General features: G+C 39.5%; 4 protein-coding genes, 1 long non-coding RNA gene and 2 other non-coding genes across 7 annotated transcripts in view; 3 read left to right on the top strand and 4 right to left on the bottom strand.

The window, feature by feature from the left end:
* The window catches only part of LOC138884400 (uncharacterized), a 9,960-nt gene extending 5,046 nt beyond the window's left edge, over nucleotides 1–4,914 (bottom strand). Inside the window, exon 1 of the long non-coding RNA XR_011404591.1 lies at nucleotides 3,753–4,914. This is a non-coding gene — a long non-coding RNA (uncharacterized lncRNA). The remainder of the gene's footprint in view (nucleotides 1–3,752) is intronic.
* A 32,772-nt stretch (nucleotides 4,915–37,686) lies between these two features.
* TRNAV-AAC (transfer RNA valine (anticodon AAC)) lies at nucleotides 37,687–37,760 on the bottom strand. The gene has a single exon. It is a non-coding gene; the product is annotated as a tRNA-Val (tRNA).
* A 49-nt stretch (nucleotides 37,761–37,809) lies between these two features.
* LOC104216779 (THO complex subunit 4A-like) lies at nucleotides 37,810–63,197 on the top strand. Its single transcript, XM_070165563.1, has 5 exons — nucleotides 37,810–38,131; nucleotides 38,229–38,387; nucleotides 57,293–57,361; nucleotides 57,463–57,644; nucleotides 62,650–63,197. The coding sequence occupies exons 1-5, from the start codon at nucleotides 37,958–37,960 to the stop codon at nucleotides 62,807–62,809; spliced, it is 744 nt and encodes a 247-aa protein (XP_070021664.1). The 5' UTR covers nucleotides 37,810–37,957; the 3' UTR covers nucleotides 62,810–63,197.
* A 14,899-nt stretch (nucleotides 63,198–78,096) lies between these two features.
* On the bottom strand, nucleotides 78,097–80,928 carry LOC104234262 (uncharacterized). Its single transcript, XM_009787802.1, has 5 exons — nucleotides 80,526–80,928; nucleotides 79,994–80,429; nucleotides 78,834–79,038; nucleotides 78,532–78,720; nucleotides 78,097–78,414 (listed from the first exon to the last, which is right to left on the bottom strand). Exons 1-5 carry the CDS (start codon nucleotides 80,926–80,928, stop codon nucleotides 78,097–78,099), a joined length of 1,551 nt encoding a protein of 516 aa, XP_009786104.1.
* Nucleotides 80,929–83,753: 2,825 nt separating this feature from the next.
* Nucleotides 83,754–87,242, top strand: LOC104234260 (heat shock cognate 70 kDa protein 2). Its single transcript, XM_009787800.2, has 2 exons — nucleotides 83,754–84,128; nucleotides 85,373–87,242. The coding sequence occupies exons 1-2, from the start codon at nucleotides 83,915–83,917 to the stop codon at nucleotides 87,103–87,105; spliced, it is 1,947 nt and encodes a 648-aa protein (XP_009786102.1). The 5' UTR covers nucleotides 83,754–83,914; the 3' UTR covers nucleotides 87,106–87,242.
* Nucleotides 87,243–89,734: 2,492 nt separating this feature from the next.
* On the bottom strand, nucleotides 89,735–92,185 carry LOC104234259 (uncharacterized). Its single transcript, XM_009787799.2, has one exon. It carries the CDS (start codon nucleotides 91,476–91,478, stop codon nucleotides 89,973–89,975), a length of 1,506 nt encoding a protein of 501 aa, XP_009786101.1. The 5' UTR covers nucleotides 91,479–92,185; the 3' UTR covers nucleotides 89,735–89,972.
* Nucleotides 92,186–102,981: 10,796 nt separating this feature from the next.
* LOC138884513 (U6 spliceosomal RNA) lies at nucleotides 102,982–103,086 on the top strand. Its single transcript, XR_011404693.1, has one exon. It is a non-coding gene; the product is annotated as a U6 spliceosomal RNA (small nuclear RNA).
* Nucleotides 103,087–144,179: the final 41,093 nt, after the last annotated feature.

The raw sequence follows: 144,179 nt of genomic DNA on the forward strand, positions 1-144,179 counted from the left end.
ATTTTCTTGATGGTTATTCAGGTTACAACCAGATTCCAATTGCACCAGAATATCAGGATAAAACAACTTTCACATGTCCCCATGGAACGTATGCTTATAGAAGAATGCCATTTGGTTTGTGTAACGCCCCTGCTACATTTCAGCGTTGCATGTCAGTCATTTTTTCTGACATGACTGAAAAGTTTCTGGAGATTTTTATGGATGACTTTACACTTTTTGGCAAAACATTTGAAGATTGTCTTCAGCACTTGACCTTAGTTCTTAAGAGATGTGAAGAGACAAATTTAGTTCTTAATTGGGAGAAATGTCATTTCATGGTCACAGAGAGAATTGTTTTAGGACATAAAATTACTGCTAAAGGGATAGAAGTTGATAAGACAAAAATTGATCTAATAGCAGGATTACCCCCTCCCACCACTGTTAAAGGCATTAGGAGATTTTTAGGACATGCAGGTTTTTATAGAAGGTTTATAAAAAAAAATTCAAAAGTCACAAAACCTCTAACTAACCTACTAATGAAAGATGTAAAGTTTGATTTTACTGAGGATTGCAGAAAAGCATTTGAAAGTCTTAAGGAAAAATTAGCAAATGCCCCGATTGTTATCTCACCAGACTGGAACAAACCCTTTGAGGTAATGTGTGATGCAAGTGATACAGCTATTGGAGCTGTATTAGGACAAAGACAAGATAAAAATTTTCGTCCCATTTACTATGCCAGTAGAACTTTGAATGAAGCTCAGCTGAATTATGCCACAACAGAAAAAGAACTATTGACAGTAGTATTTGCTTTTGATAAATTTCGTTCTTATTTAATAGGAACAAAGGTTACAATATTCACTGATCATGCAGCATTAAAATATCTCTTGGTGAAGAAAGATGCAAGACCCAGATTGCTAAGATGGATATTATTGCTACAAGAATTTGATCTTGAAATTAAAGACAAAAAGGGAACGGAAAATCAGGTAGCAGATCACCTTTCCAGGTTGAAAAATCCACCAATTGAGACAGTGGATATCCGAGAAGAATTTTCGGATGAACATATTTTCTCCATCACCGCTATTGTTAACCAACCCCCTTGGTTTGCCGATATTGCTAATTATCTTATTGGAAAATGGATACCAAAGAAATTCTCTTATCAGCAAAAGAGAACTCATGACCGACGTAAAATATTATTTTTGGGACAATCCTTACTTGTTTAAATTTTGTGCAGATGGAATTATCAGAAGATGTGTTCCTGAACAAGAAATGACAAAAATTCTTAATCAATGTCATGATGGAGCAGTAGGTGGGCATTATGGAGCAACTCGCACAACAGCAAAAATCTTGGAAGCAAGTTTCTATTGGCCATCACTTTTCATGCAAGACAATATGTGCAATCATGTGATCGCTGTCAAAGAATGAGAAATATTTCAAAAAGGGATGAAATGCCTCTTAACACCATTCTTATTTGTGAGATATTTGATGTATGGGGCATTGATTTCATGGGTCCCTTTCCTTCCTCCCATTCTTTTGAATATATTTTGGTTGCAGTTGATTATGTGTCAAAATGGGTAGAAGCAATAGCTACCAGAACAAACGATGCAAAAACTGTGTGCAATTTCTTGAAAAAGAATATTTTTACACGGTTTGGGACTCCCCGAGTAATCATCAGTGACCAAGGTACGCATTTTATGAATAAACAATTTGAGCTCCTATTATCTAAATATGGGGTCACACATAAGACTGGTACACCATATCATGCTCAAACAAATGGCCAAGTTGAAGTTTCAAATAGGGAGTTAAAAAGAATCTTGAAAAAAACTGTTGGAATATCTAGAAAAGATTGGGCATTGAAACTAGATGATGCTTTATGGGCCTATAGAACAGCATATAAAATACCAATAGGCACATCACCGTATAAGCTTGTTTTTGGAAAAGCATGTCATCTACCAGTCGAACTAGAATGTAAAGCTTTTTGGGCAATTAAAGTACTAAACGTGGAACCAATAAAAGCCGGTCAACAACGTTTGTTGCAGGTCAATGAGCTAGATGAATTTTGATTAAGCTCATACGAAAATGCCTGTTTGTACAAAGAGAAAGTGAAAAAAATGGCATGATAAGTTTATCAGGTACAAAGAATTCAAAATAGGGGACAAAGTTCTTTTGTATAATAGCCACCTAAAGATTTTCCCAGGTAAGTTCAGATCAAGGTGGACAGGACCATATGTAATAACTGGTGTGACACAATTTGGAGCTTTTGAAATTCAACATGTCAATGGTGGAGACAAATTCAAAGTTAATGGACACAGGTTGAAGTTATACATTGGAGGATAGTACGAGAGACATCCATCCATTACAGTGATACAATGAGAAAGCAACAAAAATAAGTCGAGCTGACGACATTAAACTCAGAACTAATTTCTTTTCAAGCAAGTAAATATATTATATATATAGCTAAAATTATACCTAAGATTATTGTACATACAAATAATTATTATAATAGCTTCTATAATTACATATATCTACTTGTGCATATATTCATATAATAGTTAGGTTTTTAATTACCTAATCTACTATTTGTAATTATTCATTTGAAAATCACTTGTTTTGTTGGGTTGCAAGATATTTACGTTAATAGAGTTTTGCCATATAAATTAGCCATGTAAAAAATAATAAATAAAAAGTTTTTCAAATTCGTAGAGTTAATATATAAGTTCTATGTAGTAGTAATGTAAATATGTACATTATATTAATATATATTATATTATATCTTGCCGGAATATGAGATACATACATTGTTATACTACCTATACTTACTAGTTATGAGCTACGTTTTTTTTTTTGAGAATCTAGTTTTCCATTTCATATGTATGTTACTTACCCACGTAGAGTTGCTGTACTTATTTCTAGTTTCAATAATTACCTTTGTCAGGTCATTAAATGCACCAAAGGCAATCAATGTTGCAGCAGTAAATTAAAAAAAAATAAGGGTAAATTGAAAAGACAGAGAAATTAAAGGCCATCAGTGAACCAACAAGCCAAAGATGCATCAGGAGAATTAATGTCGCAGCGTAAGTTCTCTGTCAATTTTTTTCAAACCATCTAATTTATTGTTGCAACAGTCCCTAGGCTGAAATCTGATTAATATAAAGGGGGACCAGTTTATGAAACTTACCATTGCCGGAATTTGTTAATTCTTAACTGGAATATTCTATCTCAGGCCTCCTCTTGTTTTCCCCTGTTCTCTCCTCTTTCTCCTCAACTCTAAACTTAGTTTGTCTTATTAAAATGCCTCCCAACAGTACTGCTCCTCCAAGAATAGATACATCTCAGGATGGAGAGTCATGGATTCAAGAAAATCTTGAAAGAAACCCCATTCATGAGAAAGGAATATTTTTTGATCCTCAAGATGGGGAAGAGGATGAATATGTGTCTCAAGTGCTAGAATTCTATCAATGGGGTGAATTTTCTAAGCCATCAGGAAAGTTTTGTTTGGACTTAGTGAGAGAATTTTACAGAAACTTAAATGAAAATGCTCAATTTTCTACTGTTAGAGGAATGAGAGTTGATTGTTTTCCACAAGTTATCAATCGTTTGTATCATCTCACACAAGTGGATGACAGTCAAACCTTAGCATTTATTAACAATCCTAATCTAGATGAGCTGGAGCATTTGTTATGTCCATTTGGAGCTACTTGGGGGTATGATGCAAATGCAGCTAAGGTATGTTTAAAAGGGCAAAATATTATGTACAAAGCTAGACCACTTCTTACCTTTTTAAGTAGCAGAGTGATTCCTAATACCCATGGAACTGATATATACTTGAACAGATTAGCTTTGCTATTTGTAATTTGTTCAAGAATGCCACTGAATGTGGGTAAAATCATCAATATCCATATGAAGTTCTGTAGATTTGATCCCACTGTGGGGACTTTATGGTTTCCATCAACCATAACTAGATTGATCAAGGAAGCTGGTATCATTGTAAATCCAAAGACTTTGAGTCCTTCTAATAAAAAGATCGACAAAAAAGTGTGGTCAAAACTTGCAAAAACTAAAGGCCCATACAAAAGAGAAGGAGAAGAAGAGCTTCTTTTGAGAAATAGCAAACAACCTCCTATTTTTCCAGGAGGAATGAGGGAAATCAGGGAATCATTGGTTGAAAAGTTTGTTTCCATGGAGGAAAAAATTGCAAGAATGAGGGAAGAAGTGAATGCTAAAATTGATGGTGTAGTGGATAGGTTGAAGAAGAAATTGGATAGGCTAGAGAATCTCATAATGTAGGAGATGATATATAGTACAACCATGTCTTGGGCTCTAGCAAATTTTACGCAAAGAATGGCTCGGCAATGGAATTACAATGAGCCAACAACTCTTCCACCATTTGAATTCGTAGATCCATCTACTTGCCCGATACCAAGATGGTACACCCTTGCAGATTTGGAAGCGATGGCGGGCATAGAAAACTCGCAACCACCCCCTCTCCCTAATAGAGAAAATCCACCGCCACCTACTGCCCCTATTGTATCCGATCATAGCAGCGAAACCTTCTCTAATTTGCCAGATCTAACTGCTGTTTTTTCTATACCCACTCCCATATTTACACCAGCATTTGGAGGTCCAAGAATTAGGGAGCCTAATCCAGAAACAAGAGCAACAAAAAAACCTAAACTTGTAGAAGAAAAAGGGAAGAAACCAATGGAGGAAGGAGATGATTCTTCAGATGGTTGGACATCAGTTCAAGTAGCCCAGTTTGGACAAACAAGTATGGAACCATCACATGTGATTGAAGTGGGAGAATCGAGCATGGCACAGCCACAACAGAAGGATTATTTGGTTGAGAACGGTGAGGAGAGTGGAGCGACAGGAAAAAAGTAGCTTAATCTAAAGCGGCGACTTCATCCGGGAGGATGAAGCGTTTAAGTATGGGGGAGGAAAGTATGAAGAAGGAGTCCTAAGGAAAAAAAATTCATGCTTTCACTGCTTAATATATATAGTACTATAGTTGGTAGCTATCTTTAATGTTTTGCTTTGTTAATATTGTAAATATCTTGATAGCTATCTTTAATGTTTGTGCTTTTGGTTAGTACTTGGTTGGAAGTATTTTGGGATAGTAAATGTTGCATGTATGTCTTAAAGCAATTGCTGGGAAGCTTTATGGGTAGAATGTGTTTTTGTCTATTGAAGAAGCAATCCCATGGTATAAATATTTCCCTTGTTAAAAGTACTGCATTTTGTCTTTACTTTTTGTACTTTGTTTTTTTATTTGCAGTACTTTTGCTGTCTTTTAGTTGTTTTACTTAATTTTTACTACTCTTAACATATTAACATTGTCTTTTATGTTAGTATTGGAAAAAGATTCAGGTCATTTGGCTGGGAAGATACACCATCCTCGAGCAGTAAAGTATTCTTTGATGCTTTGGTAGCACCAAATGCAAAAAAAATAAAATAATAATAATCTTATTTCAGTAAATATAGTACTAAGTATTATATCTAACATTATGTATAGTACTACCTATATATATAAATATATATATATATATCTTTAATAGATTATTGTTTCATTATTAAATTCACAACATAAGATCTCTTCATTCTTTCAAATATTAACTCTTTTCCTCTTTAATCACATAACTTCCAGGTTTGTTATTTTGATTTTGTGAAAGTAAGGATTTGTTTCTTCACCTCAAGAAATTATTGGGGTTGAGAAGAATTATGAGCACCAACAGGTAGAATCAATAACTCTTTACTAGAACTTGCTCTGAATGTTTGTCAAGGCGAAATTATAGTTGACACTGATTTTTAAAAAATGAATTAGGCTTGCTTTGATACCTTTTGAGCCTTTTATATATGTATATAAAAAATAAAAATAATTTTTTTTATCCCTAGTACCCAAATTTTAAGCCTCTAAACCTTTCTTTCGTATCACACCACAATTTTAACCAGTAAATTATAGATATACATATGTCTATAATTACTTCTCCATAATTGTTCTTCTTCAGCTAAAAATTTAAATGGAGCTTTAAAAATATATTTATATATATTGACAATAGAGAAGGTAAGATATGAAGTGGTGTACATGTGAATATTGTTATCATATATGAAGAAAATATTCAGTGTATATAGCAATATAAAAAAAGGGGGGGGGGGGGAGGAAAAGAAATGAAAAGTGCCCCTAAACTTTAGGAGATATGTTGCTCCATTAGCTGGAAAAAAAATCACTATAAATATACCTTTATCCTACCAGCCTGAAGCTTAACATTACAAGCCAAAAAGTCCTAAAAGATTTCAGAAAGCAGTATTTAAACTACATTAGTGGCGATTTACATAAAAAGCAAGCTTATGGTTAAAGAAAAAAAATATATGTTTTTTATCGTTGGTGACCATAACTTTATCAATTCTTAAAGAGTTCCAGGTGAAAGGATGCAAATTTTTGTTGAACAAAGATGAGATCATAAGCAAGGCAAAAGTTTTGTGAGGTTGAAAAGGTTGAACAAATTTGAGAAATGAGGAAATTCTTATTTTGAATAAATTTTCTTTTGTACAAGGAAAACAATGATTTTTAAAGAGAGTCAATATATTTTGAAAATATTTTCCTCGAGGACGAGCAAAAATTCAAGTATAGGGGAATTTGATAAGTATAATTATTCATGTATTTTCATATGTAAATAAATAATATTTTTGTATAAAAATATTAAAAAGCATGAATAATTTATATTTACTCTCCTATAAGTACTAACAAATCTTGCAGGGAAGAATTATTTAAAAGAGAAAAAGAAGAAGAAGAAAAAAGAAAAAAAGAAGAAAAAAAGAACGCATCAAGAAATGAAAGGAAGAGTCATGCCATTATTGATCCAACACCTACTTTTCTTGTCGCGACAATGAAGAAGAAAAGATATATCAATTAGCGTCGCGACGATGACATTTATTGTTGCAGCACAATAAGAAGAAAAGATAAAGTAATTAGCGTCGCGACGACAACTTTTACTGTCGCAACAGAGGATTAGTTTGCCTGAAATTTTCTCCTATAAATAGAGCCTATCTATGTAAGGCAAGGTAGGCCAGAATAGTAGAAAAGAGTCGATCTCTTAATTGGATTCTCTAGCTTAGATTTTGGCAGTTAATATTTCTTTCTCTTTTAGGAAGTATTCTGTTCCTTTATCATCTTAGTAGTACTCTTATCTACTCCATAATGAAGTAAACTACTCCAGTTGGGATACTTGAAAAAGCTTGCTAAGTTACTATAATATATATTCAGTTCTATATGCTCTTGTCCGAGAAGCTGCCCAAATCTCCATTTTTTTTGTACCAAAGTAATAAGGTGTTGATTATTTAATATGGTCAAATCTAACTATTCTATTTTATAACTACCGTTGTGCTAATTTTTGTATTCGGAAGAAGCAAAATAAGTTGCAGCGAATAGTTATAAATAAAATAGTCATTGGGCAAATTAATAAAATCGCAGCTACTTACAAGTGTCTTAGTCTTACTTATTTCAATCTTTATCCGGAAAAGAAAGATTTGATTAAGTCTATTGATCTAATGAGAACTAATCGAAAGAGGTTTTTGTTATTATTGGTACAACTCAGGCAAGAAAATATTTCTGTTCTTATCATCACTAATTGTAAATTATTTAATTACACTAATCGGAAGAGGTGTTTTAGATAGTTACTTTAAAGTGAAGAAAATATAATTGTATTAGAAATAAGCAATTATATTGTCGAGAAATAAGTATTAGAGTTTGAATCTTATTATATTAATCTTATCAAGCGGCTTCAAGGATTCCCAACACTTTCTTATTATTTCTACTCAATTAGTTCTTTGCATTTAAAAATCCTAGAACTTTCGCTCACTCATAAATTCAATTCTCCTAAATAGTGATGAAGATAATCTAAATCCGTAGCATAGATGTTCCAATCTCTGTGGGACGATATCTTAAACTGTATTATAATTTGACAAAGCACGAGCAAGAATTCCTATGCACATTGGCCTCGTCAGCTCACTGGGGTGTACAAACTCCTGGAGGGGCCCCTTACGGCCCATGCGCAATAACAAGCCATCTCGTGGCATCAACACTAGGCCCTCGGTCTCATATCAATCAAGCCACCTCGTGGCGTACATATCTCAGGACCTCGGCCTCAAATCGGTATCAGTATTTCCTCAGATCATAGGTCTTCGGCCTTACTCAGTCAAAAATCCTCACGAGCCACTCGGGCAATAGTAAAACAGTGTTTCTCAGCCCCAAATATCATTTAAGTATTAAAATTGAGTAAATATGGCTGAGTATGAAAATAGTGGAAAATAACATGACTGAGTTCAAATATAAAGTCTAAACAGTGAGGAAATATCTATAAAAAGCCCTGAAGGGTTCAAATAGTTGGCACGAAGCCCAATATGGCATTCAACCCAAATAATAATGATGATAACAAATAGTTTTCAATCAAATATGCGGTAAAATCATCAATCGGTACGGACCAAGTCATAATCCACAATAGTGCACGACCTCACACTCGTCATCAAGCGTGTGTCTCACCTTAATATAGCACTACGATATGCAAATCTAGGGTTTCAAACCCTCAGATCATAATTTACAATCATTACTCACCTCGAATCGGTCAACTCTCTAACTCGCGATGTCTTTGCCCCTCGAATCGGCCTCCACGCGCGTCGAATCTATCCAAAATCAGAACGAGAACGTAAAAATATGCTAAGGAAATGAAGTCCAAGCGAAAACAATCAATAAAGGGCACAAATCCCAAAATTACCAAAACTCGGCCCCCGGACCCTCGTCTCGGAATTCAATAACTTTTACATCAATAGATTCCTTATCTCCCCACGAGTTCATACATATCAAAAGTTCTCAAATCCGACCCCAAATGGTCCTTCAAATCCACAATTAAAGGTCTAAGTTTCCAAACCCTAGTTTCCCCAATTTCAACCTTTGATTTCCATAATTTCTAGCTCTAATTCATGAAATAATAGCATAGGAATGGGTTTTAGGTCCAAATTCCTTACCTCAATGAAGTTCTCTTGAAATCCCTCTCTCAAATTGCCCAAAAAGCTCCAAGGCCGAAGTAAAAAATGGTGAAATAGCTCAAATTCGCGAAATGAAATAAATTATATGTTCTGCCCAGTTGTTCCGCATCTGTGGCACAATAGTCGCTTCTGCGAAAATCACTTAATGGGCCAAATCCGCATCTGCGATCACCCTTTCCGCATTTGCGACTCCGCAGATGCGGTCCTCTTAGCCGCTTCTGGGGTCCCTGACAAATCCCCATAATCTGCTGCTACGGCCACTCTCTCGCACATGCGGCGCCGCACCTGCGGTCCCCAAATTCGCAGGTGCAAAAATACCAGAAGCAGCAAATTCAGCAGCTGCAACAAAAATCCAACTTCTCCGTTAACCATCCGAAATCATTCCGAGGTCCCCGGGACCTCAACCAAAAGCACAAACATATCCTAATACTTTATTCAAACTTGTTCCAATCATCAAAACACCCCAAACAACATCAAATAACCCAAAACACATCGGATTCAAGCCAAACTTTCAAAAATCTTCCAAATTTCGCTTTTGATCAAAAACTCAACCCAACCACGTCCGAATGACCTGAAATTTTGCACACACATCCCAAATGACACAACTGAACTACTGCAACTCTTGGAATTTCATTCCGACCCTTATCAAAATCTTGCCTACCAACCGAAAATGGCCAAAATATCAACTTTGCCAATTCAAGCCTAAATCTGTTTCGGACCTCCAAATCTCATTCTGATCACACTCATAAGTCATAAATCACCTCCCGAAGCTAGCCGAACCATCAGAACTCACATCCGAGCCCTCTAACACATAAGTCAACATCCGGTTGACTTTTCCAACTTAAACTTACTCTAAAGAGACTAAGTGTCTCAAACCTTGCCAAATTCTTTTCGGATTCGATCCGACCAACCCGATACCACAAAACACGGATAACAAAGCATAAAGAAGTAGAAATAGGGGAAACGGAGCGGTAACTCATGAGACGACTGGTCGTGTCATCACATCCTCCCCAACTTAAACAAATATTCATCCGCGAACGAATCAAGAAACGTACCTAAAGCCTCAAATAGGTGAGGATATCTACTCTGCATCTCCCGCTAGGCCTCCCAGGTAGCCTCCTCCACGGGTCGACCTCTCCACTGCACTTTCACTGAAGCTATATCCTTTGACCTCAACTTTTGAACCTGACGACCCAAAATAGCTACTGGCTCCACATCATAGGTCAAATCATCATCCAATTGAACCGTGCTGAAATCCAGAACATGAGACGGATCCCCAATATACTTTTGGAGCATAGAAACATGAAATAACGGATGCACGCTCGACAAGCTGGGTGGAACGGCATGCTTGTAAGCCACCTCCTCAATCCTCCGAAGCACCTCAAAAGGCCCAATGAACTGAGGACTCAATTTCCCTTTCTTCTCAAATCTCATAACACTCTTCATGGGTGAAACCTTCAACAGAACCTTCTCGTCAACCATGTAGGACACATCTCGAACCTTCCTATCAGCATAACTCTTTTGCCTCGACTGCGCTGTACGAAGCCCCTCCTGAATCACCTTCACCTTCACCTTTTCCAAAGCATCCTGTACCGAGTCAATCCCCAATAGCCTAGCCTCACCGGGCTCAAACCAACCAGCTGGAGATCTACACCACCTCCCATACAAAGCCTCATATAGAGCCATCTAAATACTCGACTAGTAGCTATTGTTATAAGCAAACTCTGCAAGCAATTGAAACTGATCCCATGACCCTCCGAAATCAATGACACAAGCACACAACATGTCCTCTAATATCTGAATAGTACGCTCGGACTGCCCGTCCATCTGAGGATGAAAAGTTGTGCTCAACTCAATCTAAGTACCTAACTCTTGCTGTACAGACCTCCAAAACTGCGATGTAAACTGAGTGTCCCTATCTGAGATGATGGAAACTGGGACACCATGCAACCGAACAATCTCCCAGATATAGATCTCTACCAACCGCTCTGAAGAATAGGTAGTACACACATGAATGAAGTGTGCGGACTTGGACAACTGATCCTCAATCACCCAAATAGCATCGAACTTCCTCAAAGTCCGTGGAAGTCCAACAACAAAGTCCATAGTGATCCTCTCCCACTTCCACTCTGGAATATCCATCTGTTGAAGCAAGCCACCTAGTCTCTGATGCTCATATTTCACCTGCTGACAGTTGAGACACCGAGACACAAATCCCACAATATCTTTCTTCATTCTCCTCCACCAATAGTGCTGCCTCAAATCCTGATACATTTTTGCGGCACCCGGATGAATGGAATACTGCGAGCTATGGACCTCCTCCAGAATTAACTCCCGAAGCCCATGCACATTGGGCACACAAATCCGGCCCTGCATCCTCAACACCCCATCATCACCAACGGTCACATCTCTGGCATCATCATGCTGAACTCTGTCCTTAAGGACAAGCAAATGTGGATCATCATATTGGCGCTCTCTGATGCGATCATATAAGGAAGACCGAGAAACCACACAAGCCAATACCTGACTGGGCTCCGAAATGTCTAACCTCACAAACCGATTGGAAAGTCCTAAACATCAACTGCAAAAGGTCTCTCCCCAATTGGAATATGTGCCAAATTCCCATACTCACTGCCTTTCGGCTCAAAGCATCGGGCACCACATTGGCCTTTCCTGGATGATACAATATAGTGATATCATAATCTTTAAGCAACTCCAACCATCTCCGCTGCCTCAAATTGAGATCCTTTTGTTTGAACAAGTGTTGGAGGCTACGATGAGCAGTAAACACCTCACAAGACACACCATACAAGTAATATCTCCAAATCTTCAATGCGTGAACTATGGCAGCCAACTCCAAATCATGAACGGGGTAGTTCTTCTCATGGGGCTTCAACTGACGAGAAGCATAAGCAATAGCCCTACCCTCCTGCATCAACACACAACCAATCCCAACTCTCGAAGCATCACAATACATGGTATATGAACCTGAAGCTGATGGCAAAACCAACACTGGAGCTGTGGTCAAAGTTGTCTTGAGCTTCTGAAAGCTCTCCTCATACTCGTCCGACCATACAAATGAAGCACCCTTCTGAGTTGACTTGGTCAAGGGCGATGCGATAGATGAACCCTGAACAAAACGGCGATAATAACCTACCAAACCAAGAAAACTGCAAATCTCGGTGGTTGAAGACGGTTTGGGCCAACTCTGAACCGCCTCTATCTTCTTCGGATCAACCTGAATACCCTTGCTGGACACCACGTGCCCCAAGAAAGCCACTAAACTGAGCCAAAACTCACATTTGGAGAATTTTGCATAAAGCTACTCCTCCCTCAATCTCTGTAACACAACTCTCAAATGCTCTGCGTGCTCCTCCTGACTACGCGAATACACTAGAATATCATTAATGAAGACTATGAAAAATGAGTCGAGATAAGGCCGGAACACGCTGTTCATCAAATACATGAACATTGTTGGGGCATTGGCCAGCCCAAAAGACATTACCAAGAACTCATAATGACCATATCGGGTCCTGAAAGCCATCTTAAGAATATCTGAGTCCCTGATCTTCAACTGGTGATAACCTGAACGGAGATCAATCTTGGAGAACACTCTCGCTCCCTAAAGTTGGTCGAATAAATCATCAATGTGAGGCAAAGGATACTTGTTCTTTATTGTTACTTTGTTCAATTGTCTATAATCAATGCACATTCTCATGGTGCCATCCTTCTTCTTCACAAATAGAACTAGCGCACCCCAAGGTGACACACTAGGCCGAATGAACCCTTTCTCAAGGAGTTCCTAAAGCTGTTCTTTTAATTCCTTCAACTCTGTTGGTGCCATACGATACGACGAAATAGAAATGGGCTGAGTGCCCGGCACCAGGTCAATACCAAAATCAATATCCCTGTCCGGTAGCATGCCGGGCAGGTCTGCAGGAAACACATCGGAAAAATTCCTCACAACTGGAACAGAATCAATATTGGGAGTCTACACACCGACATCCCTCACGAAGGCTAGATACAAAAGACAACCCTTTCCAACCATACGCTGGGCTTTCAAGAATAAGATCACTCTACTGGGAACATAATCAGTCACGCCTCGCTACTCAATCTGTGGCACACCTGGTATAGCCAACGTAACTGTCTTAGCATGATAGTCCAGAATAGCACGACACGAAGATAACCAATCCATGCCCAAAATGACATTGAAATCTACCATACACAATAATAAAAGATCCATTCGGGTCTCCAGGCCCCCAATAGTCACCACACACGATCGGTACACACGGTTTACAATAACAGTATCACCCACCGAGGTAGATACGTGAACAGGTGAAGCAAGAAACTCATGGGACATACCCAAATAACGAGCAAAGTATGATGACACATTAGAAAAGGTGGAACCGAGATCAAATAATACAGAGACATCTATGTGGCACACTGAAACAATACATGTAATAACAACATCTGAAGCAATAGCATCGGGTCTAGCTGGAAGCGCATAGAAATGGGCCTGACCGCCACTTGATCGACCTCCCCCTCTAGGGCGACCCCTAGCTAACTAACCTCCACCCCTAGCTGGCTAGGCGGGTGGTGGTGAAGTAACTGGCATTGAACCCGATGACTGACCCCTTCGCTGAGATGAACTCGCAAGACGACGAGGGCACTGCCTCCACATATGACCTATCTCACCACACTCATAACAACTCCCAAGTGTTGGAGAAGAACACTGAAGGGAACCCCTCGCACCAGAGTGACTAGCAGATGCACTCGGCATAGAAGAGCCCTAAACCGATGGAGCACGTGATGAGCTCTGAACTAGAAGGGCACTAAGTGATGACAGACCCTAATGAGAACTATGAGAACCATGACCTGATGATGCCTCACGATAACCTGGGTGAGCTGGCTGAGCATGCCTGAATGGACGGCCTCTGATGTGCTGAAACTATCCTCTCGAAGGAGTACCGCTGTAACTACCAGATCCTCGAGGCCTCTTGGCCTCCCTCTCCTCTCGCTCCTGGCGACGAACGGACTCAATCTCACGGGCAATATCCACAACCTCCTCGAAAGTAGCACCAATCACCCTCTCCTTAGTCATGAGAATACGAAGCTGATAAGTGAGGCCATCAACAAACCTCCTAATCCTCTCTCTATCTGTCGAAACCATTTAAATAGCATGACGAGCTAACTCGGAGAACCTCGTCTCGTACTGCGTCACAGTCATCTCTCCCTGACACAACCACTCAAACTCTTTACGCAGATCCTCTCTACGGGACTGCAGCACATACTTCTCCAGAAAGAGAACGGAGAACTGCTGCTAGGTAAGGGGTGTTGCACCAACAGGCCTATACCTCTCAAAATCCTCCCACCAAGTAAAGGCAGCTCCCAAAAACTGATAAGTAATGAAAGCGACCCCGATGGTCTCCAGAAATCCCGTTGTACGAAGCATCCTCTAGCACTTATCTAAGAAACCCTGGGCATCCTCGCCCTCTGTATCACTGAAGGTCGGAGGCTGCATCCTACCAAACATCTCCAACCTACGCTGCTCATCCTCCGGTATAGCAGGAACTACATAGTCTTGAGCAGCTCCAACCGGCTGGGCTGGATGTGCCCCCGACGTCTGAAGTCCCTGCACGACCTGCTCAGGTGTGCGAGCAGCGGGAGTCTGATTTCCTCCCCCGGACTGAGAAGTATCTGCGGCTGTAGTGGTTGAAACCTACTGAGCTAGGCTAGTGCAAACTAATAAGATCTGAGCCAAGGCCTCCTGAAGACCCGGAATCACAATGGGCACAACTGGTACCTGAGCTAGTGTTGTAGGAGCGTCCATAACTGGGACCTGATCCTGAACTGGGGCAGCTGGAGGATCTACAGGTGCTGCTCTAGCTGCTCTGCCCCTACCACGACAACGACCGCATCCTCGGCCTCTGGTGGCCATAGCTGGTGGTACTAGCAGTCGTCCACCCCGACTAGTAGCACGTGTCCTCACTTTCTGTGATAGAATAGGACAAAAAAAGTTTAGTACTCGGATCAACAAGTTCGCACGACTAGAATTTTAAGAATATAAAGTTTTTCCTAAAGGTTCTGCAGCCTCTCGAGGATAAATACAGACGTCTCCATACTGATCCGCGAGACTCTACTAAACCTGCTCATGACTCATGAGACCTATGTAACTTAGACTCTGATACCAACTTGTCACGACCCAAACCCGAACCCGGTCGTGATGGCGCCTCTCGTGAAGACAAGGCCAGTCGAGACTTCCCATTTTTCCAATTTTTAACAATTAAGCATTTAAGAATAGTCTAAACATGATAAAATAAATCCAAAACAATGGATAATAACATAAAATACACGGAAGAACACCCATACACAGCCCTAACCGGGGCGTCACTAGTCATGAGCATCTATAAGTCATAATACAAATTTGCTAAGTCAATAAGCTAGTACAACAGTCTGAAAGAGATAGGAGTGATAAAGGAGTAGAGACATGGGGCTGCGGACGCCAACAACTACCTCGTGAACTCCAAATGTCCGCCTGAAGATGGAGGGATCAGCACTCAGGAGTGGAACCAGCTACGCCTGAATCTGCACACAAGGTGCATGGAGTAAAGTGAGTACTCCAACTCAGTGAGTAACAAATGTAAATAAAGATTAAAAGCAAGAAAACACGTAAAGCACAAGGCATTCTATAATGAAGCCATAAAACCATTTGAAAACAGTGAACCAGTGAAAAGATACTTAAAATCCTTTTTCAACAAGTAAGCAGGTAATTGACAGACAATTAAGGAAAATAAATATATAAATGTTCGCCCCTCGGGCACTGTATCAACAAAACCACCCCTCGGGCAACATCTCAGAACAATACCAGACCTTCGGGCTCAATCTCATATCACAATGGGTACCCGCGCTCACTGGGGTGTGCAGACTCCTAGAGGGCCCCCTTATGGCCCAAGCGCAATAACAAGCCATCTCGTGGCATCAACACTAGGCCCTCGGCCTCATATCAATCAAGCCACCTCGTGGCATACATATCTCAAGCCCTCAGCCTCAAATCTGTATCAGTGTTTCCTCACAACATAGGCCTTCGGCCTTACTCAGTCAAAAATTCTCACAAGCCACTCGGGAAATGGTAAAATAGTGTTTCTCAGCCCCAAACATCATTTAAAATATCATTTAAGTATTAAAATTGAGTAAACATGGCTGAGTATGAAAATAGTAGAAAATAACATGACTGAGTTCAAGTATAAAGTCAAAACAGTGAAGAAATATCAATAAAAATCCACGAAAGGTTCAAATAGTTGACATCCAGCCCAAATAATGATGATAACAAATAGTTTTCAATCAAATACACGGTAAAATCATCAATCGGGATGGACCAAGTCACAATCCCCAATAATGCACGACCCCACGCTTGTCATCAAGCGTGTGTCTCACCTCAATAAAGCACTACGATATGCAAATCCGGGGTTTCAAACCCTCAGAACATCATTTACAATCATTACTCACCTCAAACCGATCAACTCTCTATCTCGCTGCCTTTGCCCCTCGAATCATCCTCCACACACATCGAATCTATCCAAAATCAGAATAAGAACGTCAAAATATGCTAAGGGAACGAAGCCCAAGCGAAAACAATCAATAAAGGGCATAAATCACGAAATTACCAAAACCCGGCCCCCAGGACCACGTCTCGAAATTGAATAATTTTTACATCAATTGATTCCTTATCTCCCCATGAGTTCATACATATCAAAAGTTCTCAAATCCGGCCCCAAATGGTCCTTCAAATCCACAATTAAAGGTCTAAGTTTCCAAGCCTTAGTTTCCCCAATTTCAACCTTTGATATCCATAATTTCTAGCTCTAATTCATGAAATAATAGCATTGGAACGGGTTTTAGGTACAAATTCCTTATCTCAATGAAGTTCTCTTGAAATCCCTCTCTAAAATCGCCCAAAAAGCTCCAAGGCCGAAGTCAAAAATGGTGAAATAGCTCAAATTCGCGAAATAAAATAACTTATATGTTTTGCCAAGTTGTTCCTGCGGCACAATAGCCGCATATGCGGTCTTTCCTCCGCTTCTGCGGAAATCACTTAATGGGCCAAATCTGCATCTGCGCTCACCCTTTCCGCATCTGCGACTCCGCAGATGTGGTCATCTTAGCCACTTCTACGGTCCCTGACAAATCCCCATAATCCGCTTCCGCGGCCATTCTCTCGCACATGCGGCGCCACACCTGCGATCCCCAAATCTGCAGGTGCGAAAATATCAGAAGTAGCAAATTCACAGCTGCAACAAAAATCCAACTTCTCCGTTAACCATCCGAAATCACCTCGAGGCCCCCGGGACCTCAACCAAAAGCACAAACATATCCTAATACCTTATTCAAACTTGTTCCAATCATCAAAATGCCCCAAACAACATCAAATAACCCAAAACACATCGGATTCAAGCCAAACTTTGAAAAATCTTTCAAATTTTGCTTTTGATCAAAAACCCAACCAAACCACGTCCGAATGGCCTGAAATTTTGCACACACATCCCAAATGACACAACTGAACTACTGCAACTCTTTGAATTCCATTCCGACCCCTATATCAAAATCTCGCCTACCAACCGGAAATAGCCAAAATATCAACTTTGCCAATTCAAGCCTAAATCTGCTCCGGACCTCCAAAACTCATTCTGATCACGCTCCTAAGTCGTAAATCACCTCCCGAAGCTAGCTAAACCATCAGCACTCACATCCGATCCCTCTAACACATAAGTCAACATCTGGTTGACTTTTCCAACTGAAACTCACTCTAAAGAGACTAAGTGTCTCAAACCTTGCCAAATCCTTTTCGGATTGGATCCGACCAACCCGATACCACAAAACAGGGATAACGAAGCATAAAGAAGCAGAAATAGGAGAAACAGAGTGGTAACTCATGAGACCACTGGCCGGATCGTCACAACAATGTAATTAACTAGTATCAATATCTACTTATTATTTATATTTCATAATTAAACTATAACTCACATGTAGTAATACTTTTTTGATATTGCATTATGATATTGTTATTTTTGTCATATGATTTTATTTAAATTGTATTAAATTGTTAATTTTTAATATCTAATATATATATATATATATATATATATATATATATATATATATATATATATATATATACATACGTATATATATTAAGTCATTAAAATTGTAATGGCAACATCAATATCTTTTATGGTTATTTATATTGAATATTATTAGTTATCAATATAATTACATTCAAGAACATATTTGTTTAAATGTGAGATAATTAAATACTTAAAATTAACTACGTAGATCACATAGTTAGTTAAATTAAATTAAAATTTAAAAGTAATAATTTACTTAATATAAAATATAATATAATAGTTAGTTGAGTCATATACTTTAATATCAAACATATTAAATTCTTATTTTTAAAATAAAACTTTATAGTCACAAAAGAGATGAAACATGATATAGTATGAGAACCATATTAAACTCTCATTTGTTTCGATAGATAATGAGTTTTATGATAATTAATAAATTATTAGATTAGTGAAGGACCAAATTTATATGACTTTTTTGTCATCTTGATTCTATATACAATGTAATGGATAGGAGCTTATAGTTGTATAAATTCTATATAATTAGTTACTTACACATGAATTAGATATATTCAATTCATTCTTTATAAGTATAATTCAAACCTATGAGTAATACTTATTTTGTAAGAGGCAATATAGTTATTTTTGTTATGGACTTAAATATTAACCATGTTACAATATTAAATTTATGTAATCGGAAAACTTAGTTTTTGAAACTCTAAAATGAATATTAGTACTTATTTAAAAAATAAATGCTTAGATATATGAGATTGCTTTAAGTATTTATTTAAAATAATTAAGTACCATATTAAAGTCTTCTATATGAGTACATATTTTAAAATAAGTGTTTAAATATAATAAATTATGCTAAATTCTTATTTGAAATAATAAAGTGTGACGACCCGGCCAGTCGTCTCATGAGTTACCGCTCTGTTTTCCTCATTTCTGCTTCTTTATACTTTGTTTATCCGTGTTATATAAAATCGGGTTGGTCGGATCAAATCCGGAAGGAATTTGGTAAGGTTTGAAACACTTAGTCTCTTTTGAGGGAGCTTAAGTTGGAAAAGTCAACCAGAGATTGACTTATGTGTTAGAGGGCTCAGATGTGAGTTCCGATAGTTTGGTTAGCTTCGGGAGGTGATTTGTGACTTAGGAGTGTGATCGGAATGAGTTTTGGAGGTTCGTAGTAGATTTAGGCATGAATTGGCGAAGTTGATATTTTAGCGATTTCCGGTTGATAGGCGAGACTTTGATATAGGGGTCGGTATGGAATTTTGAGAGTTGCAATAGTTCTATTGTATCATTTCGGATGTGTGTGCAAAATTTTAGGTCATTTGGACGTAGTTTGGTTGGGTTTTTTATCAAACGCGTAATTCGAAAGATTTTAGAAAGTTTGGCTTGAATCCGATGTGTTTTGGGTGATTTGATGTTGTTTGAGGTGTTTTGTGGATTGGAACAAGTTTGAATAAGGTTTTAGGATATGTTAGTGCCTTTGGTTGAGGTCCCGGGGACCTCGGGTGAGTTTTGGGTGGTCAATCGGGTCATTTTGAAGTTGGAAATATTGCAGATTTTGAGTTCCAGCAGTTGCAGACATTTTGGCATTCCCGTTCGCGAGAGAACCCTCGCGTTCGCGGAGAGTCAGCTGAGGGAGGTGGAAATTTATCCTTTGCGTTCGCGAGGCAGGTGATGTGTTCGCGAAGGGCTGCGAGATTGTGCATCGCATTCGCGGGGGTGTAGTCGCGTTCACATAGAAGGAATTTAAAGGCGGAGCTTTAGTGAAATTAACCCATCGCATTAGCGATTGATGGGTCGCGTTCGCGAAGCTTCGTTTGGGTAAAGCATCGCATTCACGAGGTCTTGGTCGCGAACGCGTAGGAGAAAAATTGGTCAAAGTAAATTTTGTGCTTCGCGAACGCGAGGCTTTGACCGCGTTCGCAAAGAAGGAAATAAGGCCTGGGCAGAATATTTTTAAACTCGTCTTGTCCACGAGGATTGGGTTTATTTCCTCCATAGTTGGTCATTTTGGGAGATTTTTGGAGGAGATTGAAGAGGGATTCAAGGGGAATCGCTGGGAGGTAAGATTCTTGGACTTAAAACTCGATTATTATGTGAATTCCACCTAAAAAATCATGAAATCTAAGCCTAAATTTTAAGATCTAGGGCTTGAAATTGGAGACCAAACATTTGGGATTTGTAGGGTCATTGGTGGATGGATTTTGATGTTCTTGGTATGTATGAACTCATGGGGAGATAAGGAATCTATTGGTGTGAAAATTTCTGAATTCTGAGACGTGGGCTCGGGGGTCGGGTTTTGGTAATTTCGGGATTTGTGCCCTTTATTGATTGTTTTCGCTTGGGCTTTGTTCCCTTAGCACATTTTGACGTCCTCATTCTGATTTTGGATAGATTCGACATGCGTGGAGGCCGATTCGAGGGGCAAAGGCATCGCAAGCTAGAGATTTAGCCGATTCGAGGTGAGTAATGATTGTAAATGATGTTCTGTGGGTTTGAAACCCCGGATTGCACATCGTAGTGCTATAATTGAGGTGAGACACATGCTTGATGATGGGCATGGGGTCGTGCACTATTGGGGACTGTGACTTGGTCCATTTCGGTTGATGATTTTACCGCGAATTTGACTGAAATTATTTGCTATCATCATGATTTGGGCTGAATGCCGTATTTGGGCTTTGTCCGAACTATTTGAACTCTTCGGGGATTTTATTACTATTTTCTCACTGTTTTGACTTATTATTTGAACTCAGTCATGTTAATTTCCACTGTTTTACTACTTACCTATGTTTACTCAATTTTAAGACTTAAATGATATTTTAAATGATGTTGGGCTGAGAAACATTGTTTTACTATTGCTCGAGAGGCTTGTGATGATTTTTGACTGAGTAAGGCCGAGGGCCTACGTTGTGAGGAAACACTGATATTGATTTGAGGTCGAGGGCCTGAGATATGTACGCCACGAGGTGGCTTGATTGATATGAGGCCGAGGGCCTAGTTTGATGCCACGAGATGGCTTGTTATTGCGATTGGGCCGTAAGGGGCCCCTCCAGGAGTCTGCACACCCCCAGTGAGTGCGGGTACCCATTGTGATGTGAGATTGAGCTCGATGGGCTATTATTGTTCTGAGATGTTGCATGTGGGGCGGATGTGGTGATACTGTGCTCGAGGGGCGAACTTCTATTTGTTTACTTTACCTTAAGAACCTGTCAATTACTTGTTTACTCGTTGAAAGAGGATTTTACTTGACTTTCCACTGTTTTACTATTTTTAAATGGTTTTACTGCTTCATTATGGAATGCCTTGTGCCTTACGTGTTTTTCTTACTTTCAGTCGTTATTTACATTTGTTACTCACTGAGTCGGAGTACTCACTTTACTCCCTGCACCCTGTGTGCAGATTCAGGCGTAGCTGGTTCCGCTCCCCAGTGCTGATTCATCCCAGCTTCAGGCGGATCTTCGGGGAGTCTTTAGGTAGCTGTTGGCGTTCGCAGCCTGGAACTCCTCCCTATCTATTTCCTTTATGTTCTTAGTTCAATATTTAAAACACTGTAGTTACATTTGAGGATTCCGTATTGTTAGATGCTCGTGACTTGTGACACCCCGGTTAGGGTTGTGTCGGGTTGTATTTCCGCTATTTATTATCATTAAATCATATTTTAGACTGCTTTTATGTTGTTTAACTGCTTTAACAAGTGAATTGGGTTTAGTTGGATGGCCTTGTCTTCACGAGAGGCGCCATCACGACCGAGTTCGGGGTTAGAGTCGTGATATAAAGGACCTAATATACATTGAATAAAGTATGAGCTTAACAAGTCAAGAAGTTACGCATTGATGTAATAAGTAAGTGTACGCATAATCTATCATTTCTTTTTCATTTTAATCTTTGTTATTCGAGAATTAATAAAAAATTTAATTATATGCACTTACTAACTTTTCTACATTGTAGGAAAAATCTAACTTTTTATATTTGAAATTTATTTTCATAAAACTTCTCTGATTTTTGGACAAACTCTTATATCGATTTTATAATCAAAGTAAATGTTTTTTAGCTATGAACTTTTTTAACAACTAATTTATTATGGTAAATAATATTGATATGGTAACTTCAAGCGCATGATAAAAATTATAACTAACTACGGAATTTCATTGGCTATCTTGATTGTCGCGGTTATATCAATCTATCATAACAAATAATTGTAGCTATTAGGCCAACGATGTTCTCAGTTTCTTATAACTTGAATTTTAAAATATTTTTTATAATCAATATTTATTTCAAATCATTATTGTGGCTGACATGTTATAGTTGCAGTAACTTCAAACACGTGACAAAAGTTTATATTTAGCTATAACATTTTGTTATATCACAATAACTTTGTAGCTATTAAGTTAGTTTTTGCCATAAATTTTCATAATTGAGCAAAAATACCTATTCAGGTACAACACTTTGTCTCTAGTAATATTTTGTGGCTAAAAGATAAATATTGCTATAGTAATTTCAGACGTGTGGCAAAAACTCACAGTTAGCTATAAAATATCGTTGTAACAATAAATTTATAGCTATTAATCCCAGTTATTGCCATATGCTTTTATTACTTGAGGCAAAAATATCTATTTAGCTATAACACTTTGTCAGAAGTAAGTTTTTGTGGCTATTCAACTGCTATTGCTATAGTAACTTCAAATGTGTGGCAAGAAAATACGATTAGCTATAAAATTTTATTGTAGCAATAAATTTGTAGCTATTTGTGTAATTATTGTCACGACAGTTAGCAAATATACCAAAAATGATAAATTAGCTTTGCCAATTTTATTTTGTAGCTAAATATTTTTATGAAATTGTACATAGCCACGGAATTTTAATTTTTGTGGCTATTGTTATTTATTAGCCACGATTTTCATACATGTAGCTAAGAATTTGTAGCTATATATACATAAAACTGTAGTGTAGGTTTGCTTAAATAGCAGGGCTTTGAAGACCTTATTATATAAAAAATATACGAAATACACAATCTATCATGACCCAAAATCCACTAAGGGTCGTGATGGCGCCCAACACCATTGTCAGGCAAGCCAATGCAGAAGTATTAGTAAATTCTTATTTTACTTATCCAATTCGGTTACAACATTTCTTAATTTGCAATTAAAACAGATGATGATAAGCAATATTTAATAATAATTATACAACCCAAAAGAACTGTCTACTAATGTGTGTGCCAAGACCTGGTGTCACAAGTAGTGGACAACTAGTAGAATGTACAAAAGAATAATACTATTCTACTGTCCGGGATATAATAGACAACAAAAGTAAAGAAAGACCCCATCAAGCTGATGAACGGCGCAGGAAGGGAGCAGCTCACCGTGGAAGTCTCGGTCAATGAATCAGGGGCGCACAACAGTCTGGTAGCCAGATATACCTGCCTCAAATCCTGTACAATTAAGTACAGAAGTATAGTATGAGTACATAAACAATATGTACCCCGTAAGTATCCCGTCTAATCTCGAAGAAGTAAAGACGAGAAGTCGACTTGATACTTACTAAGGTCAATAATACAATGTAGAGTTACACTAAGCATGGAAGTCACAAATAATCAACAGTTTATAGCAAGAGGCAATATGTCATGTTCTTAATAATTTTACAATTAGCCGTTTACATTTCAAATATTTAGCTGGTCAAGTCATGGATAAGATTTCACATAGATATCATGCGCACACTATGCCGAGGTCGACGGCCCGATCCAACAGAAAAATAAATTGTGCACTGCTAGAGGGTCGAATAACGCGAACCATAGATGCATCTATTCATACCTAGGCGATCGGCCCGATCCACAAATATTAATTAATATAAAAAAACACGAAGGCGCATTTATATTCAAATAAAATCATGCAAGGGTTCAGCAAGTATATATGCTCACCATTTTTCCTTTCCAAGTCTCTAGCACATTAGCACAAAACATAGAGATATTCATTATATAGCATGATGTGGGTCCTACACTACCCAGACAATTAACATAATAGTAGCTACGCATGAACTCTCGTCACCTAGTGCGTACGTAGCCCCCGCATTTAGTAGCAAATTACTCAATTATTGCACCTATGGGGACAATTCCCTCTTACAAGGTTATAAAGGAGACTTACCTCGCTCCAAAGGGCACTTCCAAAGCCAAGAACGAGTCCAAGCCCTCAATTCAGAGCCAAACGACCCCAAACTAGTTAAATGAGGTAAGAACTAGTAAATATAGGTTCACAAGATCGAATTCTAGCTATGTAAGAAATTTTCCAACCTTTAACACAAATTTCCTAAAATCCGACCCCGGGCCCACATTCCTGGATTCTGAAATTTTTCGAAGGAAGTTGTGCTCTATAGCCTAAGGATCAATAATATATGATTTCTCATTTATTCCATAGCAAATGTCGTAGTTAAATATAACTTTTACTAAAACCCTAGGTTTTTGCTCTAACCCTATGATTTCACCTTAATACTAGTGTTTAATCTACCCAAGACAAAATCATTAAACTAGAAATAAGTAGAACACACTTACCTCAAGATGCTAGGTGAAGATCTTCTCTCAAAAGCTCTAAAATCGCCAATGGAAGAGTGAAAAAGTGATAAAAATGACTTAGAACCCGTATTAAATGAACCTCACTGCCTCAGCGATTTCCGCATCTGCGGTCTGGGGACTGCATCTGCTGTCCCACATCTGCGAGAAAAGGACCGCATCTGTGAAAGGGGCTAAAATGGTTGGGACCGCTTTTGCGGTCTTGAGGCCACATCTGCGGAGCCGTTTCAGCGGTTCCTGGCCTGACCTGCCCTGGGCCGCATCTGCGATGAAAGGACCGCTTCTACGATCTCGCACCTGTTGTCCACCAACCGCAGGTGTGGTTATGATAGAAGGAGCAGTTTCAGTTGTTCTCAAAAAATTTCACTTCACTCGAGCCTTGTTCGATTGACGCTCGGGGCTCCCGGGCCCTGCCCGAACATACCAACAAGTCTGAAATCATGAGACGAACCTACTCGAACCTTTGGAACACCCGAAACAACGCTAAATCTAGGAATCGCCCCCTAAAACCAAATGAATCAAACTTATGAATTTCAAGTTCTTAATTTTCCTCTAACGGTCCAAAACGCCCTTAAACTACTCGGATTGACTCCAAATTTTATAGGCAAATCTTAAATGATATTTCGGACCTGTACCGGGCTTCGGAACCAACATACGAGCCCGATACCTATGAAATCAATCATTAATTAGTTTCTTTAAATCCTTAAAACTTTAGATTAACAATTTCTAATAAAAATTCATTACTCGGGCTAGGGACCTCGGAATTCAATTCCGGGCATACGACCAGGTCTCATATTTTTCCTCGGACCCTCCGAGTCCGTTTTCTCAAAATGTTGACCAAAGTCAAACTTAGTCTTTTAAGAAAATTCTAAGGAATCAAATGGGCATATTTTACTCCAAACTCTTCCAAATCCCAAACCAACCGTCCCCGCAAGTTGAAAATTAGCTAAAGCAAGTACGGGAAGTTTTATTTAAGGGAACGGAGTTCTAAAAGGCAAAACGACCGGGCGGGTTGTTACATTCTCCACCTCTTAAACAAACGTTCGGCCTCGAACGGACATAGAATAGTACCTAAGCTGCTGAATAAATATGGATATCTGCTTCGCATGTCCTCCTCGGACTCCCAGGTCTCTTCCTCGACTGGTTGGCCCCTTCACTGGACCCTCACCGCAGAAATTCTCTTGGACCTCAACTGGTGATCTTGTCTATCAATAATGTCAACTGGCTCCTCCTGATAACCCAAACTCTCATCCAGCTGAATAGTACTGAAGTCTAACACATGGGGAAAGTTGGCATGATACTTCCGAAGCATCGATACATGAAAAATCAGGTGAACCCCCAATAGGCTGGGGGGTAAAGCAAGCTCATAGGCAACCTCCCCAACTCGCCTCAACACCTCAAAGGGACCAATAAACCTTGAGCTCAACTTGCCCTTCTTCCCGAACCTCATAATGCCTTTCATTGGCGAGACTTTCAAGAGAACCTTCTCGCCAACCATGAATGATACATCACGCGTCTTCTGATCCGCGTAACTCTTTTGTCTGGACTGAGCTGTGCGAAGCCTCTCCTGGATCAACTTCACCTTGTCCAAGGCATCTTGTACCAAATCTGTACCGTATAACTTAGCCTCACCAGGCTCAAACCACCCGATAGGAGAACGACAATGGCGACCATATAAAGCCTCGTATGGAGCCTTCCCTATGTTGGACTGATAGTTGTTGTTGTATACAAATTTTGCCAATGGCAAGAACTGATCCCACTGCCCTCCAAAGTCAATCACACATGCCCTGTGCATGTCCTCCAAAATATGAACTGTCCGCTCCGACTGCCCGTCGGTCTGAGGATAGAACGGGTCCCTAACTCACTCTGAACCACTCTCCAGAAATGGGAAGTGAACTGAGGGCCTCTATCTGATATGATGGAAATAGGCACACCGTGCAACCAGACTATCTCCCGAATGTAAATCTGAGCATACCTCTCTACTGTGTAAGTAGTCGCCACTGGGATGAAGTGAGCCGACTTGGTCAACCTATCAACAATGACCCATACTGAATCAAACTTCCGTAAGGTCCGTGGCAACCCAACTACAAAATCCATGGTGATGCGCTCCCACTTCCACTCTGGTATAGGCATCTGCTGAAGTAGGCCACCCGGCCTCTGGTGTTCATACTTGACCTGCTGGCAATTCAAACAACTGGCTACATACTCCACTATGTCTTTCTTCATCCTCCGCCACCAATAATGTTGCCTCAAGTCACGGTACATCTTCGTAGCATCCGGATGAATGGAATACCGCGATCTGTGCGCCTCCTCTAGAATCCTCTCCCTCGGGCCATCAATATTAGGAACACATAAATGACTCTGGAGTCGCAAAGCACCATCCTCGCCAATAGAAACCTCCTTGGCACGATATTATATTAGATTGGGTTGCACGCCACAACAGTTATATATGATATGGATCGGGTTGCGCGCCGCAAAAATGATATATGATATGGATTGGGTTGCACGTCGCAACAGTGTCTTATGATTTAGATCGGGTTGCGCGCCGCAACAATAAAGGATAAAAGTGGATATTGATTTGTTACTGTCTCCTTATTATTGTTGCTGTGAATTTTAAATTGTTCTTTATGCTTTTCTCCTAAGTTACTGTTGGCAAATGATATCCCCCCCAGCATGTCTCCTTCCCATCTTTAACTGTTAGTTTCCTTTATTATTACTTGCTATATATATGTTTTAACTGCACATGTTTAGTTGGTAGTCCTGTTCTAGTCTCGTCACTACTTCGCCGAGGTTAGGTTCGACACTTACCAGCACATGGGGTCGGTTGTGCTAATACTACACTCTGCACTGTGTGCAGATCACGGTACTGGAGCATACAAACCATAAAGAGAGGTTGTTGCCTGCAGTTCATCAGGAGACCCGAGGTAGTCCTGCAGGCGTCCACAGGCCCTGACGTCCCCTTCTATCTTTATATTCTGTTTTCATTTACTTCAGAGACAAATTGTATCTTTCTTTCCAGATAACTGTTTGTAGTATTCGTAGATGGTCCATGATATTGTGACACCAGTTCTGGGTAGAGATGTACTTTGTATTTTTCGTACTTGTATTTGGCTAAGTTATCAGATTTCGTCTTCCGTATGTCTTTGATTATTATTAATATTCCATTGTTGATCGCATGTTGTTTTAAACTGTTAAAAAGGCTAAGTAAAAGGGTTAGTGAATCTATAATACTCGACTTACCTAGCTTTCACGAGTAGGCGCCATCACGACTCCCGAGGGTGGTAAATTCGGGTCGTGACAAGTTGGTATCAGAGCTCTAGGTTGATTAGGTCACACAATTCACGGACAAGCTTCACGGACAAGCTTAGTAGAGTCTGAGGGATCGGTACAAAGACGTATGTGCTTATCCCCTAGAGGTTGTAGAGTTAGAAACAGTTTCACTTTTATTCATCTCCGTCGTGCGATTTGGTTTCTCAATGCTAATTGAATTTCTACTCTGTTCTTTCGCAATATGGCGAGAACACATGCTTCTTCATCCACTGACCAGTAGCCCGAGCCCCCAGCAGCAGCTCCAATGAGGGGCAAAAGGCGAGGGTGAGGCCGTGCTAGAGGCCGAGGTAGGGGTAGAGCTCAGCCCAATGCAACAGCACCAACGGTGGAGCCTCAGGTTGAGTTTGACGATGAGGTTCCGGCCCAGGCAGTTCCGGTGGGCCCAACTCAGGTCCCAGAGGGTTTCATTGCTACCCCAGTACTTCAGGATGCTTTAGCCCGTCTAGTGGGCCTTATGGAGAGTGTAGCCCAGGTAGGCTTGCTTCCGGTAGCACCATCCGTCTCTCAGGCTGGAGGAGGAGCCCATACTCCCGCTACCCGCACTCCGGAGCAGATGGCTCCCTAGTTTCAGATTCCAGCAGCTCAGCCAATTGGAGCAGTTCAGCCGGGTGTGGTAGCTCAGACCGGTGATAGAGTAGCTATGTCTGCCGATGCTTTGTGGAGATTGTACAGGTTCACCAAGCTCTTTACTACCACTTTCAGCGGTGCATCTTCTGAGGATCCCCAAGATTATATAGACATTTGTCATGAGGTTCTCAGGAACATGGGAATAGTGGAGACCAATGGGGTCGACTTTACTACTTCCCGTTTGTCTGGATCCACCAAGACTTGGTGGAGAGATTATTATTTGGCTAGACCAGCCGGATCACCAGCTTTGGCTTGGGAGCAGTTTACTCAGCTCTTTCTGGAGAAGTTTCTTCCTATCACTTAGAGGGAGATCTATTGGAGGCAGTTTGAGCGTCTCCAACAGGGTTCTATGACTATTACTCAGTACGAGACCAGGTTCATCGACTTGGCCCGCCATGCTTTTATCATACTTCCCACCGAGAGAGAGAGAGAGGGGGGGTAAGGAGGTTCATTGAGGGACTCGTTCAGCCTATTCGACTTCAGATGGAAAAGAAAACGGGGAGAGAGATTTCTTTCTAGGAGGCGACCAATGTGGCCAGGAGAGTTGAGATGGTTCTATCGCAGGGAGGTGGTCAAGGGTCTGACAAAATGCCTCGTCATTTAGGCAGATTCAGTGGTGCCTCGTTTGAAGGAAGGGATTCGTATGGTAGAGGCCATCCTACTAGAATTTTTTAGTCAGCACTTCAGGTTTCTCACGGTGTTTCAAGTAGTCGTGGTTCTCATATGCAGTATTCTGATCAACAGTCTTATAGTACACCACCAGCTCCTATCAGTGCACCTCCTATTCAGAGCTATTCTCATGGTCAGGCGGCCCGCCAGGGTCAGTCTCAGTTTCTTCAGCCACAACACTCAGGTGGATGCTTTGAGTGCGGTGAGTATGGTCATATTCGGAGGGCTTGTCCGAGATTAGTGGGTAGTCAGTCGCAACAACAGGGTTCCCGTGCTATGGTTCAGGCACCAGGTGTTCCACCGCCCGCTCCGCCAGCTAGGGGTGGGGGTAGAGGTGTTAGAGGTGGAGGCCAGCCAGCAGGAGGTCGTCCTAAGGACGTAGCTCAGAGTGGTGGGTCCCAACCCCGATGTTATGCTCTTCTAGCCAGGCCCGAGGCTGAGGCCTCCGATGCAGTTATCACAGGTACCATTCTGGTTTGTAGTAGAGATGTTTCAGTTCTATTTGATCTAGAGTCTACATACTCCTATGTGTTATATTATTTTGCCCCGTATCTGGTCATGACTAGTAATTCTTTGAGTGCTCCTGTATATGTGTCTACACTGGTGGGTGATTCTATTGTGGTGGATCGTGTCCATTTCATGTATAGTCGTGATTGGGGTTTTTGAGACCCGAGTAGATCTATTACTTTTGTATATGGTTGATTTTGATGTCATATTGGGGATGGACTGGTTATCACCTTACCACGCTATCTTGGACTGTCATGCCAAGACTGTGACCTTAGCCTTTCCGGGTTTACCTCATTTAGAGTGGAGAAGGACTCCTGGTCATTCTACCCGTAGGGTTATCTCATATATGAAGGCTCGACGAATGGTCGAGAAGGGGTGTTTGGCCTATTTGGCCTATGTTCGTGATTCTAGTGTTGAGGTTCCTTCTAAGGCTAGAACATCCACATATATTTACATTTGTGGATATCGATGAGGTAACAAAATACAACATCCAGATATCACAAAATAGCTACATAAAAACCATGGTAATCTTTAATTATTGTCATTAATAATTATCCACACCATAGTTTGACGATCAAGTTCACTCACGCTTAAAAAGAATTTCATTCTTTTTACATCTTGAGTAATTTTCATTGCTGCCTTGACTCGCTGATCCGAGCTGTATAACTCAAATGCTGAGGATCCAATGATAGAGAAGATCTTACCACGAATATCAGATAAGTTATGCTCTCCTAACTTGTCAATTAAAGCACCCATTCTTTTATTGTGACTTTCAGTAAATTGTTTCATCATATCCACTAGACCTTTAAGACCAGTCTCATTCTCATCCTTAATTGTTGTTGTTCTTCTTTTGCATTTACCTTTTTCGTTAGTATTAGAAGAGGATGCCTTAGAAATATTACCTTTTTTCTGAGTTTGTTGGGTTCCACCACTCTGAGTTGTCCCGGTGAATGAACTTTGTGTTGCTCCAGTTGATATACTAGATTCATCTTGAGCAGTAAATTGACTTTGTGCTGCTCTAGTTGGTATATTAGGTTCCTCTTGAGCAGGTTGATCTTCTCATATGGCCGGAGCATCCCCATCATCATCTTCATCAACCACAATGAGAGGAAATCCCAAACACATGTCATTAGGAGTTTCCTGAGCTTCAGTTCTTTCTATTTCTTCAACAACATCTTTCGGACTCTCAGCAACTCTCCAGTTGCTCTATCCTTGCCAAATATTTCTTCCCAATCAGCAAACAATGACCATTTCTTAGAGTTTATTGACTTGGCAAGTGGATCAATCTAATGAAACAAAAAGAAATACAAGAAATAGTTAGCAATATTCCAAAGACATAAATCATATTTACCGAGAAAAAGCACAAGTAACTAGCAATATGTCACTAATGATTTAAAAAGATGTAATCACCTTTATAATGTCATCCCAAGATTTTGGATAGTCAACTAAGATAGTTCCATTGCTATATTCGAATCCCAAGCCACTTCGACTCTTTAGTAACGATATACTTGAATAACTCCTCTTCCATGCTCTTATTTTAGAATCGATATGTAGTTGAGATTTCAATCCGGAAATAGGATGATGAGCATGCATGTAGCATTCCAACTCCATTAAATGTCCGTTCTTAAAAGTTTCATTATCTCCTCTCCAACCATTGGCACACAATTCTTTAATGCATCTACAAAAGTGAGTTCTTCTTCTGGAGTCCATACCCTTCGAGGCTTATGTGTTGTTTTTCTTGCCCTTTTTGAAGCTCCATTAGATGTTATTGCTATAAAACTAGTCATTTCAATCTATAAAAATATATAAAGATTTACTATTTACTAAAAAATAATATGAGGCATACATAATGACTTACTATTTGTCTTCAAAAAGATGGTGTCAATAATACATTAAGATTCACTATTTGTCTCCACAAACAACAATGTGAGACATACAAAAAGATTCACTATTTTTCTTCACAGAACAATGAAGCTACTACTATTTACAACAATAATCTAAGAATTACAAGGATTAATTTCCAGATATTTCATTCCACATAGATTGAGCTAACCCATCCCTCCAAGTGGTCCACTCATCAGATAGTTCAACGGTATTAATATTTTCATTTTCATGTTGATGCTCCATATGGTTTTCCATTTCCACGTCTAAGGGGTCGACATTCATCTCTCTTCGAATGAAATTGTGTATCAAACAACAAGCAATAATAATTCTATTATGGACCTTAACTGAGTACCATGAAGGACTTCTAAGTATTCCCTAACGTCATTTCGATATACCAAATGCTCTTTCAATAACATTGTGCGCTCTAGCATGCTTCATATTAAAGAGCTCCTCTCGACATCGAGGTGGTGGATTGTCATCTTGCCAATCCTTTAGCCAGTATCTATATCCTCGGTAGGGTGAAAGAAAACCATTTCTATTTTTATATCCTCCGTCGCATAAATAATAATTGCCTAAAAATATAAAAAAAGATATAATACTTAGAAATATTAATCTATTTTTTTAATTGGAATAGATAAGTGTGTGTATATAGCATACCCTCGGGTACTTTCAAACCATTCCTTCGTACAACAGCATCTCGCAATACATGACCATCAGCAGTTGATCCCTCCTAACCAAGTAATACATAGATAAAGTTGAGATTTTTATCACAAACTGCCAATACATTAGTTGCTATATCTCCTTTCTGTGTCCTGTATCTTGGTTTATATATAGATGGAACTCTAATGGGAATGTAAGTACCATCCAATGTACCTAGACAACCCTATAAAATAAATTAAAGTCTAAATACTAAAATAAAGTTATCAATAAAATAGTTTAATAATAATATTTAAATCTTTCTATAGTTAATCAAATGCTAGACTGAAATTTACCAACTTTAAACTGTCACGATCTGAAATTCAGCTAGTCGTGATAACACCTAACCCATCCCGCTAGGTAAGCCAACTCATCAAGTCCAATAAAAATATAACATGCTGAGGAAAAATAAATGATCTCTTATACACTTCCCATTGACTGGTAGTACAAATCATGAGTTTCTATGAGTAGAATTTACAAAACTGATATGAAACAAATACATCTTCTGTTTGTAAAGTACATAAACAGAGTTTAATGATTCTAAGGCTACCATGAATAAGAGGCAGCTACAACAAGGACGTCAGTACATCTTCCAAATCAGCTCTATCGAACACGGCGCCATCGACATCCGAAATCTGCACGCAATGTGCAGGAAGTATAGTATGAGTACAACCGACCCCATGTACTCAATAAGTAACAAACCTAAACTTAGGTTGTAGTGACGGGCTTGTACCAAGGTCAAAGTCCACACCAATATCTAGTAACATCTCATAACAACATAATTAAAGCAACACAAAGAATAACTTAATAATAAAATGCTCAACTCATTCACATTTCAGGAAAAGTAAACATTTTCTTTTCAAGTATAATAGTAAAACTCAATTATTTTCATTAAAATCACCAAAATGTGAGGAAAGCTGAAAACCGTGATTTTTCCCAAAAACCTTTCAACAAGTAAACGTTTCATTTTTAGATAGCATGAGGAAAGTACATCTCTATGCCTACATGTCAAGATACAGGTAAAATCATGAATGTCACCAAAACCAGGCAGCAGAAGGAAAAACAACTCTATGCATGTATCTCAAGTACACATGTCAAATGCAATGCCTCTCAGTGATGAATTCATGTACTCACACTTTCAGAGTACTCAATATTACTGCCTCACATTATCTCTTACCGTGCTCAATACTCAGCATTCTCAATCACTCAGCACTGTATTATACTCGTTGCAGCGTGCAACCTGATCCATATATAAATATAGCCCTAAGGCTCGTTGTGGCGTGCAAACCGATCCATATATTTATAGTCGACTACGCTTACTGAGGGTGTGCAGACTCCGGAGGGGCTCCTTCAGCCCAAGCGCTAAAATCTGCACGGATAACTCACGTGTTATAGTATCAATATCAGTATCTGCACGGACAACTCACGTGCTATAGTATCAATATCTCACAAACTGGCCATCGGCCTCACGCAGTCATCAATCTCTCCAGTCTCACGCACGGGCTCACAATGTCATGAAACTAGCCCGATAACAATGATATGATGTGTCAATAAATAACAACTGAGACTGAGATATGATATGAATGCATGAATATGACTGAGTACGTAATATCAATGAATTCAATGAGATGGCAGCAAGAAACGACCACTATGGGTCCCAACAATATCAGCATAAAGTCTAAACATGATATCTAACATGATGTACAACTCATTTATTACATCACATGGTGAAAACACATATATCAACAAAATAGGGCCACTATTCAGTGCCCTAGAAACAACAGTCATAATTCACAGGGTGCACGCCCACACGCCCGTCACCTAGCATGTGCGTCACCTCAACACCAATCATATAGCACAAAATTCAGGGTTTTATACCCTCAGCACTAAGTTTGAAAGAATTACTTATCTCAATTTACTCCGTTATGCCCTTGCCTCATAAATCAGCATCCAAACACCTTGAATCTAGCCACAATTAATGTGATTCAGTCAATACAATTTATATAAAATAATTCCATGTGAAAATATTAATTTTTCACAAAAATCCGAAATTTAACCAAAAATCGCCCATGGGCCCCACATCTTGGAATCCGGCGAAACTCACAAAATCCGACAATCCATTCAACCACAAGTCCAACCATACCAAAATTACTAAATTTCGATAACAACTCGGCCTCCAAATCCTCAAAACTTATTTTCAAATCCCCAATTTACACCTCAAAAACATGTAATCTAGTCGGATTATTCGATGATAATTCAATATTATGGAGTAGAAATGATCACAAGTGACTTACCTCAAGATTTCCCATGATTTCTTGCTCAAAAATCGCCCAAGGCCGTGTTTTTTCGCCCAAAAATGTCAAAATGGGCTAAAAAAACCAGAACGGCATTAAAAACCCTTATTCTGGTCGCTAAAGGCCCAATTACCGTCGCTAAAAGTGTCAAGTCTGGTCGCTAACGATGTGCACCAGATCCTACTGCACCAACAGTCTTTAATTTTACTAAAAATGCTCTAACTCCATCATACGAACTCGGAATTCGACGATTCTTGTTCCTATGAGTCAAAAATAATAATACGGACCTATTCCTTCAATCGAAACTCAATTCGGAGCTCATTTGCTCAATGCGATACCCATTTCGTTCGTTAAATAATTAACTCATGTTTCGCGTTAAAAATCCAATTGCGACTTGATGAAATTTGACCAAAATTTTCAGATCACTCCTATAATTCATTATCAAAATTCCTGAAGTCTCAAAATCAAATTTCGATCTCTAGAACTAAAAATGGACCTTTGGATCATTACATATTTATGCTCAAAATACCAATCTATTCCAAAAACTCATCCGAGCCCCATGAGACCCCAACCAAATATACTAACAAGTCACATAATATGACACAGACTTAGTCGATATCTCAAATTACATTGAACAATACTAAAACATAAATCACACCCCAATTCAAGCCTATTCAAAACTAACAAATTCCAATTTCTACATTCGATGCCGAAACCTATCAAATCAATTTCGATTGAACTCAAATTTTGCACATAAGTCATAAATGACATAACAGAGCTGTTCAAATTTTCAGAATCGTAATTCGATCCCGATATCAAAAATTCAACTCCCCGGTCAAACTTCCAAACTCAAATTTCCTATTTTCGCCATTTCAAGCCTAATTTAATTATAGACTTCCAAAAAGAATTCCGGACACGCTCCTAAGTCCAAAATCACCATACAGAGCTATTGGAATCATCAAAAATCCATTTCGGGATCATTTACACATATTTTACCATCCGGTCCATTTATTCAACTTAAGCTTCCAAAACATGGATTATTCTTTCAATTAAATTTTGAATCATCTAAAAAATAAAACTTGACCACTCTCGCAAGTCATAATACACAAAACGACGCTACTCAAGACTTCAAATATCTAAACGGGATGGAAATGCTAAAAATGACAGGTCAGGTCGTTACATAAACCATCTCCATCGGTCATCAGTTTCATCTTCGAGCACCGACTTAGGTTTAACAATTAACAATGGAGTTAGTTTGAAAATAGCTCTTAGACATTCATTGAAGGTTTGACTTTCACTCCATCTTGATCTAATATAATCAACCTTGATAGTCCTGTTTTTCTCGTGATGAGCCAAAATATTTAAGAATATTGCTAACTTTTCACTACTGAACATATTTGTACTATCCATCAATCCTCCAACGTCCTTGGTTAAGGTAGCTAATATGTGAAAGGCATTTCTATCCATCCTAAGCTTATCAATACATAAAATATTATTGTCACAGAAAATAAAATTTAGGTGAGAGAGGATTTTAGGTAATCTAGCACTCATGCGATATCTAATGACCCGTCTATTTCTACTTTGTGTTCTTAAGAACATGTTGTAAATAGTCATAAAAAGACAAATAAGGACAATATAAGATTACACCACAATCTACTCAAGGATGATAAAGCATTCGACATCGCATAATTGCCGAGGATCCATAAACACCTATTTGCATTAAAAGATGCAAAATCATTATTAAACAGAGGCATATATTGTGAAACATACATTACATATTAAAGAAACTTTTTTCAAGTTCTTATTTTCTTCTCCTAGACAAATAAATTTCACAATTGCTACACTAAAACAAATATTTTTGAAGTCTTATCAACCAAAAGTAATCTTATTAGAGTATCATTTTTTTGGTATTTAATTTTAGACCTTTGATGTTTCTGAATCTTCAAAGAAATAACAATACTTCAAACACAAAGTCAAGGTTGCTCTCATCTTGCAATTTCTGAAGCTAAAGAAACCGACTATACCAGAACCCGTTTCATTGGAAAGATTTTTTTTTTTGCTTTTAACAAACAAAACAAAACCTGTATCAAATTTGGGTGTACTCAAAACTTCAACTTTATTAGAAAATGATGAAAAAAATTAAGGTTTCTTCCAGAAATTTGTCTCTCAGCAGATTCACAAGAGGAAAAAATAAAAGGAGAAGAAATAAGAAAAGAAAAGTTTAGGGGTTCAAAAATTTCTTACCTGAATGAGAGAACAATCTGCAGGCGCTAGATCAGAGAAATATATGTCAATTTATTGATTTTGTCTCTAATAGATTGAGAAGAGGAAGAGCCTAGCAGTAAGGCATCACTATCTCCAGTCTTGCTATCCAAAGGTTTGGTACAGATCAATATATCTAAGGAAGCCTTATGTATAAAGTGATGGGTAAATTTATCATTTCAGTATTTTATCCATGTATTACTAATACATGTATTAGTTATTTCATTTTCTACCCCGCATAAAATAATATACAGATTGACTCATAACTTATACATGTATTATTTATGCATAATTGTAAAATGTCAACCAAACATGATATTAGTTATACAAAATTTTATACAAAATAACTAATGTCTACCAAACATGGTATAAGTCATATTACCCCTTATACATGAATAACCTTTTTTCTTACCAAACGACCTCTTAGTGGTTAGTGATGTATATATACACATGTACAATACATTCCACAATGAGATTCGATATTTCCTCAGCTTTCTTTCTTCCTTCTTCCTCCTCTGTTTATCTCTGGCTAATACTTCATTCTTTATTTTTATTTTTCTTTTTACAAGTTTATCTCCATTATATGCTTACGGCAAATAAAATAGAATAACACATATTAAAGTGTGAAAATATAAATGTTTTTTTTTTAATGTTTGCATTGATATTTCAACCTTTCTGAAGCTACAAATAAAAAATAGACAGAGAAGGAGATTGGCGTCGCCCGGACTCGAACCGGAGACCTTCAGTGTGTTAGACTGACGTGATAACCAACTACACTACGACACCGTTTCCTGCTGTTTATTTCTTAAAATAGTACTTTAGCGTAAGCATCCTTACCCTAGTCCACAGCTTAAGTGGAGATCGTTTCTCCCCAATCCTTAGCTCTAAAACCCTTTCCCCCAACTTCAAAACCCTTTAGCTCAGCTCAGTACTCGCTCGTCCAAATCTCAATTTTCATACAATTTGGTGTAGGGTTCATCAAAATGTCAAATCTCGATGTATCCCTCGACGATTTAATCAAAAGGAACAAAAGTTCCAGCAGTCGGAACCCTAGACCAAGAACATCCGGATCTGGATCCGGATCCGGAGGCCCCGGTCCAAGGCGTCGCTTCCCTAACCGTGCCGCCAACCGTTCCGCTCCATATTCCTCCGGACCGGTCTGAATTAATCTCCGTTACTGCCTCTTACATTACATCCATTTGTAATTTTGTTTCTTGTGAATTTAGGTTAAAATAGTCGAAATGATTTCCACAGGTTCACGCACCGGAGAGTACATGGGACCACGACATGTTTGCAGAGCATGCCCCGGCGTATCCAGCTGCCCGTGGAGCCGGTGGGATATCGGGGATTGAGACCGGTATCAAGCTCCTCATTTCAAACTTGGATTATGGGGTTTCAAATGAAGATATCAAGGTTATATTTCATGCTTTACTCTTTCTAGGGCCTCTTAGTTTAAGTAAGAGTACTTCATTAGTTGTGCTGTTGCTGTATACTAGCATCAGGAAGTTTAAACATCAAATAGCCCAGTGATAGTTGGCTAAACTCTTGTATTGACATTACCTCCCTATAATAAATAAACGGGCTATAACCCCACCCTGTAAATTACTAATCCTTTAAGGTTTCTGCACACCCCTTAAGAAAGACATTTAATAGCCTTACTAAGAACATTTGTGTCAACTACCCTTTATCTCTCGCTAAGTGCCTCAGTTAATTAGTGGTCCACCCCACTAACTGGAGCAGTTAAGTATAATTTGGAAGAAAGTAAAAGTTACTTCTTGTTTCTAAATGTCCAATATTTGAAACAACTTCGGTTTGCCAAAATGACTAATATTTGGAATTGGAGGGAGTACATCATTACTTCGGAATTAGTTGCCAAAATGATGTTAAATATGGTGATTCAATGACAAGAGTTAGCAACAACCAAATGCGGTGCACTTGCACCAAGTTATCTAGTTAGCTTTCATTCATGGCAATATCAGTGACCTTAAGTAAAAAGCTATATAATTCACAAAAGGAGAAGCAAAGTAAAAGAAAAATACTATAAAATGTAAAAAAGGATATATTCTTCTAATAGGTTATTGTCATCATCATTATTGGGCATGCCACGGATTCCAACTTGTTTGGGATTGAGTTGTAGTAATAGTATTAGTAGTAGTAGTTATTGTTGTTGTGTTATAGTATAGAAGAAAGATTTATGAAAACAAATAATTTTTAATAGGTTATAGCATTATAGATATATACATCTAGTTATTGTTAAATTGATGGAAGATATTAAAAATGATCAAATGAGTACCCTTTTGTCTTATATTTCTGTCGAGTAATAGTTTAGTGTTTGGTTGAGTTTCGTTGGTGACCCTATAAACATGTAAATTGTTATGGAATTAAAGTCCATGTTAAATTTGGACAAGTTCCTAGATTCGAGAAATACATGATCCAAATTTAATTTAATTATCTAAGTCCATCATGGCTCTAAATTTAAGTCTAATTTTATTTGGGCCAAATCATTTTGTTGGACTGCAAAAGATTAGCCCATTTTACTAGCCTAAAGTCCAAGTGACTAGTCTTAAAGCCCAGGTTCATGCCATGGGTCAAGTGTTGTGGCAATCCAAGCCAAATAAATGAGCCAATGAAGAAATTATGACACGTGTCAAGTGACGTGGCAATCCCAGCCAAATAAATAAGCTAATGAAATCAAGCCATGTGTCAAGAAAGGGTGGCATACCAAGTCAAACCAACAACCAATAGAGTTGTGTTAAGTGTCTAGATGGCATTGGTCAGTTCAAACAGACCAATCAAATCGCGGAGCCAAACCACTCCCTACAACTATAAATAGAGGTCTTCATAAAGCTAGAAGACACCGGAATTAAGAATAAGAAGCGAGCTGAGAGCTCGTAGATCAAAGGCCGCAGATTCTCTACAAGCTACAAGTTAAGTGCTCAAGCTACGAGCTCAAGTTCGAGATCAGGAGCGAAAGCAAATAAAATACCAAGGCATTTAAGATCAAGTTACTTGCTCGTGGGAGAGAATTACTTGTTCGCGAAGGCCATCATAGCACATGTGAAGAGTAAATCAAATCTAAATTCGAGTTCAAGACAGAGATTTAAGACCAAGCTTTACTTGCCTTTGAATCAAAGTCAAAGTCAAGTTCATCAAGATAGTTTACATTCTTGAAGAATCAGAGCAATACTATAGAGATTGTAACATTCTCATTTTCGTGGTTTGCAGGTCCTGTTCTTTGAACAAGTAGAATTACTTTATTAGCTTTTCTGTCGCAGGCCTCTTGATTCTTCTTTTGTCTCATATGACTTTTCTCTTTTGAATTATAATACGTAGAAGAACTCTTCAATTTGTTGCCTTCAAACTTGCTTTGAGCTTTTGTTCCTTATTTCACATTCTTTACGTCACTTTCAAAAAGAAGTACCATGTCACCTTTTTTTCTTTGTACTATTCACTTCTTTCTTTGCAAGAAATATCACAGGTGAAAGCATTCTTGGCCTTTGTTTCCTTTATCACAAACTTGCTTTAAGGTTCTTGTTTTCCTTCTTCTTTCTTTTTGTCACTTTCAAGAGCAAATACAATGTTACTTTTTTGTACTATTCACTTCTTTCTTTACAAGAAATATTCACACGTGAAAGCATTCTTGGGCTTTATTTCCCTTATCACAAACTTGCTTTTATATTCTTTTTTTTTCTTCTTTTTTTATGTCACTTTCAAGAGCAAGTACAATGTCACTTTTTTGTACTCTTTACCTCTTAGAAGACATTCATAGGTAAAAAGTTTCCTTGAATTTTGTTGTTTTTGCCACAAACTTTATTTTTAAGTTTTTTTTTCTCCTTATGTCACTTAAAAAGAAGTACAATATGGCTTTTCCACTTTGTAATGTGATAACAACTAGTTCGGGAATCCAAATTAGAGTAAGAATTTGAGAAGTAAATGCGGATGCAATAACAACAAGGAATTGAACAACTAGAATTAAAGAGATGAAAATAAAGAATATGGGAAAAATTCAAGAAAAGAATTCCAAGAACTTCCAAGAACGCAAGTTCTATAGCCTTGACAAGATCAAAGTAAAAACGTCTTGATTTATGGAAGAAATCAAACGCCTTTACTTAAAAAGCAAATCAAAACAATAGATTCGGATCTTGACCGCTTTACGAGTAACTTGAGACAACAATTAATAACTAGTATTAATCGCCTTCTAGAATACCATAAAGGAATCAACGATATCATAAAAGAGAAGTAATCTTACTAACTTGAACTATGAACTAGTAAAGGTTGAAAGATAAATCTCAAAGCACAAGTAACAAAAGTTCAAAGGAACTCTCAAAGTATGATATACTTAATCAATAATATAGTGTCTTATGAATGAGAAGAACTCCCTATTTATAGGAGTACTAAGGCATAAAAGTCCTCAAAATTAGGTAGGGTGGTTGCTAAGGCATACAAAGTCATTACAATTAGGTAGGGTGGTTGTTAAAGAGTAAGAAAAGTCATTAAAACTAGGTGGGGGCGGCCAAGACACTTTGTGGCAGATTTGGGCCTTAAAACAACTAGTTTGGGCCATTGGTTTGGACTTCAATTGGGCTCCTTTTGTAACACCTCCTTTTGGACCTCTTTTAAGCTCATTTTGAGCCTATTTGGTGGACTTCAAGGGCTGATTTGGGTGACCCAATCTTCCTTTTCTTGGACTTCAATTTGAGCCACCAAATAATTGTAAAACTTAGACAATTCTTCTCCTTTGGGCTTGAGTTCTTCCTCTATAGTTAGAAGCTTCTTTATTTGCCATTGAAGTCCAGCAACCTTAGTGTGCAATTCTTTAGCTTGAGATCTTGTAAATGGCCTTCTTGGAGCTTCCAAAACTCTATCCTTATCAGTGATGCTATCATTGATAACAACTAGGTCGGGAATCCAAATTAGAGTAAGAATTTGAGAAGTAAATGCGGAAGCAATAACAACAGGAATTGAACAACTCGAATTAAAAAGATGAAAATAAAGGATATGGGAAAAATTCAAGGAAAGAATTCCAAGAACTTCCAAGAACGCAAGTTCTATAGTCTTGACAAGATCAAAGTAACAACGTCTTAATTTATGGAAGAAATCAAACGCCTTTACTTAAAAAGCAAATCAAAACAATAGATTCGGATCTTGACCGCTTTATGAGTAACTTGAGACAACAATTAATAACTAATATTAATCGCCTTCTAAGAATACCATAAAGAAATCAAAGATATCATAAAAGAGAAGTAATCTTACTAACTTGAACTATGAACTAGTAAAGGTTGAGAGATAAATGCTGCCTTCTCTCTCTTTCTCTCGGCCATCTCTCCTTTTTTCCAATTCTTCGCCTCCTTTCTTTTCTTTTTCCTTTGAGAGCTCCTTTGAACTTGGAAGCAACTATTCTCCTTTGAACTTTGAACTTGGAAGCTCCAAGAAGGCCATTTACAAGATCTCAAGCTAAAGAATTGCAGACTAAGGTTGCTGGACTTCAATGACAAATAAAGAAGATTCTAACTATAGAGGAAGAGCTCAAGCCCAACGGAGAAGAATTGTCTAAGTTTTACAATTATTTGGTGGCTCAAATTGAAGTCCAAGAGAAGGAAGATTGGGTCACCCAAATCAGTCCTTGAAATCCACCAAATGGGCTCAAAATGAGCTTAAAAGAGGTCCAAAGAGAGCCCAATTGAAGTCCAAACCAATGGCCCAAACTAATTGTTTTAAGACCCAAATCTGCCCCAAAGGATCTTGGCCGCCCCCACCTAATTTTAATGACTTTTCTTACTCTTAAGCAACCACCCTACCTAATTGTAATGACTTTGTATGCCCTAGCAACCACCCTACCTAATTTTTAGGACTTTTATGCCTTAGTACTCCTATAAATAGGGAGTTCTTCTCATTCATAAGACACTACATTATTGATTAAGTATATCATACTTTGAGAGTTCCTTTGAACTTTTGTTACTTGTGCTTTGAGATTTATCTTTCAACCTTTACTAGTTCATAGTTCAAGGTAGTAAGCTTACTTCTCTTTTATGATATCTTTGATTCCTTTGTGGTATTCTTAGAAGGCGATTAATACTTCTCTGCAATTCTTAGTATGACTTTTCCACTTTGTAATGTCATGTGATTGAAAAGTTCTTGTCCTTTGTTGGCTTTATTTATTGTAAACTCTCATTTTTTCAAATGAGAAGGCATCAGAGAACAAGCTTTTGAACTCGAACACTGAGGAAATAGCAAACTTGAGAGCTTTTTGAACAAACTGACCTCCTCTTAGATTTGGAATTCCGGGATTTTGTGGGGTTGTTTGGAGAAATCAATAAGGGATTTGAGTTTAAGGGGGTGTGGAGGTTATGGGGTGTGAATTTGGGTGGGTTTGGAGATCGGCCGCCACCGTGAAACGATTTCCGGTGGGCGGCGGCTAGGGTTTACAGGTTAGAGACCGGGGGGGAGGATGAAGGGCTTTCTAGGGTATTGGGGGGGGGGTCTCTCCGACATATATAAGGGAAGGGGGAATTGTGTTCCCAACCGTTAGATCAGTGGTGATCAACGGCTGGGATTGATGAATGCGAAATGACACCGTTTGGTTAAGTGGGGAGGGATGGACTGGGTGTGGAATTTGGGTTGGGTTGATTTGGGGGAAAACTTGGGCCCGGAACGATTTGGCCTAAACGAATCCAAACAGGCCTTCTCTTCTCCTTATTTATTTGACTTAAATTTAATACTAATTAATATTAATACTAATTACCAATCACTAATAAATTTAATAGACCCTAAATTAAATCCTAAACAAGACCTATTAATGAAATTGACTTAATTAGGTAATTCTAATACTAAAATAATTAATTGATTTTAGAACTAATGAAAGAAAAATACTAGAACTAATGAAAGAATAATAGGCCTTGGGGTTTGCTCCCTTTCAAGGTCTCAAGTTCGAAACCCACTGGGTGCAAACAATTTCTGAGGGCCATCGGACTGGGTAAAACCTGAATTAACCGTGGTGCACTTGCGGAAAACTCCTTGCCGAGGGCCTGTGCACCCCCGGGATTAGTCGGGGCTCGAAAGACTTGAACACCCGGTGCAAAATCAAAAAGAAAAATACTAAAACTAAAACTAAAAAAAATGGAACAAAGTATATTTTTTGATTTTTGTTTTGTTTACGCGATTAATTAACAATTAAACTAAAGTGCAACTACCAAACTAAGAATGCAATGCATGAAACTCGAATATATAATTTTTTGGGTATTTTCTATGCTTTTAATGTATGCAAAAATGCACCTAAAATGCCTATAATTAAACAAATATTCCTAAAAATTCTATAAAAATTAAAATAAACTACAAAATCTATTTTGTGATTTTGTAGGAGTATTTTGGGTTGGGCAAAAATCATGTGCTCACAGCTGCCCCTCTTTGCTCGGAAACACGAAGAGTTTTCGGGCAAAGATAAAGTGAGCGAATACGAGCGATTTTTGCTCGTTTGGATACTCCGTGGGAAGCATTTTTGAAAAGTTTGACCGAACCTTGCTTCCGAGGCTGCCTACATATCCTTGGCTATAAAGGAATCATGTCAGTGTAGTTCTGGAAGTTTTTGGTAGCTGGGACTACCGGGAAACTGTGATTTCACGGCTGCTGCCGCTGCTACTGCTTGCTGAACTCCTTATTACACCGAAACCAAAATGAAAAAAAGCTAGGCAAATCTATGATCTATGAGTTACAAGATTCCTATCTATATGTCTTCAAACTTGATCTTGAAACTCCTGCAGTTTTGCCGTGCATCTCGAACTGTTTTCAAACTTGATCTTGAAACTCCTGCAGTTCTGCCGTGCATCTCGAACTATTGACTCGCACTCTCGAGGTGAGCTTCTGTTATTCCTAACTTGAATTGACCTAATTCTTCAGGCGGGTTCCTGCTGTTGTCTGAGGCTTAACTCTGATATGTATTCCCTCGTTCTCCAGGTGGGCGCCTGCAACTTAAACTTGAAATGAATTCCCTTCTCGAGGTGGGCGCCTGATGCTGACTTAAGATTCGAAATAAATTCCCTTGTTTTCCAGGTGGACGCCTGCAACTTAAACTTGAAATGAATTCCCTTGTTCTCTAACTGGGCGCCTGATGCTAACTTAAAATTCGAAATGAATTCCCTTGTTTTCCAAGTGGGCGCCTGCAACTTGAACTTGAAACGAATTCCTTTGTTCTCCGGGTGGGCGCCTGATGCTGACTTAAGATTCGAAATAAATTCCACTGTTTTCCAGGTGGGCATCTGCAACTTGAACTTGAAATGAATTCCCTTGTTTTCTAGGTGGGTGCCTGATGCTGACTTAAAATTCGAAACAAATTCTCTTGTTTTCCAGGTGGGCGCCTGCAACTTGAAACGAATTCCGTTGTTCTCCAGGTGGGCGCCTGCGACCTAAATTCGAAATGAATTCTCTTGTTCTCCAGGTGGGCACCTGATGCTAACTTAAGATTCGAAATAAATTCCCTTGTTCTTCCGGTGGGCGCTTGATGCTTAAACTTGAAATGAATTCTCTTGTTTTCCAGGCGGGTGCCTGATGCTAAGACTTGAAATGAATTCCCCTGTTCTCCAGGTGGGCGCCTACAACTTAAACTTGAAATGAATTCCCTTGTTTTCCAGGTGGGCGCCTGATGCTAAGAATTGAAATGAATTCCCTTGTTCTCCAGGTGGGCGCTTGCAACTTAAACTTGAAATGAATTCCCTTGTTTCCCAGGTGGGCGCCTGATGCTAAGACTTGAAATGAATTTCCTTGTTCTCCAGGTGGGGTCTGCAACTTAAACTTGAAATGAATTCCCTTGTTTTCTAGGTAGGCGCCTAATGCTAAAACTTGAAATGAATTCCCCTGGGCGCCTGATGCTTAAACTTGAAATGAATTCCCTTGTTTTCCAGGTGGGCGCCTGATGCTAAGACTTGAAATGAATTCCCTTGTTCTCCAGGTGGGCGTTTGCAACTTAAACTTGAAATGAATTTTCTTGTTCTCCGGGTGGGCGCCTGATGCTGACCTTAAAATTTGAAATCAATTCCCTTGTTCTCCAGGTGGGCGACTGATGCTGTGACTTAAAATTTGAAATAAATTTCCTTGTTTTCCAGGTGGGCGCCTGCAACTTAAACTTAAAATGAATTCCCTTCTCCCGGTGGGCGCCTGATATTGTGACAAAACAAATAAAACAAAAGAAACTTTTTCTCATCGATCAGACGTAACTGCTCCAAACGGGTTTTGACCCACTCGTCATCGTCAATTTCAGCTTCAGCAACAATCCGAAGGGATGAAATTTCGACTTCCGCGGGTGTAACTGCTTCAGTACCATATACCAGCAAATAAGGAGTTGCACCTACTGAAGTGCGAACAGTAATGCGGTAACCCAGCAAAGTAAAAGGCAACTTTTCATGCCATTGCCTAGAACCTTGCACCATATTTCGAAGTATCTTCTTTATGTTCTTGTTAGCTGCCTCAACAACTCTATTTGCCTTGGGGCGATACGGAGTGGAATTTCGATGCATAATCTTGAACTGTTGGCATACTTCTTTCATCAAATGGCTGTTAAGATTAGCACCATTGTCCGAGATGATTACCTTGGGGATTCCGAACTGGCAAATGAGGTTTGCATGGTTCTGCCACTGCCTTCTTGGTGACAGATTTGAAAGTCATAGCTTCAACCCACTTAGTGAAATAATCGATGGCCACCAGAATAAATCTGTGCCCGTTCGATGTTGTTGGCTCAATTGGTCCAATGACATCCATGCCCCAAGCGACAAAGGGCCAAGGTGCGGACATTGTATGCAACTCAGATGGCGGAGAATGAATTAGATCACCGTGTACCTGTCATTGATGACATTTGCGTACAAAGCTGATGCAATCTTGTTCCATGGTGAGCCAATAATACCCTGCTCGAAGAATTTTCTTTGCCAAAACATATCCGCTCGTATGCGGCCCGCAAATTCCGGAATGAACTTCGGGCATGATGATCGAAGCTTGTTTAGCATCTATGCACCTCAGCAATCCAAGATCTGGAGTTCTCTTAGACAAGACTCCCCCGCTCAAGAAAAATCCATTAGCCAAGCGTCGAATCGTTCTCTTTTGATCACACGTGGTCTGTACCGGATAGACCCCCATTTTGATGTATTCCCGAATATCATGGAACCAAAGTTCACCATCAAGTTCCTCCTCAACCACATTACAATAGGCATGCTGATCACGAACTTGAATATGCAGAGGGTCAACATAAGCCTTATCCGGATGATGTAACATTGACGCTAGGGTAGCCAAGGCGTCGACAACCTCATTATGGATCCTAGGGATATGCCTGAACTCTACTAATCTGAATCGTTGACAAAGATCATGCAAACATTGTCGATACAGTATGAGCTTTAAATCCCGTGTCTCCCATTCTCCCTGAATCTGGTGCACCAACAGATCCGAATCTCCCAAAACCAAGACTTCCTGGATTCCCATGTCTACAGCTAACCTCAATCCCAGAATGCATGCCTCGTACTCAGCCATGTTGTTGGTACAATAGAAACGAAGCTGGGCTGTAACAGGGTAGTGGTGCCCTGTTCCAGAAATGAGCACAGCCCCTATTCCGACACCTTTCATGTTAGCAGCTCCATCGAAGAAAAGTTTCCAGCCTGGCTTTTCATCCTGCTCCACTTTGTCAATATGCATCACCTCTTCATCAGGAAAATAAGTCTTGAATGGCTCATACTCTTCATCCACCGGGTTCTCGGCCAAATTATCGGCCAATGCTTGGGCTTTCATCGCGGTTCGAGTCACATAGATGATGTCAAACTCTGTGAGCAACATCTGCCACTTTGCGAGTCTTCCTGTGGGCATAGGCTTATGAAAGATATACTTTAAAGGATCCAGGCGAGAAATGAGGTAAGTAGTGTAAGACGACAGATAATGCTTCAACTTTTGTGCCACCCAAGTCAGGGCACAACATGCCCTTTCAAAGGGAGTATACTTAACCTCATAGGATGTGAACTTCTTGCTGAGATAATAGATGGCTTGCTCCTTCTTGCCAGTGATGTCGTGTTGACCTAACGCACAACCGAGTGAATTATCCAGGACTGTCAAATAGAGAATTAAAGGTCTCCCAGGTTCCGGCGGGACCAACACAGGTGGGTTTGATAGGTACCCCTGTTTCATCATCACACTCTATTTCTTGGATTATTATTTCAGAGTTAGATTGGCTTTTAAGACTTGGCCGAAAATTCCTCATGCATGTCATGTCATTGAAACCAGCATAAAAAGAACTGTACAAAGAAAGACAAAAATGACACTATCATGAGTAATGGAAAAAGGGAAATTACATTTCATTGAAAATAAAGGATAGATTGGTTTGTACATCAAAACAAGCAGAAAATAAAAATCTGGGTTACAACCCTGGAATAATCCAGATAACAGAAAGGAAAACAAAGCAAACTATCAAAACTCCTTCCGAGTAGGGAGAGGAGTAGCATTCCAATTGTTAAGCTTCACTTTTGGCCCAATAAGCTTTGCTGGAAACCTCCCCAATTTCCACCATGTTCACCTCACCAAATAGGCTCTGAAACCTTTCAATCAGCTCTTCATCAAAATTGACCACATGCTTTGGAACTACTGACACGGGGCGTTTCACGATCCCTGAATTGACGAAGGACCTGGAGAGGCGTGGGAGCGACCATGCCTTCTTTTTCGACTTTCTAGCTTTTCACGTAAAGACACTAGCTGCACGATACCTTGCAAAGATGCGCTCAGATCCTTGCCAGGCACAAAACCATTCTTCAATATTTCATTTGCTACCATGATGGTCGCAGAAGCTAGCTTTGGACCTGGAATACATTCCCCTTCCGGCACCTTCTCAACTGACACTGTTTCGGAAACTTGGTAAACCAAGGCCCCTTATCATCTTCAGCCTCAATAAACGGGACAGATGTATCATTGTAAGCACACAAGTTCTCGTCACCATGCACCACGATTTCCTGTCTGTCCCACTCAAATTTTACCATCTGGTGCAAAAAAGACGGGACTGCTTTGGCAACATGTATCCAGGGCCTACCCAATCGCAGATTGTAAGAGACGGCCACATCTAGTACCTGGAACTCCATGGTAAATTCAACCGGTCCTATTGTCAGTTCGAGCACAATATCGCCAACAGAATCTTTTCCCCCTCCGTCAAAACCTCAGACACATATAATGTTCTTGTGGATCAAGGCAAATATTTGCTGACCCATTATCAACTAGCACCCCTATGATCACGGAATCCTCGCATTTCACTGTGAGGTAAATAGCCCGGTTGTGTTCCGTACCCTCCAAAGGCAGCTCGTCATCCGAGAAAGTGATCCTGTTTGCCTCGAATATCTTGTTGGCAATCTTCTCCGAATGGTTCACTGTGATCTTATCAGGGACATGAGCCTCGTTCAAAATCTTCATGAGGGCCTGGCGGTGCTCGTCTGAATGTATCAACAATGATAGAAGAGAAACCAGTCACCGAAGGAGGCGGAAGAATTTTTCAGAAAAATGAAGGTGCAGGATTACTCCATAGTGGAACAATTGAGAAAGACTCCCGCTCGGATTTCTCTTCTATCATTGTTGATACATTCAGACGAGCACCGCCGGGCCTTCATGAAGATTTTGAACGAGGCTCATGTCCCTGATAAGATCACAGTGAACCATTCGGAGAAGATTGCCAACAAGATATTCGAGGCAAACAGGATCACTTTCTCAGATGACGAGCTGCCTTTGGAGGTAACTCATTTCTTTCCACTATCTTGGATTCCATGCTTGTAAAGTTCAAGAGAGTAGCAAATCTGAAGCGATTAAAGTTTGTCCGCCTGGAATTTTACTCATGTTTGCAAAATATTACTTTATACAAGATGTTATTACTTGAACAAGGCAAAGATGATTACTTTATACAAGATGTTATTACTTTATTCAAGTAGAAGATTTTTTTCCTGAGGCGAAGACGATTACATTGTCTAAGCCGAAATTTTACTTTATTTGAGGCGAAGACTATTACACCGTCTAAGCCAAAAATCTTTTTTTTGAAGATATGACTTTACTTTATCTGAGGCGAAGATTATTGCTAAAGATTTTACTTTGTTTGAGGTGAAAATCATTACACAGTTTGAGCTAAAAATTTACTTTGTCTGAGGTGAAAACCATTACACCGTTTGAGCTAAAAATTTACTTTGTCTGAGGTGAAGATCATGACACCGTGTGATCCAAAGATCTTATTCTATTTAAAGATTTGACTTTACTTTATCTGAGGCGAAGACCATTACACTGTCTGAGCAAAAAATTTTACTTTGTCTGAAGCGAAGACCGTTACACCGTCTAAGCCGAAGACTTTTTTTTGTTTGAAGATTTGACTTCACTTTATCAGAGGCATAGATCATTACACCATCTAAGCTAAAGATTTTACTTTATCTGAGGCAAAGACCATTATATCATCTGAGCCAAAGATTTTATTTTGTCTGAGGTGAAGAGCATTACACCATCTGATTCAAAAATTTATTATGTCTAGTAGCCTTTTTAGCCAAGCTTCTACCATGCCAAAAGTATTTTTTTCTTCAAAAAAGTTCTTTTTTACTCGGTTTGAGGTGTTGGCCAAGCCCCTTTTTTAGGGGAAAAGTGCTTTTGGCTAGAACTAGAAGCAGTTTTGAAGAAGCAGAAAAAAATAGCTTCTCTCCAGAGGCATAAGCAGAAGCAATTTTGACTTTTCTTCTTACCAATAACTACCCTTTGCAAAATATTATATATACCAAAATAACCTTAGTTTAAACTATTAAGTAATAAAATGACTTTTGGGATGAACTTTCATATTTATTGAATGATTTTTTGATATATTTAAATTATCTTGAAAGAATAAAGTACTTTTCAATTTTATTTTTATATTTTACTTAATTACAATAAAAAACTTAATTATTACTCCCTCCTTTCTAGTTTACGTTCAAAAATAATGACCCCTTTCTAAATTTGGAAAGAATTTAGCTTAAACTTACAATTCTACCCTTAATGAGAAACTTTTATAGCCACACAAATAATCTAAGCCCCTTTTTGACTTGTTTAGGACCACAAATTCCAAAGTCTTCATTTTTTTCTTAAACTCTGTGCCCAGTCAAACAGATTCACATAAATTGAAACGGTGGGAGTATCTTTAATAATAAATATTTGTAATTATTATCTACTTTGTAATATTATCTATTAAGCAAATCTCTTCATTATTTGTAATTTGACACTTAAAAGCACTTTTTGAAAAGCTTGGCCAAACATAAATTATTGTTCAAAAGTGCTTTTCAAATTGATTAGCCAAACACAAACTACTTTTCTCCAAAAGTACTTTTTCGAAAAGCACTTTTGAAAAAAACACTTCTCAAAATAAGCTGATTTTTCCAGCTTGGCCAAACAGGCTATTTGGTGAAGACCATTACACCGTTAAGTCTTCAAGTTGAAGTCTTCAAACCTGCTAACTAGATTTGAGACCTTCGAATTTGCAAAGTCTTCAAGTTGAATCAGCTTTAAAGTGCTAGTTTTCAAGCTGAAATCTTCAAATCTACCGGGTCTCCAGGTCGAAGTCTTCAAATCCACCAAGTGCAAGTTGAGACTTTTAAATCACCAAGTCTGTAAGTTGAAGTCTTCGAGTTTGCCACACTTTCAAGTCAAAAGTCTTCAAATCCGTCAAGTTGAAATAAGCAAGTTAAACTCTTCCAAGCCACCAAATGTTAAAGTAAAAGCCAAGCAGATATTGCCAATATAGTCTTTAATTCTTCAAATTGATGCGACCTTTAATTCTTTAGTTGGGAACTTCAACATAGTTTTCTGATGGAAGCCTCCGATGTAGTCTGCAACATCTTCAAGTAGATGATTATTTTGATATCCCTAGTGGTTTTCTTTGCTAAATGGAGTCTTTCAAGCTGATTCGTGCTTCTACCTATAAAAGAAAAGGTACAAACATATTTATATAAAGGAGATGGTAAAATTACCTCTGGGGATTGAAAATTGAAGAGATACCCTTGGTGGTCAGTCTTTTTTGTAAAGAGAAATCTTTGGCTTAGACGGTGTAATGACCTTCGCATTGGACAGAGCAAAGTCTTCAGCTTAGACGGTGTAATGGTCTTCACATAGGATAAAATAAGGCCTTCAACTTAAACAGTATAATAGTCTTTGCATTGGACAAGTAAAGTATTTGGCTTAGACGGTGTAATTGTCTTCACTTCGACAAAGTAAAGTCTTCAGCAAAAATGATGTAATAGTCTTTCTATTGGACAAGTAAAGTCTTTGGCTGAGACGGTGTAATGGTCTTTGCCTCGACAAAGTAAAGTCTTCAGCTTAGATAGTGTACTGGTCTTAACACCGCACAAAAGCTTAGACGGTGTAATAGTTTTCGCTTCAGACAAAATAAAATCTTTGGCTCGGATGGTGTAATAGTCTTTGCCTCAGATTAAGTAAAATCTTTGACTTAGACGGTGTAATGATCTTTGCGTCAAATAAAGTAAAGTCAAATCTTCAAACAAAATAAAGTTTTCTGCTTAGATAGTGTAATGATCTTTGCTTCAGACAAAGTAAAATTTTTTGCTCAAACGGTGTAATGGTTTTTACTGCAGACAAAGTAAAAGTTTTGGGTCAGGCAATGTAATGATATTCACCTCAGATAAAATAAATCTTTGGTTTAGACGGTATTTGTCTTTGCCTCAGATAAAGTAAAAGTCAAATCTTCAAACAAATTAAGATCTTCAGCTTAGATGGTGTAATGATCTTTTGCTTCAGACAGAATAAAGTTATAGCTTAGATAGTGTAGTTGTTTTCGTCACACAAAGTAAGATCTTTGACTTTGACGGTGTAATGGTCTTTGCCTCTGATGAAGAAAGTCAAATCTTCAAATAAAATAAGATCTTCAGCTTAGACGGTGTAATGATCTTCGCTTCAGACAAAATAAAGTCTTTAGCTTAGACGGTGTAATAGTCTCCGCCTAAAAAAAGTCTTATACTTGAGACGGTGTAAAGTCTTCGCCTTATTCAAAGTAATGACATCGTCTTGTATAAAGTAATATTGTTGCCACCATGAATGAAATTTTGCTATTCTCTTGAACTTTACATGCATAAAAAAAAGAATGTCCAAGATAGTGAAATGAAATGAGTTACCTGTTCAAGTCCAAAATGAAGAACACCAACACTGCTCAACTATACTTTTTTCATTTCGGGGTATCTGCGGAGAATCAAAAGTCAAGTTAAATTAACAACCAAAACCAGTCATCTATATATGACACGAGTATTCGAGATAGTAATAGTAAAAAGAAACAAAGGGGCAAAGTATGGAAGCAAACACAAAATATGATATATGTGCATCATAATAAAGCAATGGTCTCGTTTATATTGAGAAAAGAATGAAGTTGCTATCATTGAAAGAAGGGACCAATTTTCTTTTAAGAGTTGAGAAAAAGTTCATAAGCTCACACACAATGGTATGCAATAAAACAAGCATGATTGTAAGAGAATATGTTTTGCCACGATTTTTTTGAAAAAAAATAAAAATAAATTGCAAAGACATGATATCTCCAAAGAAAAAGAATCTGCATGACCAAAAGGGAGAAAAATAAAAGGATTTTTCCCCTATCAGTACAAAAGTTTAGTTCTTTCATTTGAAAAAATGAAAGTTTACAATAAATAAATCCAGGAAAGGACAAAGGATTTTCAATTACATGATATTACAAAGTGGAAAAGTCATGCTATGAAGGAAGAGCCATATTGTGTTTTTATACAAGTGACATAAGAAAAAAAATTGAAAATAAAGTTTGTGGCAAAAATAATAAAATTCAAGAAAAGTTTACGTATGAATGTCTCATAAGAAATGAAGAGTACAAAAAAGTGACATTGTACTTGCTCTTGAAAGTGACATAAAGAAAGAAGAACCTTGAAGCAAGTTTGTGATAAAGGAAACAAAGCTTAAGAATGCTTTCACGTGTGAATATTTCTTGCAAAGAAAGAAAAGAATAGTACAAAAAAGTGACATTGTACTTGCTATTGAAAAAGAACCTTAAAACAAGTTTATGGTAAAGGTAACAACACCCAAGAATTCTTCTACGTGCCATCTCTGAAAGTGAAAGCAAAATTCATTAAAAAAGGCATGAAGAATGAGGTGTAAAGCTTATAATAGGCGAAATGGCTTCCTGGCCACTTAAACTTGCATCAGTTTGTAAAGCCGATATATAAATTCTTGAGTTTCCCATTTGAACACCTTTACTTGAAAAAATGGCTACTAATAATCACTTTTGATGGTGCGTGTTGTTCAATTGCTGCTGACATGGATTTAATTTAATATTTTATATAGCCACGTCATCCATTCATTCACATTTGTTAACACCTGTATATTCAAGGTCCCAATTTGTGGGCCCTTTACTTTTCATCTCTTTTCCAACATCATCCTCTTCATCATCGAGCTCACTCTTTTCATCTTCTTCTTCGTCTTCATTCTCCTCAAACTCAACTGCTACACCAACATCATAATCAAGAGCTTCATCACCATTATCGCGACCATCTAATTGGTAGTTAGTGATGAGTCGCCCAATCGACACCGACTTATCAAACACCTGGTCTGAAATAAGCTTTAACAGCTTTTCAATTTCTAATTTCTAATTTCTAATTTCTAACAGCTTTTCAATTTCTAATGAAGCTTATTGGTCAGAAGAAGGGAACGCCTATGAGGCCTAACTCCGATTTGAACATATACGTGTTTGCCTTGTTTAACGAGAACGTCAAGCCTGGTCCTAGCTCAGACAGGAATTATGGCCTCTTCAAACCTGACCGATCTCAGGCCTACCCGTTAGGTTTTCCGTCCGTCGACGCCGTCAGTACTAATAGCAGCAACTCAGGTGGTCATTCTGGATTTGGTAGGGAAGACTGTTGTCATTTCCTAATTAATTTCCAAAAGGGGATCCCGATGCTCTTTGGTTTAGGATGGATCCGGACTGAAATAATCTTGAAGATCTAATTACGGACTGGAAGTTAAAATACCTTCAAAATGGCCTCTTCCTCCTCCTAATCATCACCAGCCTCATTATTCTTTGTGATGACTCCATGAGGTGCGTCCAACCACCTTGACACATGCTTCGTCAGACAGCATGAGGGGAAAATAGAAAAGAAGGAGAAAGGTTTCTTTTTTCTTTTCTTTTTCTTTTTTAATAAAAGTAATTACTCTCCCACGCGCCTTTGTAGCGTGATATGCACACAATTTAGCCATGTCAGCTGCGCCGCTTCCACATAGGCATAGTCAACGGTCAAATGTGTTTATTAGTTTTTGTTGCATCAAGTTGGAGTGTTCAAATGAAAAAAGTGCAAGTTCATGTATCGGCTTTACAAACTGATGCAAGTTTAAGTGGCTAGGAAGCCATTTCGCCTTTATAATATAATTAATTTCTTTTGCTCAAAGAAGAGAATCTATACCCACAAAGATGGAAAGCATGAATCACTGCAGCACTTGAAAGAAAAAGATGAAAAACAACAACAAGAAGCCCAGTGAAATCCCACAAATGGGATCTGGGGAGAGTAAAGTGTACGCAGACGTTACTCCTACATAATGAAGGTAGAGAAGTTGTTTCCGAAAGACCAAAAAAAAAAAAAATAGAAAGTTTGAGGTATACTATGAATTATTGATGTATTTGCCTCTTATATAGATACTCAAGCTCTCCTGGTGTAATAGGAGTCTAGGATAGCTATTATCTGCTCTACAAAATAGGATTCTTTGATATCTCTAAAAAAAATAGGAGATGACAAAATAATTATTTTCTATACTAGGAAAGGATTGACTTAAGTCGTGAAATCTCCAATTAGGAGTAACTCCTGGAAGTAAGAGTATTATTTACTTTGAACTCAAGAAGCTAACACAAGTCTCATAGTTGAAAAAGAGTCCAAATACATGAAAAAATAATAATACCGGAGAATCCGACAAAAAGATTGCCGGAGATAAAGAAAGAGAAGAAAAGATGATAAGGCCCAAAGGAGTGTGGTTATCCTTTATTTACTAGTGACGTATCCAAAAAGAAGTGATATCATCATATCACTTTCTTATGTGAATTATATTTATCCATGTGTTGGACCATTAATTCTTTAAAAAAAGAAAGAATTATATGGACCCAAATTAGTTATTCTCTAAAAGAGCCCAAGCAAAAGCTCCACGTTCTGATGGATGGGGATCAAATTTATTAAATATAATAAACGGTCCTCCCTAGGCCCAAAAGATCCAAGAGAACAATTGTCTCATGTGTCAATTGCTTCAAATACATATGTTATCTTCGTTTGTACTTCAAGTCTAGTCTTCATTTTCGACGAGTCTTAAAGTAGGGGGATATTTGTAAACATGTAAATTTTTTATGGAATTAAAGTCCATATTAAATTTGGACAAGTTCTTAAATTCGAGAAATACCAAGTCCAAATTAAATTTAATTATCTAAGTCCATCATGGATATAAATTAAAGTCTAATTTTATTTGGGCCAATTTGGGCTGCAAAAGATGAGCCCATTTTACTAGCCCAAAGTTTAAATGACTAGTCTTAAAGCCCAGGCTTATGCCATGTGTCTAGTGATGTGGCAATACAAGCCAAATAAATGAGTCAATGAAATCATGATATGTGTCAAGTGATATGGCAATCCAAGCCAAATAAATGAGCCAATGAAATTACACCATGTGTCAAGAAAGGGTGGCATACCCAGTCAAATCAACAACCAATAGAGTTGTGCCAAGTGTCTAGATGGTATTGGTCAGTTCAAATGGACGAATCAAATCGTAGTGCCACACCACTCCAAACAATTATAAATAGAGGCCTTCATAAAGCTAGAAAAGACCATAAGTGAGAACAACAAGCAAGCGGAGAGCTCGTGGATCAAAAGCTCTACAAGTTCAAGATCAAGAACGAAGGCAAATCAAATACCAAGGTGTTCAAGATCAAATTACTTGTTTGTGATCAAATCCAAATTCAAGTTCAAGAAGAAGATTCAAGACCAAGCTTTACAAGCCCTTGGATCAAAATCAAAATCAAGCTCATCAAGATAGTTTATATTCTTGTAGAATCAAAGGAATACTATAGAGATTGTAATGCTCATCATTTATTGAAATCAAATACTACATTTGTTATGCAATTTTCTAGTCTTGAATTTTTTTTTTCTCGACACGAAGATTTGTTGTTACAGACCCTATTCTTGACCTTTATAGTTTGGAGTAATTGTTTTTTAATTCATGAGATTGTCAAATGAAATTCTCGGGCTATAACTCCCCTTCCCAGAGGAAAGACCTAAAAGAATGAAAGCTTTGAAATCTAATGCCTTGTTGTGTGTTCTCAGGAGCTTTTCTCAGAAGCTGGTGATATAAAGCGTTACTCAATTCATTATGACAAAAGTGGAAGATCAAAGGTATCTGGATATCTACTTTTTTGGGGGTTAATTTGGCATAAATTAAGGTGCTTTCAGGAGTCTCCAAAAACCCCATAGTAACAAAAAATTCTTTCTTCTAGGGAACTGCGGAAGTAATCTTTTCACGTCGAAGGGATGCAGAGGCAGCTATCAAGAAATATAACAATGTTCAGCTAGATGGAAAGCCCATGAAAATTGAGTTTGCGGGACCAAACATTGGTGCTCCTGCTCTTCCTCCAATTAGAAATCGTCTGTACAGAAATCCAAATCCTGCTCCAAGAAGGTATTTTTTTCTGTTGTATATGGATCCTTATACACTTTTCATCCAATATTTATATGAGATTTCTGAGATTACATTCACACACCTTGGACTCAAGTTGTTGAGCTTAGCCCAGCTTGGAACCAGTACAGCCAACTGCCAACATTTTGCTATAGCAAATATTTTAATTTACTACTCCCTCTGTCCCATTTTATGTGACACACTTTTCTTTTTAGTCTGTCCAGAAAGAATAACACCTATCTATATTTGAAAACATTTTAACTTTAAACTGTCAATGTACCCTTAAGCGACATGATTTTATACCCACAAAAATGTCTATGGCATATTTTAACCCCAACTTTAAAAAGCCTTTCTTAAACTCCGTGGTCAGTCAAACACGTTCACATAAGTAGGACATAAGTGGGACGGAGGGAGTACTTAGTATGCAAAGCGGAAGAGAGTCCGGAAAAACAAAAATGAATTGCTGTAGTTAAATGAGGGATGCAAATCTATTGGTATTGATGATTATAACTCCTTGTACGGTTACCTATAGAATAAGAAGAAAATGATCATTTGCATGAATTGACTCCTTAGGTTGCTGTGTAATGCCGGGTGCTATTTTCCTGTTTGCAATGAGATTTTCATTTTTAACTGAGGAAGAAAAAGATTACTTGAAGTTTGCACAATTTCTTGGCAGTGGTCCCAGAAAACCCTAGCAATATAATATTGTAGACAATTAATGTTAGAATAGTCACTCTTTTCAGGATCCCTCAATGTTCTAATCTTGAAAATCTGACTTTGTTTGTGCTACATGTTGATTGGCGTGGCATCATGGTGACATCTCATAAATTATATAAAAAAATCGAATCCTTCTTAATTTACACAAGGAAATTCTGAAATATGCTTTTATCCTCTATACCTCTTTTTTGTTTTTATATATGTGATGTATTATCTGATAAATATTTATGCACAATAAATGCATGCATGGTGGTTGTATTTATTAGACATTACTTTCAACTGTCTATAGCGTATTCTTTTTGATGTAATTACAGTTTCTTCTTTCCTCCCTCATCTTAGAAGCTTCTTGAAACTTCTTACAAATTTGAAAGTCTAAGATGATTTAATACCTTTTCAGACAAAAGTTGTTTCCTGAGATACAGGGACTGTATGGTCAAACAACGAGAAACAATTTAGACAGAGAAATATTTAGAAAAGTGTTGGCAAATTTCCATGCTTGCTATAGGTGGTAAAAGAGCAGTCAAGCCTTATGCATCGTATGCGTTAAGAACATAGACCGTGGGCCTAACTTGACCCCGAAAATAGTTTATGAGTTGAGGATTGCCCAAGACTATATGAGAAGACAACAAACTCATTCCCTCAATCAAGATGCTTGTGGCTCAAAGAAGGAGATAGGAACACAAGATACTTCCAAATAATTGCAAACTCACACAGGAGGAACAACAATATTGACAAGCTCAAAGTGGATAATGAAATAACAGATGATAAGGAAGTGATCAAAGAAGAGATTTTGAACTATTACCAGAACCGGTACACTGAGAGTGAAACCTGGAGGCCCAGTGCTAATTTTGATGATGTAGCCAGATTATCGAGTGAAGACAGGGAGATGTTAGAAAAAGCTTTTGAGGAAGAAGAAGTACATGCCGTTGTCCAGTCATGCGCTCCAGATAAAGCACCTGGTCCAGATAGATTTACTATGGCCTTTTTTCAAAAGACATGGGACTTTATCAAGCCAGAAGTGATGGGGGCGCTCAACCACTTTCACCAGCAGTGTTACATGGTGAGATCATGTAATGCATCTTTCATCGCTCTGATCCCCAAAAAGAAAGGAGCAATTGAACTCAGAGACTATAGGCCAATTAGTCTCATTGGAAGTGTTTACAAGATTACAACAAAGATACTAGCAGAAAGGCTGAAGAAGGTAATTGGGAAGCTAGTCTCCAACCATCAGAATGCCTTCATTAAACACAGACAAATAACTGATGCAGCTCTCATTGCCAATGAGGTACTAGACTGGAGGATTAAAAGCGGTGAACCTGGGGTTATGTGCAAACTAGATATCGAGAAGGCCTTTGATCAATTTAATTGGTTCTTACCTTATCTCTATTTTAAGGAAGATGGGATTTGGGGAAAAGTGGATCAAGTGGATCAGATTTAGTATTTCAACAGTGAAATACTCAATTATTGTTAACAGAGGACCTGTGGGTTTTTTCTCTCCGCAAAAAGGGATAAGGCAGGGAGATCCACTCTCACCTTTCCTTTTCATCCTAGCCATGGAGGGACTGAGCAAAATGTTGGAGAAGGCCAGACAAATGCAATGGATTCAGGGTTTCAGAGTTGGTTTAAATGTTGAGAACACTGTCAAAGTATCACATCTACTGTATGCCGATGATACTTTGATCTTCTGTGAGGCAGAAAGATCTCAAATTCTATACTTGAATCTGACTCTTCTGCTATTTGAGGCTTTATCAGGGCTACATGTCAACAAGTTGAAAAGCATCATCTATCCGGTAAACAATGTGCCAAACTTAGAGGAGTTGTCTAGTATCATGGGCTGTACTATTGGAGCACTTCCTACGACCTACCTAGGTCTCCCATTTGGGGCTAAATTCAAGAGTTGCGAGGTATGGAATGGAGTCATTGAGAAATTTGAGAAGAGATTAGTATCATGGCAGATGCAATACCTATCAATGGGTGGTAGGTTAACTCTCATGAATAGTGTGCTCGATAGTATCCCTACATATCACATGTCTTTGTTCCCTATTCCCAAAAAGGTGCTAACTCAACTAGACAAGATCAGGATGAATTTCTTATGGGAGGGGAACAACAGCTCTCATAAGTTCCACTTGATAAATTGGAACAAGGTCATGCAACCAAAATTCAAAGGAGGTCTGGGTATCAGAGACTTAACCATCCACAACAAAAGCTTGCTAATGAAATGGCTATGGAGATATGGCACAAGTGATTCAAGCCTCTGGAAGGAGGTAATCAACGCCAAGCATGGGAAGAGAGATAATTGGAGCACTAAAATTGCAATTGCACCTTATGGGGTTGGGCCATGGAAGTACATCAGCAAACTTGGACAGGACTTTGTCCAGAATGTTCACTACAAAGCAGGGAATGGAGCACATATCAAATTTTGGAAAGACAAATGGACGAGCAACACCCCACTCATGTTTGAATACCCCACCATTTACCAGATTGCCCTTGATAAGGATTCCTCCATTGACCAGAACAGGGCAATATTTGGGATGTGCACCTCAGAAGATCTATACAAGATTGGGAAATGGACAGCTTGATGGACATGTTAGCCAGAGTGGAGGTCTTCACCATCGATGAGAATCTACCTGACACTATGAAGTGGGGGAACAAGGGCATCTTTACGGTGAAAGAATGCTATAAGCACATCTGTACTCAGAACCAGGTATTTGACGCAGACCCTTGGCCATGGAGACTTATATGGAAGACCAAACTACCCACCAAGGTTATTTGTTTCAGCTGGATTGCTCTATATGAAGCCTGCTTAACACAGGATAATCTCAATAGAAGAGGCTTCCAACTGGTCAACAGATGCTACATGTGTAAGGAAAGCTCAGAGAATGTCAGTCACCTGCTCTTGCATTACCCAGTTGCCACTGATGTGTGGAACATGTTTTTTTGTCTTTTCGGCTTGAACTGGGTCATGCCATCGCATATTAGAGAGGCATACACAAGCTGGAGTCTTTGGGAAGTTGATAAGGCCATCAAGGAGATCTGGTTAATGATTCCGGCAGTTATTTGTTGGAGTTTGTGGAATGAAAGAAACCAAAGATGCTTTGATGGACTCTCAACTCCAAATCACACTCTTAAAGCTAATTGTTTACTTATCCTTTTTAGCTGGGTGAAGTTAACCCCTGTAATTAGCATTGATCACCTTTTGGACTTTGTTAGCTCCTTAGTTATAGTTTAGCACATCTTAAAGGGGCTTACAAACTCTTATTTTTCTGTATTTTTGTCTTCTGATTTTGTAACTATTGCATCTACTTGATGCCTTTCTAATGAAATACCTTACTTCATAAAAAAAAAACTCATTCCCTCAATCAGTGTGGGACACATAACACTTTCCCCTATCAAAGTGCCCAGGACGGGACATTTGGACCAGCCCTTTTGGAGCTTGAACAACATAACATAGGGATCCAACATTGGATGGAGCAAGAATTCAGATTGGTTTGGCTCTGATTATGTTAAGAAAATAGATCTCAGCTTAACTCAACCCCAAGAGCTAGCTCATGAGGTGAGAACTGCCCTAGATCGTATAAGGACTTAAGCAGACAATGACTCTCTCTTTTATCATTATGGGATAGTATGCAAAGATATTATCCAATGTAGCTACCAAATACCTGGGCTTAGAGTTCGTAAAATTCTTGGAAGTGCTTAGGTTAGAGTTATTGTATATAGGATAGTTGTAGTCTAATTATAGTTGTAAATATGTTGGTATTTCAGTATTCTGCTTCTGATATTTGTGTCACTGTGGATGACATTGTGTTAAGAAAGTCCCATCTATTTCTACAATCTTCCTTGCCTTCACGTTGTGGAGTTGGTTGTTGCAGGTTTTGACCGGAAGTTTTCATTGCTTCTGCTTCTCTAATGAAATGTTTCGTACTAAAAATGTAATTTGTGTTTTCGAAAGAAAGAGGGAAGGATAAAGTCTTGTTGCACTCTTACTGTTTTTATGTAATTTGCTGTATTTGGTTTGGTCAAAAGTGAAATGCAAAGAATTCTTTGTTTAGCATTATGCAAAGAAAGTTTGATGTGGCAGAAGCTGGCTCTTTTGTCACGTAGTCATTATCTTAGAATGTTGGTATTTTCATGTCAAGCGGCACTGATGGATATGCCCATCTTTGAAGCTTCTTTTAGCTTGATATAATATTATTTTTGATCTTCTTTATTCAGTTTTACTTGTTTTCTTATGTGGACATTGTATTCTATCTTAACCAGCATTTTGTAACTATATCTTGAAATAATTTGACAGTCAACAAAGAGGTGGTGGATTTAGACGTCCTCCTCGAGGTGGTAGAGGGAGCATGAGAAAGGAGGGTGGAAGGGGCAGAGGTCGTGGTGAGAACATTTCTGCAGAAGATCTTGATGCCGACTTGGAAAAGTATCATTCAGAAGCAATGGAGACGAACTGACATTCTGACATGCTTGACGAGATACTTCCCTTGTAACATGTTCACCATCCACAGGATCGAAGGTTATTCTATTCATGAATTGGTACAAACAATTCTTGAAGAAGTGTGATGATAAAAGATTCTGGGGAAAAGACTGAAAGGCGTAGAGCCTACATACTACTGGACGATCTTATAACTTCTATGTTAAGAGTGTGTTTGGTAGTATTGCCACATTTTCTTCAGCTTTAAGCATTTGATGATATAGAAATCTTGCCTTGTACACGCTCTGTATTTTCCTGCCATTGCTTTGCCTTCTGTTTGTTTTTATGTAAACAAGAAATTGTTGAGAAATTCCTTGCTTTCAGAAACAGACGCTGGAAATGCTGTGAAATTATGGTTGGTGTGAAAATATGCGTCCACACTTGCTGTAAGGGCATGTTTGGCATGAAAGAAAATAGTTTTTCGGAAATTGTTTTCCGCAAGTCGGATTTCTGTTATACCAAGTACACCCTAAATCCATGAGGAACATCTTACCTTAGCAGTAAGACTCATCATCTCACGTTCTATCATATCAATAGAAATCTTTGGACTGTGGGGAATCAGTTTACCAGTAAGATCCTCCAAAATTCTCCTACTGGGGCATTCTCATAATTAGAAAGGTCAACGGAAACATTCTTCAAGACGCGAATAGATAGATTGTCCTGGAATTTCTACATAGAAATCAGTTAATGTGCCACCTGTGTCTATAAAACACGCATTACCACTTGATATGTATTCACAAAGACCTATCATAGATTATAAGGAGATATGTTTCTCTTTGTATTGGTTCAGTTCTATTTGGATATTTGATTAGTCTAGTAAATTATGAAATTCTTGTAATGTGGCATATTGGTTAATGTAATGAACTCAATTTGAATTAAGGAATCAAAATACAATAATGGAAATAGAATGTTTTTTGTACAATTTTCTGTTCTATTGATAAAGGAAATCTAACGATTACAACTGAATGGAAATTGACTATTTCTAACTAGACTCCATGGTTGCAGTAACCTGAAGAAGAAGAAGAAAGAAGAAGAGAAGAAAGAGATATGTTAGGAAGAAGAAGGATAAGAGAGTGAGAAAAGAGAAGAGAGAATCGAAGAGAGAGAAAGAGAATTACTCTGATGAACGATGCCTCCCTCTCTCTCATGCAGTTGGTTATAACAACCTTCAGCTGACATGGCCAAATCGTGGCCCTTGGAGCTCATTAAAGCTTAAATTAATCCTAGTCGTTCATTCAAATTTTTGTTATTCCCTTCCCATTTTCTGTTATTGTTTTCTTCATTTCGAATCCCAGCTGCTGCACTTCGTATTGGATCATGACATACTCACCCTCTTCAAACAATCCTTGTCCTCAAGGGTTGGAATCAAAATCTGGAAACCTTGCCTTGATGTAATGATAATCCTCCCAAGTGGCATCTTCTGGAGTGAGATTTGACCACTGTACCAGAACCCTTACCGCGGCAGAGTTGTCCCTCTTAATAAGCTGCCTCTGCAAGATTGCCACTGGTTGCACTAGAAACTTGTCATCCTCGCCAGTGATTGGTAGTGTGATCTGCACTACTACTCTATCTTCCACCTTCTTCTTGAGTAAAGACACATGAAACACAGGGTGGACCTTAGATTCAGGCGGAAGATCCAGTTTGTAAGCCACTTTGCCAATTCTTGCTAGGATCTTGTAGGGGTCATAGTATTTAGAGCTCAACTTCAAGTTTCTTCTTAATGCTAGAGATGTCTGTCTATAGGGTTGCAATTTCAAATACACGAAATTCCCAACTTGAAACTCCCTATCTGTTCTCCTTTTATCAGCATAGTGTTTCATCCTTTCTTGTGCTTTAGTGAGGTTGTCCTTCAATAGTTGCTGCATTTGTTGTCTATGCATCATTGTGTCTTCAGCAGCTGGTACCACAATCTCCAATAAGGGGCCCAATGACAGTTGTGGGGGTGAGAATTTGTATAGTGCTTCAAAAGGGGTGCACTGTAAGCTGGTGTGGAAATTGGTGTTGTACCACCATTCTGCAACAGTTAACCATTGTCTCCACTGTGTTGGCCTATTAGCAGTCATACACCTGAGATAGTTCTCCAGACACCTGTTGACCCTTTCAGTTTGGCCATCACTTTGAGGGTGATAGGTAGTGCTGTAATGAAGCTGAGTCCCTAGGAGTTTGAATAGGGCTTGCCAAAAGTGGCTTAGGAACACCTTGTCTTTGTCTGTCCCTATAGATTCTAGAATCCCATGTAAGCAATGTATCTTCTTCCAAAACACCTCAGCTACAGATGTTGTTGTGTAAGGGTGAGCAGGTGTTATTAAATGTGCATACTTTGTTAATCTATCCACAACTATAAGGATAACATCTTTGTTCCTAGACTTGGGCAACCCTTCTATAAAGTCCATACTGATGTGGCTCCAGGCCTGGTTACGGATTGGTAGGGGCTGCAGCAACCCAGGGTAGGCCATGTTGTCATCTTTGCTTTTGAGACATACATCACAACTAGCCACATGATCAATAACCATCTGTTTCATCCCTGGCCAATAAAATATTTGTGATAGTCTTTTTAGAGTTCCAAGCTGTCCTGAGTGTCCACCCATAGGAGAGTCATGAAAGGTTGATATCAACTGATTTCTGAGCCTACCATTAGTACCAATATAAATTTTTCCTTTCTTCCTGAGTATGCTGGCAGTGTAGTGCCATATGTTGGGTCCTTGTTGAGTCACAACTATTTGGCTAATGATTTCTGTAGCTTTAGGGCCCCCTTCATAGCTATGTGTGATTTCTTGCACCCATGCAGGGACTAAAATACTGATGGCCTGCAATGCACCCTGTAGTTGGTTCCTTTGAACTGTTGAACCTTCTTGCTGTCTAGAAAGGGCATCAACAACCTTATTTTCAGACCCCTTCTTATACTGCACCTCATAGTCCAATCCAAGCAATTTGGTTAGTCCTTTTTGCTGTATAGTAGTAGACACCCTTTGTTCTAGGAGGTATTTCAAGTTGTGATGGTCAGTTCTCACCACAAAATGTTTGTATTGTAAATATTGTCTCCACTTTTCCACTGCATTCAGCAGAGCCATATAGTCCTTGATAATAGGCTATATAGTTGTTATTTACACCATAATTGCCCATGCTTTGTTGTTGTTTTATAATGTAAGTTGCCAATAAAATGCTTTAATTAATGCTATTTGGTTTCGCAGGGAATATAAGATGTGAGGAAGCAACATGAAGTGTTTAAAGGCAATAACGTGAAGAAAACACCCACTCAAGAAGTACCCAAACACAAAAGAGCAAAAAGAGAAGGAACGTGGAGACAAAAAGGTCCAGCATACGCACCGCGGTTGGAGGCAGTGTACTCCGCGATCAGCGCCGCGGTCGACGCCGCGGCCGCGACGGCATGTTCACAGCCCAAAATTTAAGGGGCCAAAGTGTCAAGTCGGGAAAACTTTGGTAAAACCCTTATAAGATGTAGGAAACTTGCCCAAGAAGGGAGAGCTGATTTTGAGATTATTTTGGCAAGAAGAACAAGTGTGAGAGATCACCCAAAACATCATAGTTCTTATTCTCTTCTAATTTTCTTGCAATTTTTCCATTATGAATATTTTCGTAGTTTATTCTTACGTTGTCATGAGTATCTAAATACTTTAATATAAGGTTTTGGTGAAATCCATTGGGGATGACTTGGTTGTTATATTAATATAGTTTGAATTGATTGTTAATCTCTATTTGTTCATCTACGTTTTGATTGTGGTTAGTTGAAAGGGTCCTCAATTATCCGTTCCTATTTATTATGTATCTTCTTGAGAGAGAGTGAATATTTAGGTAGTTATTTGAACAACATCACTCCCGGAGTATAGACGAGAGTCATAACCGAGGGTTTAGAGATTGGATTAGAGATAACGATATCTCGGGTGTAATCTAAAAGAACGGTAATGTGAATCTAGCTAGCGTAGCTTGAGAGAGTGCGTCTAGTAAATTATCATAATTGCTTGAGAGAGATTTATGATAGCCGGAGAGTTCTTGATTGATAGAGACAACTAAGGCATCGCTATAAGAAACGTACAACCAATGAAATCACCAACGGGAGAAACCATTACCTTAGACCTTATTCCAACTGTTTACACATCAAGCATAGTTAATTTTCAGCTGTTAATTATTTTCAGACTTTAGTTGTTAGAGATATCATCAATTGTGAATTACAAAGTTTGGGGAAATTGGTTCTGTGAATTTAGTAAATCCGTCAAAAGTAATTGATAGGTTAATTCTCTGTGGTTCAACTCTGGGCAGAATTACTCAGATTATATTTGCTACGCCCGTGTGTGTCTTTGTATAAGGCATAGTTTGGCGTTATCAAATTTTGGCGCCGTTGCCGGGGAATTAACGGTGTTATCAATTACAATTGAGAGAAATACAAAAAATTTAAGTGTAGTCAGTTTTCTCTATACCCAATCTTTTCATTGAAATTCTAACGTTTGAACTTTTGTGGGAAACAAGTGTATGCCTAGAAGTTCTTCGAGGACTGGAGAACTGCTAGAAAGACTCTCAGACCCCGAGAAAATATTCAGGGCATTGAACCGTGCCAACAAAAGACTTCAACAATCTCAACAATCACACCAACTCGAATTTGACATGGGTGACGTAGATAACATCAACGGAAACGTCAGGATTGAGCCAGCTGACTTAAATGTCAAAAGGGTGGCACCTTTTGTGCCCGAAGCTGCACTTTATGACTGGGCACAACCCACAACTGATAATCTGGCCACTGCGATAGTTGTGCCCGCAATTCAAGTGGAGACATTCCAGATCACCAACAACATGTTGCATCTGCTGCAGAAGAAAGGACTGTTCTCCGGGTCACACATTGAAGACCCGCAACAATACTTGAAGAATTTTCTGTCAATCTGTATGACCCAAAGGCATCCAAATGCAACTCCGGAAGATATCAAGCTGATATTGTTTCCATTCTCGGTAACCGGGGAAGCTCAGACTTGGCTAAATTCGCTCCCTATCAACTCTATCATCACTTGGGAGGAATTAGTCAAGCAGTTCCTGAACAAGTTCTATCAACCTAACAAGACTGCAAAACAAATTGATAACATATTACAGTATAGGCAGCAGCCTTCTGAGTCCTTGCAAGAAACTTGGGAAAGGTTTAAAGGGATGTTAGTGAAGTGTCCTTACCATGGCATTCCAGACTAGATGCTCGGCCAGAGATTCTACATGGGGCTAGCTGACAATTTGAAAGCAAATGTGGATGCGTCAGCTGGAGGTGCATTTTAAAGTAAAACGTTCACTGAGTGCAAAATCCTTCTCGATAAGATGTCACAAAATTTGGGGTGGATGACTAGAGGTACAACACTGGCACCCATAGTGCATTCAGTTCCTCTTGACCCAAATAATTCACATGTAGAGAACATGGCCTCACTCATGACCCAGATGAGCATATTGACAAAGAAGATTGATGAGATGTGTACAAAACAGGTGCACATTGTTGATACAACAAATGGGGGACTGTGTACACCTTGTATTAATAAGTCTTATGTGTGTTCATGGAGCGGAGAAGGTAAAAATCAAGGGGCAAGGGAAGATATGAATTATGTCAACAACTATAGGGGTTAGAGGCAAGGACCACAGTAGTGGAGACCGCATCAAAATCAGCAGTACATGCCTAATATGCAGCAGCCTGGGGGTATGCACCCTCAAAACCAATTGGTGCCAGTACCATATCAGAAACCACAAGGCTATCCACAGCAAAATCAGTAACAATTGACATACCAACCACCCTCTCAGCAGCAAGATAACAACATGGTGGAAATCAGAAGTATGCTTCAGCAACTCATTGGGACAAATAATAAAGTGCATGAAAAATTGGCAGTGCATGATTCAGCCATAAAAGAATATTGAAACGCAGCTGGGTCAGCTGTCCATGGCTTTGAACAACCGTCCTCAGGGAACTCTGCCTGCAGACACAAACATAAACCCCAAGGACCAAAACCCGAATCAGCTGATGGCAGTAAGTCTCCGGAATGGGAGAGATTTAGACATAGAGCAGGAAATTGCACAAGCCAGCAAGGACACTACACCAACCACTCCAGTTCAATTAGGGGTAGAGGAGCAAACAGAACTTACTGAAGTGGTGGTTGAGCAGAGTCAGGAGGAAAAAGGCAAAGATAAGATGAATGAGCAAGTTGCAGAACAGGTGTCACCTTTTGTGCCAGAATATTCTAACAGAGAGAAGCCAACAAGCAATGCACAAAGGGTGATACCTGCACCCTTCCCTCAGAGACTGGTCAAACAAAAGAAGGCAAACCAATATAAGAAGTTCATGGAGATGTTGCGTCAAATTCAGTTGAATATTCCTTTGATAGATGCCTTGAGGGAGATGCCCAGCTATGCTAAGATGATGAAAGATCTAATATCATGGAAGTTTGATTTTCAGGATCTATCCACTGTAACTTTGACACAAACCTGCAGCGCAGTGGTGGCAAAACCGATAGCTCAAAAGATGTTGGACCCAGGTAGCTTCACTATTCCATGAACAATTGGAAGTTATGCCTTTGCAAAGACGTTGTGTGAATTGGGAGCCAGCATAAATCTGATGTCGCTGGCTATGTACACCAAACTGGGCATTGGTAGAGCTAGGCCAACTTCGATGCTGCTACAGCTGGCTGACCGCACAGTGAAGAGGCCCACTGTTATTCTTGATGATGTGTTGGTACAAGTGGGAAAGTTCGTGTTCCCTGCAGACTTTGTTATCTTGGATTGTCAGGTGGATGAGGAGATACCCCTTATTTTAGGGAGACCATTTTTAGCCACGGGGAGAGCACTGATCGACTGTGAAACTGGGGAATTAAAAATGAGATTGAACGATGAAGAAGTCATATTCAATGTTCAACAATCTATGAGGAGACCCGGTGAATATGCTAATTGCTCTCTAGTTGAAGCAGTGGATGTAATCCTACAAGAAGATGATATGACCCTAACTGTAAAAGATCCATTGGAGGCATGTCTGACAAATTTAGAAGAAATGGATGGTGAAGGGTTAGCTGAATGGGTCATGGCACTGGAAGGCCGAGGATTTTGGTCAAGGGAACCTCAGTTCGAGTCCCTTGATCTAGAAAAAAGGGCCACTCCTCCAGCAAAGCCATCAATAGAGAAACCACCCAAGTTGGAACTAAAGCCACTCCTAGATCACCTCAGGTATGTGTTCTTAGGCCCTGATTCGACCTTGCCTGTTATCATATCATCCGGTTTGTTAGATGTGCAGGTAGAACGGCTCGTACGGGTACTGTAGGAAAACAAGACTGTCATTGGCTGGACCATGGCAGACATAAAGGGTATCAGCCCAGCTTTCTGTATGCAGAAGATTCTCCTGGAAGAGGGGCACAGACCTTCCAGGGAACACCAGCGAAGGCTGAACCCTAACATGAAAGAGGTTGTAAAGAAAGAAGTAATCAAATGGTTAGATGCGGGAATCATCTTCCCCATCTCTGATAGTAATTAGGTCAGCTCTGTCCAATGTGTACCGAAAAAGGGGGGATGACTGTTGTAAAAAATGAGAACAATGAGTTGATCTTAACTCGTACAGTCACAGAGTGGCGTATCTGCATAGATTACAGGAAATTGGACACATCCACCCAAAAGGACCATTTCCCCCTACCTTTCATTGACCAAATGTTGGACAGGCTGGCTGGGCGATCGCACTTCTATTTCTTGGATGGATATTTGGGGTACAATCAGATATTAATAGCCCCCGAAGATAGAGAGAAAACGTCTTTCACATGTCTGTGTGGCATCTTTGCCTTTCGGAGAATGCCTTTTGGGTTTTGCAATGCACCCGCCACTTTTCGACGATGGATGTTAGCCATCTTCACAGACATGGTGGAGGATATTATGGAGGTCTTTATGGATGATTTCTCCGTGGTGGGAGATTCATTCAAAGACTATCTTCACAACTTAAGGAGAGTGCTTAAACGATGTGTGAAGACAAACTTAGTGCTAAACTGGGAGAAGTACCATTTTATGGTACAAGAAGGTATAGTCCTGGGGCATCGATTGTCCAGTAAAGGAATTGAGGTCGACCATGCTAAGGTTGAGAAGTTACCAACGCCCACTTCAGTCAAGGCGGTGAGAAGTTTTCTTGGACATGCTGGATTCTACCGGCGTTTCATAAAGATTTTTCCAAAATTGCTAACCCATTATGCAAACTCCTTGAAAAGGATCAACCCTTTGTGTTTTCTAATGATTGCAGGTTGGCATTTGAGGAACTGAAGAAGAGATTGATCACTGCACCCATCATTGTTGCACCCAACTGGGAGTAATCATTTGAGCTCATGTGTGATGCCAGCGACTATGCTATAGGAGCAGTCTTGGGGCAGCGAAAAGATAAGTTGATGCACCCAATTTACTACGCAAAGAGAACGCTAAGCGGTGCACAACTTAATTACACAGTGACGGAGAAGGAGATGTTGGCGTTGGCGGTGGTGTTTGCGTTTGACAAGTTCCGATCATATCTGATTGGTTCCAAGGTAATTGTATACACTAACCATGCAACACTCAAGTACCTAATTGAGAAAAAGGAGTCTAAGCCGCGCTTGATTTGTTGGGTGCTACTGTTGCAAGAATTCGACCTCGAAATTTGTGACCGTAAGGGCACAAAAAATCAAGTCGCTGATCATCTATCGCGACTTGAAGGAGCTGAAAAATTAGTCGAGGTCGAAGAGATCCTGGAAACCTTTCCATATGAGCTGCTACTCGCAGCCAGTCTTGAGGAAGCGCCATGGTATGCAAATTTTGCAAACTACCTGGCCTGCGGTATTGTTCCCTATGACCTTTCATCTGTCCAAAAGAAAAAGTTTTATCGTTATTGCCGCATGTATTATTGGGACGAGCCTTATTTGTTTAGAATCTGTGTTGATAATATGATCCGGAGGTGTGTCCCCGAGATAGAACAATCTTCTATTTTGTAAGCTTGTCACGCATTAGCATATGAAGGACATTTTGGAGGAGCCAGAACAACTGCGAAAGTGCTAGAGTCCGGTTCTTTTGACCAACAGTGTTTAGAGATGCACACCTATGGGTGAAGGGCTGTGACGAATGTCAGCGAACCGGGAACATTTCCCGTCGCCACGAGATGCCCATGAACCTGATTCAAGAGGTAGATGTGTTTGATGTTTTGGGGATTGACTTCATGGGCCCCTTCGTCAGCTCATTTGGCAATAAATACATACTTGTTATTGTAGATTACGTGTCTAAATGGGTGGAAGCTGCAGTGTTGCCCACTAATGATGCAAGAGTGGTGATAGATTTTGTGAAAAAGAATATATTCACCCGATTTGGGATACCAAGAGCGATCATCAGTGATGGATGCACTCACTTCTGTAATAGAGCCTTCGAGAAATTGCTTGCAAAGTATGATGTACGCCACAAGGTGGCTACCCCTTACCATCCGCAAACCAGTGGGCAAGTTGAAGTGTCCAACAGGGAGATAAAAAATGTACTAACCAAGACGGTGAATGCCACACGAACTGATTGGGCAAAGAAGCTTGATGACGCACTCTGGGCCTATAGAACTGCGTTCAAAACACCAATAGGTATGTCACTATACAAGTTGGTACTTGGGAAGGCCTGTCACCTGCCTGTGGAGTAGAACATCGAGCTTGGTGGGCATTGAAACAATTGAACATGGATCCCAAAGCAGCTGGACAAAATCGACTGATAGAGTTGCATGAGCTGGAAGAATTTAGATATCAAGCCTTTGAAAGCATGAGGCTCTACAAGGAAAGAATGAAGAAGATGCATGACAAGCACATTGTGGACAGAAATTTCAACCCCGGTGACAAGGTATTATTGTATAATTCAAGGTTGAGATTGTTTCCGGGTAAGTTAAAATCCCGATGGTCAGGGCCATTTAGAGTGGTGCAAATGTTTGCAAGTGGAGCTGTTGAGATCGAGTCAGAAGATGGGACGAACAAGTTCTTAGTAAATGGGCAAAGGTTAAAACATTACCTTGGAATAGATGAAGAAAAAGGGGATACAGTGGTGATCAATTTGAAAGAACCCCAGTACGCGAAGGAGGAGTGATGGCTCAACTACTTGCGTCGTGCCGCGACGTTAAATCAGGCGCTACGTGGGAGGCAACCACGAATGTGTTGTAAGTGTAGTAAAAAAATAATAAAAAAAAAAACTTTGCCAGCCGAGACCGCGGACCGCGGTGAGGACCACGGAAATCCCTGGACGTCAATTTTTTCACTGTGGCCGCGTTGTCGACCGCGGGAGACTCTGTCTCGCAGCGTCGATCGCGGCGACGTTCGCTGAAATGTTAAATTTTTTTTCTTTTCCCACTCTTCTTTTGAATTTTAAAACCCTTCCCTATATCATAATAAACAATCCCCCTCCTAAAATCCCCACTTCTCTCTCTCTCTCTAACCCTCCCCTCCAAACCCTCCCATCCATACTCTCTTCTTCTTCTTCCTCCTTCACAACACCCCTCATCTTCTTCCCCCCAAGGTATGTTTTCGACCCCCCTTCTCCTTTTCTTCTATTGTTTTTGTTGCATTATGCTAGTTCATGTTGTTCTAATGTAGTAGTAGTAATAAGATTTTGTTTTGTTTAGTTCTTCTTCTTCTTTTTAGTGTAATTTCATTTTTAGCATATGTCTGGTGAAGGGGCTGTATTTTGAATGTTTGGAATGGTGTTGTTGGTGGGTGATGGTTAACAAAGAGTGTGGAATGTGTGGGTGTAGTAGATAGTTGAATTGAGAAAGTTTTCTTGATTCCCTTGGGGCCATGAATATGAAGATAATGCCTTGCCCACAATGTGTTTGAGAAATTGCCTTAATAGTGATATAAGGAGATGTTGTGACATGGTTGTGGTGAAGTCTGAGTAACCACCCATAGTCACACATTTTATGCTCATCCTAATACGTGTTTCTCTGTTTTGACAGGTATTATGAGTTCAGCCCGTAAGAGACGAAACACAGTTTGATAGCACTAGTGGCCTAGGAGGCTCCTCACGAGCTAGGGGCCAAACCAGTGCACCACAGTTTGATAGCACTCGGTTCGTCTCTGCAGAAGCAGAGGCAAGGTACAATTAGAAACTTGCCAGGAAGTTACTCCATGAGGTCCATATCGACAGGAAGGCTTTGGTGAGGGAATGCCCCAATATATTTGATGAGCTACGAAGGTGTCAGTTGGACATCTTCTTTGAGGCTCCCGAGGAAGCAAATATTCAGTTAGTGAGGGAATTCTATGCAAACCTGCCAGAACACGAGGACAAGGTTGTGACTGTGCGCAACACCCCGGTTAATGCTTATATAGATGTCATCCGCAGAGTGTATCACCTCCCCGCATTCACGGGTAATGATCATTACATCATGACTAGTCGCCCGATGGATGACTGGGACAGAATTCTGGAGGTCATCTGTATACCAGGCAGACAGCCCAAATGAGTAGCACAATCGACGACTCTGCATTCCAAGTCTCTTACTTGGGAGGCCAAATGTTGGCTCACTGTCATCACCACTCGGTTGCTACCATCCAGCAATACCACCGATGTAAATGGGTCACAGGCCGCTATGATCTACTACTTCATGACTCACTAAGGGTTTGATGTCGCCCGAGTCCTCTCTGAAGAAATGTTCATCCGATTGCCCGAACTAAGCAAAGGCCACTACTTCCCTTCGCCTATTACCCGTATATGCCGCCTTGATAATGTTCCTGAGAACTCCCGAGTTGATGGGAAATTACCTATAAAAACCCCTTTTCGGGCGAGAAAAATTGGGCAAGAGGGACGAGAGCCTGTACGACGCAATGATGACTCGTCTGATGAGTTTGAGTCTGAGGATGATTCTAATGCTACTGAAGCTGTTGAGATCACATCCCCTCCTAGAGGGGACGAGGCAGTATCGTCACAGCCACGTCGGAGAACTCAGATGGATGCTTTGGAGCGGGAAATGACTGGACTGCGGACCTCCATGGATGTTGTGGCTGACCGACAGGTGATGTCGGAAAAGAAATTCATGGGTTGGTTGAGAGCACTGGGTCGCGCCTGCAACGTTAACCCAGACACAGTTTCAGATCAAGAGTGACCCTTCAGGGAAGTTTCTTTACCTCACTAATCTTTATATTGTCAAGCCATGAGGACATGTCTTAATTTTAAGTGTGGGGTGGGGTAAACTTTGTTGTATGTTGTACTTGTGAATATTATCTGTTTGTCTTTGTTTTGTGTTAGTTGCTTTAGAAATAGAGTATTGGTTTTTTTTAGGAAGTTAAAATAGAAGCGACTTGTCCCGACAATGGATCTCTTTCGGCGGGGTTCTTGAGGGACTAAGTCGAGAATTTTTTTTTGAAATATAAAGACTCTTCCTAATGACGGATTCTTTAGACAAATTTTCTTGAGGGAAGCTAGTCTATAGAAAACACCAAAAAGATTTTTATTTCTTAGGTAGTGTAGTAACTCCCCCTTGGTTTTTCTTTAGGCCACGATTCTTTTTCAAGGGTTTAGCTTGAACCGGGTATAGGTAGATTTTTTTTTTGTTGTTTTAGGTTAGGATTAATGGGTGACGAGCTTAAAATTGAAGAAAAAAACCCTTAGCGTTCTTACACCCGAACACGATAGACGCTAGAGTGTAGCGCTTAGCTTCAAGGGTTGAATCTTGTTTAAGTGCCTTAAAAATTGTATGTTTGTACCTAACTTGAACACTCAAAAGAGAATGTTTTGATAAACTAATCTGGAGTGAGTCATGTGCCATGTGGGTGTGAGTATCATTGTATTCCATGTTGTACATTTGATGCCTAGAACTTGCCCTGTGTGTTTGCAAAGCAAAATAGTAGCTTCATTCGGTTTTAGAAGTGATACAGACATTTATTTGTTGAGCCGGACATATAAAGTGAACCCACATAAATGCATTACATCTCAGTTAACCCCGTTGAGCCTATAAGCCTGTTTCTTTGGCAACCACAATGTGAACCTTAACCATTTGTTTGAATAGCCTGCTGTCTGAACCAATTTTCCTCCCTATCACTAAGCACTAGATTGGTATTGAGATTATGTGAAAACAAAAGTGTGGGGTGGTGGTTTGGTTTTTGAAGTGGAACCATGGAAATAGAGAAAATGTGCAGAATGTGAAGCGTAAAAAGAAAAGCACCACAAAAAAAAAAGTTCATATATATTTTGTCGTGATTAACAAGTGGTAGCTTGTACAAATTGCACCTAATGCATGAGGATGTTTAAATAAATGCGGGGGAGTGTTGGCTTACAAAATGATCATTTTTAAATTCAACGTAATTGTACTAAAAGTTCTTAGGGAGGTTAGTCACTATATCCAAATGTATCCTACCCGTCCCTTAGCCTACATTACAACCAAATAAAGTCCTATTGATCTTAGACTAAGTGAGGCTCGATTAGTTGAGTACTACACTAGGGGCAAGCCTATGGTGCATCTTTGTGGCATGTGAATGTTCTTTTTGGAGAGTGAGCGAATTCTGTCTATTTGTGTTCCTAATTGTTATCACTATCATTATATATATGGAACTACTCTCTTGTGTGATGTGAGGGAATGTGATTCACAAAAGAAAGGTGCATCTTGACTATTATGTAGAGTGGTTTGAGTAAGTGCAAATGTTACAGGGTACGGAAAACTTGATTCTTGAGGTAAAAGTTGTTCACTACTAGGTGTAACTCTTGTGAAATGTTCATGGCGTGAGTCGTTGAGGGAAAAACATAGGAAATGAATTTTTATGGAGTGTGGTGAATTGCTCGAGGACTAGCAATAATTTAAGTGTGGGGTGTTGATAATAGGCTATATAATTGTTATTTACACCATAATTGCTCATGCTTTATTGTTGTTTTATAATGTAAGTTGCCAATAAAATGCTTTAATTAATGCTATTTGGTTTCGCAAGGAATATAAGATGTGAGGAAGCAACATGAAGTGTTTAGAGGCAATAACGTGAATAAAACACCCACTCAAGAGGTACCCAAACACAAAAAAGCAAAAAGAGAAGGAACATAGAGAAAAAAAGGCTCAGCACATGCACTGCGGTTGGAGGCAGTGTTCTCCGCGGTCAGCGCCGCAGTCGACGCCGCAGTCGACGCCGCGGCGGCATGTTCACAACCCAAATTTTAAAGGGCCAAAGTGTCAAGTCGGGAAAACTTTTGTAAAATCCTTATAAGATGTAGGAAACTTGCCCAAGAAGGGAGAGCTGATTTTGAGATTATTTTGGCAAGAAGAACAAGTGTGAGAGATCACCCAAAATATCATAGTTCTTATTCTCTTCTAATTTTCTTGCAATTTTTCCATTATGAATATTTTCATAGTTTATTCTTACGTTGTCATGAGTAGCTAAATACTTTAATCTAAGGTTTTGGTGAAACCCATTGGGGATGACTTGGTTGTTATAATAATATAATTTGAATTGGTTGTTAATCTCTATTTGTTCATCTACGTTTTGATTGTAGTTAGTTGAAAGGACCCTCAATTATCCGTTCCTATTTATTATGTATCTTCTTGAGAGAGAGTGAATATTTAGGTAGTTATTTGAACAACATCACTCCCGGAGTATAGACGAGAGTCATAACCGAGGGTTTAGAGATTGTATTAGAGATAACGATATCTCGGGTGCAATCTAAAAGAACGGTAATGTGAATCTAGCTAACGTAGCTTGAGAGAGTGCGTCTAGTAAATTATCATAATTGCTTGAGAGAGATTTATGATAGCCGGAGAGTTCTTGATTGATAGAGACAACTAAGGCATCGCTATAAGAAACGTACAACCAAGGAAATCACCACGGGAGAAACCATTACCTTAGACCTTATTCTAACTGTTTACACATCAAGCATAGTTAATTTCAGCTGTTAATTATTTTCAGACTTTAGTTGTTAGAGATATCATCAATTGTGAATTACAAAGTTTGGGAAAATTGATTCTGTGAATTTAGTAAATCTGTCAAAAGTAATTGATAAGTTATTTCTCTGTGGTTCGACTCTAGGCAGAATTACTCAGATTATATTTGCTAAGTCCGTGTGTGTCTTTGTATAAGGCATAGTTTGGCGTTATCAATCCTTTTCATAGTTGGATTTACCCTTGTGTCTTGGAGCCAAGACCTTGCTAAAGTAAGCTATTGGCCTACCTTCCTGCATTAGTACAGCCCCAATGCCCATTTGGCTAGTATCAGTTTCCACTATGAACTCCTTGTTGTAGTCAGGTAGTGCCAACACAGGTGTAGAAGTCATAGCCTTCTTCAATCTCTCAAATGCTAAATTTTCCTCCTCATTTCACTTAAAGGCTTCCTTTCTTAATAAGTCAGTCAAAGGTCTGCAAATGGTGCCATAATTGGCAACATACTTCCTATAGTACCTAGTCAATCCCAAGAATCCCCTCAAAGCTCTCACACAGTTGGGTTTAGGCCATTCGATCATGGCCTTGATTTTGGAAGGATCAGTTGATACTCCTTCTACAGTTATGATATGCCCCAAATATTCAACTTTGGACTGACCAAAGGAACACTTAGACCTTTTAGCAAATAAGGAGTGTTTCCTTAAGGTGTCAAATACTGCACTCAAATGAGTTACATGTTCCTTCTCCGATAAGTTCTATATAAGTATGTCATCAAAGAAAACTAACATAAATTTTCGAAGGAAAGGTTGAAAAACCTGGTTCATCAAAGCTTGGAAGGTGGTTGGAGCATTGGTCAGCCCAAATTGTATCACCTTAAACTCATAGTGGCCCATATGAGTTCTGAATGCAGTCTTGTACACATCTTCCACCTTCATTCTAATATGGTGATAACCAGCCCTCAAATCTACTTTGGAAAACATCACAGACCCACTTAGCTCATCTAATAGATCATCCACAATGGGTATTGGATATTTATCCTTTATTGTAATGTCATTCAACCCCTATAGTCTATAAAAAACCTCCAAGAACTATATTTCTTCTTAACAAGTAAAGCTGGTGAAGAAAAAGGTGATTAGCTATGCTGTATGATGCCATTAGTGAGCATCTCCTTGACCTGTCTTTCTAATTCTTCCTTCTGAGAGTAGTTGTATCTATAGAGCCTCAAACTGACTGGCATAGCCCTAGGTTTTAAGGGTATGGTGTGATCTAAGGTTCTGACAGGAGGCAAGGTCTTTAGCTTAGCAAATACATCTGAGTATTGTTGCAGTACCTCCTCAATGGCCTCCCCAATTGGGTCTTGCTCTTCTACCTTAACAACACTGTAGGCATATAAATTTTACATAAACTAAATTCATAAAATAATTTGAACTATATTTTAAATTCGAGATATATTGGTCCAAATAAATACTATGGGCTAATATGATTGAATTAATTATATAAGTCCAATATATATGGATTAAATAAGTAAGTCTTAATTCATTGGGCTAGCCCATTTAATTGGGCTAAAGTGATGAGCCCAATTCATCAGGCCCAAGATGTCATCTTCCTAGAGGCCCAAATTGGCGCCACATGTCAAATGACGTGGCGCGCCAAGTCAAGCGGAAGAGCCAATAGGACCATGCCACGTCTCAAAATAACAAGGCATGCCCAATCACACTAAAAGGCCAATGAAATCGCGCCACGTGTGCAAGTGACATGTTCTGGCCAATCAAATGTGGCCATGTCACACTTCAATTTGATTGGTCGGAAAGAGTTTGTTCTTATCACAACTCCTCCCTTCCACGACTATAAATAGGGGTCTGCATAACTTAGAAAAGACACCAGAAGTTATAACAAGAAGCAAGAAAGAGCTCGTGGATCAAACGCTGCAAATTCCTCCACAAGTTTTGAGCTTCAAGCAATCAAGTTCAAGTTCAAGAAATCAAGTTCTAGCTCAAGAATGAAGAAAAAATCAAGTTCAAGCTCAACAACGAAGAACAAATCAAGGTTCAAGGAGTACGAGTTCAAATCAAAGTTTGTGCTAGTTGAATTCAATATCATCATTTATGGCAACAAATATAGATTCAAGATCAAGCTCGAAAGCCCTTGAATTTATTTAGTATTGGAAAGAAGAATCAAAGGATTCATAGAGATTGTAACACTCAAATATTCAAAATAAAATACTACGATTGTTGCGATATTTTCGGTTTTGATTTTATTTTCTCGACGCAAATTTATTGTCTACAAGCACTCATCATGAATGAGTGAGCTATTAGAGCCTGACCCTTTCTTAACATTTTCCCCATGGTTCCACTGGTGATCATAGTCAACTTCCCTTCTTCAGTGATGCCCTGCAATACCAGCTTGTTGCCCTTCTTACCAATAGTAACACACATCTTCTCATGGTCGAATTTGGTTGGATTATGCTTCTTCATCCAATTATTTCCCATAACCATGTCACAACCCCCAATTGGGATAATCAGTAAGTTCTCTTGGAAGGGTCTACCTTGCATTTTCCACTGGTAGCTCATGCAAATCGAAGTGCACATAACATAGTTCCCATCAGCTACTGTCACTCTCACTGGTGGGCAGGGTTGGGCTTGGTACCCTGACTCCTTAATTGTGGTGGCATCAATGAAACTGTGAGTACTCCCAGAGTCAATTAACACTGGTAGTTTCCTGTTACCTATAGTACCACGCACCAGTATGGTATTAACCCCTTTGTTATCACCTGATAGGGCATTCAAACATACTGCCTTTATGACCTCTTATTCCACTTCTCCTTCAATGATTAGCCCTGCAGAGTTCTGATCTTCTCCTATCTCACCAATTTCAGTAGGAACTTCTGTTGTCCCTATCATACTGTTCAATTGCTTCTTCTTGCATTGATGGCCTTGGGTATACTTCTTACCACATTTGTAACACAAATGGTTGCTCTTCCTATACTCATAACTCTCATGACTAAGCCAGAATGAATTTGGTTTAACTACAGTTGCAATAGGTGCCTTGGCAATACTAGAGTTGCCAGTGATCAGAGAGAGTTTGGTTACCATTTTTGTACGCTTGAGAGCAGCTTCGATGGCCTTCTCTTGTAGCCTACCTTGTTCTACCGCAAATCGTAGAGTTATAGGTTTGAATAGCTTCATACCAAACCTAATCTCTTCATTCAGAGCCCCAATGAAGCTAGATATGAAGTGTGACTCATCTAAGTTAAGATTCCTGATCAACATCTAGGCCTTTAAGTCTTCAAACTTACCCAAAAATTCATCCACTGTCCCAGTCTGACTTAGCTTGTTGAACTCCTCTACTATGTCTCCCATTAATTCCTCCCCAAATCGAATCAGCAGTTCATCTTTGAATTCAGCCTAGCTTACTTCACCTTTGCTTAGAACTAAGGAATCATACTAGATGTCTGCCAATCCATTCAAATAGAGAGCAGTTGCTTCCACCTTCAAGTTATTAGGAGTCCTATACAAATTGAAGTACCTTTCATTTTTCCGAATCCGCCCTTTAGGCTCATGAACTTCAAAGTAAGGTAGCTCCCATTTAGGCGCAAGAGCTTATACTGCTGGAGGTCGATGCTGCATTATTTCTTGACATGGTATAGGCAGTAATCCATCACCTTAAGGTCTATCCCCTTGTGCTCTTTGTGGAACCCTTTCCAGGTTGGTCAGTCATTCTATGATCAGTTCCAGTGTGCCTTGTATTACATTTTGAGTATTGCAGAGTTCCTCTTGAGTGGTCATAACCTCGTTCAGAACCTCCTCGTGTCTAACTAGTTTATCATCCATAACCTTCAGCCTAGTTCCTTCAACCATCACCTTCTCACAGTCGCAGAATCGAGGCTCTGATACCAATTGTAATGAACTCAATTTGAATTAAGGAATTAAAATACAATAATGGAAATAGAATGATTTTTGGGACAATTTTCTGTTATATTGATAAAGGAAATCTAACGACTACAACTGAATGAAAATTGACTACTTCTAACTAAACTCCATGGCTGCAGTAACCTGAAGAAGAAGAAGAAGAAGAAGAAGAAGAAGAAGAAGAAGAAGAAGAAGAAGAAGAGAAGAAAGAGATCTGTTAGGAAGAAAAAGAAGAAAAGAGTGAGAAAAGAGAAGACATAATTACTCTGATGAACGATGCCTCCCTTTCTCTGATGCAGTTGGTTATAACAACCTTCAGCTGACGTGGCCAAATCGTGGCCCTTGGAGCTCATTAAAGCTTAAACTAATCCTAGCCGTTCATTCAAATTTCTGTTATTCCCTTCCCATTTTCTGCTATTGTTTTCTTCATTTCGAATCCCAGCTGTTGCACTTCGTATTGGATCATGACAGTTAATAAAGTGGTAGGAGAAATATAAGGTCTCACAAGTCACATGTGCTGGTGGAAGGTAACAGTTATCCAGTAGAATAATTGAGGTGTGCTCAAGTTGGTTTGAATACCATGCTGTAAAAACAATTATATGTTATTTTATGATTATCTGATAAAAATATATACAGTATTAAAATAGTGAGTCATGAAAGTCTGAGACGTGTCCAGTATAGGATGTTACTACATCCTATTTGTAGGGCTTGGTTGATAAAATTTCAATGTGAAATAAATACTTAATGTAAATTGGTCTAAAGCACAAGTCTCCGAGATATTCAAAATTGGTTGAAGCACAAAATCAATAGAACACTATGGAAATGGCATAGATCACATGGGCCAAGAACTAAATCAACTCGAGCTGGTTGCGTTAGTCATGTCATAAGACGCGTTTACACTGTATCCAAAATTTTCATTGGACCGAATAGCGGCCTACTAGTAAAGTCGGCTGGTGACAGTTGAATATCTTGACAAACTAGATGTGCACCTACATTTCAATAAGGCCATTTCATGTTTTCTTTCCCCTTAAATGGGATGTTCTCAATATTCAGCCGACATCAATTATATAAGTTTTTTTTTTATATTTCTCAAGAGCTCCTCATTTTGCTTCCTTAATAACTCAAGGTTATAATATTTGTGGTCGTTTGTTTGGAAAGAAGTTATTCCAGAGTTAATTATCTCAGGATTAGTTATTCCGGAATAAACTCTTCTTAAATTTATCAAACGAGCCCTTAGAGTTAAAGGCAGAGACGGATCCAGAATTTAAACATTATGGGTTCAGCCTTTAAGATTTTTAAAATTGAACCCATTATATCTTTATACTTATGGATTCAAACCTACCATTTATGACAATTTTAGTAAAATTTTACGTATAAATTTATGTTCCACATCAAAAGTACTGGGTTTAAATGAACCCGACTCCACTACTCTACATCCGCCCTGGTTAAAGGTAGAGGTTGTTAATCACTCGAATGATCCTCTCTTATTACATATTAATAGAAAGAGTAGAAATATAAATTGATGTCCTTTAACATATGTTAGTAGAAAGAATAGACATATAGTACTTGTTATAAGCGACTTATTAGTTGTCATTCACAAATAAATTGAGTGACATATTTTACTGTTTTATAGTCGAAAGAGGAGGAGAGAAAGAACGCATGCATGGAGATTTTATCTGTCGAAGGTTCGAAAATCTATGAAAGAACATTTAAAGCTAAATTTAGGACAGATATTTAAAACCTAATATCCCTAAATATTATATTACTTTTTCTTGTTTATTCTTGTTATACCTTTTCTTCATGTCAATGATTTGTATTTAAGCTTACAATTACCTATTTCATATCATAATTATGGTGGAGAAAGATGAATTATTGAGATAATTTGATACAAATATCTTAATTGAAAATTCAAATTATAAGAATACATCTACCTTATATCTTCAAAACAAAAAAGGCAAAATATTGAAAATGATTAATTTGAAAATTAATTGAACCAATCTAAACTTATTTGATTTGGAGTTAAGTTATAATTTTTTAAATCCGTAAAATCGAATATTTTCCCTGTCCCATGTATAATATTAATTGGAAAAAAGAAAAAAAAATACTTTTCTTAAACCAAAAAGAAAAAAGAAAAACCTGCACCGTAACATACTTCAGAGATCTAACGGTGGTAGACATACTAATTAGGGTTATCGAACATTCTAGAAAAACGAACCTACTGTCAGCTCCCACTATAAAACCTTCCTCTTTACCCCATACTCTCTCTCTCAAAAACCCTAGTTCTCCAAAGCATTCTCTAAGCTCTCCTCTAAACTAGCCGACACTAAACAAAAGGAGAGTAAAATCCATGGCCGGGAAAGGAGAAGGTCCGGCGATCGGAATCGATCTCGGCACTACATACTCATGCGTCGGCGTGTGGCAACACGACCGTGTTGAAATCATTGCCAATGATCAAGGTAACAGAACGACGCCGTCCTATGTTGGTTTCACTGATTCTGAACGTCTCATTGGTGATGCTGCCAAAAATCAAGTCGCTATGAACCCTACCAACACTGTCTTTGGTAAGATCTCTTTTCTTTGTGGTTTCAATATCAGATTTTTCATCAGTAACATGCGATGTGCTTTATATTTCACTGATTTTTACTGTAATTGATAGATCCGAGGTTTTACTGTCTGTGTTTTAATTTAGATCTGTTGATTTGAAGTGCTTTAGTTGTAAGAACGATACAAAAACGCGCTTTTAATTTAGATCTGTTAATCTGTAGCTACTTCAGCTCTTTACTATGATCGGTTAAGCTAGATTAGTTGTATACTCTGGACTACTTTGTGAGAGCGTTTATTATGAATCTTTATTTGATAAATGGCTGTGCTCGTGTTTTTTGAACGTCTAAAAACACAACCTTTTTAAATTATTAACTAACTGGACATGCGCACTAAAAAGTTACTAGTATATTGGGGGAAAACTCTAAGTTCAGTATCATGTTATTAAATCGGGGAAGCTAGTTGAGATTTAAATCAGGATATGTGATTTGCTTGTCATCTTTGATTGACTGGGATTCTTTAAGTTGAAGATTTAGTTGATCTTTGAGAAGTTTCTTTGGAGGAATAGTGGCAAGTGTAAGTGGTAAGCTGTGTTCATTTTTTTTCTTTGTTTGGCCAGGAAGGTTAATCATCTTTGATTGACTGGAATTCTTTAAGTTGAAGATTTAGTTGATCTTTGAGAAGTTTCTTTGGAGGAATAGTGGCAAGTGTAAGTGGTAAGCTGTGTTCATTTTTTTCTTTGTTTGGCCAGGAAGGTTAATCATCCTTAATTGAATCTTCAACCACTAAATAAATAGGATGTTAGGGGGCAAACTCAGGTATTTTGTAGTGATAGATTTAGCAGTTACAGCACTGGAGGGGGCCCTACTTGATGTTATTGAAACAATCATTGTTACCTTAACGTGTATGCTCAATATAGGCTTAGCATATCCATTGTGCATCTTATTTCTATTACCATTAGACTCCTGTGAGTTAATGGATGTACTGCGTTCTCTTCATATGTAGTGTTGCCGACTTGCTTATACAGTATTACTGGTGAGCAGATAAAACTCCTATTGAGTGATGATAGTGTGAAGAGCAACATACAAACTCCTACTGATCATAAGCATATTGATGTGTTACTGTTATGTGGATTTCTTGAAAGTTTGTATAGGGCTGTTTTGGAGCGTATGCACATTGGCAATTAAATTTATCTAGTTTGTTCATTTCAGTTTCTTGACAACGACATGCTTTAAATATTAACCTGAATTTTTGCGCCATGCAGATGCTAAAAGGTTGATCGGTAGGAGGTTTAGTGATGCCTCTGTGCAAAGTGACATGAAGTTATGGCCATTCAAGGTCATTCCTGGTGCTGGTGATAAACCCATGATTGTTGTCAACTACAAGGGTGAGGAGAAGCAGTTTGCTGCCGAGGAGATCTCATCTATGGTGCTCATAAAGATGAAAGAGATTGCTGAAGCGTTCCTTGGCACAACTGTTAAGAATGCTGTGGTTACTGTTCCAGCCTACTTCAATGACTCTCAGCGTCAGGCTACCAAGGATGCTGGTGTTATTTCAGGATTGAATGTGATGCGTATTATCAATGAACCTACAGCAGCTGCCATTGCTTATGGTCTTGATAAGAAGGCAACAAGTGTTGGTGAGAAGAATGTGCTTATCTTTGATCTTGGTGGTGGTACATTTGATGTCTCTCTTCTTACAATTGAGGAAGGTATCTTTGAGGTGAAAGCTACTGCTGGAGACACCCATCTTGGAGGTGAGGACTTCGACAATAGGTTGGTTAACCATTTCGTTCAGGAATTCAAGAGGAAGAGCAAAAAGGATATCACTGGTAATCCTAGGGCACTCAGAAGGTTGAGAACTGCATGTGAGAGGGCAAAGAGGACTCTTTCTTCCACTGCTCAGACCACCATTGAAATTGATTCTCTGTACGAGGGTATTGACTTCTATTCCACCATCACACGTGCTAGATTTGAAGAGCTTAACATGGATTTGTTTAGAAAGTGTATGGAACCAGTTGAGAAGTGTTTGAGGGATGCTAAGATGGACAAGAGCACAGTTCATGACGTCGTCCTGGTTGGTGGCTCCACTAGAATCCCAAAGGTTCAACAACTTTTGCAGGACTTTTTCAATGGGAAGGAGCTCTGCAAGAGCATCAACCCTGATGAGGCTGTTGCCTATGGTGCTGCAGTGCAGGCTGCAATTTTGAGTGGTGAGGGTAATGAGAAGGTGCAGGACCTCCTGCTGTTGGATGTTACCCCTCTTTCCCTTGGTCTGGAAACTGCTGGTGGTGTCATGACCGTGTTGATTCCCAGAAACACCACTATCCCAACTAAGAAAGAGCAGGTCTTCTCAACCTACTCTGACAACCAGCCTGGTGTGTTGATTCAAGTCTATGAAGGTGAGAGAACGAGGACTAGAGACAACAACTTGCTTGGAAAATTCGAGCTTTCTGGTATCCCTCCTGCTCCTAGAGGAGTTCCTCAAATCACAGTCTGCTTTGACATTGATGCCAATGGTATCTTGAATGTCTCTGCTGAAGACAAGACCACCGGGCAGAAGAACAAGATTACCATCACCAATGACAAGGGCAGACTCTCGAAGGAGGAGATTGAGAAGATGGTTCAGGAAGCAGAGAAGTACAAGTCTGAGGATGAGGAGCACAAGAAGAAGGTCGAGGCGAAGAATGCTTTGGAGAACTACTCATACAATATGAGGAACACTGTGAAAGATGAGAAGATTGCATCCAAACTGTCCGCTGAAGACAAGAAGAAGATTGAGGATGCCATTGAGGAAGCCATCCAATGGCTTGATGGCAACCAGCTTGCCGAGGCTGATGAATTTGAAGACAAAATGAAGGAACTCGAGGGCATCTGCAACCCAATCATTGCAAAAATGTACCAGGGCGCTGGCGGCGACATGGGTGGTGCCATGGATGATGAGGGTCCTGCTCCTAGCGGCGGCGGTGCTGGTCCAAAGATTGAGGAGGTGGACTAAGTTGGTGCTCCTATATTGTTTTTTATTTCTTAATTAGAGACCTGCAATTTTATTTCAAAGATCTATGTGGCTATGATTTTTGCTTAGTAGTTGAATTATATTATTTTCATTCTGCAATCAAGTACTGCTATCTTTTATTTCTCGGTTTTCATCAAATGTTGCTCTTCCTTATGTCTTAGTCTTAGTTCCCCTTTGAGCTTGAGGTCAACTTTATATTATAGCTTAACTAAATTGAGTTAGGCGAAGTGTGAAAGACGCCTATTTTGAGCTTGAGGTCAACTTTATATTATAGCTTAACTAAATTGAGTTAGGCGAAGTGTGAAAGACGCCTATTTTGTTTTTTTGTTTCTCTTAATCCTAACTAGGCGGATTTTGACCAGGGAGGTTGCCGATTTGTTTAGTACTTGTAATAGTAGTAATTTTCTTTTATTTTGGGTCAAGGGGGTACTACTAAGAGGGGTCGGATTTGCTAAACAATATTTCCAGATCTGAAAGGCCAAATTCTGTTGAGGGTCTCCACACCTCTTTGATATCAGTAGTCTTTAGTTTCTAGTATCTTTAACCTCTTCTACACCTCACGACAATTGGGAACAAGCAGAGAAATAGCATGTAACTATCAACTCCTTGTAACGTGCAAAATGTTTTAAAATGAAATTATATTAAAAGAGGAAGAAATCCATCTTGAAAAGAAATCCTCTAAAAGGGATCCCACAATAATTAAAAAAAAAGTTCTTAATCCTCTTCAACTCTTCCCATGAAGAGATACTAATAAGATAGTCCTAAATAAGTTTTGAGCGAATACTAGGTAATCAGGTCAAATCTATACGTGGCAAAAAGTGATTGGCTCTCATGATGTGGACTTGTGGTCCACAAAAATAAAAGATATGTCCATCCTCTAGCAATGTCCGCGAAGGAGCCATATTGCCAATCCAATCAATCTTCTATTACCAAATCCTTAAACTCACAAATTTTGTCACTTTGTTTATTTTCCTATCCTCGACCATATAGTCTATTTCTACCTTTATGGGATAAGGATAAGTTCTGCATACACATTATCCTCCCCAGACTTCACTTATAAAAATAAATTGAATTTATTATTATTGTTGACCATATAGTCCCTCCCTCTCTCTTTATCACAATCATGATTTAGCTTGGGGAATTTCGTGTGGTTGAGAATGGAGTGGACGTAGTTTACTGAAAATTGTCTTCTTGAGCAAAGCAAACCAAGACAAGTTGAAGGCAAAGGAAATAACACTACAATAAAGACAATGAAAGGGGGCAAAAAAATCAATAGCTACTTGTAGTGGGATGGATACCTTTGGCTCAATAATAGAATTCGTGTGGGAACCATATAATTTACTCCTTATGTGACATAGATTTTATTTGGAAAAATTCAACAACATACCCAGTATTATCCAATACCGTGGGGTCTGGAGAGGATAGTGTATACGCAGACCTCACCCTACTTTGTAAAGATAGAGAGACTATTTCCAATAGACCATCGCCTCAAGATTATTTGGAAAAATATAAAACAAAAATCGGGATAAAGCACTTGATAGCCTTGACCACGACAATTAACAACTTGCAAGAAAAGACAGGATTAAGTTTTGAAAAACAGCTTCTGTAAATTAAATAATTAAGTCACGACATACTACACCTATTCAATATTTTTATATGGCACAAATATAGGCAGGCTCTCATGATGTGGAATTGGGGTCCTTAACACATAACATAAGTCCTCCAAAATATCCAAGTGGGGTTCTTTTGAGTTATATGAACAAGACCATATCACCTATCCAACAACCACTCTATAATCCTTCCTCAACCTAACAACCTTATCACTTTCCTTCTTTCATTTTCTTTAAAAAATTACTTTTTGTTAATTGCGCTCATCTCGACTATTCCTTAGGGATAACACAGAATTTGAAGATCGGGGTGCACTTATAAATTCAACAAAAATCTGTATCCACCACTAATATATCACTATTTTCTATAAAAATATTTACATGAAATTTTTGCCGAACTTTATGGGTGCAGGTGACCCCTCCCTATATAGCATAGGTCCGCCTCTAAATATATGTATCGAATAATCCTACCCATAACACGACTTAGACAAATGAGAAGAAAGCACCTAGCGTATTTTTAAATTTCTGTTGAAATTTGAACACCAATTTCTCATGATTTTTATCTCATTTCATTAACCGCTAGTCGTATCATGGCGATTATGTTACCATCCTTTTCTTCAAAAACCATACACAACATCAGCCTGTCTCAAATCTCTTGCTAAAAATCATGTTTGGCTTAGGGGAGGAGATTATTTACTGAAATTTGCTTTCTTGAGCATCCATACAAAAAGGAAAATAAGTTCAAAATTCCTCATCTAAAGCTTACAAGCTATCCAAGATAAGTTGATGCCAAAGGTGTGGCTGCCTTATATACCTCTTTATTTCTGTGGCCTCAATTTTATTTTGAAAAATTCACAACACAACAGATTCACATGTATGAAGTAATTTCTTGAATACCAAAATCCATTCTACAATGCAACATTTAACATTCTTCAGAAAGAGAACCAAATGCTTCGTTTTGTTAGCTAACCAAATTACTATGCTAAGCATGAGAAGCTATGAAGTTTAATAGATAACACAACATCAATTACTATGCTAATAAACCAAGGAGTGAAATTTCATAGCAAACACTGTTACAACAAAAACTAGCTGGAAAAAGACTACCAAACACAACATTTAGTGTGTGAAAATGGAACACAAGATCATATTCAGTTCCATAAACCACAATATAGATAATATAAAGTCAGCGTCCAATGAAGCATCGGCCCTAACAACCACCCATGCATATCTCCGAGTAAGCGTTTAGGTCAACATGAGATCATTTCCCACAAGGTGAGGACGAAGACATACCCGAACTTCATGCTCTTCTTCCGGCCCCTCGCGAACTTTTGGCACCAATATCTCAAGCACTGTTCCTGATCCATCGTAGTATGCTTCTATTTTAGCATCTTCAGGAATTCTGGTTGAAAGAGGGATCTCTCTGACAAACTCCCCCGGAGGGCAATGTTCTGAGGACGACGCTTCAAGCTTGAAAGTCCTGTTCTGTCTCTTGATGAACGGGATTCGAGATGTGCTCAAACAAGAAACCTTGATTATCCCATGTGTGAGCGTGTTCCTCCACGAAACTTTCACCCTTTGAAGATCTACAAATGGCAAACTGATTATGATCAAATAGCCTTCATCGTCTTCGTAGATGGATTTTGCAGCTGTTACGGGCCCATAAACATCCCTCATCACCCCACTAAATTCATTTAACCAATATGGTTCATTTGGGTGAATTTCCAGGTCTGGAATTTGATAGGAAGTAGGAGGATTTACTTGCAGATAACACTCTTCTTCATTTCCATTCGAGAAGAAATCCTTTTTCCTTTTGCCATTGACAGGTAGTAGTAGATCCATCGCCTCTCCGTTGCTATGATTGGACGGCTGAGTTGACAAATTAAGTCCAGAGCCATTAAGCAATTTCTTACTCTTTATTGGCGGAGCTGGCCTCTCAAGCTCAAATTCAGTGGTGGGGATGTTTCTCCACGAACTAAAGTCACTAGCTTCCGGTGGAATAGTGAAGTTGACGTCCCTACCTGTGAGTTCCTTCCATCTTTTGCGCTCCTCTTCATCAAGAACCATGAGATTCGGAGATGGCACAACCTCGATCCCATGAACACATTGAGGATTTGATAGGCCTCTGTAATGCTTCCGTTGCATCCTATGGGATCGAATGAAACCCCTGTCGGCACTAAAGGGAAATGGACGTTCACCTTGTCGAGAATGACCATTCATGTAACTCCGTAGCTGCATCTTACCCAGTGCATTCTCGGGCCTATCCTTGAATACCCACATGTACATATTCTCCATATCATGCTGAACCATGAAAACGTCGAGCTGTAGATCAGATTTATCAAACCCGGAAACCCCATTACTATCTCGGACCATCTTTGGCTTAGATTTCTCATTTAAAACAGGCTTAAAGTAAAAGCTAAAGAAAAACCAAGCGCCCCAGATGCTATCTACTCGTTTCACACATTTCCTCCCAACTTTAGGCACACTAAGAAATGTTTCAGGTTCATAGATCTGAGTACCAAGCCCGACATCAAGAATATCACAGTGTTCCGAGTTCCATGGCTGAGGAGGCGAGCTACGCTCAGCTGATAAGGGCAGATTGATGTCAGGCGGACGAGTAATAACAACTTGGCGATTCATCTCGAGGTCTAATTCATCATGTGAAGAAGAAGCACTTGAATCCATTGACAATAGGGTTGAAGGGTGATGATTATTCTCCATTGACAATGTTTTAAGAAGAGTATCTACCATTTCACAAATTTATCCCCTTAAAAAAAAAGGGACTCTATTGCTAAATGCTAGCTCCAATATTTAAGTACCCAAATGAACTTTTTTGACAAAGAATTGTTCTTTACAAACAACACATCCATCTTGATAATCCCAACCACAACATTCACACCACCACTAAATCCCTTTAACTTATTTCATCACATAACTACAAACCCCAAATAGGAAAATAGTCAAAATATTCAGCAACAGCTATAAAACTCCAAAGAAAAGCTATAAAAATGAAATCTTGGAAACCCCATAGTCTTTATTTCCCCCAAAACCTACAGAAAAACTGTATCTTTTTGCATCTAATAACAGAACTATATGTATTTTTGATTATGTAAAAATCAAGAAAATTGATATGGGACTAGAAAAAAGGAGAATGTATTACCAATCAATAAAGCCAAGGCCCAAGAAAAGGACTAAATCAGAAGGGATCTTAGATGAATACCTTTTAGGATAAGCTTCAACAACTAAAAACCCACAAATATTTGGACACTCTGAAGAATCAATAGCCCTTACCATCCTCATATCTTCACTTTCTACTAGTAATTGATTTTTCACTTTTGGTTTGAAGAATTAACACACACACACAGCAATTACATAGGAATGAAGTGAAAAAAGAACTCAAGTCAAGACTACAAAGAGAGGGGAAAAAAGGGGGACACAAATATATGGGGAAATTAGTTTGTGCTTTTGCTGTTTGGTGGTGACAAACAGAAATACCCTGTACTAGATAACACCGTTTGATCAAAGAGTGTTCACCGTTTGATTGATCTAAGAACAGCTGTCACCATTTTCACTAACGGTGACGGTGGTTTTTTGGACTGTTTGTGGGGTAGATATAAAGTCGGGGATGGTAAGAGATTGATATAATTAATTAGGGTTGGTGTTTAGTGAGTTGCTTGTACCATTTGAAGTTTTACTACTTTTTGAGTTGTTTAGATTTTGTTTATTTATGTTTCACACAAAGTTTGACTTTACTATTTTTTACTCTCCTCGCTATCAAGAGGAAGTGATATGCCTCGGAAGATTGGTTCGAACATGTGAAGAAGAAGAGCATAAATAGAGAATATCACACAAATAATTGGTAAGATTTAATATATTTTTTTAAGTCGATATACATTTATTATATATTGATTATATATAATTATAAATATGTGGTAGTATTTTAATATTTTGTGAACAAGTGACTATGAATATCTACAATGTGGCCTTTTGCATGAACATATGAGGCCAAATAGCTAAGCCATAAATAAGTGACAATCATCTTTCGTGCAATTAAACACTTGGCAATTTAAGAAACTCCTAGTATCTCTATAAATAGTCTTCTTGATTTCATCCGTAAGTGCAATCAACAAAAATTGGTCTTTTTACAATGTTCTTAGCTAATCATTGCTTTCTTCTTTAGCTAATCATTTCTATAATTATTATTCCCACTATTGACCAAATCATTATCTCTTGTTATTATTTCTTCCCTCCGGTTAATTCTAACTTGCTGGATTTATTGTTTAATTTTGCTGATTCCTGTATTCTCTAAATAAATAGAGATGTGCTTGTTTAATCCTGGGGAAACATTTCACATTGTTGAAATAGTTTCTTAGGACAGTGCCTACCACGACTCAAGCCAATCCGTGTATATTCTTACAAATAATATTATTGCAGTATTATTATTTTTATTTTTTCGGTGTCATTTCCCCTACAATCTAAGAAACTATGACAAGTAATACTACTACGGAAATTTTTGATGGTGCTACCAATTTTGGTGTTGTCTCCGCTGCTACGGTTCCAGTTGTCCTGTCAGATATTCATAGTGTTGCAAATACGTTATTGCATCCACAACTTTGGCAGATACTAATGTCAAAACACAGGTATGTAAATAGACATAGTTACATATCCAATGCTAAAATTAAAACCTTCAAGAAAAATGCACCTCAATGCAAATGAAGAGTTGGGATACATGATAATCTCGCTAAGTCAAAATTAAATTTGCCTAAAGCGGATAATATAATTGTTGCGGTCATTTCCCAAATAAATAATGTGGTCAATGTGAGAGATTGGGTGATAGACTCTAGTGCTACTAGGCACATTTGTGCAAACAAAAATGAATTTTTGTCTTACACCCAAGTTGAGGCAGGAGAAGAAACTATTTATCTTGGTGACTCAAGAATAACTCGTGTTCTTGGGAAAGGAAAAATTCTTCTCAAACTCACATCTGGTAAAACTCTAGCATTGAGAGATATTTTGCATGTTCCTAATATTTTTGTGGGGTTATTAGTAAAAGTTGGAATGAAGGTTTCTTTTGAAAATAATGAGGTCGTATTGACCAAAAATAATATTTTTGTGGGCAATGGATATTGTAACCATGATTTATTTGTACTTAAAACTTTCGATACTAGCAATAAAAATGCATCTTCTTCTGCTTATATGGTTGAGTCAATTTCTTTGTGGCATGCTAGATTATGACATGTTAATGTTGCATATATATAGAAAATGCCGTCGCTAGGATTAATATCTGGTTTAGACTCAAAATAATTTTGACAAGTGTGAAATATGTGCTGAAGCTAAAAGTATTAGAAAGACTTGTGTTTCCGTAAATAGAGAAACTGAATTGTTATCCTTGATTCACACTGATTTAGGCGATTTAAAGTAGACTATGACTAGAGGTGGTAAAAGATATTATATGACTTTTATTGATAATGTTTCTAGATATACTAAGTTGTATTTACTTAGAAATAAAGATGATGCTTTTAATACTTTTATTTCTTATAAAACCGAAGTTGAAAATCAACTTAGTAGAAAAATCAAGAGAATTATATCTGATAGAGGTGGAGAATATTTATCTTTGAATGAATTTTGTGAAAACGGTGGAATTATTCATGAAGTAACTCCGCCTTATTCACCTGAGTCAAATGGAGTAGCTGAAAGGAAAAATAGAACATTGAAAGAGATGATGAACTCTATGTTAGTTAGTTCTAATGCTCCTGATAATTTGTGGGGTGAAGCTATATTATCTGCTTGTCACTTACAAAATAGAGTACCACATAGAAGAACTGGCAAAACTCCGTATGAATTGCGGAAGGGTTATAAATCTAACTTGAAATATTTAAAAATGTGGGGGTGCCTTGCTAAAGTTCTTTTGCCTGAACCTAAAAGGAGGGAAATAGGTTCTAAAACTGCTGATTGCATGCTTATTGATATGCTGAACATAATGCTGCATATAGATTTCTTGTTTTAAAAAGTGATGTGCTTGATTGCAATACTATATTTGAGACAAAGAATGTTGAGTTCTTTGAATATATTTATCCATTTTCTGATAAAATTTCTCATACACCTGTTGAAACAAATAGTGAAGTTACCTCTAATAAGGAACTGAGAGGGAGCAAAAGACCTAGGAAAGAATATTTTTCTTATGGAAATGATTTTCAAACCTTTCTTGTCAATAATGAACCATCAAATTATTTTGAAGCTATATCTTCTTCAGAAGTTAAACATTGGAAAGAGGCAATAAGAGTTGAAATTGATTCTATTATGAAAAATAATACATGGATTTTAACTGATTTACCCCCTGGTGCAAAACCTATTGGTTGTAAATGGATTTTCAAAAAGAAATTTAATTCTGATAGGATCTTTAGATAAATATAAAGCTCGGTTAGTAGCAAAAGAATTTTCTCAAAAACAAAATATAGATTATTTTGATACATTTGCACCAGTGACTAGAATTTATTCTATTCGAGTTTAGTTGTCTTAGCTTCAATCCGTAAGCTTTTTATCCAACAAATGGATGTCAAAACAACTTTTTTAAATGGTGATTTAGAAGAAGAAATTTATATGGTTCAACTTGAAGGCTGTGTCATTCTTGGACAAGAAAATCAAGTTTATAAATTAATTAAATCTCTTTATGGCCTTAAACAAGCTCTCAAGCAGTGGTATGAGAAATTTGAACAAGTCTTACAAAGAGATGATTTTCCTTCAGTGGAGGTGAATAGATGTGTTTATACTAAAGTGGTAGACAATGATTATGTGATAATATGTCTGTATGTTGATGACATGCTTATGTTTGGTACAAGTTTAAATATTGTGCAAAGTACTAAATTATTTATGTATGCTAATTTTGATATGAAAGATCTAGGTGAAGTAACTACAATATTGGGAGTTAAAGTTATAAGGAGTGAAGATGGAATAATGTTGTCACAAGAACATTATGTTGAGAAACTTCTTAAGAAGTTTGATTATTTTAATATCACATCTGTGAGCACTCCTTTCGATGCTAACTCTCAGTTGAAAAAGAATAATGGTGACCCAATTGCTCAATCTAAATATGCGCAGATTATTGGGAGTCCGATGCATTTAATGAATTTTACACGGCCTGATATAGCCTATGCAGTGTGTAGACTGAGTGGATATACTCACAATCCCAACAAAGAGCATTGGTCTGCATTAGATAGACTAATGAAATATTTGAGAGGAATCATGAACTATGGTATCCTATATAGTGGATTTCCTTCTACTTTAGAAGGGTACAATGATGCAAACTGGATCACTGATGCAGATGAGACAAAATCCACTAGTGGTTATGTATTCACCCTTGGTGGTGGTGCAATATCGTGAAAATCAGCTAAACAGACGATCATTGCTAGATCGATTATGAAATCAGAGTTTGTAGCTCTGGAGTTAGCTGGTTCTAATGTTGAGTGGCTAAGAAACTTCTTAGCTAATATCCCTTTAATAAAAGACGTATTGCCTCCTGTGTCTATACATTGTGATTGCCAAACGGCAATAGCTATAGCAAAAAATAAATCTTATAATTGTAAAAGTACACACATGAAATTGAGACATGATGTCATAAAGCAGCTGCTGAGAGATGAAATAATTTCCATTGACTATGTGAAATCAGAGATAAATTTGGCCGATCCTCTGGCTAAACCGGTGGGAAGAAAATTAATTCTTCAAACCTCAAAAGAGGTGAGATTAAGGCCGACATGTTATCAACAAAGATGGTAACCCAACCTATGTGATTAGAGATCCCATGAAGTAGGTTCATATGGGTAATAACAAGTCGATATTGATACTAAGGCACTAAAAGAGAGTGCTTGACTGCTATTAATTGAGAGGATGAGTTATAACTCTTAATGAATTCATATTCCTTATGGATGGTGTATTTAAAAGCAGTATACACTTGATGAATTCACCTATATGAGAGTCGAGTGGGGCCGCTCCTATGAGATTTTGGCCTAGTCTCTAGAGCTCTCATGAATAACCAGGCACGCGCATGGCCTATTGGGCGCAAAATCGCGTTGAACAACAAAACTGTGAGGGTCGAAATATGATTGATAAAATCTCTGACTTACAATAAAAATTATTGGTTCGTAGAAATATTATATTTCACCAGTAATTGTGTAAGTTAAATTTTATTAGTCTAAGCTTGGTTCATAGTCTAGAAGACACCAAATCTATTACATTTAGACCATACAAATCCCGCAAGTTTTGCTTTTCTATCCATTACTTTTATTTGTACAAACAAAAAATTGAAATAGTGGGGGACTATGGTAGTATTTCAATATTTTTGTGGACAAGTGGCTATGAATATCTACCATGTGATCTTTTGCATGAAGATATGTGGCCAAATGGCTAAGCCATAAACAAGTGGCAACCATCTTTCATGCAATTAAACACTTGGCAATTTAAGAAACTCCTAGCATCTCTATAAATAGCTTTCTTGATTCATCCGTAAGTGCAATCAACAAAAATTAGTCTTTTTACACTTTTGTTAGATAATCGTTGCTTTCTTTAGCTAATTATTTCTATAATTATTATTTCCACTATTAACGAAATCATTATCTCTTGTTATTATTTCTTCCCTCCGGTTTATTCTAACTTGCTGGATTTATTATTTAATTTTGCTGATTCCTGTATCCTCTAAATAAATAGAGATGGGCTTGTTTAATCCTGGGGAAATATTTCACATTGCTGAAATAGTTTCTTAGGACAATGCCCAGCACGACTCAAGCCAATTCGTGAATATGCTTACAAATAATATTATTGCAGTATTATTGTTGTTATTTTTTCGGTGTCATTTCCCTACAACATATATTATATATGAATTGTACATATATTATATATCCGTTGGCTATTTATAATTTAAGAGATTAAGTGGGCGGCTATTTAGATTAATTCTTCATAAATATCTCAGTATGGAAGTACGAGAGGCCTGTAATGATAGGTTTAAGGAAAGGTAAAGATAAACCGATGAAAAATTAAGGGAAAGTTGATTAGACAAGACATAACTCACTTTTATGTCTACTTTTTGAGTTGTTTTGATTTTGTTTATGTACCATATAATGTTTTGACTAATTATTTTTACTCTTTTTCACTTATCATCTCGTAGAAGTTTCAATACTATCTTCTTTTTATAAATAAATAGACCTTAATTTTTGAATAATCCATATTACTTCCACTTTTATTGGAACATAACATTCTCAAGAACTAGAAGCGGTCGAAGTCATGTATCAGGAATGAATTTGAAAGTTAGTTCGTATTCGTTATCTAAGGGAAAATGCCTTTTATTTTCTCTCTCTATATATAATTCCACTGTGGCAAATTTTAAAATCAAGTTTGAGAACCGATAGAGGAAAAAGGGCAAATATAAGACGAAATGAAGTATATGTAGCTATATGGATCAAAAAGATAAACAGAGAATAAATGTAAGACAAATAGAATATTTTAGTAATTTGAACATTTTTCTACTAAAATATTTCGTATGGTCAAGGAACCATATTTGGACCTTTTATCTTCTATTAAATAAATAAATAAATAAATGAGTTGAGTTTGGCTAAACAATACCTTGTTCTTAGCTAGCTTGATTTCCATTTAGCAAATCAAAAAATTTCTTTAACTGGGTTTGTTTGCAGTACTAAATAATCTCAATCGAACTGGTCAGTAAGTTTGGGTTGACTTAGCTTGACTATTTCAAATACTCAATATAATAGATTATCTATTTAAGGGTAATTGCTTAACGAACCGAATTTTAAACGACTAAATTAGTATATGACTTTGACAATTCGATGGGGAAAAAATATGATTATTATTTCTTTCGTTCATTTGCGCACTGTAAGATCTTTTATGTTTCTATTATTTCATCCGTTCCTTTTTACTTGTCGGTATTAAAAAAAAATTCTTTTTACTTGCCCGCTTCAACGAATTAAGTGAGAATCAACTTTTTTGCGCTTATATCATTATCATTAATTAACCATTTTCCATACTTATTGAGAAGTTAACTATCATTAATAAATAATTTACTAAAATTATATTTTAATTAAATATTTTTTTAAGGGAAGAGCAAAATACATATTGTACAAATAAAAAATGGCGAAAAGATTCGTGCATGTTTTAACAGCATAATAATTTAATAATATGAAGCTCAGCCTCTTTTAATGGTGGTTAATTTGTGGCCCTATGTGACCTTGTGACTGATTGAGACACATTAGAAATAAACATTATAATTATAATGAAAAGTGAAAGTATCCCTTCAAATGAAAAACTGAAAAGTGGGTTGGCTTTTCTAAAAGAGTAATTGTGGTGCTTATTCATTCGTCAAGATTCTTGTTTTCTTGTGACCCTCTTATAAAGAAAAACTGACACTAAGATCCCCATTCTTGTAGTAAAAGTACACCAATTAGTTCTTTTTCGTTCAGTGTTTGATGTCTGCATTGGATGTCTGACTAATTCAGATTTTTAGATTTGCACTAATCCGCTAAAATAGAAATTTTTTCATCCCAAGAGTTCGAACCCAAGACCTATGGTTAATGGTTGAGAGATCTTATTTATCATACTACAACCTTAGCCAGGAGCGAATACACCTTGCGGCAAGCAGTGTCACGTGATATATTTTTTTATTTTTTTTTTATTCAATATGTACATAGAGATAATATACAAAATAAAAACATTGAGTATAAATATAAAGAAATGATATCGCTTGTTATTATAATGATCTATTCATTCATTTATTTCTTTGAATGTTGATACCGCTTCCTAAAAATTCTGCATATGCCACTGACCTTAGTGGTAGGATCAATTTAATTATACTAACAATAATTCACGTATTATAATCCATAAGCTAAGCTTCATCGAACCTTGAATCTAGTTTTATATATATAACCTCTCAATTATGTCCATTCGTGGCGTTTTAACTTTTAATTACTAATAGTTTATATTGTCTTTTGTCCTGCATGTGCAATAATACGTTTGCGATAGATTATTATACGTTTGCTTACGAAGCCACTCTCTTTTTTTATTTTAATAGCACTTTTTTAAGTTTCTAAAAGGCAATATATTTAAGTTATATGCAACCCAAACCGTCCATTTCAGTCGTTTCCTAGTATGACTCTTTTTAGTTGTTCGTTTTTCCTAGTATGATTCTTGGCATCACCACGAAATTTCTTCTTTTTCCTAGATAATCTAATTTAATCGACCTTTTTTTTCTAGTTAATACTCTTTTTCGTTCTATTTTATATGACGATATTTCATTAAATAGGATTAAAATAATGATTAAGAATTCACTGTAATAATGTAAATATTACATAGAGATCAATAATATAAATTTTCACTAATCATGTTATGAAACAATAAAAGAAGAAGAGGAGTATTGGAGAGAAAAGTGGAGAGATAGAATTCTTATTGATTTGGGAAGAATTACAATAGAATAGAACCCATCCATTTATAAGGAAAAAGTGGCTTAGCCACCAAGTAACAAACCCTAAGATCTCTCTAAATATAGACATTTACCTTAAATATAATTCTATTTATAATACTCCCCCTTGAATATCTATTTAATAGATAATGTGCCTCGTTAAAACCTTAACTAAAATAAAACTCAGTGGGAAAAAAATTCTAGAGAAGGAAAAAGAGTACCTATATCTAACAATACGCTTTTTGGTTGCCTCGTTAAAAATCTTGCAAGGAAAATCCAGTGAGACAAAACCTTGTAAGGGAAAAAGAGTACAACGCGTATTACCTCCCCCTGATAAGAGCATCAATTCACATCTTTGAGCCTTCACATCCCAATCTTGTGTACTAGCTTCTTGAAAGTTGACGTCGGTAGAGATTTGGTGAATAAATCACCCATATTAACTCCAATGAATATGTTGCACCTTGAAAATTCTCGCTATCACATTATCATGCTTATAATTATAGCAAGATACAAATGTGCACAAATTGTACTTATGATGTAGTACTTCATGACCAAGAATTTTATATGCTTTAAGCAATTTAAATTCTTCATGGATTGTTATATAAGTTAAATCATATAAGCCATATTAATGGACTTTAGATGCATATCAAGTTTTTATGTCATGCTAGACATATAAGATAGATAAAGGTGATTGCACACACCATTGAGTTTATACTTTCAAGTATTTGAACTATATGTTCAAAACTACATGTCTTTCATATGAAACCAATTCTATTCGAATTTTGTCTCTTCTATTTGGCCAATATTTTTGTGTCTGTATTTGACAAACTTAAGATTCTCATCTATATTTAGTGCTATCATAGATATCGTCGACGAACATTATATATCGGTTCCAATACATTTTTCATAGAGACATAACATAGAGACCTCTTCATTCATTTCAGGTACTTGAACCTCTCCTGAGGTTTTATAAAATGTTATGTCATATACTCTTCTAGAGCATTTGCCTCTTTAGTATGATCATCTTGATCATTTGCTCATCTTCTTTATCAAGAATTTTATTTGAAATCGATTTGTCTATACACTTTAAGCGTATCATAGATTTTGTCCTTCTAGGACTCATTCTAATAGGAGCATTTGCAGTGAGAATATAGTTACTTTCTTTGAGTCAGCAAATGCGTCTGGCATGTTTTGCAATATATTGTAGATGAATTATCTTTTTATGAACTTCAAGTTCATACTATCTTATTTGAGGATCTAGATGTACAAATGATAATTCATTCTATGTAACTTTTTCTCAACTGTTTATCTTGTCTCCCCCTCATGTTAGAAAAACTAACTTTCTTCCTCAATTTTGAGAACCCATCTTTGTGCATTATGGTGTTAATAAAAATATATACCACACATCAATAATAATAAGATGAAATTATTTGATTCCTGACCCTGAACCACTTGTGAGGGGAGAATATAATGTACTTTCGTATATAAGCTATATCAAATTGATATAAATAACTTTGTTTAGCAATAGTTTAGCTATTAAGTGGAGACACTCAATAAATTATTTTGCTAAACCAACTGTGATGTAAACGAACTTATCAAGATGAACTTCTTGAATAGAAAATCTAGAAATTGTGCCCAAAATGAAATTACTGAGCAAGTTACCTCGCAAACACCAGGTTGCGGATTAATAATAATCGCGCATGTAACCATCTCATAGATGCATCTTATGTGGTATACATAGCATGTGAATGGCCCATATTCACCTTTGATGTTTTCAGTATTCATGGGATTCAATCCCAATTTTAATTGTTCTATTAAATAATGAGAACAACATAAGAGAATTCATACACAATTTTCTAGTTCTTTAATATTTACCCATGTGAATTCTCTTTTATTTTTGCACATCATACTTAAATTAACATGGCTAAACCAATTATGCCAACTGAATAAATTATCAATATTGATAAAGTTCAGATTTACACTATGACATGTGCAAGTATCAATAAACTCCAAGTTTATTATGATATGACTTTTTATATCAATAAACATCCACTTTATTATGGTATTTTTTTTATTTGTGTAGTACAAACTGAAGAATAAAGCGGGTAACTTTTCACATACATATTACCCCGTTACAAGTTGTAGTAATAGAAGATATTAAATCTTTCCTTTATTTATAGTCTCAATTAACCAACTGCTTTCGCGAATACTTTAGAAACTCAATTAAGTTTCTTTGAGACTTACTACGACACCATACCTTATTGATAATCAATTTTATTTCGCCAAAGTAGTATAATTGGCTCTTCTAGAGCTTTCAATTAATTTTGTACTACCACATATTCATCAACATCCATATGGTGAATATCTCTTTTAAAGAGAAAGTTATATCATTATGGTTATGGTCAAAATTATATGCAAGACCTGTTTCTTGCATTACCGTTGTCTTTTAATAATCACAATGTCAAAATATTTTGGCGTACAATAAGTACGTGACCAATGACCATTTATTCCATAATAATAACATTGTTTTCTTATTTCCTCTCAAACCTCCTTCTAGAGGCGAGTGTGGTGTATACCACTAGCACACTCATATTCTTCCAAAAATAAATATATATTCATAAATTACATGTTGTCACATTCACATCATGAATGGATTATAATGATTGATATGTGCTTTACAAAATCTTATGTCAAATCGATGACAAACATTACTTTCACAGAGTGAAGGATTATTTTGAGAATCCTTATTATTCTCATTACCATAATGATGACGATTATAATTTCGTCTATTGCCACGTCCACATCCATTGATTTCGGGGACATCCGATAAAATTGGAACGATACAGAAAAGATTAGCATGGATGACACGCACAAATCGAGAAATGGTCATGTCGGCTTTATAGACCCGTATGTCACATATATAAGTTTGTATATCATTTTGGGTCTTCATATGTTGAGTATTCCCTTATGTTTTATTCTTGTTATCTCATGACCGGTTTTCTGGCTCATTTACTCATGATAGTATGATAAGAAAGATATGTTACGTTGGTACTCGGTTGAGTAAAGCACCGGATGCCCGTCGCGGCCCTCTGATTCGGGTTGTGACAAAAGTGGTATCATCAAGGTAATAATTTTGTTTTCGTCCAGACTTATTACATATTGCTACCACATTCTCTTAAGGGAATGAGAATGAAGAAAATTCAATGGGACGGGTTTTCACTTTTTGTGCTCAAGATCATACATGACTTTGATCATGGCAAGACATAGGAACTTTATCACTTCGAGTGGTTATAATTTCTTACTAACTCCATTAGAGTTTGTGACGACCCAAGAGGTTATCACTTGTTTTAAAATAAAATTTTGCATTCCGAGGCTTTAAAAAAAACTTCTTTTAGCATCACCTCAATTTGCGTGCGCAGTCCGGGTGCGTAGCCGGAAAGCTTATATGTAAAAATCTGTGAAAAATGATAAATTTTGACTATAAAATGAATTAATTTAACTTCGATCAACATTTTGGGTAAACAAACCCGGACCCGTGATTTGACGGTCTCGGAGGGTCCGTAGGAAAATATGGGATTTGGGCGTATGCCCGGAATCGAATTCCGAGGTCCCAAGCCAGAGAAATGAATTTTTAAAGAAAATTGTTTTCAAAAATTGGGGATTTGGACCTCGATTTGAGGTCCGATTTCAAAACAAATTATATATTTGGGTTCGTGGGGGAATGAGTAATCAGGTTTTGGTTCGAACCTCGAGTTTTGACCATGTGGGCCTGCTTTTTGACTTTTGGGCAAAACTTTGGGAAATTCATTTTCATGCATTCAAATTGATTCATTTAGCGTTTATTGATGTAATTAAGTAACTTGTAACTAGATACGAGTGAATTGGCGGTAGAATCAAGGGGTAAAGCTATAATTGAAACTCGAGTTGTGTTCGTGGCATCGAGGTAAGTATTCGGTCTAACCTTAGCTTGAGGAATTAGGAGTTGTGTCCTATTTGCTATTTTCTTCTTGTTGAGTACAACGTATAGGCATGGTGACGAGTATCGATACGTTGGTGTCGAGCATGACCATAAGTCTTAAATTGCAATTTATTTTGTGTTCTTAAATAGTACTACAGATGCTTTAATTGATGATTCTCGATATTGAGCAAGGATTAAGTTTGTTTTCGTGGAAATTACTTATGATTGAATATTGGTATTAGCTGAGATGAGTCGAAGTTGGGTTAAGATTGTTTATAGCCGTTTCTCCCTTGCTGGGATGTATTTACTTTTATTGTCGAATCCCTTACCAGGATAATGTAGCTTATTGTTGATCCCTTGCCGGGACTCTTGGTATGGTTGTTTCCAAAGATATATAAATGTTATGTTGGATCGGGTTGCACGCCGCAACAATACTATATATAGAACGGGTTGCATGCCGCAACAATGTTATATTGGATCGGATTGCACGCCGCAACAATGTTATGTTAGATAGGGTTGCACGCCCCAACAATACTATATATGGATCGAGTTGCACGCCGCAACAATATTATATTGGATCGGATTGCACGCCGCAACAGTGTTATTATGGTTTTGTTGTAAATCTTGAATTGTTCTCTCATATTTCTCTTAAGTTTCTGCTGGATTCGATATTTCCCCTGTAACATGTACCCATCCCATGTTAATTGTTTATTTTTGTTTATTTTCCGCTGTATATTATATAACTGCACAGGTTTATCTGGAGTCTGGTCCTAGCCTCATCACTACCTCGCTGGGGTTAGGCCAGGCACTTACCAGCACATGGGGTCGGTTGTGCTGATGCTACACTCTGCACTATGTGCAGATTCAAGAGCAGCTTTTGGACAGTAGTACTTGGGGAGCCTGCCTTCAGTCCAGCCAGAGATCCCGAGGTAGTCTTACAGGCGTCCGCAGGCCCGGCGTTCTCTTCTACTTTATTATGTACTCTGTTTTCATTAGATTTTGAGACAGATTGTATTTCTTTCAGACATTTGTTATAGTAATCTTAGTCCGTCCGTGATATTGTGATACCGGATTCCGGGTAGAGATATGTGTTGTCATTATCGTACTGGCCTTGGTTATTATATTAGATTAAGTCTTCCGCTTGATTTCATTTATCGTTAATATCTAAATGTTGGATACCTATTAATTCAGATTGTTAAAAAGGGTTAAAAATGAAAGAGTTAGAAATTTTCTATGTTTAGTGGCTTGCCTAGCTTCTACGAGTAGGCGCCATCATAACTCCCGATGGTGGGAAATCCAGGTCGTGACAAGTTGGTATTAGAGCTCTAGGTTACATAGGTCTTACAATTCACGGACAAGCTTAGTAGAGTTTGAGGGATCGGTACGGAGACGTCTGCATTTATCCCCTAGAGGCTACAGAGTTAGGAAACATTCCACATTTATTCTTTCCTGTCATGCAGATTGGCTTCTCAATGTTAATTGAAATTCTACTCTGTTCTTTCGCAGATGGAAAGAACACGCGCTTTCTCATCCACTGACTAGCAGCCCGAGCCCCTAGTAGTAGCTCCCACGAGGGGCAGAGGGCGAGGCCGAGGCCGTGCTAGAGGTCGAGGTAGGGTCAGAGCTCAGCCTAGAGCAACAACACCCGCAGCGGAGCCTCAGGCTGACTTTGATGATGAGGTTCTGGCCCCAGCAGTTCCAGTGGGCCCATCTATCCCAGGGGTTTATTGCTACCCCAGTACTTCAGGATGCTCTAGTCCGTCTAGTGGGCCTTATAGAGAGTGTCACCCGGGCAGGCTTGCTTCTTGTAGCACCAGCCGTCTCTCAGGCTGGAGGAGGATCCCAGACTCCTGATACTCGTACCCCGGAGCAGGTAGCTCCCCAGTTTCAGACTCCAGCAGTTCAGCTAGTTGGAGTAGTTCAGCCGGGTGTGGTAGCTCAGACCGGTGATGGAGCAGTTATGTCTGCCGATGCTTTGTGGAGGTTGGATAGGTTCACCAATCTCTTTACTACTACTTTCAGCGGTGCATCTACTGAGGATCCCCAGAATTATCTAGACAGCTGTTGTGAGGTTCTCAGGAACATGGGGATAGTTGAGACCAATGGGGTCGATTTGCCACTTTTTGCTTGTCTGGGTCCGCCAAGATTTGGTGGAGGGATTTCTGTTTGGCTAGACCAGTCGGATCGCCAGCTTTGACTTGGGAGCAGTTTACTCAGCTATTTTTGGAGAAGTTTCTCCCCATCACTCAGAGAGAGGCCTATCAGAGGTAGTTTGAGCGTCTCTAGTAGGGTTCCATGACTGTTACCCAGTATGAGACCAGATTCATTGACTTGGCTCGTCATGCTCTTGTCATACTTCTCATCGAGAGAGAGAGAGAGAGATAGAGAGAAAGAGAGAGAGAGAGAGGGTGAGGAGGTTCATTGATGGACTTATTCAGCCGATTCATCTTCAGATGGGTAGGGAGACTGGGAGTGAGATTACTTTCCAGGAGGCAACCAATGTGGCTAGGAGAGTGGAGATGGTTCTGTAGCAGGGAGGTGGTCATGGGTCGGACAAGAGGCCCCGTCATTCAGGCAGATTCAGCGGTGCCTCGTCTGGAGGAAGGGATTCGTATGGTAGAGACCATCCTCCTAGGCCCTTTCAGTCATCACTTCAGGTTTCTCACGGTGCTTCAGGTGGCCGTGGTTCTCACATGCAGTATCCGGATCAGCAGCCCTACAATGCACCACCAGCTCCTATCAGTGCACCGCCGCTCCAGAGTTTTCAGTGTGGTCCTTCAGGTCACCAGGGTCAGTCTCAGTTTCCTCAGCCGCAACACTCAGGTGGATGCTATGAGTGTGGTGAGTATGGTCCTATCCGGAGGGCTTGTCCGAGGTTGGTAGGTACTCAAATCAGAGTTCCCGTGCTATAGTTCAAGCACCAGGTGTTCCACAGACCTCCCAGCCAGCTAGATGTGGGGGTAGAGGTGCTAGAGGTAAAGGTAGAGGTGCTAGAGGTGGATTTCTATGTCATATTGGGGATGGATTGGTTATTACCTTACCATGCTATATTGGACTGTCATGCCAAGACTGTAACCTTAGCCTTACTGGTTTTACCTCGTTTAGAGTGGAGAGGGACTCCTGGTCATTCTACCCGCAATGTTATCTCGTATATGAAGGCTCGGCGTATAGTTGAGAAGGGGTGTTTGGCCTATTTGGAATATGTACGTAATACTAGTGCTGAGGTTCCTTCTATTGATTCTGTGCCCGTTGTTCGTGAGTTTCTTGAGGTTTTCCCTTCATACCTACCGGGTATGCCACCCGATAGGGATATTGACTTTTGCATTGATTTGGCTCCGGGCACACAGCCAATTTCTATCCCACCGTATCGTATGGCCCCTCCTGAGTTGAAAGAGTTGAAGGAACAGTTGCAAGACTTGCTCGAGAAGGGTTACATTAGACCCAATGTTTTGCCTTGGGGTGTGCCAGTGTTGTTTGTTAAGAAGAAGGATGGGTCGATGAGAATGTGCATTGATTACCGGCAGTTGCACAAGGTTACAATCAAGAATAAGTATCCACTACCGAGGATTGATGATTTGTTTGATCAACTTCAGGGTGCCAATGTATTTTCGAAGATTGACTTGAGATCTGGCTACCATCAATTTAGGATTAGGGCATCCGATGTCCCTAAGACAGCTTTTCGCACTCGGTACGAGCATTATGAGTTCTTGGTTATGTCATTCGGGTTGACAAATGCCCCAACAACTTTTATGGATTTGATGAACCGAGTGTTCAGGCCTTATTTGGACTCGTTCGTGATAGTCTTCATTGATGATATTTTGATATATTCCCACAGCCGGGAGGAGCACGAGCAACATCTTAGAGCGGTTCTTCAGACTCTAAGGGATAGTCAGTTATATGCTAAGTTCTCGAAGTGTGAGTTCTGGTTGAGTTCAGTTGCATTCCTGGGTCATGTTGTGTCGGCAGAAGGTATTCAGGTTGATTCGAAGAAGATTGAGGCAGTCAAGAACTGGCCTAGACCAGCATCAACTACATAGATTCGGAGTTTCTTGGGATTGACAGGCTACTATCGTCGGTTCGTAGAGGGGTTCTCATCTATCGCAGCCTCGATGACCAGGTTGACCCAGAAGGGTGCCCAGTTCAGATGGTCGGATGAGTGTGAGGTGAGCTTTCAAAAACTCAAGACAGCTCTGACTATGGCACCAGTGTTGGTTTTGTCCACAGGTTAAGGGCCTTATACAGTCTATTGTGATGCATCTCGTATTGGACTTGGTACAGTGTTGATGCAGGATGACAAGGTCATTGCCTATGCTTCACGGCAGTTGAAGATTCATGAGAAGAACTATCCGGTTCATGATTTAGAGTTGGCAGCCATTGTCCACGCGTTGAAGATTTGGAGGCATTATCTGTATGGCGTGGCATGTGAGGTATTCACGGATCACAAGAGTCTTCAGTATTTGTTCATGTGATGACCCAAAAGGTCATCACTAGTGTTGCAAGTGCATTCAGTGCTCCGAGGCCTAAAACCTCCCTTTTTACCCCACCTTGATTTACGTGCGTGGTCCGAACCTATATTTGGAAAGCCTTCTATGTGAAAATATGAGTAATAGAAATTTTAGAGTTAAAACTTTGATTATGGTTGACTTTGGTCAACATTCTTAGCAAACGAACCCGGATCCGTGTTCCGACGATCCCGGGAGGTCCGCAATAAAATATGGGACTTGGGCGTATACCCGAAAATGAATTCCGAGGTCCCAAGCCTTAGAAATCAATTTTTGAAAGAAATTATTTTACTGAATTATCTAAGGAATAAAGAAAAGAATTAATATTTAAAACCATTGTTATCGGTCCCGTATTTTGGTTCCGGAGCCCGGTACAAACTTGTTATAGTATTTGAAAGATAACTGTGAAATTTGGTGTAAAACGGAGTTTATTTGACGTGAGTTGGACTTTCGGTTGAAGAGTTATGAACTTTGAGAGTTCTTGATGAAAATGTTGAGTTTTGAGGTTTAATTCATGATTTTACATGTTATTTTGATGACGTGATCGCACGAGTTGGTCCATATGATGTTTTTGAGTTAGTATGACATTTGGTTTGGATCTCCGAGGGCTCGGGTGAGTTTCGGGATGTTTTTACACTTAGAAAAAAGTTGTAGATTAAGAGAAGTTGCAGGTCTCTGAAGCCACGTCTCTCGGTCCGCGGTGGAAGCTTCATGGCCGCGGTGGGGACTTCGCGACCACGGTGGGATTTATGCGGTCCGCGGTGAGCAAGGCCAAGCCTTCGCGGCCGCGCTCGATTTCTTGCGGTCCGCGGTGGAGCTCCGCGGTCGTAGTCTTTTCTATGCGGTCTGCAAAGAGGGTCTGAGAGGAGTATATTTAAACGGACTTTTCAGTTATTTTTCACTTTTCAAAACCCCAAAAACATAAGAGGCGATTTTTCAAACAACCTTTCTTCTCCAAATCAATTGTAAGTTATTTTTAACTAGTTTTCTTCAATCATTAACATCTTTTAACATGATTTCAACTTCAAATCAACTATTTCATGGGGGAACTGGGTGTTTTGGTAGAACCTAGGTTTTTTCAAAAATTGGAGAACTGGACCTCGATTTGAGTTCCGATTTCAAAACAAATTATATATTTGAGTTTGGAGTAAATGGGTAATCAGGTTTTGATCCGAATTTCGGGTTTGGACCAAGCGGGCTCGGGGTTGATTTTTGACTTTTTGGGGAAATCTTTATAAAACCTATTTCATGCATTAGAATTGATTCATTTAGCATTTATTGATATCGTTAAGTAAATTGTGGCTAGATACAAGCGAGTTGGTGGTGGAAACAAGAGGTAAAGCGGTAGTTGAGGCTTGAATTGTGTTCGTTGCATCGAGGTAAGTGTTTGGTCTAACCTTAGCTTGAGGGATTAGGAGTTGAGTCTTATTTGCTACATGATAATTGTTGAGTACGACGTATAGGCATGGTGACGAGTATCTATATGTTGGTGTCTAGCATGACCGAGAGTCTTTAAATTTTGAAGATCTTGATTTCGTTGTATCTTTCATGCCTTGGTGATGATTTCTAATTGTTGTGGAAAATTTGTGGAAGGAATTGTAACTTTGAACATCGAGGAGCATTGGTTCAAGTTATATTATGAATTGTGAAAGTATATGAGATGATTGAACCCTTTGGAGCATTGGCTCAAGTTATATTATGAATTGTAAAAGTATATGAGATGATTGAACCCTTTAGAGCATTGGCTCAAGTGGCAAAGTGAGTTATGAAATAAAAGTGAAAGAAAGAGAAAGAGTTATTAAATTGTTCCCTTGTCGGGATATTATTTCTTGTTGATTATCTCCCTTGCCGAGATGTTGAGATTATTGATGTTGTTCCCTTGCCGGGATTTAATTTTTTAACTGTTGTTCCCTTGCCGAGATTTAATTATTTAACTATAGTTCCCTTACCGGGATCTCTATTACTATTTTTTTATTCCCTTGTCCTTTTGCTTGTGATTGTTGTTTGGGTGAGGAAGAGTGTAAAATCACGAAGGGTGATTCCGTGCATTGTTTGCTAATGTGAGGAAAGAGTGTAAAGCACGAAGGGTGATGCCATGCATTGTTTGCTATTGTGAGGAAAGAGTGTAAAGCACGAAGGGTGATGCTGTGCCGTACGATATACCATTCCGTACCGATTTTCATTGATTATATGGTGAGGAAAGAGAGTAAAAGCACGAAGGGTGGTGCCGTGCACATCTTTATTATGTGATTGATTTGGTGAGGACGAAAGTAAAAGCACAAAAGGTGATGTTGTGCACACTTTTATTATAAAATTGCTTTGGAGAGGACGAGAGTAAAAGCACGAAGGGTGATGCCGTGCAAGTTGTTGATTTTTGATTCTTTGTTGATATTCTAATTATGTTCTTTCTTTCCTTACTTGATGCTTTTTATTTGGAACCGTTATATCCCCTACAACATGTTTCCCCCTCCCATATTGACTGGTTATTTTCTGTATTTCTTTTCCGCTGTATATACATTTGAACTACATAGGTTTATTTGGTAGTCTGGGCCTAGCCTCGTCACTACTTCGCCGAGGTTAGGCTAGACACTTACCAGCACATGGGGTCAGTTGTGCTGATACTATACTCTGTACTGTGTGCATATCCAGGAGCAACTTTCGGACAGTAGTTGGAGGGCTTCCTTCAGTCCACCCGGAGACCCAAGGTAGACCTGTGTGCGCAGGTCCTGACGTCTCCCTCTATCTCTATTTCCTGTTTCGTTTCCTTTTGTTTAGAAATAATGTATTGTATTTCTTCAGACCTTGTATGTAGTAACTCTTAGACAGTCTGTGATACTGTGACACAAGGTTTTGGGTATTGGCGGTTTTAAAGGTTGTAATAGAGGTAGCCTTAAGATATATAATTGTTGACTTCCGCTTATTTATTTAAAATTCCACTTTTATCATATTATCGACTTGTGTTTGTTAAAAAGAAGCAAAAATGAAAGTGTAGTAAGTAGTTAAGGTTTGGCTTGCCTAGCTCCCATTAGTAGGCGCCATCACGACTCCCGAGTGTGGAAAATCCAGGTCGTGACAGTTCAAGCAAAAGGAGTTGAATTTGAGGCAGAGGATGTGGTTGGAGTTGTTGAAAGACTATGATATCACCATCTTATATCATCTGGGAAAGGCCAATGTGGTGGTTGATGCTTTGAGTAGGAAGTCAGCCAGTATGGGCAGTCTTGCTTATATTTCGGTCAGTGAGAGACCACTTGCTTTGGATATTCAGACTTTGGCCAATCAGTTCGTGTGGTTGGATGTTTCTAAGCCCAGCCGTGTATTAGCTTGCACAGTCGCTCGTTCTTCGTTATTAGAGCGTATCCATGAGTGGCAGTATGATGATCCCCATTTGTGTGTCCTTAGAGACACGGTGCAGCACGGAGGTGCCAAGCAGGTCACCTTAGGTGATGATGGAGTTCTAAGATTGCATGGTCGAGTTTGTGTGCCTATTGTGGATGATCTTATAGAGTTGATTTTAGAGGAGACCCATAGCTCCCGGTACTCTATTCATCCCGACACCGCAAAGATGTATCAGGATTTGTGGCAGCTTTGTTGGTGGTGGAGAATGAAGAAGGATATCGTTGCATATGTGGCTCGGTGTTTGAATTGTCAGTAGGTTAAGTACGAGCATCAGAGGCCCAGTGGTTCATTTAAGAGGATTGAGCTTCCCGAGTAGAAGTGGGAGCGGATCACTATGGATTTTGTGTTGGACTCCCACAGACTCGGAGGAAGTTCGACGCAGTATGGGTCATTCTTGATAGGCTGACCAAGTCAGCGCATTTCATTCCTGTGGCAGTCTCCTATTCATCTGAGAGGTTAGCTGAGATCTATATCCGGGAGATTGTTCACCTTCATGGTGTGCCTGTGTCTATCATTTCGGACCGAGGTACGTAGTTTACCTCTCGCTTCTGGAGAGCAGTTCAGCGAGAGTTGGGTACACGGGTTGAGTTGAGCACAACGTTTCATCCTCAAACGGACGGGCAGTCTGAGCGGACTATTCAGATTTTGGAGGATATGCTCCAAGCTTGTGTCATTAACTTTGGAGGCTCGTGGGATCAGTTTTTGCCTTTAGCAGAGTTTGCCTACAATAACAACTACCAGTCGAGTATCCAGATGGCTCCTTATGGGGCTTTATATGGTAGGCGGTGTCGATCTCCGGTTGGATGGTTTGAGCTGGGAGAGGCTCGATTGTTGGGTACGGATCTGGTTCAGGAGGCCTTGGACAAGGTCAGGATTATTCCGGATAGGCTTCGTACAACTCAGTCCAGGCAAAAGAGTTATGCAGACCGCAAGGTTCGAGATATGGCTTTTATGGTCGGTGAGCGGGTATTGCTTCGAGTGACGCCTCTGAAGGGCATGATGAGATTTGGGAAGAAGGGCAAGCTTAGCCCTAGATTCATTGGCCCGTTTGAGATTCTTGATCGAGTGGGAGAGGTGGCTTATAGACTTGTGTTGCCGCCGAGCTTACCAGTCGTGCATCCAGTGCTTCATGTGTCCATGCTTCAGAAATATCACGGCGATCCATCCCACATGTTAGATTTCAGCATTGTCCAGTTGGACAAGGACCTGTCTTATGAGGAGGAGTCGGTAGCTATCCTAGACCGGTAGGTTCGTCAATTGAGATCGAAGAGTTTTCCTTCTGTTCGTGTTCAATGGAGAGGTCAGCCTCCTAAGGCATCGACATGGGAGTCCGAGTTCGATATACGGAGCCGTTATCCCCATCTTTTACCCGACTCAAGTACTTCCTTCTTCTGTCCGTTCGAGGACGAACAATTGTTTTAGAGGTGGAGAATATGATGACCCAAGAGGTCATCACTTGTTTTAAAATAAAATTCTGCGTTCCGAGGCTTTAGAAAAACCTCTTTTAGCATTACCTCGATTTGTGTGTGCAGTCCGTGCGCGTAGCCGGAAAGCTTATATGTGAAAATCTATGAAAAATGATAAATTTTGATTATAAAATAAATTAATTTGACTTCGGTCAATGTTTTGGATAAATGGACCCGGACCCATGATTTAACGGTCCCGGAGGGTCCGTAGGAAAATATGGGACTTGTGCGTATGCCCGAAATCGAATTCCGAGGTCCCAAGCCCAAGAAATGAATTTTTAAAGAAAATTATTTTCTGAAATTGTTTAAAAGATTTGGAAATAAATTTTGATTAGAACATGTTGGTATCGGACGCGTATTTTGGTTCTGGTGCCCGGTACAGGTCTTATATATGATTTAAGATAATTCTGTGAAGTTTGGTGAGAAACGAAATCCGTTTGACGTGATTCGGACCTTAAATGCAAAATTTGATGTTCAAAGAAGTTTTTAGAAATTTCATTGATATTGAGGTTAAATTCGATGTTTCTGATGTTATTTTTGTGATATGAGTACACGAATAAGTCCATGGGATATTTTTGAGGTTGTGTGTACATTTGGTTTGGAGCCCCGAGGGCTCGGGTGAGTTTTGGATAGGCCACGGGGTGCATTATGAACTTAAAAAGTTGCAGATTTTAGCTGGTGTGTCTAGGCCTGCAGGCTTCGCATATGCGAGCTCACAAATGCGAAGGTTGGATCGCAAATGCAAAACCAGCCCAGGCTTGCCTTGTCTCGCAAATGCGAGTGTCCTTTCCGCCAATGCGATGCCTTTGCCGCAAATGCGACATATGTTTCGCAAATGCGATATTGTTTTCACAAATGCAAAAGTCCAGCATTTCTGAAGGGTTCGTAAATGCGAGCCTTGTTCGCATTTTCCAGCTTAGTAGAGGTCGGGGTTCGCAATTGCGAACCCCTGTTCGCAATTCCCATACCTGAGACCTGCCACTTTTATACTTAAACGATTTTAAACCCATTTTTCATATTCTCTCAAAACATAAATACACTAGGGCGATTTTTCAAAGTTTTCTTCTTCTCCAAATCAATTGTAAGTCGTTTTTAACTAGTTTTCTTCAATCATTAACATCTTTTAACATGATTTCAACTTAAAATCAATAATTTTCATGGGGAAAATTGGGTGTTTTGGGTAGAACCTAGGTTTTTCAAAAATTGGGAATTTGATTTCAAAACAAATTATATATTTGGGTTCGTGGGGGAATGAGTAATCGGGTTTTGGTTCGAATCTCGGGTTTTGACCATGTGGGCCCGGGGGCGATTTTTGACTTTTGGGCAAAACTTTGGGAAATTCATTTTCATGCATTCAAATTGATTCATTTAGCGTTTATTGATGTAATTAAGTAACTTATGACTAGATACGAGCGAATTGGCGGTGGAATCAAGGGGTAAAGCTATAATTGAAACTTGAGTTGTGTTCGTGGCATCGAGGTAAGTGTTCGGTCTAACCTTAGCTTGAGGGATTAGGAGTTGTGTCCTATTTTCTATTTGCTTCTTGTTGAGTACGACGTATAGGCATGGTAACGAGTATTTATACGTTGGTGTCGAGCATGACCGTGAGTCTTAAATTGCAATTTATTTTGTGTTCTTAAATAGTACTACAGATGCTTTAATTGATGATTCTCGATATTGAGCAAGGATTAAGTTTGTTTTCGTGGAAATTACTTATGATTGAGTATTGGTGCTAGCTGAGATGAGTTGAAGTTGGGTGAAGATTGGTTATAGCTGTTTCTCCCTTGCCGGGACGTATTTACTTTTACTGTTGAATCCCTTGCCGGGATAGTGTAGCTTATTGTTGATCCCTTGCCGTGACTCTTGGTATGGTTGTTGCTAAAGGTATATAAATGTTATGTTGGATCGGGTTGCACACCGCAATAATGCTATATATGGAATGGGTTGCACGCCGCAACAATGTTATGTTGGATCGGGTTGCACGCCGCAACAATGTTATGTTGGATCGGGTTGCACGCCACAACAATACCATATATGGATCGGGTTGCACGCCGCAACAATATTATATTGGATCGAGTTGCACGCCGCAACAATGATATAAATGAATCGGGTTGCATGTCGTAACAGTGTTAAATGATAGGGATCGGGTTGCGTGCCGCAACAGTGTTATTATGGTTTTGTTGTAAATCTTGAATTGTTCTCTCATATTTCTCTTAAGTTTCTTCTGGATTCGATATTTCCCCCGTATCATGTACCCCTCCCATGTTAATTGTTTATTCCTGTTTATTTTTCGCTGTATATTATATAACTGCACAGGTTTATCTGGAGTCTGGTCCTAGCCTCGTCACTACTTCGCCGGGGTTAGGCCAGACACTTACCAACACATGGGGTCGATTGTGCTGATGCTACACTCTGCACTATGTGCAGATTTCGAAGCAGCTTTTGGACAGTAGTACTTGGGGATCCTGCCTTCAGTCCAGCCAGAGATCCCGAGGTAGTCCTGCGGGCGTCCACAAGCCCGACATTCTCTTCTACTTTATTATATAATCTGTTTTCATTAGATTTTGAGGCAGATTGTATTTCTTTCAGACATTTGTTGTAGTAATTTTAGTCCGTTCGTGATATTGTGACACCGAATTCCAGGTAGAGATGTGTGTTGTCATTATCGTACTGGCCTTGGTTATTATATTAGATTAAGTCTTCCGCTTGATTTCATTTATCGTTAATATCTAAATGTTGGATACCTGTTAATTCAGATTGTTAAAAAAGGTTAAAAATGAAAGAGTTAGAAAGTTTCTATGTTTAGTGGCTTGCCTAGCTTCTACGAGTAGGCGTCATCACGACTCCCGAGGGTGGGAAATCCGGATCGTGACAGAGTTATAGTCAAAATTTATTGTCTTTGCTTGTATTTAAAATCAAATTATAGAATAAAAGAGAAAAATATAGTAAAATACATATCTTAAATCCAGAATTTAATCATGAAGGAAGTTCATGTAACAATTGACAATCATTATGTTCAATCCCAAAGCTTCTACTCAATTGGTTAGAGTCTCGTGCTGATAATATGTTATAAAGAATAAAAGAAGAAGAGGAGTATTGGAGAGAAAAGTAGAGAGAGATAATTCTTATTGATTTTGGGATGAATTACAATGGAATAAAACCCCTCTATTTATAGGGAAAAAATGGCTTAGCCACTAAGTAACAAACCCTAAGATCTCTCTAAATATATACATTCACCTTAAATATAATTCTATATTTAACAAATTAATTTTTTTTAGTATTTGTATCAGTCTAATATTTGAGAAGTTAGTTATCTCATTTCTCTATATTTTTTTACCGACGCATAAATCTCTAAAAAAGACCGAGAGACTCGTATCAAATATTTGGCCTAATATAGACGTACTAACATGACATAACTTACAGTCGCATATATGGCCTAATTTAGAATTTTTTAAATTACAAGAGTGATACCATCCTAGATAGCCCGGGCAAAACGGAGAATATTGAAGATAACTCCGAATTATCTAGTGGACCTTTGATTCGCTCCACGGTCTTCAACAATTGACTAGAAGATGTTTGGAGAATCACTTGGAGGATTCATGCAAAGGATACTATGTTTGGAGTCTTGAGAATTGAAGAATCAAGACCCCAATTAAACCGCGTGACACAGTTTCACCAACCGTTGGCTACAGATCAAGAGGGGCCTGATGAGCTGAAGAAAATCAGCTTTTGGAATTCGTCACGGTTCAGCTGTGCGTCACGATTGGTTCTATCGTAGCCCAAGCTATGACGCACAACTGAACCGTGATGAATTCCAAAAGCTTATTTTCTTCCGCTCTCGCGGCCCCTCATGAACCGTAGCCAATGGTTGGTGAAACCGTGTCACATGGTTTAACTTGGGGTCTTGATTCTTCACTTCTCAAGGCTCCAAACATAGTATCCTTTGCATGAGTCCTCCAAGTGACTATCCAAACATCTTTTAGTCAATTGTTAAAGACCATGCAGTTCCTCAACGTGCATCCGTTGCGCGTTCTTGGACTTGGAGCGAGTCAAAGGTCCACTAGATAATTCGGGATCCTCTTCAATATTCTCCGCTTTGCCCGGGCTATCTAGAATCGTATCGAAGAGTTACTTAAATTAATATTATCATCAGAATTGTAGTAAACATAGTTGAACCTTTCAAAATGAAAGAGTGTCATATAAATTGTGGTATATATGGAGTAATATTTAAAGACTATAGTTTGACCACAAAATTTCCACTTGGTGCTCCAATAGTCCTAAGATGACCAAAAGAAAGATTTATACAGGAGAAAAATTTAGCTTTTGATTGAGAATGTGCTTTTCTTCTCAGGATTAATTGTAGCATATGGTAAAGGTGCAATCTTATTAGGATTAACACCTTCATTATGGAGTTTAATGATACTTGTTTAAGATCTACTATTAACTTTATAAACAAAAATAAAGACAAGAAGTATGTGGTGATGCATGATTTGTTTGATTAAACCATTAATTATGGAAACAGATGCGAAATAAGTTTAACTTCGGTTGCCCACTGGGATGTCAATAATTAAAAAGCGCATCTACTTTCTTTTTAGACAATTAATAATTAAAGACTTGATTAGAAACAATAATCACCTGTAAAATATTTGTTTAATTAGGAGACTCCAGCCTCAGATATTACCTCGCTATATACATAATAACTCTCTGGAGACTACCTCGTAGTTTCTTGTTTCAAAAACCATTTGAGGAAAGGGGCCACTTTTGTCATATGATCAACCTTATAAAAAATAAGTTTTTTTTTTTCACTTTTTAGCTCTCGCCAGAAGCTATTTATATTTGGTAGCCAAAAAATATATAAAAATTTGTATATTTTTTGGATATAACATACATAATATATATATATATATATATATATATATATACAAAAATAAAATATACATTTGTTCAGCTATTATTTTAAGAGCGGCTATACAATATCATTTTCCCAAAAAATTACCACTTGCCCCGAGAAAAATAAAAATAAAAATAACACAGTTGAAAAATGAAGATAACAAAATACAGAACATAGAATTTTGATGATAACAAGAAAGTAGAGTTGTAAACTTGTACTCCTCCTGCTCCGTTAAATTTTGAATTTCTGATAATGAATGCTACTTCTCCTCACAACATATTACCAAGAATTTTGGATGTAATTTCCAAGGACTGACAATTTCATGATTTATTGTTTGTCTATACTAATATTTAAATTTCTAATATTCAAAACTCTATGTAGAGTGCGGATATTTTGGTCAAGACTCTTAGCTCTGCATAGTTTAATACTCCATCGGGTCCATAATAAGTGACCTTTTGATTTTTTTATTTTGGTCCAAAATAAATGTTCTTTTATATAATCAAGAAAGGGTCAATTTTATTTTTTCAAAATTTACCCTCATTTACCTATCCCAATATGTCAAAGTAACAATATGCAAATTTTAATTAAGGATAATTTAGTCAATATACTTTTTCTCTAAGAGTTAGTATTTTTTTAATGGGTATATCAAAGGCTAAAAAACACTTATTATGGACCGGAGAAAATATGCAATTGGACATCGCGCCACTTTTACAGCTCACATTTGAATACAATATGACATTCATAATTTGTTACATTTTTTTCAATAATAAAAGATGTACATGAGTTTAATTCTTTTTTTAATAATAAATATCTATATCTATATGTCGAATAGAAAACAAAGTTAGAAGCAACATGTCCGGAAATTTGAAAATTAGGACAAACTAAATAGAAGAAAAAGGGTGTAAAACAACTAATATATTCACAAAATAAAATAAAAGAAAATTTGAAAAGTCGTCTTTTTAATTACATCACATAATACCATCAATTCTCACTCTCTCCATCCTCCATTGAGAATTGAAGAGCGTAATTGCTCTTTTCGTTGCACCTAATTCCATTTTAACCAAATATAATTACACAGTCAAACAAATACACCAAAGTTGTGTAATTATACCAATTATACCCAAATCTAATTTTAAGTTGCTATCCAAACAGGCTCTAAAATATAAATAATATGGTCCATATGTAGGATCTATTTACAAAGTTCTTTGACACTTAAAAGATGGTAAAAACTTATCCATATCATATGTTTACATCAAACCAACATATGTAAGACATATGTCTTGCATTTATATGTTTTAACATTAAACCTCGGTTAATTGATATGTATTTTCACTTTGATTTGTTGATTCTTAAAAATATGAGTCCATTACTCAAATGGTCACTCAACTATCTCAAATTATCTCTTAAAGTCACTTTTCTTTCGTTTGTAACAACAATGTTACTGAACTATGTCTATTGCACTCAAAAGGTCACTCAACTAGATTTTTTCCAAATTTTGGATTGCCAAATACCTATTTTACCCTCTAAATTATAAACATTTATCTTATCTTTTTAAATTTTTAATATTATAATTTTCTCCTTTTTAATTTATATTATGGACTTACCTATAGAATAAATAAATATTATTTATAAATTAAAAAATAAAAAATATTTAAGCATATATAATGCTAGAATAACAAAATAATGAGCATAGTTGTGCCGACCCAAAGGGTCATCACTTGCTTTCAGTCGATTTCTGTGTCTTTGAGGCCTTGAAAACCTCATTTAGAGTAGCTTTGATTTGCGTGCGCAGTCCGGGCGCGTAGCCGAAAAGCTTAAATACGAAATTCTGTGAAAAATGTTAAGTGTTGACTTTAAAATGAGTTAATTTGACTTTGGTCAACCTTTTGGGTAAACGGATCCGGACCCGTGATTTGACGGTCCCGGAGGGTCCGTAGGAAAATATGGGACTTGGGCGTATGCCCGGAATCGAATTCCGAGGTCCCAAGCCCGAGAAATGAATTTTTAAGTGAAATTGTTTAAGGAAATTTGAAATGAAAACTGATTAGAAAGCAATGGTGTCGGGCCTGTATTTTGGTTCCGGCGCCCGGTATAGGTCTTATATATGACTTGAGTCATTCCTATGAAATTTGGTTAAAAAACGGACGTCGTTTGACGCGATCCAGACCTTAATTGAGAAATTTGATGTTTAAAAGAGTTTTGAGAAGTTTCATTGATCTCGAGGTTTAATTCGATGCTTGTGATGTTATTTTGATAATTTGATTACATGAATATGTCCGTAGGATGTTTTTGAGGTTGTGTGTATACTTGAGTTGGAGTTTCGAGTACGTTCCGGATGCCTTAGGCTTAGAAAGTCAGATGTTGCAGGTTCAGGAAGTTGCAGGCCTCTGAACCCTCTAATGCGGTCCGCGAGAAATCGCGTGCGACCGCGGTCGCCTTTGTGCGGTCCGCGGTGGAGGCTGTGCAGCCGCAGTCGGCCTTGTGCGGTCCGCACAGGGTGCTGTACTGCAGGTCTTCAGGGAGGCCTGTGCGGCCGCGGTCCATTTGATGCGGTCCGCACATGGGGCCTGAGAGGGGTATAAATAAACGGGAATTTCAGTTATTTTCCACATTTCAAAACCCCAAAAACATAAGCGGCGATTTTTCAAACAATCTTTCTTCTCCAAAACGTTAGTAAGTGATTTCTAACTCATTTTCTTCACTCCTTAATATCTTTTAACATGATTCTAACTTCAAATCAAAGATTTTCATGGGGGAAATTGGGTGTTTTGGGTAGAACCTAGGTTTTTTCTAAAATTGGGGATTTGGACCTCAATTTGAGGTCCGATTTCTAAACAAATTATATATTTGGATTCGTGGGGGAATGGGTAATCGGGTTTTGATCCGAACCTCGGGTTTCGACCACGTGGGCCCGGGGGAGATTTTTGACTTTTGGGTAAAACTTTGGAAAACGCATTTTCATGCATTGGGGGTTGATTCATTTAGCACTTATTGATGTAATTAAGTAACTTGTGACTAGAGTTCAGCGGATTGGTGGTGGAATCAAGGGGTAAAGCTATAATTGAGGCTTGAATTGTGTTCGTTGCATCGAGGTAAGTGTTTGGTCTAACCCTAGCTTGAGGGATTAGGAGTTGAGTCATATTTGCTACTTGTTTCTTGTTGAGTACGACGTATATGCATGGTGACGAGTATCTATACGTTGGTGTCAAGCATGACTGTGAGTCTTAAATTGAAAGTTGTTGTGTTCTTAAATGACACTTGGGTGTTTTACTTAATGATCTTCTATGATTGAGCATTTTCAATAATTGAACTGAGCACAAGCTAAGTTGAGATTGGTTATAGCTGATTCTCCCTTGCCGGGATGACCATTTCAATATTGTTGTTCCCTTGCCGGGAAAATTATTACATTGTTATGTTTCCTTGCCGGGAAGTCATTATATTGATTATTTTCCCTTGCTGGGATTCCTTGAAATTATAAGATATTATTAGATGGGAGCGGGTGGTACGCCTACCACAAGATATTATGAAATGGGAACGGGTGGTACGCCTACCACAAGATATTATGAAATGAGAGCGGGTGGTAAGCCTGCCACAAGATATTATGAAAAGGGAGCGGGTGGTACGCCTACCACAAGATATTATGAAATGGGAGCGGGTGGTACGCCTACTACAAGATTTTATGAAATGGGAGCGGGTGGTACGCCTACCACAAGATTTTATGAAATGGGAGCGGGTGGTACGCCTACCACGACATATGAGAAATGGGATCGGGTTACACGCCTGAAACAAGATGGAAACTGAAGGTGAAAGTTGTCCTTACTTTTCTTTATCCGTGTTAGAAGTTATATTGTTAGCTTCCTTGTTATTTCTTATTATTTTGTTTTGTCAGCTACCCCCAAAACATGTTCCCTTTCCCCAGCTTTAATTGCTTATTACTTGTTACTTTTCTGCCATATGTTATATAACTGCACAGGTTTATCTGGAGTCTGGTCCTAGCCTTGTCACTACCTCGCCAGGGTTAGGCCAGGCACTTACTAGCACAGGGGTCGGTTGTGCTGATACTACACTCTGCACTGTGTGCAAATCTCGGAATAGCTTTCGGACAGTAGTTGGAGGTCTTCCTTCAGTACATCCGGAGACCCAAGGTAGACCTGCAGACGTTCGCGGGCCCTGGCGTCTCCCTCTATCTCTATTTCTTATTTTATTTTTCATACTTCAGAAACAATGTAATGTTATTTCTTCAGACCTTGTATTTAGAAACTCTTAGACTGTCTGTGACACTGTGACACTAGGTTTTGGGATATTTGAGGTTTTAAAAATTGTAATAGACGTAGCCTTTAGACATTTCATGGTTATCTTCCACTTAATTATTTAGAGTTATGTTGTTTTTATGTTATTGCTCGTAATTGTTAAAAGGAAGTAATTTGATAAGGTTTTAGATAGCTAAGGGTTGGCTTGCCTAGCTCTCATTAGTAGGCGCCAACACGACTCCCGAGGGGGGAAATCCGGATCGTGACAAGTTGGTATCAGAGCTCTAAGTTACATGGGTCTCACAGTTCACAGACAAACTTAGTAGAGTCTGAGGGATCGGTACAGAGACGTCTGTATTTATTCCCAGAGGCTACAGAGTTAGGAAAACTTCACATTTGTTCTTTCTTGTCGTGCGGTTCTATTTCCTAACACTGATTGAATCTCTACTCTATTTTTTCACAGATGGCGAGAACACGCACTTCCTCATCTACCGCTCAGCAGACTGAGCCCCTAGCAGCAGCTCCCACGAGGGGCAGAGGGCGAGGCCGGGGCCGTGTTAGAGGCCAAGGTAGGGGTAGATCTCAGCCCCGAGCAGCAACCCTAGTGACGGAGCCTCAGGTTGATTTTGATGAGGAGGTTCCGGCTCCAACAGTTCCGGTGGGCCTAGCTCATGTCCCAGAGGGGTTTATTGCTACCCCAGTTCTTCAGGATGCTCTGGTCTGATTAGTGGGCCTCATGGAGAGTGTCACCCAGGCAGGCTTGCTTCCTGTAGCACCAACCGTCTCTTAGGCTGGATGAGGGACTCAGACTCCTGCTACATGTACTCTGGAGCAGGTAGCTCCATAGATTTAGACTCCAGTTGTTCAGCCAATTGGAGCAGTTCAGCCGGGTGTCACAGCTCAGACCGACGATGGAGTGGCGATGTCAGCCGATGCTTTGTGGAGGCTAGATAGGTTCACCAAGCTCTTCACTACTACTTTCAGCGGTGCTTCTTCTGAGGATCCCCAGGATTTCTTATATAGCTACCATGAGGTTCTCAAGAACATGGGCATTGTTGAGTCCAATGGGGTCGATTTTTCTACATTCCGCTTGTCTGGATCTGCCAAGACTTGGCGGATGGATTATTTCTTAGCTAGGCCACCGGGTCGCCATCTTTGACTTGGGAGCAGTTTACAGTATTGTTTCAGGAGAAGTTTCTCCCCGTTACTCAGAGAGAGGCCTATCGGAGGCAGTTTGAGCGCCTCCAGCAGGGTTCCATGATGGTCACCCAGTATGAGACCAGATTCATCGACTTAGCTCGCCATGCTCTTGTCATACTTCCTACCGAGAGAGAGAGGGTGAGGAGGTTTATCGATGGTGTTATTCAGCCGATTTGTCTTCAAATGGCCAAGGAGGCCGGGAGTGAGATCACTTTTCAGGAGGCGGCCATGTGGCCTGCAGAGTTGAGATGGTTTTGTCGTAGGAAGGGGGTCATGGGTCGGATAAGAGGCCCCGCAATTTAGTCAGATTTAGTGGTGCCTCGTCTGGAGGTAGAGATTCATATGGTAGAGGCCATCCTCCTAGGCCTTTTCAGTAAGCTCTTTAGGTTTCTCATGGTGCTTCAGGTGGTCGTGGTCCTCCGATGCAGTATTCTGATCAGCAGTCCTTCAATGCACCACCAACACCTATCAGTGCACCATCGCTTCATAGATTTCAGGGTCATCAACCCCAGCAGCCGAGGGCTTGTTTTACTTGTGGCGACACGAGGCACATTGCTAGGTATTGCCATCGAGCTTTGAGAAGTTCTCCACATCAGGGTTCCCGTGCTATAGTTCAGGCACCATATGTTCCACAACCCGCCTATCCAGCTAGAGGTGGGGGTAGAGGTGCTAGAGGTGGGGGTAGAGGTGCTAGAGGTGGAGGTCGAGGTCCTAGAGGTGGAGCTCAAGCCGCCAGAGGTGGAGGCCAGCCAGCTACAGGCCATCCTAGAGAGGTAGTTCAGGGTGGTGGGGCCTAGCCTCGATGTTATGCTCTCCCAGCCAGGCCCGAGGCTGAGGCTTCAGATGTAGTTATTACAGGTACGGTTCAGGTTTGTGATAGAGATGCTTCAGTGTTATTTGATCTAGGGTCTACATACTCGTATGTGTCATCTTATTTTGCACCGTATCTGATCATGTCTAGTGATTCATTGAGTGTTCCTGTTTATGTGTCTACACCGGTGGTGATTCTATTATGATAGATCGAATCCATCACTCTTGTGTAGTTGTGATTGAGGGTCTTGAGACTCGTGTGGATTTTTTGCTTCTAGACATGGTCGACTTCGATGCTATATTGGGGATGGACTGGTTATCACCTTACCATGCTATCTTGGACTGTCATGTCAAGACTGTGACCTTAGATTTACTGGGTATGCCTCGTTTAGAGTGGAGAGGAACTCCTGGTCATTCTACCCGTAGCGTTATTTCTTATGTGAAGGCTTGGCGTATGGTTAAGAAGGGGTGCTTGGCCTATTTAGCTTATGTTCGTGATTCTAGTGCGGGGGTTCCCTCTATTGATTTTGTGCCCGTGGTTCATGAGTTTCCTGAGGTTTTCCCTTCAGACCTGCCAGGGATGCCACCCGACAGGGATATTGACTTTTGTATTGATTTGTCTCCGGGCACTCAGCCCATATCTATCCCGCCGTATTGCATGGACCCGCCAGAGTTGAAAAAGTTGAAGGAACAATTGCAAGACTTGCTTGAGAAGGGTTTCATTAGACCCAACGTTTTGCCTTGGGGTGCGCCGGTTTTGTTCGTTAAGAAAAAGTATGGTTCGATAAGAATGTGCATTGATTACCGGCAGTTGAACAAGGTCACCATCAAGAATAAGTATACACTGCCGAGGATTGATGATTTGTTCGATCAGCTTAAGGGTGCCAAGGTATTTTCAAAGATTGACTTGAGATCTGGCTACCATCAGTTGAGGATTAGGGCATCCGATGTCCCTAAGACAGCTTTCCGCACTCGGTACGGGCATTATGAGTTCTTGGTTATGTCATTCGGGTTGACAAATGCCCCAACAACTTTTATGGATTTGATGAACCGAGTGTTCAGGCCTTATTTGGACTCGTTCGTGATAGTCTTCATTGATGATATCTTGATATATTCCTGCAGCCAGAAGGAGCAAGAGCAACATCTCAGAGTGATTCTTCAGACTTTGAAGGATAGTCAGTTATATGCTAAGTTCTCGAAGTGTGAGTTCTGGTTGAGTTCAGTTGCATTCCTGGGTCATGTCGTATCAGTAGAGGGTATTCAGGTTGATCCGAAGAAGATTGAGGCAGGCAAGAACTGGCCTAGACTAGCATCAGCTTCAGAGATTCGGAGTTTCTTGGGATTGGCAGGTTACTACCGTTGGTTCGTGGAGGGGTTCTCATCTATTGTAGCCCCGATGACCAGGTTGACCCAGAAGGGTGCCCAGTTCAGATGGTCGGATGAGTGTGAGGCGAGCTTTCAGAAGCTCAAGACAGCTCTAACTACGACAACGGTGTTAGTTTTGCCCACAGGTTCAGGGTCTTACACAGTTTATTGTGATGCTTCCCGTATTGAGCTTGGCACAGTATTGATGTAATATGGAAAGGTCATTGCCTACGCTTCAAGGTAGTGGAAGATCCACGAGAAGAACTATTCGGTTCATGATTTAGAGTTGGCAGCCATTGTTCATGCATTAAAGATTTGGAGGCACTATCTGTATGGCGTAGCGTGTGTTCACGGATCATAAGAGTCTTCAGCATTTGTTCAAGCAAAAGGAGTTGAATTTGAGGCAAAGAAGGTGGTTGGAGTTGTTGAAGGATTATGACATCACCATCTTATATCACCCGGGAAAGGCCAATGTGGTGGCCGATGTTCTGAGTAGAAAGTCAGCCAACATGGACAGTCTTGCTTATATTTCGGTCGGTGAGAGGCCGCTTGCGTTGGATGTTCAGGCTTTGGCTAATCGATTTGTGAGATCGGATATCTCTGAGCCTAACCGAGTATTAGCTTTCACGGTCGCTCCTTCTTCATTATTGGAGCATATCCGTGATCGACAGTTTGATGATCCTCATTTGTGTGTCCTTAGAGACACGGTGCAGCATGGAGGTGCTAAGCAGGTTACCTTAGGTGATGATGGAGTTTTGAGATTGTAGGGTTGAGTTTGTGTGCCTAATGTGTATAGGCTTCGAGATTTGATTTTAGAGGAGGCCCATAGCTCCCGGTACTCTATACATCCGGGCGCCGCGAAGATGTATCAAGATTTGCGGCAGCATTATTGGTGGCGTAGAATGAAGAAGGATATCGTTGCATCTGTGGCTTGATGTTTGAATTGTCACCAGGTTAAGTACGAGCATCAGAGGCCTGGTAGTTTATTTCAGAGGATTGGGCTTCCCGAGTGGAAGTGGGAGCGGATTACTATGGACTTCGTTCTTGGACTCCCGCAGACTCGGAAGAAGTTCGACGTAGTTTGGGTCATTGTTGATAGGCTGACCAAGTCAGCGCATTTCATTCCTATGGCAGTCTCCTATTCATCCGAAAGGTTAGCTGAGATTTATATTCGGGAGATTGTTTGTCTTCATGGTGTGCCGGTATCTATCATTTCGGACCAAGGGTACGCAATTTACCTCGCGCTTCTGGAAAGCAGTTCAGCGAGAGTTGGGCACCCAGGTTGAGTTGAGTACAATATTTCATCCCAGACGGACGGGCAGTCCGAGCGGACTATTCAGATATTGGAGGATATGCTTGTAAGCACGTGATTTTTGCTTTACGAGCAATCGCTCCAAAAGAAAATGAAAATAGTAACAAATGGTTTCGCTGTACAAATTGTTCGAGTTTTCGTGACATGTGTTGTTAGTCATTTGTGGATCTGTCCATTTTTGCATTTAATCATTAACAAACAAAAATACAAAATATGCATGTTAGGATGATTAAACCATAATTCGGTCAGTAAAAGAAAATTCAAAATATATATATATATATATGTGTGCATCGTTCGTTCTAGGCTTTTAGTTAACTTACTTAAATAATTTTTGTGATAATTGTGTTAAAATGTTGCATTGTTGTTTAGTTTTAATTTCGTTATTTTTATTATTTATTATTTTTATTTTTGTTTTAAAAGAAAAAATGAAATTAGAAAAAAACAAAAGAGAAGGAAATCGGTTTGGGCCAAAAAATTAAACAAAATAACTGGCCCAACCAGCACTCAGGCCCAGTCCAAATCCGGTTGCCCAGTCACCTCTTGAAACGACACCGTTTCAGGCCAATCCATCTCAGCCGTTCCAATCAATCCAATCCAACGGTCCAGGATCATTTTCAACAACCCGTGTTCAAACCCGACCCAATAACCAATCCGATCCGACCCCTCACTTAAACCAAACGACCCCGTTTAACTACCAAACGACCCCGTCTCATTTCTCTTCATCAGATCCAAGCCGTTGAGATCATATGATCCAACGGCTCAGATCTAAACCCCTAGACCATATATAAGCCTTCCCTTACACCCCACGCCCCCTATACCAACACCCCACCCCTTCGTCCCCAAATTCAAACCCAGACCTCCCATTAAGAAACCCTAGCCGCCCTCGTCTCCCTTGCCATTAAAGCCGGCGGCACGAACGCCGGTGGCCACCCCCTGAACACCCTAAGACCCCCTCACTCCCCTGAACACGAATCCACTAACCACGAACCTCGAATCATCTCCTATCGTCTCGAATCTGGATTTGAAGATTCGAGACAAAACTCGATCTACACCAAACCACCCCATCTTCATACCAGACACTCTCCTAACCTTCCTCGTGACCAAACCAAACTTGGTTTGGTCCGAATCTACCCACAACTCCCAAAAATCCAGATCTGGAAATCCAGACTTTTGAAACACATGCACCTGGGGAACCCGGCCAGTTTTGACATAGGTTTGAGGTCTAATAGACCTTAACCAAGGTGTTCTCATGTGAGAACACCCTGATTAAAGTTTGTTCGGCCTCAAAAGTTCGAAGTCAAGTTTGATTTGGGTCTGTTTGGTTTAAACGTTTTGGTAAGTTTTCCGTTCTTTTGTTTTATTTCCAAATAAGTTGTCAGCATATCTCTTTGTGTTTGTTTGTTATTTTTTTTTTGTTATTTTTCATCCAGATTTCTTTCATCTCTGTTAAAGACCTTTTATTTGGTCGTTTGTCTTCTATTTGTATTCTGAATGTACTCTGTGATGAACCTGTTCGATTAGATTGGTCGTCAAATGAATAAACTTATATAGGTTCCCAGTTATTGAACACGGAATTGTCTGATGCCCTTTAGATCCCTAAACGTATTGTTTATGTGAGCGATTGATTATTATCTGTTATAATTAGTATAGTCGACTCGATAAATATCGTCGATTAGCTTTCTATAACTAATAAATCGAATGAGCTAATAAGGTCTCATGACTAATTGAGTTTTGTCACTGACTGTATGCCCCAGCATTGTTTGAAATGGTTTGTTTGCACTATAAAACTGACTGAAAAGGTTCAGACTAGGCAGTCCTGAGTTCGAGCTTTCATCAGTGCAAAAATGCCCTGATGCTGCAATAGGCAGGGGCAGTAATAATCAAGGTTAACGGGGGTATTCTGGGGTGTTAAAAAGGACAGAAAGATTAGTTTAAATGAGCTGACAAGTAGGGTACTAATTTAGGATTAAACTAATACCAATGGGGAGCAAGACATGAGAGTATGGGGCTTAAAATGAATAATAAAATGATGCCCATAACTCTTGATTAAACAAAAACCAGGCGTGGGGAATAAAGGGGCTGGCACCAAAAGATGCTTAGGCATGGGCTTTAAGGGGTATGGGCAGACTGCAAGTTGCAGAGGAGGGCAGCTTAGCTGCACTTGGTCACTTTGGCTTATAAATAGGCCAGTGGAAAACTTAAAAGGGGCTGGACATTTTTTAGTCTTGAGAGAAAGAAAGAAACATAAAGAAATTTTCAGAATATTGTAACCAAACACTGTCTGAAAACTGCTTAGGAGTTCAAGTTGGCCAAGCTGTCTTTGCTAATTGTTGTTGGTTATTTGCCGAGCTGTTTGTGATTGTTGAACTGCTGGTGCTGTTATATTGAATACTCTGGTTTTCTGTTGGTTCATCATTCTGTTTCTGGGACTGCTTGTTTGTTGCTCGACCACTTGTGAGCTTCATCATTGTGGCTGGTTGTTGTTGCTGTGTTGTTGGTGTTATCTGCTGTTGCTGTATTCACTGCATATTGCTTAGCTGATCATTCCTTTCTTCTTTGTCCTCCTTACCAGGTACACAATCGATACCACTAATGTAACTGAGAGTTTGAACATAAATGCAAAAGAGAGGACCTGCAGATTGTTTATATACACGTGGACTGTTGTGTTAAATGTCATGTAGTATATAGTAGTTACATTTTTGTTTGGATAATAGAAGTAGCCTACATGCTTAGTGTATCAATGCAGGTTAATGCATGCTAGTCATGTATGTGTGCTGTTAGGTGAAAAAAAACATTCCCAGTGTAATAAGTTGTACCTTTAGACTTAGTCTGAGGGTGTAATATATTCTCTAATGTAAGCCAAATAGGAAAACTATCCACTTTAGTTAAAATTCTTTCTCCTTTTGCCAGATTGTCCCATATAAATTGATAAACTCATTTCACAGAACAAAGAATCAGTTCTAGGCCTCAATCTCATGAAGGCCGAGCCCAAATCGAAACAAATCAGTTAGGCCCATATCGAAAAAGGGGGCCTAAGTCTGGCCATCTCGCATGAGCTAGGTTTGGGCCCATAATTTTCGGCTAGTTATCCATAATCGCAGTCACATTTTATTATTCTGTAAAAGCATTTTAAATCCTGTTATAAGTAAACTCGCAATCATGTAATTAATTAGGACTGTCTACCGTTTTCAATTGATAGAGACGAACACGACAAGAAACGTAGTTGCTATAGGATATCCTTTTAAAATAAGAACGAGATGAGCCTCGATGAAAATAAACAAAACACGCAGATGCGGGGCCCTTGTTAAATGTAAATCATTGAAGCATTTAGTTTCCCGGACGGGTTGTTTAGCAAATCTCACAACCCTCCTAAAATAACAACACGTTAGTCTCTTTAGGACACGCTTTAATAAACCTTACCTTCCTAAACTTGGGTGCACATTTATGTGACCCAAATCCAAATCTCGACGGATTCGAAATGTGTCTCTAATCACGGGTACATTGATTGTGACGTGGTTCGAGATGCGTGTCCACGACGTTGCAATTTCATTTTAAAAAAAAAAAATAAGAATGAGACGAGCCTCGCCAAATAAAATACAAATTGCGGGGCCCTCAGTAAATATTTGCTTTAAAAATTGTTTAGACTTCGGGATGGACCGTTTAGTAAAATTCCACGGTCCTACCCAAAAATAAACACGCTAGTCGCTTTAGGCGCGCCTTTAATAATATAATTTCCTTAAACTCGGGTGCACATTGATGTGACCCAAATCCAAATCTCAACGGAGTCAAAGTGTGTCGACGACCACGGGTACATTGATTGTAGCGCGGTTCGAGATACATTTTCACAACGTTGCAATTCTTGATAAAAACAGTAAATGATAAAAGCGGTTAAAAGTTAAATTTTGCACATAGGTTCACACTTGTATAAAATCAGGTAAATAAGCCGAATATAACAGTTGAGCGACCGTGCTAGAACCACGGAACTCGGGAATGCCTAACACCTTCTCCCGGGTTAACAGAATTCCTTATCCGGATTTCTGGTACGCAGACTGTAATATAGAGTCATTATTTTCCTCGATTCGGGATTAAAATTGGTGACTTGGGACACCCTAAATCTCCCAAGTGGCGACTCTGAAATAAATAAACTCATCCCGTTTCGATTGTCCTTTAATTGGAAAAAACTCCTTTGCGCCCCCTCGGGCGCGAAAAATGGAGGTGTGACAGCTCTGGCGACTCTGCTGGGGATTTAAAAACCCAGAACCACTGGTTCAGGGTTAAGAATTCGAGCTTAGAATAATTGTTATTATTTGGCTTTATTTATTATCTGATTATTACATGTTTTGAGCCTAATGTGCTAAATGCTGCTTTTACCGCTTTGATATTATTTGAACTGTATATAAACTGTGCCGAAACCTTTCTCTTCTTACCTCCGGGGATGTGCTTACTGGTTGAGACTCCCTTATTCTGTTAGTGTCATACCCCAAATAAAAGAGGTTCGGAAAGTTTCTAAGCCGGCTGGCCTTTTGGTTCCCGGAAAGGAGCTCCTTCCTCAACTCGAGTTGTCCGCTCGGGTACACTGTCTAGAACACCGACCCAGGTTTTGAACATAGAATAACGTGACTTCATGCCGGATCCCTAGTAGGAACGCTTATTTGCATCACGTTGCATATGACTTAGGGGACTCAACACAGGGGTTGGGTCCGTCTAGGACTAGCAACCTGATATGAAAAGACCATTCTGGTGCATCCCACTGTTTTCCGTGCATTTATTTGTCTCATGCCCGCATGCTGACCGGTGTTTGAATATTTGGAATATTGTGAAAAAAAAAAGGGGAAATAACGGTTGGGAATTGATTTTGAAAAAAAAAAAAAACAAATACTGTCAAAACTCTGCCAAAATTTTGAAAAGTCGTTGTTCTATCTTTCATAATAAAATTATATCAATAGAAATATAGAGTCGTCTTATCATAAAAATCAAAAAAATCTTATTTTTTAAAATTGTTTTTTTATTTTCGAAAAAAAAAATAATAAATAAATAAATAAATAAACAATAAAAATAATAATAATATATATATTGACTTCTTTAGAAAGTTTTATATATATATACATGAAAATTCAAAATTCAAAAAATCGCATATATTTTCGTTTTTAGCAGGATAAGTGTCGTTTGTTAAAATCTTATTAATAAATGTGCAGAATGAGCACGATTCCGAATGAACCCTTTTCAATCATGAATAAAATTCCCCTCCAATTGCGGCTCTGGTGGAATGATTTGGGCAAAGAGGGGCATGACGAAATCAAGAAGTATCTGAAAGGCCTCACGAGTTTGTTGGATATCAGGCCACGAGGAGATATCATAAGGGCACTAGTCCCCCACTGGGATCCTGCGCACAATGTCTTCCGCTTCTCAGATTTCGAACTTACCCCAACTTTAGAAGAAATAGCAGGGTATATCGGCAGCGCTGAGACTCCTTTGAGGCACAAATATCTGATTGCTCCAAGAGCTGTAGCAGTACACCGGTTCCTGGACTCCTTAAAGATAGTCAGAACAATTCATAACCCTGACTTGGCAAAAGGTTTTTGCAGCATGAGTTTCATATATCAAAGATATGGTCACATAGGAGGATTCGACAAGCCAGAAAACCAGTTGTGCAGCAAAGGTAATCGCCAGAAGTGGGAAGAACATAGACGAATTGCTTTCATGATAACTTTCTTAGGACTACTAGTATTCCCAAGAAAAGATGGGAATATTGACATAAAGATAGCAGGGGTCGTCAGTACGTTGCTCGCACAGAGTGATAGTACGTTGGCGCCCATGATAGTAGCTGATATATTCCGGGCACTCACTTCTTGCAAAGCCGGAGGAAGCTTTTTCGAGGGTTGCAATTTGTTGTTGCAAATGTGGATGACCGAACACCTATGTCACCGAGCCCCGTTTCTGAGCCATGGATCCGCAGGAAAGACCTGCATAGAGGAGTTCTATACCAGAGTTAATGAAACCTACCTGCCAGAAGGAGTCACAGCATGGACCTCATATTTCCATACCCTCAACGCCAGTCAAATACAATGGGCGCTAGGATGGTTATCGATCGACGAAGTCATATACATGCCAGCAGCTAGGCCCCATTTTCTCTTAATGGGACTTAAGAGCATTCAACCATACGCACCACATCGGGTTTTAAGGCAACTTGGGAGGTATCAGATAGTGCCGAAAAACGAGGATCTGAGCATCCAGGTAATCGAGATCAGTCCCGACGGCCAGTTTCCTGAAGCAAGGGTTCGTCAAATTTGGAGCCAATGTCAATACTTAGAAGCAAATACTTGTGTAATGAATCAGGCAAAAGGGGAAGTTTCGCCCGGGTATCAGGCCTGGTACAAAGGGGAGACATCATCTGGAAGACCGACCAAAAGACCTCACCTGCAAGAATTTGTCAAATCTTCACAAGAACAGTGGGGCTGGTTGGCCAAAGAGCAGGAATATCTCGTCAAAGCAGGCAAACTGAAGCAACAAGTTCAGGATATGAGGTTTGAGTGCCAATTACAGTCTGCCGCCCACGAGGGAGAAAGGAACAAGTTAATCAGAGAAGGCGAGGTCCTCAAAGCTCAGATCCGGAGAATGAAAAAAGAGGCTAATAGCCAGCTGAGAAGCCGGGCAGATAAAAGATTGATAGCAGGGTTAAAGGATCAGGTTGCGGAATGCCAGAAAGATTTGGAAAAAGCCAGGGCCAGCACGGCAAAATTGCGAACCAAGTGGGCAAACGGTGCGATGGCTCGGAGGCAGCACCTGCAACAAGTCATAAGAGAATATGAATTGAGCATCGGGACATTAAGGGAAACGAATGCCTCTCTTCGAGAAAAGATCCTCAAGCAAACACGAAATGCCCAAGCCGACAGAAGGCGATGTTACGATGCAATGACCAGAATGGAAAGACAAATGGAGATATTCCAGGATCAGCTTGCCAACAATGCGCAAACACTGGGGTTGAAGAACCGACAGATAAGGCATTTGTTCGCAGAAAGGGACAACATTCGAGGAAGGATCGACGAGATTGGGCATTACATCTACGTGAGATGCCTGGCATGCGAGCAAATGCCCCGGAAGACCCTCATTGTTTCCATCATGGGTTGCGTCCACCGAATCATGAATGAGTTGAAAGGTCTGCAGAGAGACCTCACACCAAGGGCCGCGGAAAGGCCGAATGATGCCTCGCGGGCCCCTAAGTTGGAAAATTAATCTTTGGTTGAGTTTTGTTTATTTGGTTTTGTTGTTTTTCCATATGTTGTTTTCTTTTCTTTTAGTCAAAACGGCTTAAGAACTGTGGAGTCCTGTACTATTGCTATTCCTTGCTTGAAGTAATTTGTAATAGCAAAATTTTGAGAATGAATTTAACGATTTCACAAGAATTTTGTGTTTCTTTACTTTAAGGCAGAACTACGCCTGGTCTGATTCACGCGGGGACGTGATACGTAGGCAATCCCCATAAGATTCGACCGCTTTTAATAAATAAAAATAAAAATACAAAATAAAACACAGGGTTTCCCAAAGTACTTTAAAAATGGATGAATGAGCAAACCGGGATGACGTATGTTGTTTGAGGCAAGGCATGTAGAAACGATTAATTGCCTAGGTGCATTGCATCCTCTATGTGTTATGATCAAATCTGTTAAGCTCTAACACTAACAAAGTTTGTTGTTGTCTGATACCAGACAGTTAGTTGTTAAAGAATTCTGGCAACACATTCATACCAAACCAGATCCAAAGGACCGGTAGCAACAAGCATGACCACTTCTGAGAATAGTAATGAGGAAGAAAGGCCGATGAGCCAGTTGCTAAAAGAGGCAATGGAAAAGATTGAGAGGATGGGACTGGAGATGCATGCAATGCAGCTAGCCCTGGCCAAAACGCAAAAGAGCCCTGAGACACTGGGACACGTGCCGGAGTACCCTCACTCTGGCCCTTCCTCAAGCCGCCCAAACCCCCTCTATCAACAAGAGAGAAGCCCTCATGATTCCCAAGCTCCACCACCCCACCAACCTCTCCCAACATCCAATATTCCCATTTTTGTGGGACCTGCATCAGCCCCTTTGCAGCGAACGACCAGTGAGCCATTGTTTCAGGCTCACGATACACAGTACTATCCCCCTGAGCCTACATTCCACGCACCGGAACCACAGGTTTACAATCCCCATTTGGAAGTACCGGCAGAGGTTGAGAAGCCTGTTAAGGCCCCAGAACAGGATGAAGTGTTAAGAAAGTTCAAAAGCCTGGAGCAATCCTTCAGAAACTTGCACGGGCTGGGCAATCAAGTCAGCGTGGCATACAAAGATCTGTGCCCTTTCCCAGATGTCCAACTCCCGGCTGGGTTCAAGATGCCCAAGTTTGATTTATATGAAGGGCACGGTGATCCCATGGCACATTTGCGGGGGTTCTGTAGCAAAATGAGAGGGGCAGGAGGCAAGGATGAGCTTTTGATAGCTTACTTCGGCCAAAGTCTGAGCGGATCTGCGCTGGAATGGTATACCAGGCAGGATTTCAGCAGGTGGTACACGTGGGATGATCTGGCACAGGCTTTTGCAGGTCATTTCCAGTACAATCTAGAGATAGTCCCTGACCGTCTCACGTTATTGAGAACTGGGAAGAAACCCGGGGAAAGTTTTCGCGAGTTCGGGTTCCGCTGGAGAGAACAAGCAGCTAGGGTCGATCCTCCCATGAGAGAGGGAGAGATGGTAGACTACTTTTTGCAGACATTGGATCCAACCTACTTTGGTCACTTGGTGACAACGGTTGGAAAATCTTTCAACGAGGTGGTCAAAATAGGGGTCATGATAGAAGAAGGTTTGAGGTCGGACAAGATCTTAAACTATTCGGCACTTAAGGCCACGACCCAGGCTATTCAAAGCGGCACGGGAGGTGCGCTAAGAAGAAAGAAAGAAGAGGTTGCCACGATCGAGGCAGGCAGTTGGTCCAGGGCTGGCAGGCCGCACTACAACCAACCCAGGCCTCACAGGTCAAACTACCCATACAACCCACCACAAAATTTCTATCCACCTCGAGAACCACATTGTTCCGTACACCAAGCCCAGGTATACACTCAGCCTCCGGTTCGCCCACAATGGCGCGCACCGGCTCCCCAGAACATATATGCACCACCACAAAACACTTACCCTCCACCAAGGGCATATAGAAATCCTTCAGGGGCAGGTTTCCGGGGAAATCCAGATGCCAGAAATGACAGGTTGCGGAAGCAAAGAACCTTCACCGAACTGGGAGAAACCTACACCGCTGTGTTCCACAAGCTGCGGCAATTGGGTTTGGTTAGTCCCGTCCATACCCGGGAACCAAATCCCCCGCCTCAGAGTTTGGACCGTTCAATCAGTTGTGAATACTGTTCAGGGATGCTCGGGCACGATACCGAGAAGTGTTGGAAGTTAAGGCATGCCATACAGGATCTTATTGACACCAATAAGATCGAGGTCCAGACACCGGAGGCTCCTAACATCAACCAAAACCCGCTGCCAGCGCACCACGAAGCTCACATGATTGAGTTGGTGTGTGAGGGAGGTGAATTAAGAAAACCCTCACAAACAGTGATGATGATCCAAGCTGCCCCAAAAGAAGTCTTAACCAGTGGAGGAACAAATGTACAGTCGCAGGGAGAAGGTGTCAAGCCGGTAGTATTATGGGGGAAGAACCCGTCCGTCATAGCAAGCAAACCCGAGCCAAGCAAGTTGGTAATACCAGGGATCCTGCCCACACCGGCGGTCGTGTTGATAGGGGTATGTAGAGAACGGGTAACCATAAAGCCGGTGGTCCAACTGCCAATGCTTGACAGCAGGGCTGTCCCCTGGAAATATGAAAAAGCAGTGGTAACGTACCAAGGAAAACAGGTGGAAGAAGTCAGTTGTGAAGCGCAAGGGCTGACTCGATCAGGTCGATGTTTTGCTCCGATGGAGTTAAGGAAAACCAACCCAGTGGCAACCAAGAAGCCAGTGTCAGAAGAAGAGGCCGAAGACTTCCTGAGGAAGATGAAAGTGCAAGACTATTCTGTGGTTGAGCAGCTGAGAAAAACACCTGCCCAGATCTCACTATTGTCATTACTCCTCCATTCTGAGGAACATCGCAGGGCCCTGTTAAAGATACTGAACGAGGCCCATGTACCCAGTGAGATTTCTGTAAACCACCTGGAAACCATTGCTAGCAAGATTTTCGAGGTGAACAGAGTGACATTCTCAGATGATGACCTGCCGGTGGAAGGTACGGAGCATAATAAAGCTCTATACCTAGCTGTCAAATGTGAAGACTCGGTGGTAACCCGAGTATTGGTGGATAACGGCTCAAGCGCCAATATTTGTCCATTATCCACCCTGGACCAGTTAAAGATTGACCGTGGAAGAATCCGGGAGAATAGCATCTGTGTCCGAGGGTTTGACGGAAACGGAACAGCCACTGTGGGGGATGTTGTACTTGAACTAACCATTGGCCCGGTCCTGTTTACCATGGAATTCCAGGTGTTGGACGCCACGGTATCTTACAACTTGCTGTTAGGACGACCTTGGATTCATGCAGCTAAAGCGGTGCCTTCCACCCTACATCAGGCAGTGAAGTTCGAGTGGGAAAGACAAGAGGTCGTGTTGCACGGTGAGGATACAACATGCACCATGGGCGGAACCATTGTGCCTTTCATAGAGACCACTGATGACAAGGGTCCTTGGGTCTACCAGATTCTCGATACAGGGTCGGCCAACAAAATCTCTGAAGGAGAAATCATCCCGCACCCTAGGGTAGCTGCCGCAACAGTCATGATGGTATCGGAGATGCTGGGTAATGGGTTTGTGCCGGGAAAAGGCCTGGGAGTTGAACTTCAAGGGATAGTCCAACCTGTCTCCCTTCCTAAGAATCTGGAAACTTTCGGGTTGGGGTTCAAACCAACCCCAGCAGACAGGAAGCAAGCGCGAAAAATGAAGAAGAGGGTCTGGTTTCTGCCTAAACCAGTACCACGCCTCTCGAGGTCTTTTGTTAAAGCTAGTGCCAAGGGGTCAGCGATCCCAAAGATTCAAGGACCTTTGATCGGCATAAATGAAGACCTGAATCAGAGTTTTGAGAGACTATTCGCGGATGTCAGTATGGTGGAAGCTGGAGAGGGTTCCAGCAGGGCAGAGATACAATTTGTGGGGCCTGAGGCCAAGACCAACAATTGGACGGTTACTCCTCTTCCTGTCCGAGGGGAGTCTTGGTAGTAGGCTTTGATTAATGTTTTGTTTGTTTGTTTGTTTGATCGGATTATTCAAGGGTGTAATCCCAATTTTACTTTCGTTTTGTAAAAGTGTGAACCCTTTTTATCCTGCAAATTTAATAAAGTTCTTTTCTTTTGTCCCATTTTAATTTCTGGTTTTGTTCTTTTTCTTTCTGAACAGTTCTCTTTTTACTGGTCCTAATGACATGGCATGCACAGCGGATCTTCGACCTAGTCTAATAAATCAATCTGAATCTGACTCAACAATGCAAGAGGTCGTTTGTGATAATGAATCCGAATGTGACGAAGGAGAAGCCTTCGAAGAAATAAATCGAGAACTGTGCCAATTTGAAGAGAAACCCAAGCCTAACCTAAATGACACTGAGGCTGTGAACCTAGGAGACGCTGATAACATCCAAGAGACCAAAATTAGCATCCACATTGAGCCGAATGTCAAAGCAGAATTGATCGAAACTCTCAGGGAATTCAAAGATGTTTTTGCATGGTCATATGATGATATGCCTGGATTGAGCACCGATTTAGTGGTTCACAAATTGCCCACTGACCCGGCATACCCTCCGGTCAAGCAAAAACTAAGGAAATTTAAAACAGAAATGAGTGTAAAGATCAAAGAAGAAGTGATTAAGCAATTACAATCGAAGGTCATTCGGGTCACTCGGTATCCCGAGTGGTTGGCCAATGTGGTACCAGTCCCAAAGAAGGACGGAAAAATCAGGGTGTGCGTCGACTACCGCAACCTCAACAAAGCGAGTCCCAAGGACAATTTCCCGTTACCCAACATTCATATCTTGATCGATAACTGCGCTGGGCGCGAGATCGGATCCTTTGTGGATTGCTATGCGGGATATCATCAGATCCTAATGGACGAAGAGGATGCTGAGAAGACAGCGTTTATTACGCCATGGGGAACCTACTGCTATCGGGTAATGCCGTTCGGTTTAAAGAACGCTGGGGCAACGTACATGCGAGCAATGACTGCTGTGTTTCATGACATGATACACAAAGAAATAGAGGTGTACGTCGATGATGTGATCATCAAATCTTGGCGTCAGGAGGACCATGTGGCAGACCTAAGGAGATTTTTCCAAAGACTCCGGAGGTATGATATCAAGCTTAACCCGGCCAAATGCGCATTCGGGGTTCCATCAGGAAAGTTGCTAGGATTCATCGTCAGTCGACGGGGGATTGAGTTAGACCCATCCAAAATTGAATCCATCCGAGACTTGCCACCGCCAAGGAACAAAACAGAGGTAATGAGTTTGCTGGGTAGACTCAATTACATCAGCAGGTTCATCGCTCAACTCACAGCAACTTGTGAGCCCATATTTCGGCTACTGAGAAAGGATGCTGCAGAAGGTTGGACGACAGAGTGTCAAGAGGCTTTCGACCAAATCAAAGGGTATCTGTCTAATCCACCCGTGTTGGTCCCACCTAAGCCCGGGAAACCCCTAATCCTTTACCTGACAGTCTTGGAAAATTCATTTGGTTGTGTACTGGGGCAACATGATGACACAGGAAGGAAGGAGCAGGCCATCTACTATCTTAGCAAGAAATTCACAGTGCATGAGGTCAAGTACACTCAACTCGAGAAAACATGCTGCGCCCTGACTTGGGTAGCTCAGAAGTTGAAGCACTACCTGTCTTCATATACTACTTATCTCATATCCCGCTTGGACCCATTGAAGTATATCTTTCAGAAACCTATGCCCACGGGAAGGTTGGCAAAGTGGCAAATTCTGCTCACAGAGTTTGATATCATCTACGTAACGAGGACGGCCATGAAAGCCCAGGCACTGGCAGACCATTTGGCAGAGAATCCCGTTGACGAAAAATACGAGCCTTTAAGAACGTATTTTCCTGACGAAGAGGTGATGCATACAAATGAGTTGGAATTACCCGAGGAACCGGGTTGGAAGCTTTTCTTTGATGGAGCGGCAAATGCAAAAGGGGTTGGAATAGGGGCAGTACTCATTTCTGAAACAGGACGGCATTATCCTGTTACGGCCCAACTGCGCTTCTATTGCACTAACAATATGGCCGAATATGAGGCTTGCATTCTGGGTCTGCGCTTGGCTGCCGACATGGATGTCCAAGACGTCTTGGTCTTGGGAGACTCGGACCTCTTGGTACATCAAATTCAGGGTGAATGGGAAACACGAGATCTAAAGCTCATACCATACCGACAATGCTTGCATGATCTGAGCAAGCAATTTCGATCGGTGAAGTTCAAACACATCCCGAGAGTTCACAATGAGGTTGCAGATGCCTTAGCCACCTTAGCATCAATGTTGCACCACCCTGACAAGATGTATGTTGATCCTCTGCATATCCAAGTCCGTGATCAGCACGCCTACTGCAATACCGTAGAAGAAGAAGCAGATGGCGAACCCTGGTTTCATGATATCAAGGAATACCTCAGAATGGGGATATATCCAGAACATGCCTCGGGAGACCAAAAAAGAGCCCTTCGGCGTTTGTCGAATGGTTTCTTCCTCAGTGGAGGAGTATTGTACAAAAGAACCCCGGATTTGGGATTGTTGAGATGCGTAGATGCCAGTCAAGCAATGACGGTCATGGAAGAGGTACATGCGGGAGTTTGTGGGCCACACATGAGCGGATATATATTGGCAAGAAAGATCCTTCGAACAGGGTGTTATTGGCTAACCATGGAACACGACTGTATCACTTTCGTAAGGAAATGCCATCAGTGCCAGATACATGGAGATTTGATTCATTCTCCGCCAACAGAGTTACATACGATGTCAGCACCCTGGCCGTTTGTAGCATGGGGCATGGATGTCATTGGGCCCATCGAGCCAGCAGCGTCCAACGGTCACAGGTTCATTCTAGTGACCATTGATTACTTCACCAAATGGGTTGAGGCTAAAACCTTCAAATCGGTAACCAAGAAGGCGGTGGTGGACTTTGTTCACTCCCATATCATCTGCAGATTTGGGATCCCAAAAGTGATCATTACGGATAACGGTGCGAATCTTAATAGCAGCCTGATGAGAGAGGTGTGCCAACAATTCAAGATTACACACCGCAATTCCACCCCATATCGTCCCAAGGCGAATGGAGCAGTCGAAGCAGCCAATAAGAATATCAAGAAGATACTACGAAAAATGGTGGAAGGGTCCAGACAATGGCACGAGAAATTACCCTTTGCTTTGTTGGGGTACCGCACTACCGTCCGGACCTCCATAGGCACAACTCCTTATTTGTTGGTGTATGGAACTGAGGCCGTGATACCAGCGGAGGTCGAAATTCCATCCCTCCGAATTGTCGCTGAAGCCGGGATTGATGATGATGAATGGGTAAAAGCTCGATTGGAACAGTTGAGCCTGATAGATGAGAAAAGATTGGCAGCAGTGTGCCATGGTCAACTGTATCAGAAGAGAATGGCAAGAGCATATAACAAGAAGGTGCGCCCCAGGAAGTTTGAGGTAGGGCAGCAGGTGTTGAAGAAGATCCTCCCACATCAGGTCGAAGCAAAAGGCAAATTCGCCCCAAATTGGCAAGGGCCTTATATCGTGACCAGAGTATTGTCCAACGGCGCTCTGTGTTTGACAGATATCGAAGGTAGATGTGTCGACATGGCTATCAATTCAGATGCAGTCAAGAGATATTATGCGTAATTTCTTTAATTATGGCAATTTTTGGTTTATTTGTTTGTATTTGGCATTTGATGGATAATGAGATGACGGAGGCAATTCTTTCTTCTATCCAAACACTGTTTAACCCTTGCTTCCCCCTTTGAGCCTTAAGTAATCCTTTCATACCCCTCTTTTGGAATCACTAATGGAAAGGACATGAAAAAAAAAAAAAAAAAAGAAAAAGAAGAAGAAAAAGAAGATGAAATCATAAAGAAATACAAAACCGTGGGAACTACGTTTGACCTGATTCCTCAAAGAGGATACGTAGGCGCCTCACGGCTCGGTCATAGTATGCATCATAATAAATATAGGATGCATAATGTACATAGTGTGCATAATAGACACAGCGTGCGTAATGCACGTAGCACAACATAAAAGTAAAAAATAAATAAATTCCCCAAGCAAGAAAACTGGGGCAGAAGTTATGTTTTAAGTTCCAACAAAGGTTTGATTCCAAAAGTTGTAGCACATCACCCTCCAAGTTGTTTTCATTTTTTTAGCCTTCCTTCAATCCCACACCAAAACCAACATCGACATCCAAAAGACCTCCCGATCAATGTTCGAGAGATGCCAAATCCGGCAAATAAGGCCGAGAATGATACACCGATCCCCAGCAAAGAAAAGGATCGTAAGACTGGGAATGAGTTGATAGTCAAAAGAATCTCCAGAAGAGAGGATCATATCTACAACACCCCGATTCCTCGAAAAGAAATAAAATGAGAGAGTCTCATCGGTGAAAACCTTCACAGGCACCGAGAGGCGATGTAAGATGAGGGATATGAAATGAGAGAGTCTTATTGGTGAAAACCTTCACAGGCACCATAAGGCGCCGGGAGATGAGAGAAAAGAGAGAGTCTCATTAGTGAAAACCCCTCGAAGGGCACTATGAGGCGACAAGATAGAGCAGCGAAACCTACCACATTCGCAACAAGATGAACATCCATTTATCATCCCCAGCAAGTCAGACCGTCGGACAAATCGATTGATACAAATAGACTGGGTCGGGAATCTATGGTGCATGTCATGATCACGGGGACCAGTTGTGTCATCCAGATAAGTTCTTTTGATTAGCTCCTCCCACAAAATATTGGTTCACAAAGTTTTTCTCTTTTCCATATCTTTATTTTCTTTTCCTAAAAAGTGTCTTTAAAGGATTTTTCAAAGCTTACTACCAGAAACCGAAGGGAAATTCACCCAATGCAGGGTAATACAAACAGTCTTAAAAGGCCGGCCCAGGCAATGCAGGGATTGTGCTCGGAAATGTTGGAAGAAGTAAGCTCCAAAGGGAGTAGTTTCGGGAGTTAGAAGCAGACTCCCACATCATGTGTTTTAAAAGAAAGCAGAAAAGGGGATAAGTTGAAAACCAATCCCCAGCAGGCTAGAGACCCCCAACAGGCAACTTTGCCTGCCAACCAATTATGGGGACAAAAAGCAAGAAAAGGGGAAGAGAGAAAAATGGCTCGCCAGAAAGGCACCCTCTACCACCACGATTAAAACTGACTAAAACCTTTTGTCTTTTGCAGGAGAGCAAAGAATTGATGACGGCAACAAGATGCAATGCCATGGAAGTTACCAAAAACCGGGGCAGAAAATTTTCTGCCGATTGTCGAAAATTTTCTCGGAAGAACGGGGAAACAATTTGAATACATTTAAGTTCTAGGTCGCCCACCAGTATAATGCGGGAATACATTTAAGTTCTAGGTCGCCCACCAGTATAATGCGGGAATACATTTAAGTTCTAGGTCGCCCACCAGTATAATGCGGGAATACATTTAAGTTCTAGGTCGCCCACCAGTATAATGCGGGAATATTTTTAAGTTCTAGGTCGCCCACCAGTATAATGCGGGAATATTTTTAAGTTCTAGGTCGCCCACCAGTATAATGCGGGAATACATTTAAGTTCTAGGTCGCCCACCAGTATAATGCGGGAATAC

The sequence above is a fragment of the Nicotiana sylvestris genome, chromosome 12 (genome assembly GCF_000393655.2).
Source record: "Nicotiana sylvestris chromosome 12, ASM39365v2, whole genome shotgun sequence".
In the NCBI taxonomy this organism is placed as follows: Eukaryota; Viridiplantae; Streptophyta; class Magnoliopsida; order Solanales; family Solanaceae; genus Nicotiana; species Nicotiana sylvestris.

Bases quoted from the DNA above. Each gene is read 5' to 3' on its own strand.
- LOC104234262 (XM_009787802.1), bottom strand. From the start codon at position 80,928: ATGTTGATCAGGAATCTTAACTTAGATGAGTCACACTTCATATCTAGC. The intron at 79,039-79,993 runs GTTAAGAAAGGG...ATATGCCTACAG, and splicing joins AGTGGAACCATGGGGAAAAT to TGTTGTTAAGGTAGAAGAGC. The intron at 78,721-78,833 runs GTCAAGGAGATG...TATAGACTATAG, and splicing joins AGGAAGAATTAGAAAGACAG to GGGTTGAATGACATTACAAT.
- LOC104234260 (XM_009787800.2), top strand. From the start codon at position 83,915: ATGGCCGGGAAAGGAGAAGGTCCGGCGATCGGAATCGATCTCGGCACT. The intron at 84,129-85,372 runs GTAAGATCTCTT...TGCGCCATGCAG, and splicing joins CCCTACCAACACTGTCTTTG to ATGCTAAAAGGTTGATCGGT.
- LOC104216779 (XM_070165563.1), top strand. From the start codon at position 37,958: ATGTCAAATCTCGATGTATCCCTCGACGATTTAATCAAAAGGAACAAA. The intron at 38,388-57,292 runs GTTATATTTCAT...GTGTGTTCTCAG, and splicing joins TTTCAAATGAAGATATCAAG to GAGCTTTTCTCAGAAGCTGG. The intron at 57,645-62,649 runs GTATTTTTTTCT...ATAATTTGACAG, and splicing joins CCAAATCCTGCTCCAAGAAG to TCAACAAAGAGGTGGTGGAT.
- LOC104234259 (XM_009787799.2), bottom strand. From the start codon at position 91,478: ATGGTAGATACTCTTCTTAAAACATTGTCAATGGAGAATAATCATCAC.